General features: G+C 43.5%; 1 protein-coding gene and 1 long non-coding RNA gene across 3 annotated transcripts; one reads left to right on the top strand and one right to left on the bottom strand.

The window, feature by feature from the left end:
• Positions 1-671: 671 nt before the first annotated feature.
• BCL2 (BCL2 apoptosis regulator) lies at positions 672-97,253 on the bottom strand. The gene is made up of 2 exons (XM_085052066.1): positions 95,080-97,253; positions 672-5,438 (listed from the first exon to the last, which is right to left on the bottom strand). The coding sequence occupies exons 1-2, from the start codon at positions 95,659-95,661 to the stop codon at positions 5,304-5,306; spliced, it is 717 nt and encodes a 238-aa protein (XP_084908192.1). The 5' UTR covers positions 95,662-97,253; the 3' UTR covers positions 672-5,303.
• On the top strand, positions 19,787-40,343 carry LOC146441613 (uncharacterized). Of its 2 annotated transcripts, none has more exons than XR_014849989.1 (4): positions 19,787-20,151; positions 20,643-20,863; positions 23,620-23,719; positions 24,428-28,967. It is a non-coding gene; the product is annotated as an uncharacterized LOC146441613 (long non-coding RNA). The 2 variants fall into 2 exon arrangements; XR_014849988.1 differs by lacking the exon at positions 24,428-28,967 and adding an exon at positions 36,343-40,343 and having other exon boundaries at positions 19,788-20,151.
• Positions 97,254-102,437: the final 5,184 nt, after the last annotated feature.

Here is a 102,437-nt window from a genome sequence, read left to right as displayed (position 1 = left end):
AAATGTGCTTGAAAAGCATTAAACTACTAATTTCAGGCATTCACTAAAAGTGCACACACTTGGCTGCAAAACCCACTCAAGAAGCTGGGTAAATTCTCAGAGTAGTTAAATACTCGTTACATGAACACATTTAGCTATGTTCTACCTGAGTTAAAGCCACAAAAAGTAAGAGGCAGCCACTGTGAATCGAGGGCCAGTTAACACGAGTTTGTCAGAAGCAAAATACCTAAACACTTTTTGGAAACTGGTCATAACTGCAGGAAACCTTCAGCAGTAACAAAAATATTTCTTTTGCTCCTCTTGAAACTTGCTAATGTGCATTTCCAGCTCCTGTCTGCAAGAATGAAAAGCAGTTTTAGTAAACAAATAGAAGAGCCTTGCTGCACTTCCTACAAGACATCAAACAAAGGGGGAAGCAGAAAGGGTGACACTATCCTTGGATCCCAAAGCACAGCCTACAACTGAGAGATGTATTTCACACAGCAGCAGCTACTCAAACCTGGGCCACTGCACCTTCATGAACGAGCCTGGTGAGTAGTGGCCAATGCTGAGCAGAACAGGTGAACAGAACTATCAGGAAGGAAACGCTGTGTGTAATTTATGGGATTGCACTCGAAATATTTGAGTAATTTTTTATCAACACATCCTGAACAATGCAAATGGAAAACAAGTATCTCACAGTGTGCTTTTATTATTTTTTCACAATATAAACTAGACAGACATGGAGAGTTTAATGGCAGCATGTTCTTATAACATTTTAAAGACAAAGAACAACATAATCATATTAAATGATGATAAACTGACAAACTACATTACCATACATACATCATCCAAAGGTACTGGATAAACAATATCTGCTTATGTACATTTATGCTGGTGATAATTAAAATTCAAATATTCAGAAGAAAAAGAAAAAAAAAACTATTTAAATTATAAAAATATATAGTTTTTGTGTGGAACTCTTAATGCTGTATTACCTTTTGAAGATCATTTAATTGTGTGATGAAGCTGCATTAACTTAGTATAGAAGTGTGATTTAAACCAAATACAGATTAAATTAGCTCTTTTGTCTTCCTCGTATTTAGCCTTGTTGGAAAAAGAGATAGAAATGAAAAATAAAGATGGGCTTTTGGAATGAGAAAGAATTTTTATACCCATAAATTAAAATATGTATAACTTTTTCAGATAGTACTGAGCCATAAACTCATAATCTGAATGAATCATTTTGTGAGATTCTTCAGAGATGGAGAGAGGAAAAAGAAGAAAAGCTTTAAACATGGTACTTCATTATACTTTGAATCAACAGGACGTCTAGGTTTGTGAAGTGGAGTGCATGTGAACAGCTAAGCAGTGTCATGCTTCAGGGTCAAAGCATGCAGTCCAGACTCTCGCTGCCTCAGTGGGGAGGCTGCGTGGACTGGGGGGACTGGGACTGTGCTCTTTGAACTGCATCACCTTCGTGTTGCCTTCACACATCTGGTTTCAGACTCCTTTTTTCAAAATTGTTCCTTCTTAGTGCAAACCTACTCACGCTATATAATGCCCAATCACAACAGCAAACCAATGAACCCTTATGGACTTGATAATTTTATAATAATTTACAAATAATTTTGTAATTGCAAATTTTTAGTAATTGTAGCCATGTAGAGCACACATTTGTAGCTGCTTTGAGTTAACAGTTATTTTCAGACCATCTTGGGTGAACTCCTGCAACATATGAAACGGAAGATTTTCTTACATACCAATGTCATTCTCCATATCTTCCAGCTCCCTTCCTCATCTGTATATTGTCTGTTATCTCGACAGCCCCATTAGTCCTTCAGTGGATCCAGTGCTTGTTCCATTAAAAAATGTCCTCTGTATCACCTTTAATTTTAGAATAATAATTGCAGAATTTTTTCATCTATTCCTAAATTATTGATTTATAACAGATCTTACGTGATCTTATAGATTATTTTTTCAGAGGCAAAATGTTTTTCTACTTTATTTTCTTAAAAAATGGAGCGAAGAAGAATTAAGGACACCTAAACTGAATATAGCAAAATCCAGTACTTCTCTTCAATGCCTATGCATTTGCTGTTTTAAAAAAGATTGCCTTAAGCATTAACAAAGTTTTATAGTGAAAAATAATTGTGGGGTCTCTGTAAGCTTTTTCTTTGCCCATACATCATCCTTTTTCATTGCAAAGGATGAAAGATAAACAAATTCTGGGTAACACTCATTTATAACCAGGGAGGTATTTCAGTGATCTCTCTGTTTCCCCTCCACTTCTTGACCTTTTCCTTCTTTTTTGACCTCCGATTCTCCACACCTAAACACTTCAGAAGTGTCCCTCCTTTCAATTTTTTTAAAATTATTTTATTTTTATTTTTCAATTTGGATGTGGTGGGAGTGGTCAAATGTCTGTATATATATAGAGAGAGAGTAACAGAGGATGGGCTTTCACTGAAGCATAGTCTTTGAGCATGGAAGTCTGTAAGGCATTTTGTGGAGAAAAAAATCTTACATGGAAGTGTAATGAATAGTAGGAAAGACAGGAATTATTGCAAAAGAAATGCATGAGTGAGAAGAGAGGATTTTATTTAAGAAGTTCAAGCTTTTATATACATTCAATGTTTCTAATATGTTTTCTTAATAAATGTATTATCAACTATCATTATACCTAATGCAGCCACAATATTGTACTATTCTGCAGTCAGGATGGGAAAACTCCATTAGCTCTTTAATTCAAAATAAAATCATCAACAGTCATCATGACTCTTCTTTTTGCCTGGTACTAGCAAATACACTGGGAAGTCCAGTGAGTAGACACAACAGAACACAAAATCCTCAGTATTTATTTAATTGTGTATCATGTGTCATCTTCATATTATTTCTAAAGCAGCTTTAAAAAACTTTAGCCATTGGAAGGTATTAAAAACAAAAACCCCATTCAAATTATCCTGGTATTATAGCAGCACTGGAATTTATATTTTTACTACTTTTGACAATGTAAACCTTTAATAAAATAAACAATATTGAAACAATTTGAGGTCTAATAGTTCATAAACTTTAATGGGCATATTGGCACAAATTGAAACGAAGATGAGATTGTGAAATGAAACATTAGCTCAATACCAGCCAATTCAAGTTGTGCAATTGGCTGCAGACAAATTCAACTTGTAAGCTGAGAAAAAAAAAACAAAGCCCACACTCAATCCACAATACTCCTCAGTTCCTCTGATTTGAAATATTTTTCATACAAACCCTACATGAGCATGCCCATCTCTGAAAGCACTGCAGGTACGTTTTGTTTGATTGTGGGATTTTTGCTTTTCCTTTAATCAAGCATAGTTCACATTTTTGTGTTCTTAGAAATATTTCCTTTCTACATTTCTATAAAATTAAGTAATTTCAAATCTGAAATGTAAGCTCGCTCCATCTTTGCTCATACAAAGTGTAGGTGCCACGACTAAATAGCAGTAAAAATGCTGAGATGTACAACTCTTTAAAAAAACAACCAAACATAAAAGCAGCTTTGAAGACACAACATCAACTACAGCCTTAACATTGAACATATTACATTCCCGAGTTACTGGAGATATTTTGCATATAATGCCACAAAGTTATTCAGCTGAAATCTTGAGGTTGGAGCTACAGTTTATTCACTGTATGTTTTTCACCCTTTGAGCACTTACGTATTGTACGGTACATTTTATCCAGAGCTTTGCAATCTTTCCTTTTGTATCTGGATGTCCATTTACCCACAAATCCCAGATTTCCAAAGTTTCATAGAAAAAATAGAAGCGCAGGACTTAAAACATTTGAAGCTGGACATTTCCATGCCTCAGAGCAGCCCGTGGGACTCGACGCTTCAGAGTCTTCAGTTTCCAGGCGACTCCTGGCCCCCGTCAAGCTCATGGAAAGCCCTGCTTTAAAAGGCATTGACACATCTGGTTTCAGAACACAGGTCTGTTTATAAAACTGTATTATGTACTCTGCATTAATTTCACTTGCGTTGCATTTTGTAACACGAGCAGATGACTTCACACCTCCCACTCCCCCTTTTTCTTCACCCTGTTTTCACTCGAGATGACAGTAGGCACCTGCACAAGCAAGGTGTCAAAGAGTCTCTGTCCAGAGAGAGGATTTTAAGTTTCTTCATCATCTTTTCTTCTGTCGACAGTCTTAGGAAATTATTAGCATGAAATTATTTTGAGGGTGAGGGGCAGGATGATAAATTTCACTTTCCTTTCCTGTTATGAAAATGAACTTAATTTTGGTGTCTAGTTTGATAAACAAGGATAGTCAGAGCTAATCTGTAACTTAGCTGAGGTCTGCTTTTTGCCAAATAAAATTAAGATCTTTTTCAACTTTCAGGGATTTAGAAACCACATCTAATTGGTTTCAAACCCCCAGAGGAACTCTGTAAGTAAGCAGGATCAGTTGCAGATATGAGCCCACTAAAGTGGGACACAGGTCAGGTCTTCAGACTCCAGCTCTGCTCTGTTGAAGCAGGCACTTAAGGTCTCCTGATGTTTCGATGTCAGTAGCCACAAAAAACATTTTGCTGCTGAGAAAATCATTGGAACAGCAATTTCCTGCGAGCCCCAAAGATTTAACTTCACACTTCTATTAAAAAAAATGTTGACATGTATTGTGTGGGTATTGTGATTATGATGTGATGGCAGAACTGGTAACTTTAAAACTCATGTTTAAAAGGCAATCATATTTCCAACTGCTCTCCTGTAGGGATAGCTGAGTGTCCTTCAAGAAGTTTCTGTCTTGACTCCACATATGTACCATGCTGAATTGTTTACTACATCAGTTCTTGCCAGCAGGACAGGGTGAGAACTTTGTTCATGCTGACCTTGTCTTTCAGATCCCTCCTGGAAAATGCTAGGAAAATCAACACAATTTGGCAGGCTTTAGCAGCTCAAGTAACTGCCCTTGTAAGTGTAAGCAGGTAGGTCTTTGTCAGTATATTCGCTCTTCAGAGATAAAATAATCCAGCCAGCGGCATTAATAAAAAAAAAAAGAACGTAAAAGACTCTGGGGCTCATTAAAGTTAAGAATAACAACATGATGTGATGACAGATACAACTTGCTGAGGTTCTGAAAATAGCAGGTTAAAATGTAAATATCTTTTAATAAATAATTTTCCGGCAATGTAAAAATAAATGATATTTCCTTTGGCAGTAATAGCTGATTTAATCTTTTGCTGGGAAGTTGCTTTGCTCATAAAATATCATTGTGCTACAGAAAAAAAAATATTATTTTGTTGTTTTGAAAGACTTTTGTAATCCACAATAAACTGGGTGACTCTACTTATGTCCAAGATAGGCGCCAAGAGTGATGCAAGCTCCCACCAGAACCAGACTCAGGATAGTCTTCAGAGAGATCCAGGAGAAATCGAACAAAGGCCTCATACTGTTGCCATACAACTCCACAAAGGCATCCTAGAAAGGGAAATAATGAGAAAAGGAATATGAGAATTGCAGTTACTGTTTTTTTGGGGAAGGGGGATGGGGAAATGAAGGCAACTTCTTCACCCTCAACACACACCCAACAATCCTGCTGGCACAAGAAGACTACACAAAGCTATGAAAATAGTGACTTGGGAGCTCCATTTTTTGTGCTTAAAAAAGTTCTCCTGCCTATTTCTTTACAAATATTTCTGTAATTACTTATGGTTGTGACTCCTGCTTTAGGCCTGCCCAGTCTATCAGAAAAGACAGAAGCAGCATTTTAAAATACAAGTTACCACTATTTTGGCTCCTGAATGTTTTCTATATAAACATACACAAAAGAGGTAGATAAACCCACTTTCTCCAAATCTTTCATTTCCACTGCACATAGGACACCTGTATTGCAGGTCAGCTTCACTGAAAAAAAAGGCAGTATTTGTTTGCATCCTTTGGGATGGGTTTAGAAGATGTCGTGTAATAGCCACAGATGTTTCTTCCATATGAACTGGAGGTGTTAGGGTTGTGTTACACGTAGGATAGTCTTTCACAACTGTCACCAAAAAAGGTGATGCCATGGTCCTGTGCTCCAGGAAAATCTGGTGGTGCACGTAGGCACCAAATGGAAAGGCTGTTTAAGTAGCAAAGGTAAAGTTTTTGTGACTCATAAATACAATGGGATTTGACTGAGCTAGTGACTGGATTGGTGATAGTCTGCACGTAATGCATTTCTTTCAGGCTGTAATTCCCAACAAGCATGACACTTCAGAGCATTCCTGAGAGGCAGATAAATCATACTGTATGGCATGAAAGCAGTAAATAGCCAAGCTGAAATGACTTAAAAAATGTGACAAAAGTGATAGCATCATTTATGGCAACTCTTTTACTGTGCAGACAGATAAGGTCTGCTCCCAAACTACTGAAACAACCCCATGAAACAGCTATCTAATGTGACGGTTTCTGTCTCTACTTTTATTACGCTAGACTTCCCATTTTTGGTAGAAGTTAACATTCTTTATTAATGTTGTAGTGCTTTTAGCTCTTTTGCAATGTTACTATGCTAGGAGGTAACCTGCCATCTTAAAATGCATATATTGTTATGGTACAAAGCAGGAATTGAGGAGAGAAAGGTGTCCATTATTGATGTAAACCTTCCAGCTGAGTTAATAATAACAATAATAATAATCAAAATCTGTAAATAAATTAGCTTCCCTCATCAGGCATCTCCAGTTATTGTCAGGGTAGGAGTGTTTGTGGTTTTACCACAAGAGGGCGTGTAAGGTTTTTTAATGTTTTGACTTCTATTCGCCAGACATTGAGTGAGATTCAAACAAATAATAGATATTTACTTCCAGAAAGTGTTATTACATTAAGTAATATTGGTGCATATTGTAGGTCAGAGTGGATGGAAGTAGGTAAGACTTGGTAACAGAAGAGCCACAGGCTTTGGCCAACTGAGTGACGTGAAAACACGTCTGCCTCTTGCTATTTCTCAATACTTGTTCCTCTAGGCAATCATTTTCCAACTTGGGTTTCCAAAGGTATATTCTTAAGTGAAAGCAGCTCAACCTTTTGCAGGGAGGATGGAATGTTTTAATTCAAACTCTTCATTTCAGAGAGAAATTGGCAACTTTTGCATAGCTGCCTGTTTTTTGACAGAGACATTTGCAAACTCTGGCCTTAATATTCTGCTGTGCTGTTGCAGAGCTGAAAAAGCACACTCGGTTTGCTGCGCAGCTCTTTGGAAAGCTGCTTTTATTTCTCCTTAAGGCTATGAAGTAACACAATATCCTAAAATGTTACAGACTGGGCTAAATCCTGTTGTCGCCAGTACAGACTCACTGACTTCCACGGGAGCCTTGTCTGTATAGGGAGTTCAAGATTAGGCCTTATAAAAATAAAACAAGGGTAAAGTTCAACACTTGGTGATATTATTATGGGTGGAAAAGAGAGGAAATGAAAAAAAAAACCCTCATGGAAATGCAAGTCATGTGAAAACATTTTAACGTTAAGGTTTTCATGGTTTCTTTCTGTGGGGAAGGTCTCACTTCTGTATATTCATGACAGTTGATGCATACACAGTATCAATACCAAAATGAGCATATTTTGTGCCTCCCTTCTATCCCAGTTCAGGAACATGCCTCCCATTTTTTCTGTGAGACCATTTCCAATGGTTCTATAGAGCTTCTGGTATTGGGCATGGAGATGGACAGAGGGGAACAGTAAAACTGGGATACAAGACAAAAACATGGTATAACCTATGGCTCAGAAGAGGAATGTTAACAAAAAATGTGCAGCATGCAGTACTTTTTTGTCTGAGATTATTACAACAATAACATGAACCCAACCTAATGGTGTCTGCACTATATATTACAAGTAGCTCTTTATGATCATTCCCCCTCCCCTTCTCAAACATCCTGATTAGGCCTATTTCCGAAGCTTGTTTGAACAGCCTGTCACTATTTGTTTAAGTTTCAAACCTGTTTTAAATAAACACATGTCCATTTTATGTACTAAAACAAGGGGGGTGGGAGGAGGGAAGTATGACCCGTTGCTGAAAACTATTTTAGCACAAAGAGAACCCTAAACAGAACCTTAACTGTTTCATAAGGTTTTGTCTTCTGTAAACTCATGTATTTGTCACTGGATTTTTGTCGCCTAAACTGCTCTGTTTAAAATAAGAGAATCTCAGCTAAAATAAATAAGATTAGGAAAATTGTTTGAAACACTTGATGTCCTTTGAAAAGCACTCTTTTTAATGAAAGCAAGGGTCCCCTTGGCAAATAGACCGAGGCAAGTTCTGGCTTGGTCAACCTTTCTGAAAGTCTTACACAACTGGAAAGAAAATCGTTGCAGACCTTGCTTTTAAGACCTTCAAAATTTAATGGGAAGTTATATCCTGGATGTAAAATTATATCAGGGCTGTTAAAAATTATATGGAAAAGAACTCTTCATTCAGCTCTGTAAGTTTTTAAAAAGTCATTTCTTAAGCTTTTATTAAGTCAAATCAGTCCGTTGCTGGTTCACTGTGCAACTTCATGTTGACTGGTTTTGTGAAGCAAGAAAGGTGGAGGTGAGGAAGGGAAAGATGCTCTTCCTAAGCTCCTCTTAGGCACCAAAGCACCTGAGATGCCTGCTTCACCTACCTGGGCTTGATTGGAAGGCCAGGAGGATTGGCCCAAGGGCACCTCTTACTGCCTGCTTGCCTGGTGAACTATATATATGGAGGACAGAACATGTTCCTGGCCAGAGTTCCTGGGCTTTGCAGAGAGTCCAGGACAGAAGTGGAGTTTGTCACTCTGGGCGGATTAGGAGGTATAATAGTGCACTGAGTCAGGGCAGTCTCAAAACAAAGAGATCGCACTATCCCTCTCTTCCGCTGGCCCAAACTCGGCAGCTCTGATCCAAGAAACAAATGTCATCTTTAATTACAGGGGCATTCTTTGCTTGTGGAATGAGCCAAGTTTGTTCAGCCTTGGTCCTTTAGCAGCTCAGCCTGCACCCCAGCCCGAGAGCAGAGGCACAGCTCATCAGTCACAGAGGAGGATGTACTGCCTGAGGCTGAGCCCAGAGAAGCATTACGGATCTGGCGGCTCCTTACTGAAAATGTGGAGGGAGAAGGCAGTTTCTGCCTGGCATTGCTGACCGAGGGGGTGGCAGGGAGAGCAAACACGAGGAAGTAAACACTTCCTTTTTCTACCTGAATCAAACAGCTGGTGAGGAAGTGACTTTATTTCCCTCGTTATCATTGGTTTGGCAGGATATCCTCTTGAGCCACATTGTATTGAATGAAGAGCCAGTGAGACTTCCATTTTACTGAACGGGAATTGCCTCGCAGCTATTTTACGCTGCCCTCTCTGTGACTCCAAAACAAACAAACAAACACACACCAGATCCCAGCTTTTGAAGAAACTTGCACAGGTCTGAACAAGGCCATTTTGCCACCCAGTACAGGGCAGGAGAGGGAATGGTATACACTCTGATGCCAAGGTTTAGCAGCTGAATGACTTTTCCCTCACCCCTGCCTCCACACAAATGACATAAATTCTCCTAAAAGCTTTTGTTCCCACATGGTAACTCATTTCAGAAAGAGTTTGGGGAGGGAGGGGGTGGACAGAGCTGGTTAAATCGTCCCATGTTTTCTATGCAGTGAAACCTCATTAAAATGTCATCTTGCAGCTAACGAGAGAAGTTCTTGGAACACAAAAACCAGACAAATGTAGCTGTTCTTTTCCCAAAGAGTTTATGGATCTTTAATGAAAGCCTAAGTTGTGAGTACATGCAAATAAGGACAGCTCAACCCTTGGCTGTGTTGTGCTGAGGTGTGGCACTTCACAAGGTCCGTATCTTTAGAGAGGCCGATATCTTTTTACACCTGGGAGTGCCAACATGCTGGTAGTCCTGCCAGGTGCACATTACCAAATTATAATGGGAAGGAAAAGAAGGTGTCACCACACAAGCCCTGCCAATCACGGAAAGAGAACGTGCCTGGGAATGGCTTTGGCATGTGACACCCTGAGCCAATTCCCATCTGTTTCAGTTTTTTTCTTTCCCCTCTTCATCTTTGCTTGTGGTAGAAATGGGTCTATGTGGAGACATGGTTTAGTGGTGAACACGGCAGTGCTAGGTTAATGGTTGGACTCAGTGTTAGAGGTCTTGTCCAACCTTCTATGATTCTGCTTTGAATTCCCTGTTTCCGCAAGGTCTGACACAGTCTTAGGTCTGCAGCTGATGTGTTAGATGCTGGCTGCATATACTTTTGCTTCTCAAATGGTATCTGAGATTTCTGACTTTGGACAAAACTAGTTTTCATTACAGTAGTCTTGCCTAACTTCTTTGTTCCTGGTCCTTGCTATCTATTTGTATAAATTCCTGCATCAGTAATCCTGTGATCTTGGGGGTGCATCTTGCAGGTCCTAGTCTTGCCAGGCTCTCACTGTAAGGCTGTGTGAACTGGCATCAGTGGAAATATTATTTGCATGACTGACTAAAGATGTCACTCAGATGGAGGCATCTGAGGAGCAAGGACTAACTGTGGTTAGGTTTGCTCATGAAAAGTGATGCATTTGCTTAGAAATATATAAATGTGAGTGGTTATAGTAAAGGAGATGACTAGTTCCTCCTGTCTGTGCTCTGAAAGAGTGGCCCTACTGGCAGGCAGATTTCCTCCAAAACCCTGCAAGATGAAGGGTAAATCCAGGCTTTGAGGAACAGTCGAGCCACATCTTTAAACACAGGATTTGTAAGGTGCTGATCATTCAGCTTGGATGGAAACCCATCCCCTGTTCAGACTAGGCCACATTCTTGTCAAACCAAGTCAGCATGAGAACTGTTTCAGTAATTTAGTCTTGGCGTCTCTACTTAATTCATTTAGACGTGGTTCTGCAATATGCAAAAGCCCAGACCTAGTGGAAGCTGCCTCATTCTCTTATTCCTGGAAAGGGCTACACTATAAAATGAGGTATTTCTGGCATCAGGATAACAGCTGAAATGTCACTGCAGCAGCTCACTGGTGGGTGCCACTTCTGAGGCACCCTTACCAGTTGTGAGAAGAAGACGGTGAGAAGACCTTCTGGACAAAATGCTGTGTTCAAACAACTTGGCCAAAACTGCTCTATTTGATCCTTCACAATTTTCTCTTCTGATCTTCAGGCTGATAATCCCACTCAAATAATTCGCTGGTTTATTTATTTTATTTTCTGAAGGTACCTTACTTAAAAAGAGTGCTAGAAACAGGTCTCCCTAGAAAACAAATGTGTCCATGAAAACACATGAGTCTCAGTTGCATTGAGACCCACTCAGTTTTAGGCCATATTCTCCAATTTATCAAATCTTTTCTAGAGTTTACATTCGCATACAACAGTAAATTTAGTGACACCCATTTGTGGATTTGTGAACCACTTTGAAGGAGAGAGCAAGAGAGCTGCTGGGGAGACTCATCTCTCCATGTAACATCGCTCTTACACCTGTGTCCTCTGAAAAGAGGCCAGATGCGTTAAGACCCCTGTCAAATCTTCAGAATGACTTAGGAAAAAAAAAAAGACAAAATGGGCTTGAATGAAAACGCAGGCCTGTTTTTCTCTAAATCTTGCTTAAATTCTCTGTCTTGCTTGTAACTGGCTTTCAGTATGAGTGCCCTTATACTGCAAACAGCCCAGCTAATTCAAAAGCAGAGCTTTGAGGATCTGTCTACAGTGGGTGCTGCACTGACAGTAGAGGGAAATGCGAGCACATCCCCCATTATATTCCCTGCCTGCTCCAGCTGCCCGTGCTGCTCTTAGGCTGCTACAGAAGAGTTAAATCGTGTAACCGCCTGGGAAATGGGAAACGAAAGTAACTGCTTGTAGAAGTGCTCAGAGTGCTGTGGCACAGTGTTTGGCCCCAAGGCCACGGAGGAGTTCATTTAACAAGCACATCCAGCAGTACCAGGCTCCAGGCACAGGTATGAGTGGAGGTGAGAGAGGACAGCACGGTGACAAAGCTGTCAGCCTGCGGAGGGACCTGGCACTGGGTGGCCTTGGCCAGAAAAGGCTGAGTGCACGTGTGAAGCAGATGGGTGAAATCCAACTGGTCTGAGCAGGTTGTCCCATTGAGTGCACCACGAGGGACCAGTCATGCGTTTTTCTGCTGCTTGTTTTAACATCCCTCAGGGACATGCTCCATCCCATGTTTGTTGTTTCAACACTCAGTTCTGATCCAAACCCCTCTGGCTTGACAAACTCGTGCTCAGCATTGAGCAAGAGCAGCACAGGGCAGGAGTGGTGGCCTGGGTGTTCCATGGTGCTCCATGGTGCTCCAGCAGCAGCAGGCCATGCAGAAGTGCCACCCATTCCTTGTGTGGCTTGAAGCAGGCACTCGTTTTTTTTCTAAATCTTGTGACAAGCAACTGATTTACAGGGCCAGTGAGACAGCACAGCTAACATTACACTAAAGTAACCTCACGATAAATCTGCAAATTAATGAGTAAGTGCAAAAAAAGCCTATGCTGTAGACTTCAATGGACAGTTACATTTCTACCACCAGCCACCTGGAAAATACAAATTCGCCCATGTGTTTTCTTTGGCAGCCTACACCTCATTAGTGGCTCAGACCATTTCTGCTCACCTGGAAAAGCCTTATTTGAGGCAGAGAAGAGGCAGCATTTTTTGGTCATTGCTGTCTCTTGCCATTTCCTAATTCAGCCCTCCCACCAGGAGCTGTGGGAGGCAGAAAGGTCCTGGCAGTCTGATGGAATGCTGCAAATTCTCCCATTCCAATGTGGTGCACATGAGAATGGGGCCTCCTGGTATCTTGCTCCATGTTCGTATCAATTCACAGCTAAGTGATAATGGGAAATTAATATATGGGGAAGTTCCAGGTCTGCATCTGCTCAGAAGAGATTGGTTCTAATTGTGTGCCTCCCTCCACCTCACTTTCTGTCCCTTCTGTCCTGTTCACCACTTGTGCAAAAACATGAGACCTGGGAGAAAAACAGAGGGTGAAGGAGCAGGGAAAGGAATGAGCAGAATCTGTGTACACTGAGGCAAGTAGGAATTTGGACAAAATTAACTAAATGGGACAGGTGGAAACTGTTGTCAAAAGAGCTGAACTTTTAAGCCAAGATAGCTTTATGCATTGCTTTGCCTTATGCACGGATGGCTCGTGTGTTAAGGTGTGCTGGTAAATCTTCAATTTTTGGGTTCATCCAGAAAGTCCTTTGGCTAATGTTATCAGATAAGAGCTAACAGGGACCACATGAAAAAGAAAGGATCAATAAGAATGTAAGAATATAAACTAAGACACAAACAAACTAAAGGACTTTGTTTTGTTATTCAAAACAGCTCAAATTTATTTGCATACACAGTTGTAATTCATTAACTATGACCATTAGATTTTTTTACATGCCACCCTGCAAAACCAAAATATGAAGACCTAACAAAAGGCAAACCATCTCTGCCTCTCAACTCCAAAACCAACACCAAAACATATAACAGGCATCCTGCAGAAGAAATGGGATCTTCTCCGATTCAAAAGGAAGTACCACCAGGATGCTGGAAAGTAACACACCTCCTATCAACATGTATACTTTAATTCTGTAACAAGAAATAATGTCTTGATGATATAAATACGGGCACAAGTTCTGTGTGTTTCCTTTTAGCAGGAAGCTTTAAAACTGAAAAATATTAAGAAATTGGTGGCAGGAGAAAAAGTGCTATCCTTTAAGTATTTCAGGGGCTTTACTGGTGTCACTGTTCTGGCCATATTCCTCAATGGAAACATGGCTTATACCAGCTGCAGGAGTCTGCCAGCATGGCTGAAGTACCTCCCAAACAATGTGAGTTACAGTGGCAAAAGGACTTCTCTCTAGTTTAAGTCTATGTAAGTCTACATAGTGGGGAAGGGAATCACGCCAAAATAGTTATCTTTGTAGGCTAGGGATGTGATTTTTTCCCCATGAGATAGTTGTGCTGGCCAGACTTTGTCGTGTAGACCCTAGGAACTTTTATTTGCAAAATAAGACTGTAATTTATTTTAACCAGATGTTCAGCACTGATCTGTGTCTGTGCATTCAGAGCACACTCCAAGTAATTTTTACAGTGAAAGACATATACCTTGGACACCGGTAAGATTTTAAAAACATAATGCTGAAACTTTAAGACTGTGGTGGGCTTTCTTTTCCTTTTGTTGGTAATGGGTAGTTCCCAGTGAAGTAAGTTGGTGTTCCGGGTGTTGAGTTTTTCTCCTATCAATCAGATCCCCAACAGGTCCTGTATGGCAAAAGTCTCAGCTCTCCCAGGTATCAGAAATTCACATCAATTGCTGGAGCAAGTCATGCAGTTCCTTACAACCTAATGGTTGCTGGGAGAATAGAGTGAGAGCTGAAATGATCTAGGATCTCTCTTTTCTCAGTAAAAAGCAGGAGGTACAAGTGCCAGTCCTCTGAACAAACAGATCCCTCTTTGTTTTCTTTCATGCCTAGTGTTCTTGAGAGGAGGCAGGGGCTGGTTCTGCTACAGGACAGTGATCATCAGAGTGGTCACGTAGCTGTCACTGGAGCCTGATGTACCAACCACTAGCAACAAGTTACACATACACATCCTTGGGAACAGCTGAAATACAGCTTAGCCTGCATTCCTATGGCCAGTCATTCAAAACAGAAACTAAAGGATTTAGCTAACTGCTGCTTTTTTTTTTTTTTTTTAATACGCCTGCGTGTCCTTGCAGATCATTCACAAAGGGCTGCACATTTATATTTCCTGTTGACATCCTTTGAAAGGGAGAATGCCAATGGAAATTGGATCTTTTAATCAACAATTTCTGTGGACAGCAAGTTGGATGAAAATTCATGAAGGATTTAAATCTATCATTGTGACCTTGAACTGAGAGCACAAGGAAAGAGAACGCCATTAACTTAGGCAGGAAAGATTGGCAATTACTTCATGTGTTGGTATTTCCAGGTGAGTAGAAATTTCATGCAAAATTTCAGATACTCAAAGGAAAGAATATAAAACAAAATCAGGACTGTCAGCCAAGAAGAAAAAACAAAAAAAGCATTACCTATGAAATCAGCCTTTCTAAAATAAGTAAGACTCCACAGATCAGAAACTGCTGATCAAAAGTCCTTCATAAATGTCGTAATTTATTTTTTTAATACTTCTAAGTGCAGGTGGGAGCACACAGCAGAGCACAGTTCTACACAGAGGAAGAAAGAGCTCACCTTGCACTCATCAAGCCACCTCAGGGGCAGGGATAGGGGTGCAAACACTGTGGGTATATTAGAATAGTACTCGAGGCAGGCTAAATATTCCTGCTGTGAAACTAGCACAACCACTGTTCAGAGGCAGCTCCAGAATCCCTGTGCAGCGCTGTGCTCTGCCGTGTAGATGTGCCCTGAGGCACTACCGGAGAAAAAATGACGGATCCTGCTCCTGCTTACGGCATTGCCTTCCCTGTAGAGCAACGTGAGCTGTGACTCCTGTGCCAGCAGCTGCCGCTGAAAGCTGAGTCTCTCTTGCCCAGTCACTTCAGCGTAGCCTCAAGAATTTCATTAACGCATTAATCTGCAATTAAAGAGCTGCCCTTGCTTAAGAGCCAGAGGAAGTGATTACAAGGGCTGAGGAATTCATGTGTGGTGGAAGGAGAGGCAAAAGATCTGAAAGCAGGTACAGCAATTATCTAGAGGATGACTGCAAGTAACTCCTGTGTGCAGCCACCTCCCACATCTGCCCCTCTTTGGGTGATGTCCCACGCACATCTCGATGCTCTTTTCCTTGGAGTTCTGCTGCCAGAAGGCTTCTTCTCCCCCTAGATCTTCCATCACAGATATCTGCTGCTTCTACCCCTAAGTGGGAAGGTAAAATGATGGCTTCCATCAGCTTTGCATCAATAGGGGCTTCCTGCCACAGTGGTAACTCTCAGCTGGCAATTTATGGCTGGAATCCAATGTATAAGTGACATAAACCCACCCAGGAGCTGCCTTCAGAACCTCCTATAATTAACTGTTGCTGCTATAAGTTTAGACAAACCCAGGAAATCACATGCAAAATTCTGTCTGATTTGCTATCTAATCATCTTCTATCTAGGTTCTTATACCACACACATTGCTGTGGTATCTGAGCATCTTGGTGCCTGGATGCAAGTCAGATAAAGCCATTTCAAGCTAGCTAAGCTGCAGTCCTGACACTTCTACACTCTTTTGCAGCAAACTGTTTTGCTATGAGCAAACTGCAAAGAAGCTTCTTCAAAGATTTGCTGAACGCACCAGCTTCTCCTGTCTTCCTTTCCCAGATAATGTAAGGTTGGGAAATTCGCCAAGCATCATGCTAAACTGAAAGAGACATTCAAATTGCAGTGAGTGCATGAGCCAAGGGAGCCCAGCCTGCCAGAATGTTATTGTAGTGCTCTCAAGAAGTTCTCGGCATTAAGACTTCATTTTGTTGTGTGCCTGTCTGTCTGGTTAGGAGATGCTCCACTGGAGGCCAGAAAGTCATTGCTTCCTCAATATTAAATGCAAGTGCCTCAGCCAGCTACAAACCATTTGTTAGCTTCAAACTTTTGAGTCAGTTTTGTTTCTTTTTCTTTTAAGATTGGAGGTGTTTGATCCTGTGGTTACCGTCACTTGAAACAGAACTTCTGCTTTCAAGAAGATTTTAGATATACCCTTTTCTGGTGGCCGTACAATCGGAGCAAGAACACAGATAGGGGCCAGCAGTCAAAAAGGTGATGAAAAGAAGCTGTATTATTTCTGGATGAGAAATAATAGATATGGGTTTGATTGATTTAAGAACAAGTAAGGGAAGAGAAAAGTTCAGAACTTATCTACACTTTTAACAGTAAAGAAGCAATCCTCCCCCCCGGAGGAACCATTTATACTGATATCAAAATGTATTCTGACTCATTAACTGAAATACGTTGTGCTGGTGGGAGACAGTTATATCAGCAAGATTTTGTCTACAGAAGGGTTTGCACCAGTATAATTTATATCCACAAAAAAAGTCAGATGCATCAGCAACACAGGCATACAGGACAGTGCAAACCAGGCGTGAAGCATCAGGGAAAATTTGAAGACCAATGTTTTGGGTTATTTTATATATCTGTGTTGTAAAAATTCCTGTATGTTCATAATAAGAGCAGCTAAAATACAAAGACCCTCAACTTCAATCTAGAGCAACACAAGCATCAAGAAACTAAAAGAAAACCAAAGCACCTTCCTTTTTTATGCCATTTATTCCCACACCTTTAGCCATAGAGTTGGGGGGAAGGGGGTGAGGGAAAGAAGCTGAACTGAGCCGTAAATCACAGCATTAAGTTGATTTGACTATTAGAAAACTTTAATTTCAATGTTCCCCATGGGGTTTCTGGTATTTATTTCTTTGTTTACTTCTTGAGCCTAGTTAATACTTTGACCTGAAGGAAGAAGAATTCGTACAAGCAAGATGATTAAAGGTTCAAATTAGTTAACGATGAAACAAATCTATTGATTCATTGAAGGCCAGCAGTCTCAGTGTCGCTAGCGATACTATCATATATTAAACTCCTAATATGCTTGAAGAAAAAAAGACATTTTCAGCACAGGTTATAGATGGCTTCTGATTGGAAAAAAATACACTGCTGCTTCGCATCCTTTTTGCCTAATGTTTTCTGTCCCATTCAAATGGCCTTTCTACGTATGTAAGAACCATGCAAGGGTCAGTGAGTTTCTTCTCATGCCTACCTGTATGTTGGTTTAAGTCTAATTTTGTCATCTGTGTTCACTCCCAAATTGTACCTCTTAACTTGTACTCCTTTCATATATTGGGATTTTTTTATATGCTTTGTTCATGTACTCACTTTCTTTCTGTTGCATGTTTCTTCAGCCATTTCTTGTGTGATTCCTTCTTCCTCTGGCTGTTTAACCTTACTTCCTTCATTACTTCTCTTTTCACTATTCACTTTCAGACATTCGGTGCTGCCTTGCAGAGTTTTAACAAAGCATTTATCGATACACAAGTTTTGCCTTTCCTTGATGGTATATTGCTTATTCCTGTCTATGGAGCAGAAGTTAGTGGAGACAAATACATGACTGTCATCGTGCCAGCTAATCATGCTTGAGCCGTGGTCCCAGCAGGTTTTAACTGCAGCTGGCTGCCACAACGCTGAGTGTAGCCTAGGTGGATGTAATTGCCAAGTCACCACAGGCATTGTGCCAAAGGGACTCTTCAAGGTTGTGCTGTGACACAGCGGTAGCCTGCAGTGAAGACTAGCCCTGCCTAGTACTCGGCGATAGCCCAAGACCCAGCCTGTGTCTTGAATAAACCCAAGTCGAAGTGGTGTCCCTCTAGAAGCAAGCTGGGGTCGGTAGGAATGTTTAAAACAAGGCTTAGTACAAACACTAGTTGTGTCAGGTTTGCTGTGAAGTCAACCCAAAACCACGCCCAGAAAGCAGGGATACCTGGGCATGGCACAGCTGTAGACCTGCACACAGAAACCTCCTGTGTGGAAAGCGCAGCGCACCTGTATGATTTATCAAGGAGCTGGTAGTGGCTGAGCCATATGAGAAGTTCTCTGAAGGCTTTCACACTCCCAGGAGGAGGAGCAGCTCATAAAGCTGTGTTTATTACTTCACCTCTGGCCAATTTTTAAGTGTAGATTTAGGAGAAGGAAGATGAAGTTGCTCTTTGTTGAATTTTTTATATGTTAAAATACATACTTATGTAACAGAGGTTAAAGAAAACAAAAGGAGCATCACTTCGAAGAGGTGGAAGTTTGATCCCTGAACTGCCATACTGCATTAGGTTTCAGGTACCCCTAAGCGTTGGTACTTAGTAAATCAGCTACAATCAGTTTGTGATTAATACTCAGTTCAGATTAGTTTCTTCCTTCTGTTCATCACTTTTTCGAGACAGTGTTGCATCAAGTGTTAAGAAAATTGCTCTTCTAATTTGTGTGCCTCCTGATCTATTTGGCCAAGCTTAGGGGAGTAGACCGAGAACCCATTACAACAATTCTGTTAACAATTCTTTTGAGTTCAACAATGCTCATTCTGTTTCCTTTTCTTAAGCTGGATATTAGCAACAAAGACCTGCTAATGTCTTTACTTTTCAAAAGTTGTAAAAATGCTTTGGAATTTCCAGTTTAGCATTTATTTATTTGTCTTCAGAGATTCAGTTGCATAGCCCTTCCTACTCAAAGTTCAGCTAAATAATGTTCATGTTATCCTTCTACACAGCAGTATTTCCTCTGCCTCCACTGCCCAGTCTTTCTTTCCTGAACAGTTTCTAGGTAGATAATTATGTTGTTCCACTACATTTCCCTACCACCCACTGCTATTAAAATCACCCTCCATGGCAAAACACTCTGATTGTTCTTTCGCTTTTAAGCTTGCTATGTTTGTCTAAATAGTTATGCCATTCAACTCCTTTTCCCAATACCTTCCCTGTTTTCCTGAATTCCCTTTTATACATTTACCAAAATTACGACTCTCCAATGGTCGCAATTGGCATCATGTTCTCTGAATTCACAAGACGCTGCCATATATACAGATGTCTTTAATAGACATATCTGACTAATATGTTCCCCAGACACTCATAACTTCTGGCTTATTTGCAGGATCTACTTCTTTTCTGGTCCTCTCCATTTTTTAGGCTCTCCTTTACTCAGTTACTGCACTCTATCTAACAAACTAAAACACCTTATTGCACAGTCTGTTCTGCCCACACTGAGAATTAGCACAGATCTCACTGCTTCATCAGACTTGCATATGAGACTGGGAACAGCTGAGTCAAAGCCATTTGCCCTCTCTTGGACCCAGAGTTTTAGCCAAATGTTGCTAGTTCCCAGACAGTTTCTCTTACTTACTGGTAAGAAAAGCTCATCCAGTGCCTCACGATATCCATTGTTTTGGCTGAAATTAAGAAGCCTGCTGAGCTCATGTTCGTCACAACTGTGTTCCTGGGGACAACTGGGGGTGTTTTTCTCACCAGCCTCATTCTGACTGGTGTTAAAAGCCATCTTTAGTTGCAGAGTCACATTGTCTGCCAGAGAAGGGTGATTTGCCCCTGCACTCTGCAGCCATTGGGAGAGTGGCTTTTTAAAGCAAAGCCTTGGCTCTCATGCCTGAGAGTCACCCTTCCCCTCCCAGATGACCTTTCAGCTTCTGAGCTTCCTCAATTTGTCACAGCCATTTGTGGGACTTCAGAACATTTGAAAGTAAAGAAGCAGAAGCTGTGTCAGATCAAGGGTCCTTAAGGTAAGATATTTTAACCAGTTCCATAGTCAAAATAAGAGTTACTGTCTTTTTATCTACTTGCTTAAGTGTTAATACAATGTTTGGCTTTTGGCTGGACAAACAGCTGTCTGTACTGTATAGCCCATGCGAGTTCCTTCTCATTGTCACTATAATGTGTCCCACTCCCCTAAATCTTCAAAAAATAAGCTTTCAAGTTAGATTCCTAAACACATGAGTAGACAACTGAGTGGACTGAGTTTCGCAGTGGGGACCTCCTGCCTTGGTTGTCTGAAGTTAGGCAGGTGCCAAGTGTTGAAAGTCTTCAGCCAAGAAATACGCTAAAAGCTACAGTTTTCATGGGGACAGAAAAAATCAGTTAAATTCCTCATCCCAATTCTAAAATTTTAATATTATGCATTAATAATCTTTGCATTGATAACAATTTAAGTTGTTGGGATTTAAGAAATCTTTCCTGAAAAACGTGTTTGAATTTTCTGCACTCTATTTGACAGGGATCAGAGTAGAGTAATGGCACTATAAGAACACAGAAAACTTTTCAACAGAGACAGCACTGGAAGAAGCCATTTGGATATGTAGCCATCTAACTGAACAAGGAGTGAATGAGTAACAGGGAGAGAGAACGAGCAGACAGACATTTAGCACTCCTGGTCCTCATCATGCAAGAAATAGAGGGATTTCAACAACATAAGGAAGGACAGGAAATTCAAAACTGGTAAGAGAGCATACTTTTGCATGCCATGCTCAATTAGACCATTTTATTATATAAAGTATTTAAATTAGATAATTGCTACAGAATGCTGAGACGTGGGTTTAGCGAGCTTCAAAGAACAATTAAATATTTCTACAGTAAACAAATCTGTTAACAGTCCAAAATAATAGTAATAGTAGTAGTAATAATAATGGTGGCAATAATAATAATAATAGTAATAATAGTTGTTATTACTATTACTTTAATAATTATAATGGAAGGCTTTTGTTTGAAGGATTAAATCAATCTCTGATTTTTGGGATTAGTGTGAGGTCTTCAAAAGGACTATGCAGGACAAGGGGAATGATGGGAGATGACATTATCCTAAATCCACCTCTTGTGGCATTTCTTTGCCTTCACCTGAAGCAGGTGGTGCCCATCACAGGCACAGACACAGGCTGTGCTAGATTAATCATGATTTTGAAAAAGACGGGCAATTTTTAATAATTATATATTAGCTGAGCGAGGGATTTCTGTGTCCTTCAGTGCTTATAAAGACTTCCTTCTAATTTTTTCATGTTTATCTAACAAAAAGGCTTTGATTGAGACAAAATCCATGGATTACTAAAATAAGATTTGTGTAGAAATTTGGGGAAAAAAAGAGCAATCTAGTGCCTTTAACTTCAGAAAAAAATACAGTATGTCTTTTTATCAGGAGAAATAATGGGGCTACTTAATATTTTAAAAAATGCTGTAAGTTAAATACAAGGCATAATAAAAGGTCGAGAAAAGAAGTTCAGACCAGATTTTTAAAATGGACAAGTTCTTTAATCTTAAAAGGAATGTTTTCATAAAATATTTAATGAAAACTGAAAAGTAAACAGAACAAAAATTTGATTGTGTTTACGTGCTTTATCCAAATCGAAGGAATAACAATTCAACGTATAAGGACAGCAACATAAAGGGAAGAGGCTGTATTGAAAAAAGGAGAAAAGAAAAGATAGCTGTGTTCCTTACTTAACTGAAAATAAAGCTAAACAACCTGGTAACAATATGGAATTTAACCATGTGCCAGGGTATAAAATGCTGCGGTTTACGTAGGGCTGCCTTCAATCCTTTGTCCAGCCACAGACACTGCAACGGGTCAGTCATGGGTTTTTAACTGAATTAATCACAGCAGGGAAGGACGCTCTTCCTGGCTGCTCTGAGGACCACCCCTGCATTCCTGCTCTGTTTGAGGCTGGAGTGAATGCTGGAAGAGGCCACAGAAGTATGGATGATGGTGCTGGGGCAGATACAGCTTCACCACACCTCAGATGGGCAACTGGATCCTGGGGCTGGAGCCAGGGCCAGAGGGGTAGGCTGAGTGCTGGTCCTCGTGGAAGGCCACCCGTAGGAGCAGGGACACAGACTGTCTCCCTTCACGTGGTGATGCTACAGAGGACAGCAAAGCCACCTCAGTCTGCAGGACTTCATCAGTCTTAGCTTCTTCTCTACTCTCCCTAGAGGACTCCTCAGTTTATTTTTATTTTTCAACCTTCCTTGAATCTCTTTCATTTCCTCCCCTGCTTAATTATGCAGCACTACATTATATAATTTAGATAGAAGTACGTGAGCATTTTTAATGGCATCAAGTCTTTTAAAACTGCTTCATGGAAGAGAATACAGCTTGTACACCTGTAGTGTGCCACAGGGTAACGTAGTACTGTCTTTCTCACCATCAGCCAGGCTTCCCAAACTCCCCTCCCCCCTCCCCCAAGTACTTTCACTCACCCCTTTTCAGACCACTAAGCAACCACTGCCAATCACTCTTCACGCCCCATCCCACCACTTTCGCTCTCAGTCATTTGCCCACTGCCTGTGATTCTGTCAGAACGCACTTCATCAAACCATTACAGACACCCACCCCTTCTTAATCACCTCCTGAACCCTTTCATGCGGGCAGGAATATTCAGCAGTTGCTCAGCTACAGCTCTCGGTACTGTGGCCAATGCAGAAAATTCAGAGAGAGAGGAGACTGCCAAGTGATTTGGGCACTAGGTGGGAAATTCCTCCATCAGAAGTTTAAGCAGGTATGACTGTCTTGGAAGAGCTGAGGAGAGCAGGAAACTCATCTGCTTGAAGCATTTCTGTAATACAACAACCACACCCAGAGACAGGTCCCCTTAGGTTCAGTAATTACAATGACTGAGAAAAAAAGAAACTCTTCCAGGTGATTCAGAGAAGCAGCCACCTAATGTGGTTATCCCCACACTTGCCCTCGGAAAAAACCTCCCTTCTCGTCTGTTGAGCATACAGGGAAAGTCCTTCCTACCTACCTGAACCAGAACCCCTCACTTAATCTCTACATCTCAGTGCATCAGCTGTGGGTGGTGGTAACAAAGTGCTTGTCTGGGGCCCACGAAGTGTTCCTGGAAGGTGAGTGTTACAGCAGCTGTGGAGGATCATCCACAGTGGGAAATGACAAGTGCCTCTGCATGTGTGCAGTGCTGGAAGTCCCCACAAAGGGGTTGTCCGTGCCTACTGAGATCAAGCACGGACACTCTTTTCTCTGTTTCTCTTGTAAAAACGGTCATGGTATTTCCCTTTGGGAATTGCGTATTGTGGCAAGGCAGTTTTCAGCTGTTTTTAACTTAAGTGGTCTCATACTCCCGCATTAGTTTGCTGTAGTAAAAAAAAAAGCCATTTGCATATCTCCTCAGTTTTTGAGTGGAAAATGACAACAAGAAGAAATTTCTCAACAACTCTTCAACCTGAACATTGCTTATCTTTTCTTTCAGCCTACTGTTGAATGAAGTACCATTTTGAGCTAAGGGAGGCACTATTTGACAGAACAATAGATTACTCTCCATGCCTGAAAAATTCAAGAGTATCTGGAATGTACTATATTCAGTTTTACTACCTTACAGAATGTTATGCAGAATGCAAAGATACTTCTCCCTGTAAATACATCTAATGGCTAAACATCAGAGATATATATATGTGTGTGTATATGTATATACATATGCATATTACATGTGTGTATATATGCAACAATATATGTGTATGTATGTATAACGCTGAACAGTCTGAAGAACTAAGCGAAAAATCAAGACCCGTGCAAGGAAATTAAATCTACTATTTTGTTACTGTTTTCCCAGCTAGTGACCATCCTCTAAAATACTCTGGTTCATTACCAGAGCCCACCATTGAGTGATTACTGATGCAAAGCATCCATCTCACACATTGTAAAGGCTGAGTGCCAAAGCTTGCACTTCCCATAAGCACCTGCTTCATCCACAGCCTTGAGCAGAAAGGGTTCCCATGTTTTCATTTGACTTTGATCAGGTCATCACATCCTAAACTGAACCTTCCCAAAGTTCAAAGAAAGAACCTCCTAGCTGTGAAAAGGACCCCAGAGCTCAGCTTGTTGTGCTGCTGGGGTGTGGGGGTAGCATCTGCCCAGAGACCAGGCAGACCCTGGAAGAGAACTGTCTGGACCATGCACTGAGGGTTTCAATTACGAGGTTCATTTAACCCAGAAAACCTCCTGCTGCAGAAGGCCACAGATGTTTCGTTATTCTTCCTTGGTTCTTCCTATTTTGACAGACATCACAGAGACACCGTGCATAATAAGGGTTTATTCGAGTTTTCCGCTCGGGACTGTGCCCTGACCCCAGACCACTGAAGAGCCGATCTCATCCCAGCTAGCAGATGCCTGTGTGAGATCTTAGAGTTCTTGTCCTTCACAAACACTTCTTAGTCCCATCTATTGCCAATTAAATCTCCCTATTGTGATGCAAAGAATGATAGCAGCATTTTCTATGTCTACACACTGCCTAAACTGATAACATGCTCAGTATATGTTAAGAATATAAGTGTGCTCAGTTCATTCACAACACACAATAAGTGCACAATTCAATTAACTAATGCAATTCATATTTCATTAGGACAGAAGCTATTTGTGACCTTAAACGGACAACAATTTCATGACGGCATTGCAGAATTTTAATTAGATAGGAAAATAACAAAGACAAATGAAACAGAGGGAAAATGCGCTGCCTGGCAGAATTGTTCCAAAGAACTTAAAAACAAAAGATGCAGTTGTTCTGCTAACTTCTTCTCCTCCTTCCCCCTTAATAATGATGCAGAGAACAAAACATTATTGCCTTTCTTTGCCTGTCATTTGTAGAGATGGCTATCCCAGCACTGGGGATATAAACCTGGTATGGTACCGAAAGGCACAGGAAGAGAAGTCAAATGGCTTGGCTTAGCTTTTGTTTATGGGTACCTAATTGAAGAGCAACTCCTCTAAGAAAAGTCATATTTGTATCATTTTCTCAAATTTGTTTCAAAGGCATAAATATTGGGCCCTAAAATCATTTGTGAAGGAAAGTGGTAAACCAACCAACAACAGGCATTAATAAAATTGTAAGTAATATGAGGACAAAATAACACACAAAATCACAGTATATAAAGGACTGTGATTAAAGCAGAGAAGGATTCCAACGTTAAGCTGTGATTGCTGTAATATTTCTTTTTGAGCTACTCTTAAGAAAATGAGAAGAGATTAACAAGGTTAGTTATTACGGTCCTGTAGTAATTTCATCCTTAATCCAAAGTATTACCATATATGCTGACCCTTATGTGAGAAAAATGGCTCCCTACAGTCTGTAAAGTTTCATTATTTTACTATATATTGCCAGAACTGTGTCTTTTCTTACAGAAACATAAAAGGATGAGCTCCTTCAGTTTTTAGACACTACATTTAAAGAGACGACAGAAGGATGAAACTATCAGATCAGAGTTCACAGTCTGCAGAACAGGCTCCCCCTGCGCCCTCCTTCCCAGACCATGATTTAAGTTTTAAAGATAAAATCAGTAAATAAATTTTGTACAAAGCTGGCCAGATTTTGTGTCAAAGGCAAGATGCCGTATAGGAAGCAGTTGGATGTGTAGCAAGATGTGTCTGTTTAATCAGGATATTTGTTGATCTGGGTCAGTAACAGGATGGTTGTTTGTCCCTGGCCAGTGGGTGGCAATGGCAGCAAATGGCTTATAGTAGACAAGGATTGATTTTGATAAACATGTCCAGATGGGTATGATTTAAATCAGTAAATATATTGCTTTGTATAAAGAGATGTTTTAAAATTAATTTCAAACCAATGTTTGCATCTACGAGTCACTAGATCCTACATATACACTCTGAAAATAGTATTTGAACCAGGGGAATAATCAGTAAAGAAGAAGGAAAATAGCTTTGCCTTCTCTCATCATAACACCTCTGATGCTTTACTTCTTCATGATATATTAAATCAAAGACCGGTTGTCTGTATATTAATATTATTTAGTAGTGCTTTTCTCAAACTTACTGTGATCTAAAGCTATTTTTACTGGAAGAGATGAAGTTACTTTATTGTCAGTCTTGTTAACTAAGTTTTTAATGCAATGAAAGTATCAAAACAGCTGCAAAACAAGAGAGACCATAAAAAGGGAGTTTCCAGAACCCACTGATATTAGCTGCTCACCCATACATTCCCTTCCTCTCAAGTTTCAAGATGAGATTATTATAAAACACAGGCTGATTTGTTAAAAAAAAAAAAAAAGAAAAAAAAAGAAAAAAGAAAAAGAAAAAAAGAAACTGTCTGAACAAATCTGCAAATAAACCAGCTTGGGGGAATTCCCACGTCTGTGTCTGACCTCCATGATCAAAATAAGGTATCCTCAACCTAAAAGAAATTCTGCTATTTTTTAGTACTTAACTCTTCACCTGATGGGGTATCTGAGCATGGCAGCTCAGGCTCCAGGAAAGCTGTGCTTTAACTGTGGTTGGCCCAGCCTGTCCCAGACCCCTCGGGCTAGAGGGGTTAGTGCTCAGGGATGAGCAGTGCTGTGGGAAGCAGGGTGGTGGCCATCGCTGGTCACAGCGGCAGCATCTCGCACCGCACTGAGTCCCCACATCATGGAGAAGCTGGCCCAGGCTATTTATCTGTGATGAGTGCAGCCAGTTGTGCAGCCAAATTGCTCTGTACGGCTTCCTTTTTATTTTTTTTCCTGTTAAGTTTTTGGCTTGGCTGATGGAGGACGGAGAGGAAATGCATCCCAGCAAAACTGCCTTTCTTGGATTTGCGGGGGCCTTGTTCCAGTCTGCTTGCTGGCCTTGGGCTGACTATGTGCTGCTATTGTTTTATGTTTTTTAGCCTTTTCTACACTAAAATGTACAAATCTGATGCTGGATTCTTTTCTTTCTCTGACATTACTGCAAAACTGGAATCACCCCATGGCTGTTCTGGCCTCTGCTCTGCATGGCCAGAGATGCTACCGACAGCTTTTAGATAGGAGGAAGCTGAGGCTAAAGAGCAGAGAATATTTCTCGCCCTACATTGTTCTTGAAGACTATTTCTGGCACACAGGAAGGTCTCACAAAATTGCCATCAAACTTATTTTAGCTAATTCCATATGTGATTTGAAGTACTCCAGAGGTGTGTGTCATGCCTCAGAGAACTGATGGCAAGTTCACCTCCTGGTTAGGCATGGAAATAAATGTATGACACTCCAGGGGTTCCCTGGAAGTGCTTTTCTTATAAACAGAGGGCAAAACAGCCTTCAGATGATACACTAGAAAATTAACAGGAGTGGGTCCAAATATTGTGCTCTGAAATGAACACTTTGATAATCATAACAATGTGGTTTGAAAGCATCACTTTAAAAGGTCAGCTATACCACCCCCTGACTGCGCATTGAAAGCATAGCGGATATATTGAGTCATACATATTGTTCATTGTCATTTGCATTTGGTGAAATCCCTGCATTTTACCCAATTTAGCAAGCAAGCACCGCCTCGGACTCCCTTGGCAATACCTCTAAATGCAGTTACTGTTTGCTGGACTAAAACAACATCTTGTCCCATCCTGCACCAGTAAATCACTCTTCGGTCTTTTGATCAATGTTTGCCTTTTCAAGCCTGTGAGTCATTTTGCATTAATGGAAAGAGAGGGAGTGACACACGAGAGCAATGTGGGTATTTTGAGCTGCACCTCTGGGATACTTTTGTGCATGTTGCTCTGAACAAAATGACCATCTGTATCAGTGGCTGCTGACAGGCACTAGTGCATCAAAAGATCTGACTTCCTATCTTTGTGGATAAAGACTGGCTTAATTCTACAAACTCCACGTAGCGTCGTCAAGCAACATGTCATGAAGAGGCCTTGCTGAAGTCAAGCCTTTTTGCAACCCAGCATTTTTTTTTAAATTGTCCTCAGTATCAGACCTCATGGCCTTTTCCATATTTTTTTTGCACATCACCTATCACTGTTTTGGGACTGTTCAATTTCCCAATAGTCATGTCAGTGATGTTTCCAACTAGAATACGGCGGAAGCTGTCCTCACCCTTCCGGGGACTACACCTGAAGAGTAAGCAAATTTTGTGGGTGTTTAAGCCTTTTAAAATTTTCTATGAGCAATGTAAAAATGACTCATTCCTGCTTTGGCTGAAATACATAATTGGTAAACACTGGTGGGGAGCAATCATAGTTCAAAATTTGTAAACATAAACAGTGCATAATACACCAACTCCTTGGTCCTGTTACTGATGTGTGTTTTTTGTGGGAAGGGCAGGGCAGGGAGTCAGCCCTTGCAGCTGGGCAGGTCTGGTAGCTACAGCCAACAGCAACTGAGAGGGGAACCAAGAATTGTCCAGGAACAAGGAGACTAGGAGGAGGTGGAGGAAAGGAACAGAGGCACCTTCCCATCATAGAACTGATCGAGGCTTTAAAACCATTTAAAATAAATAAATAAATAAATAAATAAATAAAATCCCTCTCACAGAGATGCATGGATATGTAAAGCAACATGAAGCCTAATCCAAAGATCACCAAAGGCAAAGGAAGACTCAGGAATGAAAAGTCACAGATTTTCTGGATTGAGTTCTGCAGGGAAGACAGTCAAAACACGTCCCTGAAACACACAGACTACTGTAAAACTACTTGGTTTGATGACTGAAGGAGAATTTAAACTGATTGTATAAAAGCACATATATATCATGCAGAAACTGCTCAGGAAAGAAGTCACCTCAAAGTGCATTCAGAAAACCCAACGCTTTGATAGTGCGTTCAAATCATAATGTTTTTAATAAAGATTTTTGGTAGTATTCAATGTATACTCTCCATCCAAGAAGGCAGGCAAGTCATATGCTTTTTCTTGTCCCTGATATGGACAAAAGACCAACGCTCAGAGGGTTTCATTTGTACCCTTAACCCAGCCAGTACAAGCAATTCAGATGGAAAATCTGGAACTGGATCCCACTGACTTGTTCCCTCTCTCCATCAGCCACCAGAAGGAGCACACAGGCTGCTGAGTGTCACCTGTGTGTGTCCTCCCATTTTGCTACCTTTGCTGGACTGGGGCAGCTGGGCTGCAATGCCCAGCACTCAGGTCCCCACAGTTATTCACCCTCTGACTTCCCAGTTCCCCCTGAGGATTCTTCTCACACAGCTCCACATTGCTCCCCTGCAGCTGGGCCACAGAGTTTCTTTGAGATTCAGCACATCCCTCCAGTGACGCCTGTTTGGAGTTACCCGCTGATGAGTAATAGTGTGTAAAAGTCAATTACATTCATATTCATAGTGCCTGCTACTTAAAATGTTAACGATGAGGAAACTTGCCCTACAGGAATGAGGATGGGGGCAAATTTTATTGGCCCCACATGAGCTTTTATCTGTTTTAAATGTTACATTGTCCCAGGGAAAGAAGTGCCATTGTTAACAGCGTTGGAGGCAGTCAGCTGCACTCAATTTAAAATTAAAAGGGGAAGAAAAAATAAATGAAAAGGGGGAAAAAAAGGGTCTGCCTGATGCACTGTATTATGGCAGGCTATGGTAACTTGCCCCAGAAACTTTTTATTGAATCCAGCCTTTCACTACAAAAGAATTCATTAACTGCTTCATGATGCAAAGTCTGCTAAAGACATTATCCTCACTGGCCAGTGCAGGGCTGTTCCCATAGGCTGTGAGCACTGCTTTCACTTATCAGTGCTGAGCCCAAGGTCACATCTACAAGTCAGTGTTACCCAGTCCTGTGCACCAATGGGATTGTCCATGCTTCCAACTCTAGACAGCTCCACATCTCTGCCCACTGCAGCCCTGCTCAAGTTGGGTCTGGCAGAGCTCAGCTCAGGAAAAGGCATAGGCTAGGAGCATTAGGTGCAAAGTTGGTGTTTAAATCAGCAGGTGCAAAGTTGGTGTTTAAATCAGCTGGTATTTAGTCTCCTGTGGGCTGAGCTTCCTCCCCTCTCTGCTCAAGGACTACCAGTGGTGCAACAGGAGCTTCTCCTGCCTTCCCCAGCACATTACCTGTGCCACACACATGGTGCACAAATCGCATAAAAACCACTGTGCCAACCACCAGCTCAATTCCGTATGGCTGTGTACACCCACCCTTGGGGCAGGGCAGGATCTACTCTAATGAAGTTATCCCAGTGTAAAAGGTAGCAGAACCATATGTCTTCCACACAAACAATGCTACACGAATGCAGTCTCTGTTACTAAAGGGAACCCCACCTTTGAAAATGTTTTTTTATGGGTCTTAAAAAGGCTGGGGTAAGAGAAGCCAGCATGACTCTGGAAACTGCTAGAATCTTCACATCATTTTAAGATTTGCATTCGCTATCACCCAGTTTGCACTTCACTGATGCACGTGGTGCTGAAAGAGATGCACTAGTGGATGTTTGTTATATTTATGAACCAGGTGGCCCTAACTGCCCGAATCACACTCGGTGCCTTCCATTCATCACACCGCCTTAATGAACAGAGAGGCTGGCAGATGTCAAACAAGCAGCCAGAAGAAACAAAAGAGAAGCCAGTCACAGTGTCACCAGGCTTGAACCAGCCCACCAGTACCTCTCACGTGGCTGTATCCATTCAGCTTCCCTGCAATCCCAGTGTGAATGAACCACAGCCACTGCAGAGCAAACAGATAAGAGTCCAGAGGAAGTGATCAATATATTTAGATAAGGTGTAACAAGAATATGTAGCAACCTGCCCTTTTTTCCATGCTTGGACAAAGAGGAGAGGAAAATAAAAATCCCTGTATTGGCTGCTTCAGGCTGAGTGATTCTTTGACACTCTGGTTAATCGACACCGCTGTAACCATGGAGTTAGCCTAAGTTCAGGATAACACGGTGGCTTTATTAAGAAACTCAAGCACAGAAATACAGCTGGAAAGTCCTAGTTCTCCTCGGCAAATTAATCTTTTGAACTCAGCTCAGCCACCTGCACCTTCATGTTCACTGTTTTTACAGAGTAGATGTTGGAAGTGTAAAAATAATTCAAAATATGTTAGTCATGCTTGAAATGGTCAAATGAAGATTAGAGAACAACCCAACAACTTAAGAGAATGTGAAGGGACAGTAAAAGGTATGTAAATATTTATCTGCCATTTTATAGCAGTATGCTACATATTGTAATTTTTTTTCTCACACACTGATTCCAGTGCTCATTAATTGGAATTTCTTCAACTCTGAAAAGGACCTTTATGGGTTTGAGAAAAGAAAAACTAGGGCAGCACTGAATACGAATTAGCTTTTGAGACAAGAACCACTTACGTGACCAAGACTGTGCTCAATTGCCTTTGCTGTTTTCTTGTAGAGAAGCAGCTGAGCAGTTTTAAATAATGGAAGAAAAGAGTCTGTTTATAGAATAAATTGGAAATGAGACTCTACCTGCAGATGCTGAGCACACAGCCAGTCTTCCTCTGAGTTCATTTGAGTTTGAGGTTATTACAAAGCTATGTTCTCAAGCTGAAAATAATGTTTCTCAAGCTGAGAGTCATTGCTAACTAGGGCATAGCTCAGCAAAGAGGGTATAGTTCACCTTTCTCTTCTCTAAATGACATATATATAAATACATATGTAGGGACACACAGGCCAGAAAGAGCAAGTCTGTCTGTATAAAATCCCCTCTATCTTTAGCTGAAAATTTTTCTGCTGTGTCAAATTCATAATACCGTGCAAAACCAAAGTGTAGAGAAGAGTATTTTGAGACCTGTTTAGTTTTCAGGGGATTTTTTCCTTGCAGATCAAATTAAGACTATGAGCTTACCTATGTCTTGTGTAAGAATCTCTTACCATTCTTAAACTTATCAAATTGCTTACGGTAAAAAAAAGAACAAACAAAACACCCAACTGACATTGTAGCATCCATGTTTGTTCAAATGTATTTTCTGTAAGCACACACTGTATTATTAGCCACCAGAAAAAAACTCAACCAAGCTGCATCCCAACACTGAAGTGCAAGGTGTGCATGTGGGTCTCTCCCTCTACTCTGTTCCTTTAAAAACAATTTCTCCTCAGTTTATTCAGGTACTTTACTTATAGCCTGGCCCAAACTTTCAGCTGCAGTTTTAGCTTCAGTTTTCATCCACTGAGTCCAGTAGATTTCAAGTGCTGTTTTGGCCTGTGAGGTGTCCATCGTCCATCCCTTACACAGGATAACCTCCTGGCAGCTGACAATAAGGAACCCTTCAATCACAACAGCATACAGGCAGTCCCACAAAGTGATTCATACCTTTAGCTGTCATTTGAGGCATGCTGGCCTCAAATTTAGGCAACCACCCTCAGTCACCGTGAGCATTAATGTAATATTTTTTTAGGTCTCTAGGTGTTGGCTGCCTATCTGGCTTTGCTCTGGCTTGATCTGGTATGCATCTACAGAGATCACTGTCAAGTTCAGCCCTATAAAAAAGAGCTTGTGTAATCCTTATGCTACTACTCCCAAAACTCAAGGTTTGCTCTCTCCCTTGATCACTACAAGGAGTATAAGATGACCTGTAAGACCTACTTTTTTATATACTCTATAAAAAAATCATCCATTTTCAAATGCATCTCTCCCCTATTGAAGGTCTTCCAATAATACTTTTGTTTTAAGTATTTAAAATCAGTCCCTGGAAGATGATGAATCCCACATCTTATGACCAGCATGAGCCTGCAGAGTCAATCTGCAATGGTGTCTAATACAGTTATTGCAGGCAAAATGAAACGGTATCCAGAGGAGATTACATAGATGTGGGCTTACTACATAATTCAGGGCCATGGGAAGATTCCTCAGAGAAGGCCACTGCAGCCCTCAGCAATTTCTCTGTGAAGACCAGACCAGTGCATGTTGCTTATGCTTCCAGATTGCAGGAGGCAACATTCACAGTAATTATAACCCTAGCATTTGGATTTGTATCAGAAAGAAGCAGCTCCTTGCCAAGTGCAATTGTGAATACCACTTACATTTTTGCGAATCCTAAGCCAACAGATAGATCCCTACAATCCAGAAAATGCTGAGATACAATGTTCCTGATTTGCCTGCAAGAGCTAGGGATGCCGTAATAACCATGATGTTAAACTGCAATCACGCACTTCTCCACCCTGAACATTTACTTTAATGAATCCTAAATTATCTGCAGGCATAGTAATGATACCAAGTGTATTCCTGATCACCTAAGACAAGCATGTTCTCACCTGTCTGAGCTAACAGTGTGCACTGGGCTGGGGATTTTTCCCCATCTCAAAAATAAAGTCTAGCAGAAAGTACTGCAGAATGACCAACAGCTGTGACAGTGTCTACTTAGCAAAAACTACCTCTCATCTTGAGAAGCACTATTTTCAGCTTGAGAAGCACTATTTCCAGTGAGGTGGAGATTTGTGGGGCAATTCCCACACTGACTGAGACACCAGCTCCTTAGAAAAGAAAAAGTAGCATCACTCTAGAGACACATCAGAGGTGTGTGAGACAGAACGTCTTGCAGAAAGGACAAAGTCATCCACTAGCCTTTCTGCCTCCAAGCCACCTGAAATCCTGAGAACATCCCCTAACACAGGACAAAAACTTGAGAACATCCCCTGTTTCACAGGACAAAAACTTGAGAAAAAAAATTAAAAGAACAAGGAACAACCTTAGCTATATCTTGAGAAAGGCAGAGGGGGATATCCTATGCAGAGACCCTGAGAGCAGCTTGCCTTGTGCAGGTGCAAAATGCTCCTGTCCCCTGCCCATGCTGGGAGTCATTTCCAGGGGGCTGCCTGGGTGCTTATGTGCTACAACCTGCAGATTAGGAACACCATGCTAAAGTGTACAGCCCAAACCTCTGCATCTGTTCAGCTTGGATGGGTTCAGTGGTTCACTTAATGTAAGCTCAGGCTAGTCTGAGCCTGTTAAATGCTCATTTAAGCCTGATCCACTGCACCTCTTTATTTTCTGCGTAGCTGGATTCTGTTTTTCCCATGACACAAGCATTTCCCTAACCTTTTGGAAAAGGCATTTAGCTGAAAAGCACAGAGTAGTAGGAAGTTGTTTGCTCTCGGTATGCTGTGATGGAAATAAAGTCAACATGATAGATTAGTACTGAGTAAAAGGAAGTTATTTTTCCCAAGATGTCACACTTGTGCTTCAGATATTATTGATCTTAAGCATCAAATAAAGCACCAGCAAACCCACCAAAATATTCATCATGTAAAGCAAAACAAATGCCATAAAGTAATGTGCTATAAGCTCTTGCTGAGCCCTACAAAGCTCAACAAACATTTGCTTGTCACAGTGCAGAGCAATGGTCACAGCACGCAGAGGAAATTATGTTTCCACCACAAGAACACGTGTCTAGACTTAAAACTAGTTGAATGGATCAGATCTTCTTCAGGTGTAAGTCAGAAAAGCTATGGTGATTTCAGTCAGGTTTTAGACGACTTTTCCTAATGAGCTCTTGTTCCATGATGTCTGCAGAGATGCTTGGTTTACAAGGCCACAGCTTTGAAAATTCATTATCTTCCCTTTAGGCTTCTCCATCAGGAATTCCTTATACAGATTTGTTGTTTGATCTTCCACAGGAGAAGAAAACCTGAATAACTCCTCTCTCATTTGACTACTGCTGACAAATTGACACAAGCACCAAAATTAAAACTCTGTTCAATCCAATTTGGGAATAAGAGAAGAACCTGCTTAGGGGTTTGGAGGGTGGGGTTAAAATATAAAGCCCACACAGCAGATTGCCTCCAGCAGCTCTCACAGGTCCTAGGAGCTCCTATGACACAGACAAACTGCATCTCCCAGAGCAGGGATGACGGGGAGTTTCCCTTGCGGGCTGTAGCTGTAGTTTATGAACGTGCAACTTCATTAGCAGCCGGTGACCCCATTAGACAGGGCTCTTAATTTCTTGGCTTGGACAAAACTCTCTAGGGATCATCACAGCTGTATGCCACGCACAGAGATCTCATTGCTGGGGCAAGGAAGATGGCTTTCAAAGTCACCTTGAGAAAAGCTCAGTAATTCAAAGATCATCCTGTGGATTTGCAGAAAATAAAGCGTTTCATTTCAGGTTTTGCCGAATCAAATTGCTGTAACTTGTAGGAAACCCACTAGAACTCCCAGGTGAGGAGCTGACACCGAAAATCACATGTAGCTTAACAAGGCTCCTCTTTCTATAATTAGGAGAGAAGGATGAGACTATTTATTTCTAACATTACTTCATACTGTGGGGGTTTTTTTGAGCAAAAAAAAAGAAAAACAAAAGGAAAGCTCATAAGCAGCTGATGACCTGCTCCATATAGATCAGTTACAGAGGAGCAACTGTGCTCTTCACAAAGGACTTTTGATCTAGGCAGCAGGCCGTGATTTAAGATGGGCTGGGTTTGTGGGGTGGTGGTAGCAGGGGACATTTGCGTCAGGCCTGAACTCTTTTTCAATTAGCTCAAACCATGACAGACCTCAGAGTCCTTGTTCCTCTGGGAACAAGGGTGTTTGGGAAGCCCATGACAGATCGCTGGAGGATGCTGCTGAGATTCAGTGCTGTCTACTCACCCCTTTACAAAACAGAGGAGAGGGAATACATGACCCTGCAACTAGAGGTCGTAGTGGGATGGATGGATGGATGGATGGATGGATGGATGGATGGATGGATGGAGCAAACTAAGCATATCAGGCACTGAGACTAGGAAGGCAGAAGAGATTCAAATATCTACTGAGAAGAAAGGAGCTGTGAGAACAGTGCAGAAGGAAAGGTCATTCTGATGTCATGTTTTTCAGTATTCAAATCTGTCAGGTCACAGAGGCTTTCAAGCAGCCTGTAATGCTTTAAGTTGGATTGTTCAATTAAGCACTGCTTACAGCTTGTACCCGAGTTTAAATTTTGACTGGGGGCATAAGCAACAGCAGCAGTGTTCGGCAAATGCCTGCAGTCGTAAGATGTGGTGAATGTTGTACTAATGGAGTTTAAACAGTGTGCTCTGACTGCTCCTGTAAGGTTCTCACATGTATTTTGGAGAGAAAGGGGATATATATGTTGTCATTAGCACATGCCATATCAAGTGCTGTTCCTAATGCACTCGTCTGGCATGATTTTCTGTTCCTTTCCTTAAAATCTCCTTTTATGGCTGCCATGCACTAGATCTGTTATTTTTAAACTACTGCATTTTTTTTCTCTTAATACTCATCTGATTGTTCAAAGCCCGGCCATGGATTCTCAAAATACACATCTGCATTTTTCCACAGCTTCATGCCGAGTTCAATCGAGATTTTTATCAGCAGGATTTCAGCCTGGGAGGTTTTGTGGATTCAGCCCCAGTGACTACAGGTGGGAAGCGTTGATTCATGAGCGAGAAGTTCGAAGGCTGCAAAACAACCTCCTGTCATGGCACTGAGGCTGAGCAATGAGCTCTCTGATGTACCGGAGTTTCCACTGAAAGGCATTTTTCAAGATGTATCAGCAACCTTGAACTGCTAGTATGAGTGAAGGGCAGTTTTTTAAACTGCCCCAAGCTCTCCCTTCATCCCACTTTTGTGCTGTTGTTCTACTCTGGAAACTTCTTTTTGTTGTTGATTTCTTAATGCCGATGCTTTCATTTAAGAGAGCTGCTCTTCAAGGCAGCACTGTGGCTGATGCGGAATGGTTCAGCTCCACTGACTTCACTGGAGTTGTGCCAGCTTGCACCACCTGAGACAGAGCCCTCCCTGCATTTTCAGAATCAGATCTGCTGTATTTAGAAGCAAAAATCAATTTCAACAGTTTCTTAATCTCATTAGCTCTATAAAATCATGCAGCAGGGCTGGGAATGGCAGCTGGCAGGCATCTGTTACAGAACAAATTTTACCAGTGAATGGAACATCTCCTCAACCATCTGTTTGTAATGTGTAGAGAGAGGAATTACCATCATTGGTGACTTCAGCCTCAGAGATATTTGCTGGAGATCTCATGTGGTCATTCAAAAAATACCTTAGACGGTCATGCACCCGGCACACTTGAGATGAGTACTGACCTCATTCAGATAGACAAAAAGCAAAAAAAAAAGAGTTTACAGATTGAAGAATTAGCAGGTGGCTGTGCATAATGATGACCATATTAGGATCAAGCAGAATAAAACATCAGCCAAGGAAATGTATGAAATAAATTTAAATGCGTCAGTATCTCCAAACTTGACGTATTAGCATAACTGAAGGGCAACGAAAATTAACAACAGAAATAACTGACAAAATGATGGTTTTATAAAGACACAACCACAATTACACAGGCAAGTTCGTGACAAAAAAGCCTAAAACTACTAGTCTAGATAGAAGGGCATAAAGAACATACAGAAGCAGTGATAACACATGTATAAAACATGAGGGAAACCCAAAAAGACATGCATTCAGTTAGTAAGGGATTTAGAAATCACCGCAAGAGCCTGGTGTGGAAAGCTGAATGTCTTTTTCCATGGTCCCAAGCCAGTAAAAGGCGCATGAAAGGCTTATCCATGGGGAAGCACCACATTTGGGAGCCATGCAGGAGACTGCTGGGGGTAACACAGCACAGTGCAATGTTGTGTTTGTCAGTCCTGACTTGCTCCTGTGTTTCCAGGCTGATAGGCAGCCTGGAACCTGCATATCACTGTGCCACACAGGAATGGCATGGCATGGTTTGGAAAGGTTCCACAGCTCAGAGACACTTTGGAAAACCCAAGAGAGAATGATAAAAACGATCCAGGAGACAAGCCTATCACTGTGATACATCACCTGTGCTGGTCATCTGGACTATTCTGGGCCCACCTGGGGACACTTCATTTTTCCTTCTCTTTGTGGCTCCAAACACTGCAGTATAAAGTATTTCAGGCTTTGCTAATTAACATGTGGGTGAAACTTACACATGGCACACAAGCATGTACACTCGGTGAGTTATTAGCCACCGTGCCCCTAACCTCTACAGATCTAAGGAGAACCTTACTCTTTCCCACACATCAGAAAAAAGTTTAGCTACCCTCCAGCAAGCTCATTCCCAGCCAGGTTGCAGGTGGCAATGTAAGACCTGCTCTCCATCTCAAGGCAGAAGGCATATAAAGCTGCACTGGGGTTGGTGTGGTGGCTGAGGAACTGTGCCAACCCTAACAAACGCAAGCTGCAAGGTATTTAGATACAACTGCAGGTATCACATCATAAACAGATAACTTTTACTTGGCTGTTTTGCAAAAACAAAGTCCAGTATTTACACAGCTCTTTTCGAAGGCACATGAGCACTCCAAAGAACTTTGCTGACTCACTGAGCCTTTGCAGTGAAAGGAGACCACAAGTTCTTAAGGAGCAGCGTACGCGTGGCAGGAGAGCTCTTGGGACAGCAGATGAGGATTGTTTATGACCACCAGAGCTTCTGTTATTAGAGCTGATCTCCTTTCCAAGGGAAAAAGTCAAAGGCAAGAGAGCTCAGCTACAGACTGTCAGTAGTGACAGCTCTGCAAGGAGTCTGGTGGGTGTTGCAGAAGGAAAGTTACTCCCTCTGGGCTGCTGTAATCTTAGCATGGGCAGGGGGAAAGAGTCATGCATTTTAGCATCTGAAGGCTGGAAGTTTTGCAATGAACTTGAAGGTTCATCAGTTGTAGACAAGACATGGGTTGCACTGGGCCTGCAGCTAGAAAAACAAATCCTGTGGCATGGAGCTCTTGAGAAAGATTTCTTTCCGCATCTTCACATATCCAAGCAGAGGGTGCCAAAGCCACAGACTTTCTAATCAACCCCTGGCACGACACATGCCTACCCACCTTGTCTTGGGAGAAGCTTATTCATGACAGCCTCAAGCCTTTCAAGCAGCTTGCCTTTGAGTCTGGCCAAACCTGTGTGTGGGGCTGGGGTTTCCCTGCTTGGAGCGGAGGGAGTTCTAAACATTTAAGGAAAGATTTAGTGGAAATCAGCTGGCTGAGTGATGAGCTAGCCCAGAGAAAATGTGGGAGACAAACCATGCCCTCACCCCAAGGCCAAAGTGTGGGGTTAACTCAGGATTGCAGAGCAATGCCTCTGTCCTCAGGGAGTTCAGACACTTACATTTGGAAGCACTTACTTTCCTTCAAAGAAAAAATATAATCCAGAGGCCTGTACTTTCCTCTTCATTCCAAAACTACTTCTCTGATCTAATCCGGGGGGTCTGGGCTCACCCCACTCTGCAGGAATATGGCAGGACTGGGGATCATTCCTCTTCCAGCCCAAAGGGATTGCAGACCACTGTTTCACGTAATTTCAAACCCAACAGTGTGGGTTTGAATATCCTGAGGAGAAAATGCAGCAAGCCCCTCCTGCTGTAGTGTTTTCAGAGCTCACAGCTAATTTGTTGAGACAGAGGGAGGAACAATCCCTGTGATGGAGCAGCAGATGCCCTCACCCAGGAACAATCATGAGATCCAGCATGAATAGCAATGAAGAACGGCTGCCCAGAAGTGCATCTGTTCCCCACCACTATCCACAAGAACAGGAATGTTATAAAGATACCACTGCTGCTGACAAATCCTGCCTGTCCCACTATCCATCACTGGGATAGCAGCAAACTGCAGAGCCCCACACTCCCCACGTGGCATCTTAGGCCATTGAAATGCTATATTATCACTGGAGCAGTCCCTTTACGGGTGTGTACACTGTGCTTTCCTTCCTCCATTCAAAAATCAGCAGGAGCATTTATAGGAAAATAATTTCTTTATCCTTTGCTTTTGCAAGTAGGATTTACCTTGTGTATCTAAAATGTCCTGTAGAACAGCAAGAAGGGAATATAAAAGAACTACAGGAGTTAAAAAACTTATTGTAAAAATTATTAGTTTGCATGTCTCTTTGAGAAATATAATTTTATAGGTTTGTTTTTTTCTGTAAACACACATACGTTTCAAGCCAGTAGATACAAGCAAACAAATTTACTTAATTTAGTTTTTTTAAAACAATTGTCCTGGATTTTTCAGGTGTCTTTCTCTGTACCTCCTATCACTTCACTTGGCTTAAAATTGGAACTACTGCTCTTTGACCTAGGACTGATTAGTTTTTCTAGACTTTTGTCCTAGATATTTGTAATACAACAACCCAGGTTATCCAATATCTAATTAAACACAGGTGGAGCTTGAATTTCTTAGCGGAGGACAGCAGAATCCATTTTGAGCAGTCTGAAAGGGAAAGGAGTGCATTGGCAGGGAAGTGAAGGTAAGATGGTGGGGAAAGGAGATCATCTTGAATAAATTTGTCTGCTACTAGCAAATATATTCCTAAACAACCAATCTGTATGTGAAATCTTTGGGGGGGTTTTGCTAATATCTGTTGCGCTGATTATTTCATTACAGGTGAACAGGTTTGTCTGTAACCTTGAAGCATCCCCACAACACTCACTCAGGAGATGTAGCTAGTTCATCCTTACCTGTCCCAACTTTTTTTCTGTGTCTGGCATGTATTTTGTATTAGGTTACTGCACCCTGTAAAAACCACTGTATTTCTCACCTTCTCCTGTCTGCAACTTCACCATTGACAAAGAAAATTTTTAGGCTTATTGTATAGAAGAACAGAAAAAGAATGAGTTCTTTGAGTTCCACTTATATATGCAGCTACTTCTAAATAAGAAGAGCTGTCTTAACAACCCTGTCTCATATGAACCATATTTCGGTTCCAAAAGTGACACAAACTTTGTCACTGCAACCTCGTCTCAGAAAGCTATACTTCAAAAAAGATCTCAAACTCTGCACCAGCTTACTGCCTTGGGCTTCAGTTCTGCGCCCAGCTCTTGTATTTTTTGCACCTTTTACATATGGAATCACAGAATTGTAGAGTGGTTGGGGTTGCAAGAGACCTTAAAGATCACCTAGTTCCAACCCCCCTGCCACAAGCAGGAACACCTTCCACTAGACCAGATTGTTTGAAGCTGCATCCAGCCTGGCCTTGAACACTTCCAGGGATGGGGCATCCACAATTTCTCTGGGCAACCTATGCCAGTGCCTCACCACCCTTACACTAAAGAATTTCTTCCACATATCTATCCATCACCCTTTGTCCTATTCCTACATGTGCCTGTAAAAAGTCTCTCTCCAGTTTTCTTGCAGGCCCCTTTCAGGTACTGGCAGGCTGCTATAAGGTCTCCCAGAGCCTTCTCTCTTCTAGGTGGAACAATCCCAACTCTCTCAACCTGTCTTTGTAGAAAAGGAACATGTATGTAACAGCCTTAAAGACAATTGATTAAAGAGGTGATGCTTTCCCTGACACCAGAGCATGGAGCTGGACAACAAATAGGAAATTCCAGCACCATGTTGTGAGCCATCCTCCCTGCTTCCTCATCCAAACAGTACTGGGGTGTTGGATTTATACAGAGATTACTGTCACAGGTAAGCCAGGCAGGTGAACACCCATGGCTATTGGTTGCCAGTGCTGTATCTATCAAAGGCACACACTTGCTGGTGCCACAAAATTGAAACCCCTTTGTGCCATTTTTGCTTGGATTGCCTTCTCAGCATTGTCCTTCTGTGTTCAAGGAAACAGCAATAGTAAGAAGGGCCATGGAGCCAGATGGGTGAAGGCACTAGCAGTGGTGTGTCTTTAGCCAGCTGATGACTGTGAGGGTGAGGAGTGAGGTGAGCTGGGGGAATGGAGCTCACCTCCTCACTGTCAAGTGCCTCCAGCACAGCTGCACTCAGGATACCACCCAATGCCCTCAAGACCAGAGTGACACCAGCCTTCCTATGGCAGCAGGATGCTGGTGTGTGAGCATCCTCTGTAGGATCATTTCAGTTGGCCGTTGCATTGGGAACACGGAAAACACTGATGATGACAGTCTGTGTCTCTGTAAGGAGGCAGTTGCTCAACACCCATGGGTATGGGTACGAGCACCAAGTATGGACACAAAGCTTGGCCACGTTACCCTGCCAGTGGCCCCAAGACATGAAGTTCCCATGAAAAAATGTCACCGCAGTTCCAGCCGTCAGTCCTCTGGCACGTCCCCCGCTCGGGGGGCTGGCCAAAACGCAGGGGTGCCCGCCTGGCTGCGAGGGCACCGGCAGCCCCAGCACTGCTCGGGGAGCAGAGGCGAGGGCGCACCCCTCCTGTAGTCCGGGGCGAGGTCACCGGAGCTGCAGAGGTTCTTCCTTCCACGATCTCCTCCGTCTGCAGGAAGCCTCTGTGATGCGATGGGGTGATGCGGCGCGGCAGCAGCCCGCGCCTCCCCCACTTCTGAGAAGCCCGGCTTTCACCACTACCGGCTTTCCGTGAGGCCGGGTGCCACAGCTGGCACCGCACGGCACCCGCCTGCTCTTTTCACTGGAATCCCCTGCTTTTGGCTATTTACATCCTTTTCTTAGAGAGAGACAGGAAGCCAAATGAATCAGAGCCATCTATGGTTACCTCCACCCCAGCCCTTACCAGGCTCTCAGCGGCCTCTGTGCCTTGATGGAGATGTCTCTGTTTGGGTTCCTGCTCTGTCCGCTGCTGAGATGGGGCAGAAGGGGACCAGAAGCACCTGCATCATCCCTCCTGGGGCAGTGGGTAAGGACCAGGAATCACAGTGGCCCTGGCGAAACAGGGAGGGCAGGCCTTGCTAGCTCCAATGCCCCTGTCAGCATTTCCCATGGGAGGCAAAACTGGGGTTCTCCTCACACAGGCTCCTACAGCAAGCAGAGACAGGACAGATCCCAGAGCAAGCCTGCAGCACTCTTGCTGCTGCAGCCAAAGCCCTAATCCGGGGTATGCACAAGTGTACCCCAGAGGAAGGGAGGAAGGATGTAGGCGAAACATTTAATGGTAAAAGTTGGTTCCACATAAAACCAAAAAGCAAGCTGTTCCTCTGAATGAGCACACGGTGTATGAAAACACCCCAGAGGAAGTAAAGTATAGCTTTTGCTCTTTTGTAATACCTGACTGACACAAAGGGTTAAACACCAGTGAGCTCTGCTGCGCATCTTCGCAGAAAGGTTTTCTTCCCTCTGAAACTTCGAAGAATAGGCAAAGTGCAAAGCAGCAGCTTAACCAGATGCCTCTGATCAAGGAAACAAACCCCATGGGTGAGGATGGGGCCCTTCCCTCCTGTAAGTGAATTGCAGTTACAATCTCTTTTGCCCATCAGATGTAGGAGGCTGCCTCTGAACTCCAGCAATGCATCCGTGCACTCACCATTGCTGTTTTAAATGACACCTCTTGCTTCAGGGAATTATTTTGGCTGCCAGAAAACAACTGCAAGGAGAAAATGAATGCAATATTTGGGCCACCTTTGTCCAGTCCTCCTGTCTTAGGCCTTCTTAGCTGAGGGTCAGTGCTGCAAAGGAGCTCAACCCCCGCCACCCTGAGCACAGCTGTGCTCAGCTGCTTGGATCCTTCCAGACCTCCTGGGACCCCCCAAAGTTACCAGGAATCCTGGCTGCAAGGCAGGTTTCCCACCGACTCATGGAGGCAGCTCTCTGCTGCACCAGACTCGCTTGTGACATATTCATGGGGTCTGGGACACTAAATCAGAGCCAGGCATTTACCTAACAGCTTTAGAGCCAGTGCTTGGCAGCACCATGCTGCAGGACGTGAGGTGAGGCAGGCAACTTGCTGGGGACACTTAGAGCACTGCAGGGAAAGACAGACGCCTGCGAATAGCACTTGCAGAGCCTCAAATATTTCCTATAGAGCTCTATCCAATTGCCTAATGGGCAGCAATGCTCTGGGGAGAGGGGAAGCAAGGCTGAGAAGCTCCCCTGCCACCCCAGAAAATTCTCTGTCCTGCAGGCTGCCAGAGCACACTCACTCTGCAGACCACAGCTCCCAGACTTTGTTCTGGCTCACACTACAGGCCCCAGCTCTTGTACGGGAAACCAGAAGAGTTCAGGACTTCTGAGGTCCAGGCCCTTTTTGCCAATATAAAAAATTTACCAGCATGCTGGGAAGGTCAGAACAACGCACCCTTTGTGTCTCAGCCGAATCTGCAAAACAAAGCGTATGTCTTCTCTTTTCCTCTTCATTTCATTAGGGGAAAAAATTATCCATAAGTTATGGCAACAGGACATCCAAAGAAGTTCTCTCCAGCTGAACGAACCCTTAACTTGCAAAGGCAAGTACTCAAAAGGTCAGAGATGGCAAAACTGAGACTGCCTGCTCAACACCAGAAGTGATAGAAATAAAGGGCATACGTCCTGCCCCTCTCACAGAGGGAGGACTGCATTCTCTGGCCACGTCGCACTGCCATAAAGTACCTGGAGAGAACAAATGGAAATATTTTTTTAAGCGGCAGGGGAGTGACAGGGAGAGGTGAAGCCAAGCAGCTCCGAGCCAGGGAGCTCCAGCCTGGCTGCAGTCCCTCCCGCACCCAAGCTCCGTCCCGCTGTGGGACCCAGCAGAGACAAAACCAAGTTCCGAGTCTGATTCAATCTCGCCTTGTTCCAGTTTTCCACCAGTTCAACACCCATTATTTGGAAACAAGCAAGCCATTTGCTATAAAAATAAGGTTGCTCTTCTTTTTAAGGAAGGGACAGAGGAAAAAGAAGAGACTACAGGACCCTGTACTGATAATCCCAATCCAGTGGGAGTTGCATTGCACAAAACCCAGCAACAAAGAAGTGGTTTTGGTCCTTCCTGAACATATAGAGCAGATGATGCTTTTTATCAGCATCATAAATATCAAGCTATACTTTTTCAAACATGCACTCAGATATATTTCTGCATTGTGGATGTAGTCATAACAGCTTGGGTTGTCAACTACTCGGGCCCTGTACTAATTCTGAAACTAAATACCCGTGCTTACAAACAAGCACCACAAAATACTCTGGCAGCTACAGAGTGCACCCTTTATTTTCTTAATCTAGCCTTCCTCCCAGAAGCTGACTACTTCACTGAAAAGGCACCTTTTTTTTTGAGATTCAGGATCCATATGTGTGAGAAAGGAAAGGGTTTGTTTCGAAGTTTCTTTTGCTCCGTGGTTCCAGTCATTTGGTTTATCAGAGGGTGTAATTTATTAGAAAAATACAAACAGCAAATAGAAATTAAAAATGCAGTGACCTTTCACTGCAAGGAACAGCAGTTTCACAATGCATTCCTGATTAGAACATCAAATTACCCACATGCTGGTAGCTGAGCAACTGCAAAGCTGACTTTTTGCTATCTACTAAATCATGGGATTTTTCAATTTTTTCTTTAAAAAATATCAACAGTCAGTGTTCATGTTCCCAAGTGGAAAAAGTGTCTGAGGACCTTATTTACAGACTTGGAAGGACAGGCTAATCCCTTGTCCTTGTAGCCAGTTTTAGGAACTTACAGGTTTTTCTTGGCAAATACTCAAATGCAACACTGCTGTCTTGCTCAGACTAGCTTTAGTCAATATGATTTCTGTTAAACTCACCTGCAGTGTGAATCGGGCAATTGTTTGGCCGTATTGCTACCAAACAGCTATTTTAAAGAGTAATCCTTACAGTTTACGAAATGACAGCGGAGGCCTTGGCTTAGATATGCACCAGGAAGAGAGCATTTTCTTAGAAAAGCATAGTTCTCAGTAAATGATAAACCACAGAGCTACTGCTGTGCACATTAAACCACAGAGCTATATTTATATAGAATTAAGGGGCTTAAATCCCACCTCCACCCCCACTCCCCAGCTTCTGCCATCCAAAAGCAAGGATTTTTGAGATGCACATCTAGCATTTTGACTCCTAACACAATCTCCTGACCCACCTTATAAGGCATCCACATTATAGCCAGGGGGAACACAAACTCTTTTTCCATATGACTGTTTGATTTAAGGCATCTGAAATGTCTCCACTATTTATTATTATTGATCTTCTGGGCTGTGGTGATACTGTGCCAGCTTCTCAGCAAACTAAGAGTCCCTTCCTCACAGAGTTGCAGTCCAAAGAGACAGACCACAGAGACATCAGGAGTCAGAGGAAACAAGTGCTCTGATCCCAAACACGTACAGGAGGAAATAAATCAGTCTCCAAAACAAGCAAGCATCCCGATTCAGAAACACACTTTAAAAATGCCCACACTTAACCCTTGGCAGGGACCTGTGGGACTAGTGAACTCCACAAGGTACTGCTTGTCTGGGTTTCATGATATGTCCCAGGCTCAACCAGTGCTGCACCCAGCACTGCCAGCTTGGCAGGGACACCTCAGACTCACTTCATTTTTCCAGTGGAGAAGCATGAGCAGCCTTTACAGTGTGTTGGTATCCAAAGCTGGCATCCATAGCTGTGCAGCTACAAAAAAGTATTTGACAAAGCAGTTTCTGTCCTGAGGGAGAGGAAGGCAAGGCTCATGGAATGGGACAACAAAACAGACCACGGAGATGTTTTCCTATGCCTGATCATGGAGCAGATTCTCCTGGAAACTAGATTGAGGCACATGGAAAATGAAGAGGTGGTTGGTAACAGCCAACGTGGCTTCACAAAGCAGAAATCATGCCTGAAAAATTTGGTGACTTTCTCTGACAGGGCTACAGCGTTGGTGGATGGGGCAGACGAACTGACATCATCTACATGGACTTATGCAACGTGTTTGACATTGTCCTGCATGACATCCTTGTCTCCAAATTGGAGACATGGATTTGATGGATGGAATACTAGGTGGATAAATCTGTCACGATCATCACACACACAAGTTGAGGTCATTGGCTCATTGTCCACAGGGAGACCAGTGACAAGCGGTGTCCCACAGGGGTTGGTCCTGGGGCTGATACAGTTCAACATCTTGTTGATGACATGGACACTGGGATCGAGGGCACCCTCAGCAAGTTCACTGATGACTGCAGGCTGTGTGGGGCAGTGGACACGCTGGAGGGAAGGGATGGCATGCAGAGGGATCTGGACAGGCTGGAGAGGTGGGACTGTGCAAACCTCATGAAGTTTAACAAAGCCAAGTGCAAGGTGCTGCACATGGGTCAGGGCAATCCCAGAACACCAACAGGTTGGGTGAAGTGATTGAGAGCAGCCTGTAAAGAATGACTAGGGTGTGATAGCTGAAAAACTCGACATGAGCTGGCAGCATGCACTCACAGTCCAGAAAACCAATGAAATCCTGGGCTGCATCCAGCTCTGGAGTCCCCAGCACAAAAAGGACATGGAACTGTTGGGAGGGACACAAAGCTGATAAGAGGACTGAAGCACTTCCCCTACAAAGACAGGCTGAGAAAGCTGCTGCTGTTCAGCCTAGAGAAGAGAAGGTTGCAGGGAGACCTCATAGCAAACTTCCAGTATCTGAAGGAGCCCTGTCGGGTAGCTGGAGAGGGACTCTTCATCAGGAACTGTAGTGATAGGACAAGGAGTAATGGGCACAAATTGAAGGAAGGGAAATTTAGGTTGGAAAGCAGAAAGAAATTCTTGTCTGTGATGGTGGTGAGACACTGGAACATGTTGCCCAGGAGGTTGTGGATACCCCAACCCTGGCAGAGTTCAAAGACAAGTTGGACAAAGCCTTGAGCAGCCTGATCTAGTGGGAGGTGTGCCTACCCATGGCAGGGCGATTGGGACTAGATGATTTTTAATGTCCATTCCAACCCCTTAACATTCTATGATTCTATAATTTTATGTGACAAACTGCCAGAAACATTACTTTTGAGGGATTTTTTTCACTATTGCAGATAGTCAAGAAGAAATAGTAATTAACAATGCTGCATCTGTACAATGCAAACCAAATCTGGGCTCCAGAAACATCGACCATCCTCACGAGAGCCTTGTGGGGCACATCCTGCATGTCTCCAGGATCACATGTGTCTGTCCCTTTCTAAAGGAAACCAAGGGGAGGAGGCAAAGGGCACGTGGGTCTTGTCCCAGCACAGTCTTCTTGAAGGCATCTGCTTGAAGGTGGGAATCGAAAGGCAGAGAGACTCAGCTGAGGCTCTGTTAGCACATTGTAACATTTTAAGAGCAACACAGAGCTTTCTAGGTGACTTGAAAGACTTCTATTCAGTCAAGGTTTAATCCTACTGTCACGTAGCTGAAGGGAAAGAGCACCTTCACTGAAGCGCTCAGGAGCAGCGCTTCTCAGGGGTCAAGGGGCTGTGTGTTGCCACAAACAAGCCCCACTCTCAATCCCAGCTTGCAATGACTTTGTTCTCCAGCTGACAAAGGGAAGTCAAGTAAGCCTTGTCTGGGAGAAGAGGCTCCAGGTGACCACAGTTTCTGGCCTTCATTGTTAGGTGAGTTCCAGGATTCAGCAATAAATGCAGCAGAATTGAAAGCTGTCTTGATACTTCAAAAGTAATAAGTAAGATACTTACTCTTTGCAGAGTAAAGTGGCCACTGGCTGTACCAAAGCCTCAGAGCAATTGCTGAGATTTTCCTTGAATTAATTTGAATTACTTTGCAATTTTGGGCAGTATTAGCTGTAAAATGACATCTACCTACATCTTAGTGGTACAGAGTAGTGCAGGGCATGTAAATAACAGTGGGGCAGGGCCTGTGATAAGCAGTGAGTAACAGAAAAATCAGTTTCCCAGCTCCTTGAGCCCTCAGGAGAGTTAACAGAGCTGTGATCACGGAGGACAGAAATTAAAATGCAGTTATAGGTGGGACAGGGGCTGGGTAAAAGCAGGATGTGCAAGCTCAGCCTGGCAGTGTGTGCCCATGGCCCAGGGGCAGAGCTGGCTCAAGGAACAGCCCTGAGGAGCCATCCAGTAGTTTGTGCCATGATCTAAACAGGCTCTGGGCACCACTGAACTGCGTAGTTACTAATTACTACCCTCATTGGCTTGAGTTGGGCAAAGATTTCATGCACTCCTCTTTGACCCCATAATGCTGACAGCTCTGGGAAGAAAGTGGAAGGACTCCAGCGATGACTAGGAAAAAACCAAAACCATTGGGTGACTCACTTTTCCATATCAAACATGATTATTTTGTATCTATAAAGATATTTAAACCCACAGAGACTCCTACATGAAGTTCACTCACTTCATAAAGCAAACAATAATTTTCCTCCTCTCAAGCCAGCTGATTTGGAGGGGCACCTGTATCAGAGTCAAAGTACATGGGGTTGGAATCAAGGTGCAGTTGGCTGTTTGACCTAGGCCAATCGAGCCAAAATATTACACACTGCAATTTTCAGGCTGCTGAGAAATGAGGCAAATATGGGTTAAAAGTACTCAAATGAACCAGTGTGGAAATAGAAGTATAATTCTGGTACCAGTGAATTCTGTATTAACAAAGTATTCACTGGCGGGAGGAGAGGAACATTTCTGTCACATCTCAAAGGCAACTGGGAAAGCAGCCTTATGCTGGAAATATAAATACTGCTTCAATAACCCTTACTATATCTAAAGGGGTTTCTGTTTGGGGATAATTATCTTTCTTTCCCTCCAGGCACTGCCTTAAATGCTTTGAGTAACAAGGAAAACAATGACTAAAATAGTCACTGTGCTCTGTAAGCTCACAGTGCCCCATAAGTTCCTAATGGTAGACATTTCAGACAAGTTTTATTCCCTGATCCGCACCAACTAAAGTCAGTGAGAGCTCTGTTTATGCTCCTCCAAGAAGAATTTCACCCATAATGTTTAACTACAATGAGCAAATCCATGTTATTAGATATTGGTGGACTGGAAAAATGCCCTAGGTATTTTTAGACAGCAACCTGGAGGACACTCCAGATCCCTGGGTTTACCATGGCTAAGCTCTAATTTATGAAGCAAGAGTTTGGCACAAAGAACAAAAGCACATGGACACAGCTATTGCACATCTCATGATGAGTTCTTAAATGGAAAAATGGATGAGATACCTGAGCTTGGAATAAAATTATTCCAGCCAAGGGAATACACAAACCGAGTGGGTCTTGAAACATTCCAAGGCAGTAAGAAAACATGAAGATACCAGTCTAATGCTACATCACTACATATTACACAATTATTATCATAAGAAGGAGTTTACTGAACAAGGGAATCCTTGTTTCATTTATTCAAAACAAATCAGAATGGAATAAAAAGCCACCTAACAGACGAGCCAGTAAAAGATGGGGAGAGGACTAACAAAATCTTCTGCTCACGGACCCAAAATTATGAGCTGGATAGAGCACACCACAGAACCAGTCTCAGAAGCAAATAGTTCATGCTTGCCATTCAGATTAGCCAGCACTTAACATGAAAAGTTTAGATGCTGCATAAAATTAATGGGGGTGGTGGTGTTGGTGGTGTTCTAGTTTATGTCTCTAGACTAACTGATGATACGCTCTTGGCATTTCTATAACCTCAGAAACTTGCAGATATAAATTTAAAAGAGTAGCTTAGATCTGTAGGAACTTTAAAATATAAGTGCCTGGGGAAGTGAGGAATCCCTTTTTAAAAGGAACGGATTACGCAGAAGAAACGTGAAGAACTGTAAAAAGGAAAATATCAATGGAAGAGTAGCAAAAGCCTTCCTGATGAGATCAGTTTAGCTATAGAAGGAGTGAAAACACTATCACTTGATGCATATAAAATTTTACTAGGCTGTCATAGATATCTTGTGTACTTACTCACAACCTTTTCTGGTTAGACCTTCCTTTGTAACAGATGGGTAGGCAGGAGGGAGCAAAGTGGCTCCCAAACACTTCTCTTACCAAAAAGGTTAAAGCATAAGACAGCAAAAAAACTTTTCACTCTTGAAAGAAGCAAGCTGAACAAAACCCACACCACCACATTACTTTTCGGCAAACCCTACCAATTTTGCACAGAGCACAGGAGGTAACTTTACCTCTTTGTTCAGGTAGTAACAGATGGGAAAGCCAGGAGAAGAAAAGCTACCCAGCTGTCTCTGGAAATTTTAGTGGCATCAACAAATTCTTAGTCTGATTTGCCCCAATATTGCCAGCTCCAAATAATTGTTCCTTTACTGAACCACTGGAGGATCGAAGAAAATCTCACCTCTCTACAACTGCAGCAATTGGAAGGACCTTATTTGGATTCCTCCCCCCCAGCTCCACTTTGCACTGAGAATACATGGCTTCAAGAGCATTCACGAAGGGATTTTTTTCCTCCTCTGGCTTAAACAGTGAATGGCAGAGCTCCGAGTCTGAATAAACAGTGTGGGTGGTGACTGCTCAGTGAGGCCCATGTAAAGGATGCAATCATTTTCTGACTCTGTTCAGCATTAAATCATGTGAAACTAGCTTGATTACCACACATAACATCGACTCTGTTACAGACTATAACGTACCGTGTATCCTCCCCTAACTTTGCAGGGGAAAAAAATAACAATTAATTCTCCCAGCTTCAAGTGTTTAATTGTGTATAAAGTTCATTGACCTCACTAGTTGCTGTCAGATGATCTTGCTAAGGCCTGTGAAAAACATCCCAGGAATGCAGTGATGTGGGCAGAAACAAAGTGAGTTCATGCCACAAAATGCTTTAAATGGAACAAAATCAGCAACCATCCGGAGAGCCTGCACTGAAAACAGGACTTCGGAATAATCGTTGATTTAACCTCACCTAAGCACAGCTAGTCCTTGAAAAGAGGTTATTATAAATCATAGTCTTTAAAAAAATAAATCCTTTAGGGATCCTGCATGTGACTACATGAAGTAACTTTGTTTACTGGGAAATCTCTGCAGCTGACTGGGAGGCAATGTTTTGGAATGACTGGAGAAACTGGGGCATGTAGGAGATAAGCTGGGAAGCAGGGAACCTGCTTTTGTGCCCTGTCCAGTTCCCATTAAGGGCAACCACAGATAAGTCATTTTGCCTCCGTGCAACTCAATTTCTTCCTCAATAAAAATGGAAATAGGTCTGCTTATCTACATGAAGACACGCTATGCTTTTTCTGCGCGGGGAAGTCACTGTTAATGGGAAGGTATTATCATGCATTTGACACATATGTGAGCATCTTGCATCATTTCTGACATCTCTCTGAAATGCTGCTTTTGAGCCATGTTTTAAGAAAACTTTCCCTGAATGACCCCAGAGAAGTGTGTTGTGTTACCCATTTCATACGTTGTTTCCAAATGAATAATTCAGCTCGAATTCTGCTAGTAGCGCCCATTAAAATGTAAACTGCTTCTCTTACCTACTTTTCACAATTGACCTGTGCAATTTCAGAGGGATGTCATAGCCCAATTTTCTAGGGAAGCAGTGCAAGAACCACTGATTAGATGGCAGCTTTTGTTAACCCTTAAATCTTAGCACAACTTAAAAGCACATCTGCCAAATCTCTGTCGGCCTGTGAGGCCTTTGGGATGGAGACCAGTGGTGTCCCTGGGCATGGATGGCATTTTGACCATCCCTACTGTCATCTCAGGGTGATGCAGACAGGTATCCCACCAGGGCTGAAAACTGAGTTCTCCCCTGCTTCTGGTGTTTTCTTGGGAGCCACCAGCAGAACCTGAACACTAACAAGCTCTTTAAGTGTGACCAGGAAAGCATCACTGCAAGGCACTTCATTGCATTTATTTCACATCCCCTCCTGCACTGCTCTCACCATTCCTTTCCTCCTCCTCTCCAAAGGCTGATGTACAGGAGGAGGGGACGTATGGCTCATAGACAGTAAAAAGGTGATTGAAAAGCTGGTCTGCAGTAATAGGAAATACTTTCATCTTAGCCAGTATGTTGCCTGACAGCAGCTCTCTCTTTTGCTGGGGGGCACCGTTGTCCAAATCCTTTCCAATATACTACTGATATTTTGCATATCTTATGGTGACTACAGCAGATAAGCTCCTGAACAAATAATTCTGGTGAGACCATTTTGCATTTGGTTATTTGGTTCATTTTGGTGATCATAACAGGCTTGGATTATAACTTCTACCATCTGGAATTTAATCTTCTTCACAGACAGCTAAAACCAGATAATAGCCATATTAAATTGTGGATTATGATTTCTCCTGGTATTAAGTTCTAAAGTCTTACCCCAGAAGGGTACGGGATTAAGACAACCTCTATTATTAAGTGCACTGGAAAAGATGTAGTTCATAATTTCTCATATCTATTCTATCTGCTCATTATCAATGACAATAGTGGCCTTAAAAGATAAGAAAATACTCCAATCAAGCTATGTAACCCAAATAAAGTGGCAGTGGGAGAAGGGGGTTTAATTAAGTTTTTCTTTCCATTGCCCCGTTTCAAGTGTTTGGATGGGAGGGGAGGGGGATGGAGAAGAAAAAAACAGAAAGTGTGATGCAACTTCATGTTTATGGGAAAAATATTTGGAGGACAAGATATCTATGAAATCAATGGGTTCCAGGCCTCAGCCAGCATTTCATGCTTTTCCCAGATGGTGACATATTGGAATGTTTTCCCAAACAGCAAGAAGCCAAACTGGGGTTTTTGCAGCTGCAAATAGGTAAGAAAACTTAAACCCAGTTCCTCAAGAAGCTAAAAAATATCAAACAATTTTAAGGTACTTGTGAAAGACAACTGTAATACACTGTGACATACCATTCTTCTGGATTGTATTTTTACTAATAGCAGAGCAAACTACCTCAGCAGTAATAATAAGAAATAGGCTTCTGAGCAACACCCACACATTTAAAGGTAGTGCAAAGACCTGGCTTTAGTTCAATCATTTCCAAAGTTCAAGACAAATAATCTGTAACAAAGGACTTGATGTAAGTGCAACCCTATTTTATTACCCAGAAAACTACGCTCCACCAGAATAAACTGGAAGTGAAGTCACAGAGTTTGCAGCTTGTCAAAAACAGAGCAGACATTAAACTTGCCTTAGGGGAAATACACACATGTATATTATACACTGTGCAATACCTGGGCATTAAGATTTCTTCTTACCTGAAAATGCCATTCTCTCTTGTTAGGAAATGAAAAATACAACACTAGTAATCCAAGAACAGCTGGTGAAAACCAAACAAACCTAGGAAACCATCTGCATATCGATTTGGAAATTCTTGCCACATCACTCCCTTTCTTCAATTTCATTTCAGGAAACCTAACACATCCTGAAAGCAGGAGTTTTATCTGAGAAAATCATGTACTTCAGTCACGCTTGATACGAAATAGCACCTTGAATCCTCTCCTCCTATCTCCTCCCTGCTGTTTAAATCCAAAATGATTTTAGCAGCCCAGTACCTAAAATTTCCTTGGACTAGCCACCCCTGCTTTGCAGATTCTGAATGCTGAGCTTCTGAACTGTAGGAAGAAGGGGGTTGTTCCTGACACAATAAACAGCAAAAGCATGTTGAAATTTGAATTAAGATGACAAGTATTATCTATATGTACATTAATAAAGACTTTTATTTATATAAAGTTAGTATGCTCAGATAATACGGAGCTAGAACATTGTTTGGATATTGGTGCAACAATATAATCCCAGCGTTCCCGTGGGATACAGCATGTGTTTCTATCCCTGGTGATTTATGAGCTATTGGACCTTAAAACTCTTGCTGCTTCTTTCCTTTAGCAACCTTTCGCTGGCACAGGTCCAGCTCTGAATACAACCAGTCCACAGCCTTTGACTATTAAAAATATTTGGTGCCTGTTCGTGTTGAGGTGAGGGTCTGCACAACCTACCCTGCAAGGCTGACTGCTGGACTCCTGAGGCCTGATACAATCCCACCACGTTCAGCAGTGACATCCTGATTTACACCCCTTCAGTATCTTATCCACGAGCCCACAGCAATCCATTAAGGAAACACCGAAAAATTTAAGAACAAACAAACACATCGACCCTGCATTCCCATTAAGATAAAAATGTGAAATGAACATAAAATGAAGGGAGATACTGCTGTCACTTCAAGGAGTGAGGATTAAAGGACTCCAGCCTCATCAGATAAGACTCTGGATTTTCTTGTCTAGCACTCTTGTTTTAATCCATTTTCCAGTTCTATATGAAATGAATTATAGCTAGATCTGCATAGCGTTTAAGGACATAAATCTATCCTACAGTGTATTTGAATTTAAAATACACACAGCCTAATACCTTTCATGCCTGAAAAAAAATGGACGTGAAATCTCAGGGGGAACAGAGCAATTACCTATTTCAGTCAACGTGTGAAGAATAGTCAAATAAATGGGCTAACAGGCCCACCAGCTGGAAAAATTAAACTGAAAGCCTGCTTCTGAATATATGCATTATATCACCCTTAGCCAGAATGGCTTTAATTATTCTTAAATATAGCAGTGGAATGAGAAATAGGAAAATCTTACAGCCCTTTTCTCCTACAATGGAGAAAGAGATGAAAAATGCCATCATTATAATTTTTGTTGCCATTAGATAAACGGGTAGTCTTCCAGGTCATGGTAATCCTCCTTGGCTTTTTATATTATCTATTTAGCCCGAGGATCCAAAGATATTTTTTAAGTGCTTGTGGATTCTGCCACTCATACATCCTCTGCTGGTTATGGAAATAGAATTGGGCCCATTTTGCAGGCAGGGATAAACAAGCTCTGTCAGTGACAAAGGGTGACACTGGCTGAGCCTGTAGAGTCAGGTGTCTGCTCGGACAATGAACCCACACAGAGAAGTCAAGAAAAGGAGGGTGGCATTTTACCTAGCTTGAGTTGCCTTAAAACTGCAAGTCTAAACAAAGTCTAAACAGGATTCATGTAGATGTGATCCCTGGATGATTCATCTCGTTTCACACCACCTATTTTAGGACCAATGAATCACCTTTTGAAAGCGTCTGTCTGTTGGATGCCTAACTTTCAGAAACCTCAAATCCATCCTATGCAGAAAAGCATCATCATCTCTGCTAAATAGTTAATAAACCCTACAATGCACCTCTCCAAAGCTAGCAACAGAAGTTTTACCTAGTATTCTTTGACAGAAATTGCAAAAATACCAAATGCTTAATTTTCATATTCTCAAGCATTTCTCCTGACAGAAAACAAACAAACAAACAAAAATTTCAACAGAAAATGCTTCAAGAAGAAACTATTACGTCATCAGGCACACCACACAATTGAAATAAAATCTCTCAGTTGAGACGGTGAGGAAGACAATGCAAACATAACCAAACTTTGCAGCCAGCATGCTTTTTCCTGCAGTTCTAGCTTTGTACATATGTTTTAGGGGGGGATGAAGCTACATTCGTGTTTTCTTGCCAGTCATGTGCCAGATGGGTTCCTTCTCAAATGTGTGCTGTTGTGAGACCCACTCTTGCCTGAAACAACACAGAGCTCCTGGGTCAAGCCCACTTTGATGTTACAGCTGGACACAAATCCCTGCTGCTTCTGTTCCCATTGTTCACTCTACTTTTCATGCCCAGTCCCAAAGAAGATAGTGGAGCTCAGTACAGATCTGGCTGCAGAAATTATTTGCAGAGATGACAGAGTTTCCCTCTTGGGAAAACTCCCCAGTGAATTCCCATGTGACCAAACCCCTTCCAAGCCATCAACTTAAAAATAACGTTGGGTTTTGGAAAAAATGTAATTCTGGGGGGTTTGTGGAGCCTCTGGCTTTGACTCTTTAAGGCTGCACTAGTGTTGAGCTTTCAGAAGACTCCTCCACAACCAAGAAACTTCTCAGCAGCCAGCTCTGGAAGGGAAGGTCTTAAGGACATCAGTCAGGGTGAGACTCAGCCCTTGTCAGGAAGACTTGACAATGCTGCACCCTGATGTATGATGTATGTGGCACCCTGAAAGGCCTCTGAAACCCAGGAGGCCTATCTGAGCAGACCTACAAGCAGATAAAAAGCATCTCTGCTCCCACAGTGACAAGTGCCTCAGGCAAGCAACAGATAGACTGCTGCCAATTCAGACTGGTGAATTTCTATTTCATTACTGATTTCACTCTTATGGGCAATCCCCATGGTCAAAATTTCTCCCTGTTTCATGCCAAACTGCTACCAATAGGTTTTTGGGAGGTTCTGCATAGCTTGGGGATTTTTGTTCAAGTGTTTTGAAGTCTTCATGATGTAAAACACTGTGACTAAAACTGAAAGCCTGGGCATTCTGCACAGGTTACTGCTTTACTGTAGGAAACTTTGGGGTTTTAGGGCTGGCAACTGGGAAATTATGACCTCCTGCCTGTGAAGTTGCAAGCAATTAGTGCACTTGCACAACTGCACCATTCATTCTTTGATTTCATATGCAGAAGGAATAGAGGTGATTTTCTTTCTTCAATCTGTTTCTCTAAAAAGTATATTTTAAAACCTCTGAGCAAAAATGGATTTAGTGGATGTGCAGAGGTCACAGATGGACTCCTTCCCTTTGCCCAAAGTGCAGTTTGCCTGCTTTAAGCAGTCAGGTCTTCCATTGTTCAGCTGCAAAGCAAAGCTTCTGAATGTGACCTGATGTGACACATACTGTCAGAAAAAGATCAAAGCTCTGGGAACTGCTCCTGTTGAGCTTTATGGACAACTTTAACGATAACAGCATCAAATTATTGCATTGCTGATAATATTAACGGAACAATTCCCTCTCCAGGTGTAAGGGCAGGGCCAGTAGTTATGGGAGAGCCTGAATATAGCTATACATCCTTCCACCAACTTCTAACCTTGTATCTTCTCTATATAAACAGCTGACAAAAAGTACAGAGGCCCTTGGATCTTCCTCCACTTCAGTACTGAAATCTAGAAAAGAGATTATATTACATTTTACTTTACAATGAATTAACTCCTTCTCAGCATGTCCATTCCAATGCCGGGTTTGTGAACTATGCCATGACAGAAAAACTGTCAGTAAGCATAACTTACTGCTAAGGAAGATATATCTCTAAAAATGCAGCAAGGAGAGAGTAATAAACTCCACAACATTATAACACAAGTTTTACTGAGGTATGTGTGTAAGTCAAAAGTGAATAAAGGGTGGTAAAACTGAAGGCACTTTCCCTGTTCTGGGTGACAAGATTATTTGGGATTAACTTCTGTATTGGATGGATGACTCTGAGTACACTGTGGGTAAGAAGGAAATAATACACATTCTTGTGGCTACAAACACTAAACCAAAAAACTAAACTGTCTGGCTCTATATTGCTAAAACACAGAGTTGTGGAAACATTGCTAAAGTTTTTTTGGTACAGACCATGGAACTGATCTCGTCTCTTTCTCAGTGTTTTTATCTCATGATTTATCTTCCCTTTACTTTCTACTTTCTCCCCCTTTTCATTTTCTTCTCCCCTTCTCTCCCCAGTCAGCATTCAATTTCTTTGTGTCTCAGGTACAGCAGGGTCAGTTAGCAATGAAATCCTGATGCAATTGTGATGCTTTGCTGTCACCCTTCATTAGCCACTAAGGTTATAAAACCATAATGAATGATACTGTTATTATTAAATAAATTCTGAACAGATTAGATTTCAATATCCCAATCTTCTCCTTTTGTTTTATTCTTTAAGAAAAAACATTTTCTTTTTTCAGTACAGTCCATGGAGGGCACAAGAACATCTGCAGATGATCTCTGCACATCTTTTTTTTCTTTTCTTTTTTTTTTTTTTTGCAGTGCTCAGGCTGCAGTGGTGACAGCCCATGAGGCCACCTTGGTGGCACAAGGTGCTCTTGAGATACACTGGCAGGGCAGTCCACCCTCCCTTTGACCCACTGGCACTGTCCCCTCTGGTGAGACACTGGCCACTGAGGTGGGCAACTGCTTCCTGAAGGCCCTTGAGATGATGGACTGCATCCCTCTGCCTGCCTGTATCCATAGAGAGAGTGGGAAGCACTCTTTGGGAAGCACTCTTCTCTGTGGCAGCTCCTTTGCTGCCAGCACCTTGCTGCCACACTCAGCAGGAGGACAGTGATGTCCCTACCCCAAGATGCAGACAGAGAGAGGTCACGATGTTTCCCTGAGGTATCTGACAAATGACCCAGGACTTAGAGGGAACCAAAGATGGAGAGCATTTTGAATCTCAATCCTAGGCTTGAAAAAGCAAGCCCTAATATCTCCTCTTCATTTGTCTCCAGTGTAAAGCTGTAACCACACTAAGGCTGGTGAGATAAAAGAAGAGAGACTCACATACTGGGTCTGCTGCTTCCCCTTTGGCACCCTCCTACCGATTCCATACTCATTTCCATCCGTGCAAAGTGCATGTAAAACAACTTCACCCCTTGCCAGCTAGACACTGAACTGTGGGATTTGAATCGCTCTGGGTTCCTGGGCCTCCTTAGGTACATAAAAGCCGCGTCTGCGCCTCGGGAGGCGGCTGAATCGCAGCCTTTGTGCGCCGGGCACAGGGGAAACGGAGCCCGACTGTGGGCATGTGCCAGATCCTGCCGGCTGAGAGCTGCTGTTGTCTGCCCAGGGAAGCCTCGACATGTCCACCAGCCACACTGAGTACATCTTCAATGGCAGAATCAGGCTGTACATAGTAAAATGAGCAAATCCAGATTTCCTAAAAGTGGGAAAGTCTGTGATAAAAACACACCACAGAAGTACCTGGGTTTCCTGGTCTGGTGCATAGAGCAGAGAGGGCAACACGTTTGGGGCATCCTTGAATGCTGAGTTTTAGACCATCCTCAGCTGCAGCACCCAGTGCATAAGAAAAGGGTGCCAAGGATGCTCAGCACTGCAGGGCATCACCTGTGGGTGCTGAAGGGGGATGTGCCTGGCAGGATGGTTTTGAATGTAGCAGTGCTATGCAAAAGAGTCTTTGCTGCATCTTGTTTCCACTGGACAGATGCATCTCCCTGTCACAGAGCAGCGAGGGGCACCAAGCACCTGATATAGCAGAACAGAAGCAGAGGACCATTATGACACATCAGCAACTCCAGCCTACATCTTCCAAAGAAAGAAGAAAGAATAACTTGCAGTCTGCTACATGAAAAAGTCTTTCAGCAAAGCTTTTCCAGCTACAGTGAGATACATATAGCTACATATTTACACCAGGGAGATAATCTTTGTACATACACTTCCAAAGTAGCTTTGGACAAGAACTGGAATTTCCTCTGCACATAGCGTAACAACTAAATATTTAAATGGTTAGAAGGCCAAACAATTGCAAACAAGTCAGTAACAACCACATTTCTCTCAGTTCCTGACATCGCCCACTAAGGACAGCTGTAAGACAGGACCTGAGTAAGCCCCAAGTTATTCCTTTAAACTGAGTATCTTCCTCCTCCTCCTCATCATCCTTCTCCTACTCCTCCTCCTCCTCCTCCTAATAATAATAATAATAATAATAATGTTCAACCAACCAACAGCTGCATAGAGTAGAAACAGGTATACCTCTCTCAGAATATCTACAAATAGCCAGTGCTTCAGAGAGCTCACCATTTTTTCATGTGGCAGTCATCAAACACTTGTCTGACAAATTGTTATGCAAACTGATGCTTGATGGAGTTTGGATGAACTCAATAGACTTGTGTCAGAGTCAGACTCATAGAAGAGCCTTATTTGGGTACCCAGCATCGCAGCAAGCGCTCCCAGTCCTGCCTGCTCAACTGGTGCTGTGCCCTGCAGACAATACGTGACTGCTGGCACCCTAACGTGTCGCAAGCAGTGACCGCGCAGGCTAATCAGAAACAGCCAGCGAAGTTTGGCGGTGCGAGGCTGCTGCCCTCCGCAGCGAGGGAGGCAGGGAGGTGGGTGGGAGCCGGGGGCATGGGGAACAACATCACGTGAAGGAAGAAGCGAAGCACTACAGATGTCCCGCCGGGACAACGACACAGTGTTCCCGCCACATCCCGAGCGCAAACGTGGCTTGTGCGCATTCAATGAAATTGTTTTTGTATACAAAGAGGATTTCAGCTGCTGTGAGGCAGATGGAAGGCGCTTTTGGCTGCGCTGAAATGTCTGGTACTGCCTGCGTTCGGAAGCATGCACGGGGCAAGAACAAAATACACTACTGTGCAATGTAAGTTGTCTGGTAAAAAATTAATTCAGCACAGAGCTATCTGAACTACAGGAAAACAAGGAGGAGTGGATGGCTTAGCCTGCCACTCTGCCCACTCCTTTCTCTTAGAAGAAAAGACAGCTTCTCACTCTGCTGATCCTGAACCCGGGCAACTCAAGGAAAGGTGAGGGGACAGCAAGTTTCAGAGGGCAGCAACAACCACGAGAAACTTCATCTAGTTAGATGAGTTTGAGTTTAACCTTGGAGTTTAGAGAGCAGAGGAGAGTGAGCAGGGAGGAGCTACAAACAGGGAGCCCTTACCTTCGGCAGAGCACTGCTCACCTCCTGTAGTCGCTGGCAGCAGCTCTGCTCCCTGGGCTGGGGGGAGACACCTCCAGCCAGTGCCTACAGCTCCCCCTCCCTCTGCTCTCCCTTCCCCCAGGAGCTGAGCTGCTTCTGCATGCCTTTCAGGGTGGCACAAAAACAGGTGAGACAAAAGGCAGTCCTGCTTTCAGAAAGTTTGAGAAACTCTTTACTAGACCAGCTAGTTCATCCTACCAGGGTGATTGCATCACTTAAATATCTGGTTTCCTAAACTCTTTTTAATTGGGAAAGTGTTTTTCTATTAAAATTTGCAGGTCTCCATAGATCATTTACCTTCCAGTACCCCACGCCTGTTAAAAATCTTTCTCCCAGCCCGGTTTTGTATGGTGCTAATGTCAATTCACATCAAAGTCCACAGGAATTCTACACATGTGAATCCAAGTTTAGGCAAGAAAAAAAAAAAAGGGGGCTCAGATTTTTATTACGTGAATTTTATTGGAACATTCCCTTCATGTCCCTACATACAGAAGAGCGTCTGGATTCAGTTACAGCTGCATTTACTCCCACACATCTGCTCCCTTATTGTTATAGTTACCTTTTCTCAGGGGATTTAAGGAACTACCCCCTTGAAAAAAAGCCCTTCACCTTTAGGTCCACAACAACAAAGATCAAAAAGCCTTCAGCATTCCTGCACCATGACATGAATTATGCTCTGCAGCAGTTTAAAAACTGCTTTTCTAATTCAAATGCTGCTGTTTGACCACTGGGTTTCCAAGAGCGGCGCGCAGCAGGGCCGGTGCCCTCGCTCTCCGTGTAGGTGTGCAGCTTTGCTTTAAAACCCTCAGCACGTCTGTGACTGGCGTTTTACTGGGAGGGGTGTGAGGCAAGGTACAGCAAATCTCCCTAGCAACAAACACAGAAACAGAAAAATAAACTTTGGATGCACAACATTCAATTGATTACACAAGTTGCTGGGCTGGCTGCAGGATGGAAAGCAATCAGAGGAGAGCTGAGCCCACCAAGAGGGAATGCCAGCCAGATGAAAGGTACCCAGCACTTAGAAACATAAGGGCCCAATTGTGGCAAAAATCTTATTTTAATAGAATAATACACTATGAAGCAAGATACTTCCCTACTTTCCAATGACTCTATTGTGCAGATCCTTGGGAGAGCTTTGAAAACCAGATTTTATCTTGGTCTCACTGCAAAGATGAACCTCATCTCAGCTGAAGGCAAGAGCAAAGTCCTGGTTTATTTCAGTGCTAATGAGGGTGGGCACTAAATGCCTATGTTGATGGACCTCAGTGCAGGAAGGCAGACAAGGATGCCAGGGACATCAGGAATTAAGCACTGCGGCAGCACACCTAAACATAACACCCTGGCAATGGAGGCTTGGGCAAAGGAGGAGAAGGAGAAACCACTGCTCCACTGCAGTAATTACAAATGACAAGGCTATTACTGACACGAACAAAAAAGCATAGATTGCTCTCATTAGCTGGTTATGGCCAGCTACTGCATAGTTGGGGTTGGAACCTGAACTGGTTCAAAGACAGACACTGACTGCATTTTCTATCCAGGAAAACACAAGCTAGGTTCCAGAAGTAGTCATCTTCCAGGGAGACAGTTCAATGTTACTTGGTTTTAAGGATGGATGGATATGATTTAGAAGAACCAAACTGGTATATCAAGAAACCTGTGCATGGCAGGAACAAAGGCCAAGACAAGGGGAGGCACAACTTATCTGAACTATCTCCTGATAACCTCACTAGTGGACATGGGCAGATGGAGTGCAGGCTGCAAGACTGTCTTTTCCCTGCCCAGCGTGATGACTGCCCTGGGAAGATGCTAGTTAGTCTCAACAGCAATGTGCACATTATCCTCCCAACCATACAGTAGCAGTCCTATCGGAGACCTGTAAGTAAGGAGAAACAGCATATTCCTCAGCTTGTAAATTAATTTAATTCCTGGAGTGCACTTATAGAGTAATGCCTGAGGCTTATGAAGGCAAAATGGAGCTAGAGACAGCACATTAGTCTCTGGAGAGACATACCAGCTGTTTCACGTCCTGATGGGGGTAGGGTGGAAAGCAGTTGGATACAGTCTGCACCATCCCCTTAAAATCAGAATATTTTCCCCTTACTTTCTCATACTACTAAAAGTCATATACCTGAATAAATATAGGAAATTTGCCATTCACTGAGATGCATTAAGTCTAAATCCTGTGGTACACCTCTGAGGTGCAATGCTGAAATAGAAACAGCAGCCTTCTCCTCCAACAGAGTATTACCAAGAAATAATGATTCTCTCTGATGAAGAAAGAGATTAAGAGGGAAATTAAGTGTAGATTTAATTTCAATAGCAGCGCAAACCCAAGTCAGCCTGTAAATAAGCCAATCTCACCACCTAAATTAGTCATCAACAGAGAATGAATGCCAACCTTAGGAAAATTTTAAGCCTTAAGAAAAGGAAAGGGTAGATGAGTGCACCCTTTTCAAATATAAATCTGTAATGAACCCTTTCAAAACCAGTTAGGGGCTGATGGCTGGCAAATTTAATTGAAGAAGTATCTAAAGCATTTTCATCTTACTGAAGCAGCAGGGTTGGCCCTAAAGCTGGGATCCTATTGCTCCTAAACTTTGTGGAAGTATAAATTTATATCCAGACATTGTGATTGCCCACATATCTTTAATAAGGTATATCAAGAGCCTGCATTCAGATGCTTTATCAAGTTGAAACACCTCAGATGAAAAGCTCGTTTATAGATCCCAAGTCTCAATTTCCATTTAAAAATCCTCTTCCAAAAGTTTTACAGTACATGCTAGGAGTTCTGTTTTGGTGTCTTCATTTCTGCCTCCCAATGACTGGTGGTTTGCACAGTACTGAGTCAGAATATGATGTCTCCAGCTCAGCTTGAGTCAGCCAGGTAAGGCACAATGCAGCTGATCGCTTAGAGCACATAATTATAGCATCCATGAGCTGCTCAGAGGATGCTGGCACTGACAAAGTAGGAAAGGCTAAAAGCATCATATTAAAATGTCATAAAACATTCATTTTACATGATTAGAGAAACCAGTAATTAGCATTTTTCTTTTAGTGCTTGACTTTTTTTCCGGCTGCTCTAATCCAGCTTCTTTCCACGGCAAGTATTGCCAGGAAAGCTGAATTTGGCATTCTTTTCATGTCCACTTTAAAACCTGCTCTGTAATCTGTCAGCTAGGCAGGTCTCACATGCAGTATTTGAAGGTAAGGGAGGGGGTTTTTGCTCTATAGTCAAATTATGTTTATAGTAAGCTTTAATTGCCAAACACTGAATTGTAGGAATATGTTCATACACTATTAAACAAATCATATAAATATGTTTATTCTCTTTTAGTCTAGATTTACGTTGCCAAGGCTGAAGCTTTGTGTAAAAGGACTGACCCCAGGAGTGCATATGTCAAGCTGAATTAAGGAAGAGAAAAAAAAATAGAGCCAAGCTGAATTAAGGAAGAGAAAAAAAATAGAGCCATATCTAAACTTCCTTAGAATAATAGGATGTTGATTAAATTGTTAGAAAGTTAAATAAACATGCAATTTTTTTTAAATTGTCCTTTGAATGCTTCAGACTTTCACTCGCCCGAGCTGTCTGCGAAGGTGAGGAGGAGAAATGGCCCATTGCTGGAGGGCACATAGATTTCAGGAGGCAGCCAAAGCTTTCTGAGTGACATTGGGTAAGTCGCTGAAGCCTGAGGCATTTTGACGTCTCATTTCCATCAAACTAATTGAGTTGTTGTAGGAGTAAATAGAGAACAGAGCCCAGGACTTCTGCAGCAGAAGGGCAAGCTAAGGTCTGCTTCAATGGGCAGGGCAAGCAGCCACCTCACTCCAGCCAAGAGCCCTGCTGGGGCCCTGAGCTGGCCTCCTGGAAAGCAGGCACCAGCACCACCCTGTCGGGAGCATGGACAGAAAACCTGGGTCAGGAAGCACTGAGACATAAGCTATCACATGGCTTTGGCTGCACGCCGTTTTGAGAGAAAAACACAAAAGCCATCAAGTAATCCCCACATCTCGTGTGTGCTTCTGACCATGAAAGGGTTAGCTGCTACTTGGACTGGGGTAACACGGCCATGTCTGTGCCACAGGCATGGAACCACTGCCGTGAGGGGTGCAGTTTCAGAGGCTTAAGCCATATTCCATCCCTTTTTGGCATCATCACTTCTTGGTCTGGCTTTTAGGAGAGCAATCCACATTCATGTCAATTCAAAACTCATGTTTGCCACCTTTCAGTTCCCTGAGGAGGCAATACTAAATGCTGAAATCCCTTAATGTAACAAGATTTCCTTGGCACTTAAGCCAAATTTTGGCTTTTTCAATGTCATTCTGCCCCTGCTGTGCTCTCGCTGTCAGCCCTCATTACGTGAGTTGAGCTCACCAAGAGTCAGTGGCTCCAGCCACCCATGGCTGAACTGCCACCACACCACTGGAAAGCCATGCAGCCACCTCAGCGTGGCACCATGCTCCAGCCACTGTCTCCACTCCCCAGCAAGTGTGTTACCTGGGGGACAACCCCACGATCACCCACAGACATAGATTCCAAAGCCTGGAATTGACTAAACCTTCAAGCTGCCCTTGGTGGGTAACCCTGGTCAAGTGTAGGGGTTTCTGCATCCCCTCACTGTGACCCACAGCCACTTAGAAAAACAACAGGCATCTTTCCTCACACATGTCCTTTTTAGCACCCCTCACTAACCTGCTTTTGTTCTTTCCTGAACGCCTGCAGAGCTATCAATCTCTCTCTGACAAAAAGTGTCAATTTTTCCAACTACAGCAAAGTCACACAGAAATGCAATAGCATTTCTTGGCTCATTAATAATTCCAGAGAGGTAGCGACATTTTTTCCTCTTTTGTATGATTGACAAGCTGGTTTTTCCTTTCATATTAAATACCATAGGTAGACATTAACTAGCTAAACAAAGGTACTTTTATTTCCCTAAAATGATGCTTTAAATATTTCAAGTTCCAATCACCTTTCTGCTGCAACATGAATTCCTAATAAAACCATTAGCTAATAAATGCTCCTCTTTGATACATTAGTAAGAAACCTCAATATGCCCATATGTTGCCAAAAAGCCCTTTAATACTAGGGAAACTTAGAAAGATGCTTGCATTATTTACTTATAAAAGGATCTCGCCAGTATTTGAGGAGGAAAAACATGGAAATCAATATCAAGAAACATAAACACAAACAAGGAAGATATTAAATTAAGCCACAGTTGAAAAGTTCCTTCTCCAATGAGTACATGATGTGCAGCCAAAAGCCTATTTTTATACTACAGAAAGTATTTAAGTGAGCACATCTGCAATAGGCTTCTGTGGGAACGTATACGGGGGAATCTTGTTCACACAACGCACTCAGGTGGATTCGCGTTTAGACAGCAGACTCCAGAGCATCACAAGTGGCTTCTGCCCACCACCCCTACCACACACAGCCACAGAAAACTGGTTCAGCCTGACTTGCCAGCATTTTCAAGATCTCTGCACACATGGCTGTGGCTTTCCTATTGCCTCCCTGATTTTGGTGAAAGGAACTGTGATTTCCTACACGTCAGTTTTCCCCCACTACTTCCCTGTGGCAAGCAGGCAAAGGTATGTCTTTTTGCCAGATCTTGAGTCTGGTGAATGTATCTGAGGAGAGTGCCTGCCTTGCTCTCCTCCACCACCCTCTCTCCTTTTGGGAGCCCCCAGCCCTCCCACACCCAACCTGGCATGCTGGATCCATTTGAAGGGCCCTGCGTTACAAGTGGCTTCCCAGCAGCTGAAATTATTCCAGCGGAGCCAACTGCAATGCAATGCCCAAGGGAAATGGCAATTCCTGACAGATACCATCTCCTGTCTTCAGATACAATGTCAGCAGTGCTCTTCGCTTATCTTAGTGACTGATAAGAGGAAGTGGCAAGGTAATGTTGGACCTCACAGGAAAAACCTGAAGAGCAAAACTTTCACAGCTGAGCAAAACCAGTCCTTTTTCGCCCCTCTTCTCCTTAGCTCGCAGAAATTGAGAGCTCTGTAAATGTTTTCAATAGGCTGCAATTCCTTTTTGTGCAATTATAAATATTTTAACATATGACATCAGTACAATATGTTTTCATTGTGTTTAGATCTCTTTAATTAGGATGGGGCCCGAGTTCTCCTTGCTGCCTTTGGTACTCGGACTTGGCAACCAAATTTGTTTTGTCTCAACTTACTGTTCTTTCTTTCAGTGCAGAAGGCGCAACACGCACTTTTTTATTTATTGTTCTTGATAATTGGCTTCATTTTCAGTCAGAACTGATCTGATCATCATGGAAAAAGAAATAAAACACATAAAAAAACCATTAAGGGATATTTATCTCCAAGTTAGAAGGGTAGTGAAAATATCCAGAAGGATGAGATAAGTGGTATTTCTAATCTAACGGATAAAATCCCCACTTAAATATCTACAGACGATGATACAGCTTTCAAATGCAACTATTTATGTCCTTTTATTTCTGGACTTTGCACTTAATACGGCGGTTAATTTACAGCAAGCAAAGGCAGAATTTACAGGACTGCAATAAGCCAGGAGCCCATTCTTGACATGAAAGAAGTCAGTGACACACCATCCGTTCCCCCTCCATCGTGTGGGCCACAGCTGCGCGCTGGGTCACACCTGGACAATGTCACCAGCTGCTGCACTGGGCCACCCCAGGTACCCACCACCCCTTCCCTTGGATGAGGATAAGAAGAGTGTTGCACTCCACCCAGTTGCCCCAAAAAGCCCTCAGTGCCCTCCCAGTGAAAAGTCCCACCACTCTGCAGCCATACTGGGAAACTTTGGGATTATTCATCCTGTAGCTGAAGCCCCTGTGTGCTGCTTAGTAATGCGAGAAGTGCCAGCAGAGGGGACTTTCCATGCCTTGTTTAATGTTTCCTGGTAATGGCTTAAGTCACAAGCAGGCCCAGAGGCTGGGCACAGGGGACTGCTTAACTGGGACTTACATGAATGTGGGCAGGAAGCTTCTGTTTGGGTACATCTGACTACCAGAATTAGTCTACAACTTTTGCTTGCTCATTTGTGGTCATCGAAATTGAGCTGCTGCACCACATTATTAGTCAAGGCTGATACTAAAACAACTGAATCTCGAGAAGATGGAAACCAGCTAGTTAGAGTGAAAGATTACAAATAAGTAAAGTACATGGAGTAAGAATGAAACTCCCTTTGCCAGCCAATACAGCAAGGACAACTGGTTTTTTTCCCCTAAGCAAGCTAATAAGGAATGTTAAGCAGAGCTCCATTTGCTCTTGAGAGAGAGAGGCTTTTTATGTAGATTTAAATGTATTAACTAGCATACCAAGATACTTTATGAGAAATCCTGGCAATAGAATTACTGAGGTTGACAGCACATTCGAAGTGAGAAATTAAATCATAAATGGTGTTCCCTGTCTAATCCCATTCATTTCAATCAGTACAAGAGCAAAACTTGTCATAGAAAGAACAAGAACTAAACTATCACAATGTTTGGCGACTTTCTGGTTCTTTCCTTACTGTCTCCTACAGGCATAGAGGGGAAGTTTCATCCTGTGATTCAGCCAACTGGCCAAAGACTGCACATACCTGGGCCTGATTCTCTGCTCCCTGTCTGACGTCAGGCACATCAACTTATGGTCTGATACAGAAACAGCAACTGCAATCACTTTAAGCAGGACATGGGCTCTGCATGTCTCTGTAAGACCCACAGTGAGAACCAGAGAGCCCAGCTTGGCACCACATAGCCATGGAGCCAGGGAGCTTGCTGGGTCACCACAACTTCAATTTTCGGAGAAGCCCAAGCCAAGGAGGTAGGACCTATTAGCCATGGAGCCAAGCCAGGAGAGCATCCCCACCCATGCACAGGACTGCCTTCTCCCACCTAACACAGCTCCCTTCTTTTCTCTAAGCACAGTTGTAGCCATCTCCAGGCCAGCAGTTAACATTGACCTAGGGAGTGGTTTTCTCTGCCTCCAGTCTGATGGAATTCAAGGTTTCCACTACCATGGAAAGCAGCCTGACCATCTGAACCAGGGTGGGGAAAAGAGCTCAAGTATGGAAAAAAGGAGATAGCACATTACAACCACAGATGAACAAGAAGAGCTGAACTCATTACTCTGCACAAAGTGCCTGGGAAATCAAAGCTTACAGCATGTTCCCCTGGAGTGAGAACAATGCTGTGAATGTAACAAAAATACACGCTCTGGGTCTCTTTGAATTAAAAGAAAGAAAAGTATTTTACTACACAGCATTAAATGCAGGAATACGACACATGAAAGTACTGAAGTAATAACATGAAAAAGATGGATATTTATGTTTAAAAATCTCCAACTGTTATGCACCTTTGATTATTTTTCTCTTTGAGGATAAAAAATTTGCATACAGAAGAGAGAAAATGTTTGGGGGATAAAAATAAGGAGGAGTAACATGATCCTCAGTTCAGATCTTCCTCGAAGTATTGAAAGAAACCAGAAGGAAAGCAGAGGCAAAGCTTCCAACAATACTGTAAGTTACTCAGTAAAACTCTTCAGGAGCACATGTCTTTGAAGTACCATGGGGAAGGCTCAATCCTATTACAGCCCTCCTGAGGAAGTGTTAATCTTCTAGACAAAGAAACCAAGGCTCACTTTTTATGAACTTGCATGTACTTTTGATTGCTTCTGGCTTAGTTTATTTGTTTCTTTAAGGCTCATCAAACCTGATTTCTTTTCGGAACCACTAAACCTACAGTTCAACTCAAAGGCAAATGGAAGCTGCTATGAAGGATCAGGCCACTTTCTTTTGGGAAGGGTGAATTTATGGGCCTGTATTTTCCCATTATTCACAAAATGCCAGCATTGTGGAAATCAATAAAACAGCCTATTGCCAAAAATGGCACTAGCACTAAGCTTGTATTCTTGATTTAGGAAATGCTGGCTATGTTTTAAAAAAAAGCAGAAAAGAAGACAAAACACATGTTTTGTGGGCTCATAAAAAAGGCAGAATGGTAGGAGATAAGCTATATTGATAAAATGTAATCCTTTTATGCTGGAATTAAAAAGGATTCAAGGTTTATATTTCTGGTGCTTTAGACTACATTTGTCATAAATAAACCAAAGTTAGTGTAACAACATGGCACTGTCTGTTGATGAAAATTTATAAATCTGCCCGTTTATTAGGATTACTATTATTACTTTAGGGGGAGGGCAATCAAATCCAAACTCTGGGCTTTTTTTATCTTCCAGAGACAGATCAACAGCTTTTGGTTGCAGATTTTTTTTTTTTTGGTATGAAAACCAATTAGTGCTCTTGACTGAAGCTGAATTCAATTCTTTTCTTGATGTTCTGCAGTGTACTTCTGAGCAGCTTTTGCAAGCTATGACTAGAGTAGAGCATTTGCAGTCCCTCCAACAAAACAGAAAAAGTATTTGTAAGCTCATTACTACTGGAATAACAGCACGAATACCACTCACACAGTTTGTTCTTGCAGCAATGATGAAGAAAACTCACAGTATGTGCAAGGGGAAAATCACAGTGAACAGTTTCTGATTTATACAATCAGTTTGGGTTTGTTGTTTTTTTCTTTTAGTTTAGGTGGGGATTCATTGCATCCACCTTCTTACAGAAAGACTGGTAAGTCCAAAAGGCAAGCTCTCCCAGCACCTTACGTGCATCTTACGCAAACCTGTACTCCTGCTAAGGAGGCCTTCAAAATGGATTTAAAGAAATTTTGCATATCTTCTTTGCAAGGATCAGTGATGCCATCTTCACCCTTGCTCCCAGTGACCAGGGGATTGGCTGCCTGTGGTGTGCCTGCTGTTCCCCCAGAGCCCAGCCTTGTTCCCAGGCTGTGCATCATCCTGCCTCCCAATCAACAAGAAATGCTGCATGCAGCCAAACCACGGAGGAGAAAGATTTGTGACTTCAGCATGGGCTCTACCTGGTATCCAACACCAGGATCAAGACTTAAAACTCAGCAACTGTGTTTGCTGTGGCACTACTGCTGTTCTGCTTGCACACTGCAAGCTGCTTGACAGTAAGTGGGAAAAAAATGCACCATGGAATTTAATTATAACATTAATTTGATTTTGTTAAGCAGCAAGAGGAAATAAAAAAGACATAAGAGAGCGGCTTTGGACATAAACAAGGAGTGTATCCCATTTTGGACAGGCTCACGTGCTGTGTATGGCACAACATGTAGTTTCCTTCTTTTTTGTTTGTTGTTTTCAGTTTAGGTTTTATCCAATTATATATCTATTGTGTGACAGGCCTGGCATGAGAGATCCCATTTACAGGAAATATTTCTGAGATCACAGGCCCTGCAGGCTAAATGCAAACACTGGAGCAGATGGTAACTGATCCAGTAGAGCTGTACCTAGGGGTGCTGGAAGGGGGAAAAGACTTGGAAAGTAAAGCTGCTAACAAAATAACCTCGCATTATTAAAAACTACAACCAAATCAGCCCAGCGAGCAGCTAGGGACCTCATTAAGGATGCCTCTGACCACTGCTGCCGACATGCTTGTGGCAAGGGGCCGGGGGTGGGAGGGAGGACAGGCAAAAGAGGGTGCTTGCTTATGGAATGACTTGCTACCTGCCCAAGAGCAGAGCAAAGGGGGCACTTTGTCCAACCATTGGATAGCGGTGAAACTCGTAGAGGAGAAACAGGAGAGCTAAATGTCAACCCACTCTCAAACACTCCCAGGCTCTCCCTCTGGCACGGCTGGAGGATGTTGAGACCAGCCCTGTGAGACAAAATCCCTCCTCTTCCTAACAATATGGTGTCTGTGCCCTGCTGGGCCTGCTGATGCTGCTTTTCAAGAGGTGCCCTCTAATCTGCAACACCTCTCAGGTTCACAAAGCTGTGCTGGAGCTGGGTCAGCAGGAGGAAGAGCAGACCCAGGTAACAGGCAGCTTCACTGCACAGGTGAGCTCAGGTGGTGCAAACATCACTTATCCTGGGGAACAATGCAGATTAAGGAAGGAAGCTTGCACCATTGTGCTCCCCAGCACTCTCCTGCAGCAAAAGAGACCCTTTTGATGATAAATCTGCATGCATACTAGGGTTGTAAAAGTGCTGTGACAAGAAATCACAGCCCTAATGAACCATACTGAAGCTGGAAAACAATTCAACCGCAGACCTGCAAAAGCAGGTAACTCTGTCTCCCCACATAGTTAAGCAGCGTCTATGACAGTGGATTTCCAGCCTCAATGGTACTATGACAGTATCTCAATAGATTGACATTAACTTCGGTCTTAAACACAAGGGGAAGCTCAGAGAGACTGGATGATAAAAGTAAGATTCCAGACCGGTAAATGGGAACAGCTGACCAAAGCCCTTGAGAAACACTGACTCATTCACAATCAGTATTTCAAAGATTGGTAAAAGTTACATCACTTCATAAGGCAGAGTGCAAAATATCAGCTTAAGTACTTCACCTATGTTATTTTATGGAGAGGGACTAATTACGTCTGCTAGAAACACATTAATTGTACTGTTTCATCATTGCTAAGGGTTTCATTAAGCTAGCAGTGATCCCTCAGCGATGTGTTTTTTGTCACTTCTGTTCTTTGCTCACTTCTCACCTTTGCTCTGTGTCTGCTTCTCACTCATTTGAGGACTTCTCCTTCCATCCTTCAGCCTTCTGCACTTTTTCACAGAGCAAACAAGCAGGTTTGCTCTGATTTTCCTTGCAGATGATGCTCCCCAAGCCACAGGGGAGTCCCCAAGACTCCCTCTCACAGTGCTCAACTGCTTTTTTGTTCGAAGAGGAGCACAGCATCCAGCTGAGACTTCCCCAGCATGGAGTCGCTGTATAAAGGTTTCTTCACACATCCTGCATCTCACTCCCCTCATGTGACTTTTTCACCCTTCGGAATGCAAAAATAAGCCTTGATTTACACAAGCAGTCCAATTTTACCAGGATCCTCTAACACAAACCTCCCTGCTGCTGCTGAGCCCTGTTTAAATCAAGAGGCCTTCACATGGGTGAAGATGTCTTAAAGAAAGATCGGGATGTAACTCTGTCACAATTATTATGATTTGGTAACATTTAGCAGCTGTGGTTTTTCACTGTAGACATCAGTTTTAAAGCTGAAACTGTTCCTTTAATTTTTTGCAAGAGTGTTTCACTATTTTTTTTTGTCATTGTTGTTTCCTGGACTCCTAAATATAGCCAAGTGGAATAACTAGCACCTCTGTAAACTGTTGGTTAAATGCCACACTGAGTTTCATTTTGCTCTCTGAAAGGCCATTTAAAACACATCAGACTTGTAGAGCTCAAAATTTAGGAAATTATTTACATTCTGGGAATAACTTTGAACCATTTCCTCAGGCTTTTCTGCCTTGAATACATGTTAATGCTATTCCCACCAAATAAAAGCGTGGCCTGAAAAAGAAGGTATCAAAATAAATGGCATTTCAAAGTTTAAAACAACACAATTCAGAAATGAAAAACAGTAAAGCTTGCTCTGCTGTCACGAGGCGTTTTGTCCCCAGGATGTTAAACAGCAAGTAGTCTGATTTAGGCTTCACGGAAATTTTGGGCAAAGGCAATGGTGGCAAATGAAGCCACTGCTGCTCTTAAACCCTACAGAGCTGAGCTCATTTATGTCATTATTTAGTATAAAGATGCACTACTTTAAAACTTAAACCACCATGGAATTGAGTGCCACATTCCTGCCTGAAGGGGAAGTAAGACATCCATCCATCTTGTGTTTACATGCCACAAAGTGTAAGATTGTGAATGACACTGCTGTTGGAGACAAGGCAAGGAGTTATGGAATTGCAGGTCGGAAAAGACCCCCAAGATCACCCAGGCCAACCACTACGAATCCCTCACTCCATCCTGAAACACAACCACACACACACAACAGAAGGCTGAGGTGTGGGGATCAGTACTGGAAAACAGGGTAAGTCCTCAGTGATCCAGATGCCTGTGCTACATCCCTTTACTCCAAAATCATTTGAAATAATGGAAGCTCTGAAGTCCCTCTGAGAATAAGATTTCCTGACCCACAGAGAGTAGAACTTGCTTATTTACTCAACTTTCTGTCAACATTTAAAAGGAATTATCATTCCCATTTTGCAGCAACTAAGCTGTTTGCCTAAGGTCACAGAGTGAATTAACGTTAAACTAGATTACACAGTATTGTAGTTCCCATTCCTGTGGTCAACCAGCTACCATCTGATTAGGTCACCTCAGCACATTTAATTTAAAAAGAATGTTGAATCTAACACTCTGCTGAAGAAGCGTTTGGATCTTCAATAAAAAGTCATGTGAAAGTGAGGGGAGGGAACAATAAACAAGAAAGCTTCCTACATCTCAGTAACATGCAAGTCTAAAGAGACAAAGAGTAATTCAAAGTACTGAAATACTGTCATTTGCTGCAGAAAAAGTCACATAAATAGTCTTGGCTTTTGGGGCAGAACAGCAGCCCACAAGGCCTGATCATTGCTGCAGCACAGGGCCAGGGCAAGCAGCTTTGGGAGGTTCAGCTCTAGGGAGGCTCAGCAGCTCCTCTCCCATAGCCCCTGTCCTCTGTGTCAGCAAAGGCACTGCAGCCTGCCCAGAGGAAGGTATAATGAAAATCAGGTACAGTGAATACCACTCAAAATGACTTCTTGTATTTTTCAGCTTTAAAAGAAGCAAATGGGCTGCTGGACCTGTCCAGACATTCACATGAAGAGAGCCTCTCGGAAACACCAACCATCCTGTGCTGGAAGGGAGACGGGAAAGGTTTTAAATTATGAACTGCATTCCTCTTCCAGGTGCTGATGAAACCCATAACACCAAAACAATTAAGATGTTTTCTATTTTTCTTTTTATTTGCTGAAAGGGCTGGAGCTTTTCAAAAGAAGAGAAACACATGATTTTTAAGGCCCTGCTGTTGCTTCTGTTACCACTGGCAAGGCAGCAAAATAGCTGCCTGCCCAAACAAAACTGCAGCACCTCACATATGAGCACTTTTACCCCTGTACTTTTAATATTCTCAAACCACTCCCCATCTCTCAATTTTTACTTTGAAGCAGTAGGAAATACACAAAGATTTTGCTGAAAATATCTATTCAATATAATTTGCTGACAATTCCAAATATCAACTAGCCTTCTGTACCTGTCTGGTTATTTAAACAAAGCTTGTTCAGTTTGCCTGCCAAGCTAGGTGCTTCTGAAGCCACCATTCAGACAACCACTGTGTAACATAAACTGTGAAGAGAGGTCTCCAGCAGGCCCAAACCAAGCCCTGCAGCACATCCACAGAGTCCACTGAAAGAACAGAGCTTGGCTTCATGTGGGATTACTGAAGAACAGCTATTTATGAATGCTTCCATGAGTTGCCACTCTTTGCTCTGCAATAAGAGTGCTCTGTTCCTCTTCAGCCAAAACCAATGGTGCAATACCCTAAAGGCAGTAGCTCTCAAGCTCTCTTCCATGCTAGCATACACATCACCACAGATTTCCTAACGGTTTCTGTGGAGATCTCCCTGTGGTATCACCTTCCATCTGTGGCAATGTGTGTATCTATATCTATATCTATATATGTATATATATACACACACACATATATTTATACACACACATATATATATGTACAGGGTTGCATTTCAGTCAAGCAATGATAATTATGTACTTAAAGAAACTTTTCTTACTGGGCAGGCAGCAATGAAAAAGAATGTATCCATTTATCTATGCAAGGTGGTCTCTGCCCATGAAAATCAGAGGCTCCATAGTTGCAGGAGGATGTGGGATGTCTTCCTGTCCACTTCCCTGGCTCGTGTACTCCAAAAGGTCCTACAGCTCTACAGTTCTGGTGGTAATTTTGCCAACCGGTTTTATTGAGCCTCTCCTCCAAACTCCCACACAGCAGAAGTATCCAGCTTGCATCCGCATCTTGTATGCTAGCATGGAAGAGAGCTTGAGAGCTACTGCTACACCCACAGCTGTTTTCCGTGAATCTGAAGAACACGATCAGCTTAAATGTTTCTTTGAAGATAGACCATCCTTTTCCTGTGGCCTAATTTAGACTCAACATTAAAAGCATATAACGCCAAAACTGGAAAATCAGTCATAATTAAACTTGTAAAATACAGAATCTATTTTTCATGAAACAATCTCAAATTCTACTTTTCTTCCCCCTCAGACAGTTTCCTACTTCAAATGGAAAACATTATAGCAATGACCTACTCAGTTATGAGCTCCAGCACTTCTGATCTGCAGCAAGTAGGACACAACCTGAGGTGAAAAAAGACAGCTTCGAATCTGACTCAAATTGTGCCAAGGTCAAGTGAGAGCTTACTGTGACTGGTATCACACCAACAAGGACTCCAGATCATCTGAGACAAAAGCATGAGTGCAAAAGAGTGCAGAGGCAATAGCAGGAGGACAGTAACCATTGGCCTTTCGATGAAAACGAGCAGCTGTGGGGTGTTAGGGTAAGCCGCTAAATAACGCTGTTTACCGCCAGTGAGTAAGCAGTTTCAGGGCATGCTCGGTAGAGGAAGCGTCATAGTGGCAACATGCACAATTTTGAAACAGGCAACATCTTTGATGCAGCAGGAGAAACCAAAGTTGTGATATACTCAGTGACCTGTCTGGCTCAGCGCTCAAGGCCCGGGTTGCACCCAGCTGACGATACCAGCTCCACACAAAGGCCAATGTGCAAGGAGCTCCCAAAATGCCCCCCAACAAGACGCCTTAGCGGGTCCTCCCAAAACCTGGGAACTGTGCTATCCATTCTTCAGCACCATCTGCTGGTACCACACCTAGCATCAAACTAGTTATCTGCCTGCAGGCCACAGCCAGCTGCCACTTGCCCATTCCTCCAAGAAAACCAGGGACCCCACTAGGGCCCAGGGTCCCACTGTAACTAAAATCAAGGTGGACACATCCCAGTGATACTTCTGGAACTTACCAAACTCCTTGCCATGCAGGGACATCTAAAGTTTAGTCTTGAACCATCTTATGTGATACCCACTAGGGCCCAGGGTCCCACTGTAACTAAAATCAAGGTGGACATATCCCAGTGATACTTCTGGAACTTACCAAACTCCTTGCCATGCAGGGACATCTAAAGTTTAGTCTTGAACCATCTTATGTGATACCCGGGGCCTGGATAAAGGCTGTTCTGGCTCAAGAAATGAGATTATGTATTCCCACACCCAGGGTGTTCCTGCCCATATGTGTGACATTGACCTGTAAATATCCTTGGCTCTGCTGACCAGAGTGCTATCTGACAAGTGCTATCTCTCTTCCTCCTCACACCTTTATCACCTTTTGGCCTTCAGTCACATCCAAGTGACATCATCGCACCCGAGTGACTTGGATGCCACTGCTCTACCCATTCAAGACTGGTTTCAGGAGGACAAGAATCCACGTGCAAGGCACAGCAGCATCCCCAAGGATGGTGCCCATGCTAATCACATGCAGACACAATGGATCTGCATGGGGCAAGTACAGACCACCCCAGCTGAGCCTCCCCTGATTGGAAAGGTGTTTGTGTCTCACCATGCAAGCTCTGAGCAGCACTCATGAAAACAGCCCCCAGCAAAGCACTGGAAGTATGGGTTGCAGCTGGTTGGGCTGCTTCTGGAAAGCAAAGCAGTTGAAGGAAATATTCCCATTAATAGAAAGAGGCTTTCTGGGGCCACGTGGACAGTTCTGGAGACCGGAGTCAGTACAAGGCACAGGCTCTCATCTCTGCTTCAGTGTCCCTGTGCTCTGTTGTTTCACTGCTCAAGCTAATGTTGGGAAAGTGCTGACAGGGATTTCAAAGGGAAGTTTCTGGTCTAAACACATTGTTGAATCCAGGCCCCTGGTAGTTGTTTTGTTGCACAAGAGAAAGGAGGGAAAACATTAAATAAAAAACCCCACTGCAAGCACTTTACAAGGGCACAGGGGAAATCACCCCAAGGGCTGAAGCCTGGCCAGTCCTGTGCCTGCCACCCCACCCACCAACTCCTTCACAGCACCCCTCCACTCCTACTGCACCCCCTGACAGCCCAGCACCCAGCTCAAAATAAGGGACATTTCCCAGGGATGGTGCTGGGTTACTTCACAGAGCATAGTCTGAAGAGAAGATGAAAACTACTGCTGGAAAAAATAATTTCAGCTGGGATTTTCCAGTCTGTTTTGGGAAGACACAGTACATGTAAAGACTAAAAGAAAAAAATCATCTTTCTTATCTTACTGCCTAAGAAAGCACCTTTGAAGAACCAGAACAAACAAAATTTATCCAAACGGGGAATAAAGGAGGGCCCAAATAAAGATGATAACTACTGACATTCTATTTTAAGCAGAATTTTTAGATCTGAACATGGAATTTAAATATGCCATACATAATCCAGGGAGAAGTGAATTTCAACCTCTGTTACCCATGCTTTTTCCTGTTTGGTTCAGTCATTTAAAGGAACAACTTTCCCCTTGAACTCTAATCATTTTTGAATGAATTATTAAACAGCCTGACTTTACAAGCAGATTTCCTTTTATATACAACAGCGCACAAATAAAAGAGGAAACTGATTAAACAGGGAACATGACAGTATTCACTTGACAGCATACTTTGTAAAAACCAAATTGGGCATGTGTGGTGCATGTGTGCACAACTGCTGGTGAGGAGGGGTGGTTTCTTTTTCTAGTCTTCCTTCTCATTTAGAATAACTCTGTGCTGCTCTGGCACTTTTAATTTTAACAAATCCAACCAATTATTATTGTTTTTAAAGCTGGCAGTGCCTCTTTAAAGAGAAAAAATATTTTAGCTTGGTTTTATATTTATTTCTATAACTTTATTTTAAAGTAATAGACCTTAAGTTGCATTCCTGAATGGCTTGTATTTCATCTAAAAAATAAAATCCTAATAACAATGGAATATATAACTTATTCCTTCTTTTTGCAAACAGACTTTATATTATATCCGTAATAAAGACCAAGGGATGCTGCCAGATCTTTTTTGAAAACTCATGGCAATAGGAACTCTACGTTCTGCAACTTCATGTACTTACTCTTGACTGATAAAACACTTTTTCTGAAATCAATTATAAGCACGCAGTACCTTGAAGGGATTAAAATGGCATAAAATAGCTAAATATGACTATTTTTTGTGTGAAAACAACCAGTTTTATGACAGCAAGGACACAGCATGAATGGGAAGAGTTTTCCCCTATCTCCACCCGTTAAAGCAAAGGTGCTGTCAGAGTGGGTGGGCACACGGGACCAACTGTGGCTTCATGTCCAGCCACTGCTTACACTGGGGCTGCCACTGATGACCAGCAAGCCACAACCATCCACCCCCTGTACTCTTCATTGTGGCCCTTCTCACCTGTGCTACCTTTGCAACAAAGACTTTGCCTTCCAAGAAAAATTTAATCCAAAATGTAACAGGCAGAGTTCCCTTAGCTCTGTGCTTCCTCCGTAACACATCTTTTTTTTCAGATCCTTTCTGCCCTTTTCTGCAGAGGGCATACACATCCCGTAACTTACGTGTTTGTCTGCAGTAGATACTTTTAGCTTCCCACATGACTTTCATTAAAAAGAAAAAAGTTTAAAAAAAAAGATTAATGAGCAGCATGAACATACCAGCCAGCTTGCTTTCAGAAAATCACAAATCTATGCAAGAACATGATGACAAGATGATTTTGAATGAAAATAACACCAGCATAATCCAAGCCTGGGAAATCATTCCTCTGAAATTATGTTCACAAAACACTAAGGCTGATTTTTTTGGGTACTAATTGGACAGTGAATCTCAGACTACATGGCTACTCATGACAACATCGGTTATCTCTGTAAAACTCTCCTGCATTAAGAGGACCAGCACAAGCCCACCCATCACCAAGTGCCAGCTGAGGCTCCCTGTGAGAAGTGCCGCAATGCTGATGCCTTGCCCTGACCCTCAGCACTGGGGTGAGCTGTGCCCACAGCGAGGAGGGGACCTGCTGCCAAGTGCTACACCCGACACCGAGCAGCCAGATCACATACCCTGTTACCGGCACAGAGCAGAGGACATGTATCCTCTCCAGCAATCCTGAAACCTCGACTGACACGGATGTCCAAGGACTGCTTGCCAAGTTACTGACTGCTGCACTGGGCCCTGGGGTCATACATCAAATGTTCACATGCACTGACAGATGTTTATGTTGGTCATCCTGATTTAACTCCCATTACATCATTTACCAAGCTACTGATGTTATCATAAACGATTAAACAAGCCGGCAAAGGGGACTCGAATACAAATTTGATTCCCTTGTGGTATGAGGGCATTACCACTCCAGACTGTGTCTTGCTCTTAAATCAAATTGAACAACTGCATAGATTCTTTAATTCATTTGAATTCTGTAGGAAAAAGTGCCCTTTTTTTCAGAAGACTGATTTCATTCATCATTTGACCATCACAGGATGAATGAAAGATATTAAAAGGTAAAGGGGGGTTCACACTTGGAATCACAAATTATTGGTGTAAAACTAAAAACAGTTTCGTACTTTAATTAAGGAGCTGCTCAGGCTGGGATTCATTTAAACTACCTTAATTCTTGAAAGTCTGCTGCATTATTTAGTGCTTCCAGTCACTTCTGGTTTGTGTCTGGGCTATTTTAACATACTGAAAATAACTGAAAGTTCTGAGGGAGCAAAATTAATAACCAGAGGAAGTCCTCAATCTAGTGTGTACATAACACGCTCGCTGCCTGCCACTGAGAAACAGTATTATCAAATACAAGGGGTTAAATTTAAACCCCATGACCACCTCCCTGCTTGTTTGGTTGTCATTAAGCATGGGAAGGGAATAGGAAACACTTCACACATCTTGTTTTCCGCTTCTAATATATTTTTGAGTTTTCTAGTGCAGGCTTTGCTTGGATGTGTAATCACTGTGGAATGGCTACTATATTCTTGCTACACTGCATAATACTTTCCCTTCTTCCTTCTGTAGGATTCCTCATGAAAATAGGCACTTTGTGTTTTTGGCCCTAAGGACAGAACATAATGTACTGTCTCTAGGAAAAAATTAAAAAAAGAAAAAAATCATTAAAACATTTTCCACTACTTAAAAAAACCCCGACACATGAAGTACTACTGTATTTCTTTTACACACATTACCTCATAGATAGACGTGTGCATCCACACACACAAATGCATTCAATTTTCAATTTAGCTATTTATAGAACTCGATAATTTTTCCTGGCTCAAGTTTTAGTAAGCCTTCCCTGATGGGGCTCAGTTCACACGGTTTCACAGCCCTTCATTTTGCTTCAAGTTCATATCCACAGAACTCCCCTCCCCAACCCTGCCTCCTCCTAGAACCCCATTTAATGTTTTGCTGATTAAACTGGCCCATTGATTTACTGAACTCATCAAAAAAACAGCAAGTTTTTCTTTCCTAAGGAGCTGTCTGTGTCCTGACAATTTTTCTTGCAGTCTCCAGGCGGCAAAGCTCAGGGATCCAATTGCTTCTGTCTACAACCACCTTTTTCTCACTGATGTAACATTTGATGCACACCTAGGAGCTCTTTTGGCAGAGAGGCACATAAGAGTCTTCCAGCCATGCTGTTGCTCCCTTAAGTGGGAACAATGGAGTTTTGGGGAACGTTTGAGAATCATGGAGCCTTTGTCCAAGCTGGCAGCAGGGCAGCAGTTCTGGAAGACGGGCATCCATATGATGCTGTTTGCTTGCTCCACTTTCAGTGAGATGAGCAAAAAACAATGAAGTGTTCAGAGACCTCTAGGCAGGGAAAACATTTTCTTCCCCATCTTCAGTCCCCTCATACTTCAGCAAACTGGCCTGTCCCAGGGTAAGGGTGTCCCTAGCTGATATAGGATGGATGGATGTGATGGTACTTCCATCTCTTCCCATCCTCTTTCCAGCTCACCAGGAGGGAAGGCAAGGCTGAGCTGCGCTGCAGCCCCGCAGTTGTGTGAATGCCCACTGAGAGATAACTGCCCATTTGTGCAACTTCCCATTAAGCTCTGCTTTCTTTTGGTAAGAAAAGACATCCTGCCGTGTCAAGGTGCAGTGCTCAAACACACAAGTGCACAAGAGCATCAAGACAGAATTGCCCCCTCTCCACCCTCCAGAGCTCAGCTTATTTGGGCCAGGAGCATACAGTCTGCATAAAGGACAGAGAGGTAGAGTTCAGAAAGTAAAAAGTCATTAAGACAAAAACCCACGAGGCAGATAACAGCTTGCTGCCAGACTTCTCAAAATGTAAGTGTTGATTGTTCAGAATTTATGTCTAGATTTTTCTTAAGAATGCAATTTCCTGGCACATGGTAGAGGTTGCTCTAGACCTGCATGTCAGCACAGCAGGCATCCTGTTGCAAAGGTTATTATGGAACTATTGAATGTTTTCATGCCAAATTTGTCCAAATTAAGCTGAGGGGAATGGAAACACTTTCCCTGGATAGGTGGTGACTACATTAGGTGGGTTTGTTTATAAGGAGAATAAAAGTTACAGCTAAATATAAAAGCAGATATATCATAATATTGTCTGAGAACTTGAATAACATGTCATTCAGCCTGTGTGCTGTGGAAAGAACACGAAGGTCAAGTCTAAAATAAGATCAGTTACTGTTTGACAATAGAAACATGTAGGAGGTAGAGCAGGAGAATTTTCCACATTTTTTCAAATGGCATATTTCTTTCAAAAAGTATTCTTCTCTACCTTGCAAGGAGTCTGATGCAAAAAACCTGTTGAACTTCATGCAAAACATACTGCTGAATTCGGCATGTTTTTGATCAGCCTCCTGGCAAACCTGTATTAGTAATTCATGCCAACTGTTTACTTTTTGCATTATGCTCAGTTGGGAAAATGAAAGAAGGCTGCTCTCTTGCATTTCTGTTTTTAAAGAGTTTCACTTTCTGCTTGAGCCCTCTCATTCTGTTTCCCTGGAAGTCAGAGACTTCAGCGAGTCTATTGCTACCTTTTAAAGGTAAGCACATCTGAGTTCACAGAACTGGGGAGTGCACAGAATCCCTGGGAAGGTCAAAAAGAGAGAGGGGGGGAAAAAGCTGCCAAACTACTATTTGAAGTACTTTATAAAATCTAATGCATTAACTTTTAAAATTTTGTTCATCTACCAAAACCTAGGGTGAAGACATGATGTAAGGTCTTGCCATTTCCCAAAGCGCAACAAAGCTGGGGATTTCAGCCCCTGCCCTGCAGCAGGCATAACCACCCCTCAGCAAGTCTTGTAGGAGAAAGGGAACTTGTAATCCCAGTCTTGACAGAGACATCCAGTGTACTCTTACTTCAGTCAGTGATGTCACATATACATTTCTCTTTTGTCCCCTGTGTTCACTTTCAAATATAATGACAACCACTTCCCTGAAAAATGGGTTACAAGGGGAGTCTTGCAAATGCCCTAATACCCCTCTCAACAGCTCCAGAGACAAAATCCCATGACTTTAAAGCAAAGGCAAGAGACAGAACCTAGCCCAAGGCTAAGGCCTGAAGGCAGCTGCCCCTCCTTTCCCTCTGAGTTGTGGCACATAGTCCATGTGTTTTCCAAAGCCAATGTTAAAAGATTCATTGCCAACACATCCCTCCATGGAAGGACTCTCAGGGTTCCTGACAGGAAGGGACTGGGCAGAGGAAGGAGACGTGGGGGTACAGCATCCTCTCATCAGCTTCTGCAACCTGTCCCTGTCCTCTGGAATCTCTGCACCAAAGCTCAGGGTGATGTGGGCTGCAGGCTGCCCCCTTTGGTGAGCCCAGCCCCATGGCCACCCTTCTGCTGCCGGGCATTCCCTTATTTCAAGGGGAAGCCCACACCAAAATGAGCCACGTGGTGCTTTGTTAATTCTCAAGCACAAAGATGCCCCTGTGGAGCAGCAGGGAAAGGGAGGGAGGAAAGAGGCTGGCAAGGTCCCTATGCAGGGAGGACTTGTCCCCTCTGAGGGACCTTCAATGAGGCTGCAGGAGAGGTGGAGGAAGGCACCAATGCCTTGCAGCACACCAGCCTTGCCAGGGGGTTAGGAGAACCCTCAGGCACAGGCTGGCCAGAGCCTGCTGTGGACAGGCGGCTGCAGGGACAGCTCCTGCTTGGGCCTATGCTTCACAGACCCCTTCTGCTTGACCTCCAAAACCTGGGGCAGACACGACCAAAATTAGTATCACACTGAGGGCTGGCACGCGATGGCTTTGACCCTAACGATCCCACTGGGAATGCACTATTGTTCTGGCCCTATTAACAATAATTTGCATGTTGTCTAATGGCCCTGGGAGGAAAAAAAAATAAAAATAAAAAGGGTGGCAGGCCCTAAGGGAAGAGAAAAGGAAATGGGACTGCTGCCATTTTCTTCTGAAAACTGGCAAAGTAAGAAGGCTGACTTTCTTAAGGAGCCAGAGGTAAAACCATTCATTGCAAAATTATTTAATCTCTAACTTAATCATTCAGCCTTCATTGCTTCAAGGCAGAGTTTTGAGAACCCAAGCCATTTAGCTATTCTGAAGAGCTCCTGTCAAACCAGCCTGATAGGGACCTTGATCATAGAGAAACTGATTTTAGCAGGACTCTGGGTCTCTCCCAAGGCACTGGTGACAGTGACCTTTCAGGATGAGGAGCTGCTCTCAACAGAAAGGCCTGAACTACAGAGACAAGGGACATCTGCACACAGCACTTCCCATTGAACTTGGAGCCTTGCATACAAAGAGCAGTCAGTAACACTGAGCTGCCACAGTTCCAGCCATTATTTCTTTCGTTGAGAGGAGTTTCTTCAGGGATCAAAGTGTCCTGAAAACCAAACAAGCTGCCTGTCCATCCCTTCCAAAAGAACAGGTAGTTTATTCCAGCTGTCAGCAACTGCAAACCAAACAGCTCCTCTCCCACTGTCAGTTTTAGCTCTAGGCCAGTTATTAAAATTAAACAGTTGCTTTGCAAGAATGATGTATTTGTGTCTGCAGGGGGGAAGAAAAGGGAGCAGAGAGAGGGAAAAGAGAAGAAAGCAAGTTTTCTAAAACAAACCCTAGGCCAGTTTACACAATGTGCCAGTGCTGCCTCTTCCTTCTGTCCATTGAACTCCCACAGAAGTCCCAGCCTGCAGGATGTACTACCATGTCACAAGCATCCTCCTCACTGGGTTGGGAAAAAGAATTTTTTTTTTTTTTTTTTAAGGCAGGAAAAATCCAGTTACTTGTAAAATAAATACGCTATTCCCTTGTGAAACAATCCCCCTCAATAGATATGAAAAAAAGGTACAAAGGTATGCCTTGGTGGGTTTCTCCACCACCTGTGCCACCCAGACTGAGAGCAGAGTGGGAAGATCCCCTCTCATGGTCCCAAAGCACCAGGGAGGCTCCCCAGCTTGCTCTGGGGTTGAGGCACAGCTTTACTGGCTTAAGCTGAGCAGGACCAATTTCTAGAAAACTGCTGTGGTCCTGGTGGGACACTACCAACCCTATCCCACACAGGCACAGTCAGAAAGTGTGTAGCATCCTGGGCTCCCCTCACAGTGAGGATGCCTGGGGGGATTGAAAAGCACTCTCAAGGAAAAGCCTAAGGCAGCTTTGCTCCAGTTTTCCACCACTGCACAGCCGTGCCCAATCATCCACTATAACCAAGACTTTGTCCAACACTTTACTATCCCTTTCTGGGTCTGTCCACATGTTCACTGCTATGTGAGGCTAGGCACCACCGGCTCTAGCACCCACACTGAAAAAAAATAGCCATTGACTCAAAACGGGCAAGGATTCCACACACTCAGTCCAGAGTCAAATAGGCGAATTTTCTACTGCAGGGATTTTTTGCAGACAGCCATGAGCAACTGCAGAAGCCTGAACAGACTCCAGGCCGGCTCATTTACTTGCAGCCTTGATTGCCACCTGACATTTCAAGAGACTGGTTTATTTTCTCCCTTGTCGGGGCACCCTGCTGCTGCTCTCCGGCCCTGTGAGGAGCCAAGCCTTTCCCACAGCCAAGCTCCACAGCAGTGCTGCTAATTACTGCAGATCTGGAAAACCGAGACAGGAACAGGTCAAGCTGGAACCTGGAAATAACACAGGCACTAGGATTCTTTCTCAGTTATTTTCGAGACCTTGCGCATCCAGCGGCAGACTGAGGATTAGATATTTGGACAATGTGATTTAATGTGATGTGCCAGATCACTTCAGGAGAGGGGCTTTGGATATGTCTGACTTGAGCAAGAATTTGCAGACACTTGGAGCACAATGTAGAATTTGCTTCTGTTATGAACAAGGGAGTCTTCAGTTTTTTTAGTGTCTTTTTTTTTTACTTAAGCTGTTCATTCTTGAGAATTTCAACAGGTTTTATCTACCTACAGCACTGATCACCTAATTCTGCTAATGGAAATGCCAACTCATTTACTAGTATACTTGTCTTTGATTTATTTCTAACTCTTTTTTCTCTATTAAAAATAAGAGATTAGAAATAGGATCCTCTACTACTTTTTATAATACACAGTCTGAAGATGTGAAGAATGCTCTTAAGAACGGAGTCCATTCTTTCAGAGACAAAGCTTGCAATAGATATTCTATCACAAAAACAGGCTACAGGACTGCCCCACAGATTTCACCAGCCTGCTATTGGTGGTCTTATCCCATCTTTCTAGTGACTCATGCAAGTCTCTTCAAGGCACGCAACAAGAATTTTGTCTCCTAAAACTCAGTTCGGCACAATAGTTAAGAGTAACTTCAAGATCATGGTTAAGCCAAAAGGCTTGATTACTAGTATTTTTTTTTTCCTAATGTTTTAAAATTGCTTTTTCTTCTTGCATCTGAACATTTAATGAAGCTTGGGAATGGAAACACAAGAATACAAGTGTATGAAGACACTTCTTACAGGTTCATATGATATACCTATACTACTCCTTCCCTGAAGTGCCACAGACAGCTCTGGTGGGAATAGAAAAGGAAAGACAAATTCCTTCTTGAAACACCCAATGAACTGTGCTGATACTTACAGGAAAACACAAATACTGTCATTTGCCATTTCTCATACTGCTCACCCTTCCCCTTAATAAAAACTAGAAATCAACACCTGAAACTGGTCTCTTTAATCTGTTTCCATCACAAGTACTGCTAAACACATCCAAACAGTGGAGCTGAAAAAGTTTAAGCCTAATTTCCATTTAACTTTTTTTTTCTTTCTTTTATCTCCTCTCCACTCAAATCTTGCCCCAAGATAGTTTCACAATCTGACTCACTTTGCTCTTTCCCAGGCTAGCAAGCTCCAGCAATGACAGAATTTAATGCTACAAATTTCAGCTTTATTCTAAAGCCCAAATTACTACAACGGACATTTTGTTCAAAATTGTACCTTGTATCACTTTTTTTTTTTTGATTATAGAACATCAGCCCAACTCATGAAAGCGTGATGTGTAACAACAAATATCCCATACCTGCTGTGCTGTATAGCTATTAGCAAGAATACCTATTCCATATATGGGTTAACTGAAAAAGAGAGATATTAGTGATTTGTCCCATATCCTATCATGTACTCAGTACCAGAGCCAAGAAGAGGAAGTTAAGTTTTGACTTAGCTGCTTTCTCAAACAACTGCGCGACAGCCTCTTTCAGTCACTAAGTGGGAAAAATGAGGCCTTTTCTTTTTGATTGTACCTAGCCCACATTCTTAAATTAGTCACTGAAGTACCCTGAAAGCCACTGAGTTGCCTTTTCAATCATGAAAATGGAATCATTCTTTTCATGGTCCCTAAGTAAAATAGCAATAAAATGATATATGCACTGAAGGATGCCGACTATTTCTTTCAACCAACTCAAAATCATAGAATCACAGAAGCATTCAGCTTGGAAAAGACCTTTAAGATTATCTAACCCAGCATATGGTTCCTTTTGCAGAATTTTGATGACAAATACAAGCAGGATGGGCTTGCAACTTCAAATGTGAAGTTAGGCAATTCATAACAGAGCTCCAGTCAGCACGGGAGTAAATTCAGTGACGTGGGTGCTCTTAGAAACACAGCAAGCACATTTACAATTACCTTTACAAAACACATGCAGGAGTAAGAAGTTTCCCCTGGATGGATGAGACCAGCAGTGCATCCATCCCAGTATCCCCAGTCACTGAGCAACACCAGGTGCTCTGGGGAAGAAGCAATGGAATAAATAATTTTGAAATAGCATTACCTGGAGAAAGCTCTACCCTCAGCACCTGGTGATCTAATTTCAGCAGCTGATGTTAAATTTACCCCAAGGTGTATGATTGCCCTTTCAACCACTTTGACTCAGACATAAGCAGAGATGTTTTCCTTACCCTTATAAATATCTAAACCTTTCCTGAACGCAACTCACTACTTCCACTCACAGCTTTCCCACGAAAACAACTCCCAAAGGTTAATCATGTGTTGCAGAAAAGGCTGGTTTTCTCTATTAGCTGAAAACCTGTGGCTTTTTCATTTGATCTTATTTTTCTTGCCGCATATACAATGTAAACATGAGTACAATTGTCCAATTAAGTGCCTCTTCCTGTTCCTATTGAAGTCAATGGCAACACTTTCTAACATCAGATTTGTTTTCTTACTCATTAAGTGTAAAATTCAGAAACTGGCAAGGAACTTTTCCAGCAAGGGGGAATTCTTCAAGGTCTATCAATATACAATAATTATGACAGCAAACTAACATTAAGATAAAATAACAGAAAATAAATTCCAGACTTTTAGATGCATTTGGAAAACTTATCCGGTTTCATAGCCTTTTGGGAGCCAAAAGAAAAAAAAGGGATAAAAAAAAAGCCATCAGATTGTTAATGAGACTGAAAGCCAGAGTAAAATAAAAATCCCTCAAATCTGTCATCAGCATTCATGTTTGCCAAGAAGGCCTGGATGTTATCCTGCTGGGGAAGAGAAGATTTATGGTGTAGCACACCTTCATCCATTCTATTATTATATATGAAATGGAAAATAAAACAGGTCGGTACTGCCCTTAGAAATAATCAGTATTTTGCTGCCACTGAGCAACAAATGTTGTTATTATTACTACTAAATCAGCAGGAGAGCAGCCACGAGGTGCTCATAAATAAATTATTTTTAAAAAGCCAACAAACCAAACAGGGCTGGGCTCCACCCTCCCAAGGGTGTGAAGGAAAATAAAACAGGGATGGAGGTGGGCAGGGCAAGGCCAGACCTGGCACACACAGTTCCTGATGGCCAGGTGGCAGCGCCCAGCACTCTGCCCAGCACTCAGTGCTCAGTGCCAGCAGGGGTAATGGAAGGGGACAGTCAGGAAGCTGAGGTCTGCCAGTCCACCTTGAAGAAGAGAAATGGGCAGAGAACCAGAACCTCTCATGGTAACTCTGATCACCAAAAGGGATGGAAATGAATCAGGTAAAGAGTAAAAATCCTCTATGCTACAGGAGAGCCCGTATTCAATCAGACCTTTTGCACAGTTTTGCCAGCAAGCAGGGAGCCACCACTTCAGCCACCCTTGTCCCGAGACACCAGCATCCCTTGGTGGCAATGGCAGAGTGCAAGGCTGGCTTTCTGTGCCCCAGGCACAAACCATCACAGAGACCAAAACCACAGCAGAGGTTTCAGGGCGACACCCGAGCGCCACTCCTGCTTCCACATCCACCTCCCTCCACCATGCCAGGTCCGACCTGCTGAGAGATGACCCTCTCATCAAGGACACCTCTGTTGGGCACAAGGGCTTAATGTTTGCTGGCCATGCAGTACAAAGTTCCCGTGCTGCCTTAGGAAGTGCAGGCCCTGGGATCTGGCCGCTGGGAAAATGCTTCTGCTCCACATGCAATTTCACACATCATTGCATAGGTCTTGTGATTCTCCTGTTAGAGCTGTGCTTTGCCATCGGAGGAACGTTTGTGCCTCGGCAGAAAAATTCAACTGGATTTTCCTCATGGATTACCGACTCCGAATTTCAAGCTACATACTCCAGAAACTAAGCTCCTTACTGTCCAGCAGAGCTAACACAGCAGCTCAGGAGATGCCTGTGTCAGTGCAGGCACAGAACAAACTTCTTTCTCAATATTGAAAGTAAAGTAAAACTTTTTAATAGGATTGCTGTTTGAACTTTACAGTTCTTTTCAAGATCAAGGCAAATGACATCATCTCCACAAGTGAGACCCCTGGTTCTGAAATTTTAAAGGTCACAGTCAATACAGTTTTTTGTTTTTTTAGAAATAAAACAGACTTCTGAGAAAATACGCAGCCTAATGTTGTTGCAAGTTACAGAGAAAGCTATTATAAATGAAAGGGACTAGAGTACCACAATCATTTTCTCTTTCTGCCCTAGCTCTTCTCCTCCTTGCTTCAGCACAGATCCTCCAAAGAATGAATTTCTTGCTCTTCAGCAACAGCAAAAAGAAAAATATTTTGATAATATTTTGAGAATTCGATTATAAACCCACAAAGCCACAAAAACTGGCAAAGGACCTATAAGGTGCAATACTTGAAACTGCCAATTCATTTATTTAACAGAGTGGATTTCAGATAGTTTCCTTTCACCAGTCAAACAGTGACTTGGGGTTAGCCCCACTGGGGATTGAGTCGTTACAAGGCCGCACATCGCCACTAAAGAAAGTCAGAGTGCCTCCGCCCCATGCTCTCCCAAAGTGCCTCCACTCCATGCTCTCCGTGGCAAAGCACGTGGCATCCCTCTCCAAGCAAGGTGAAGTCCTGTGCTGAATGAGCAGGAGGCTTTTGCTTGGGACTTGCACAAGAAGGAATGTGCTGTGTAGGCAGGTGCTTGGCAGAGCTGCTGGGAGAGCAGCTCCAGAGCCCAAAAGGGAAGGGACTTTGGTCAGTGCCCCACACATGAGTCACACTGATAGCCATGATCCCTAGCTCTGTCCTGGAGGCAGATGCATCTGCCATCCCTCACCTTCAGGACACGCCCATGGACCACTGCAGGGCACAACAAACATCCAAGCTTCCTTTCCAAGGTGTGCCACCACGCAAAGAAAATTAAGGTTCTTGGGAACAGCGTCCCCTGCAGCACGCCAAGCGGCTCCCTTCTCACATGGCAGAAGCAGCTCCCAACCAGCCTGGGTGAGGAACAGCGAGAAGTCAGGGACTCCTGTCACCATTCTGGCTTCGCAGGCACTCAGAGGATGAAAAGGTTCCACCTAAGGTCCACTTCAAACACCTAAATCCCTCCCCGTATCTGGCCTTAACTCTTGAGCAGGATATAAAGAACCACAATAAAGGAACAAAATCAGATGAAAACACATGGCCATTGCATTCCTGGTTTAAATGTAAATATAGTAATTTAAAATTCTGTGTTCTCAGCTGAATTTTCAGCATGATGCTGCTTCTCTCACCTGGGCTTCTTTACATTCTTTACATCAAAAATGTACTTGTCTATGTAAATATGACGGTGCCTGTGTCTCCTTCTGCAGTTCTCATGCTCTTGTTTTTTCTTGAACAGCTTGGGGAGAAAGCCATATGTTGGACTAGAAGTGCCCAGACCTAAGCATGGCTCCCACGTCTGCTAGTTTGTGTGCCCAAAGAGGGAACCCATCACTGCATGACAAACACAGTTATTTCTCCCACACCGACTGCATCCCTTCAGTATTCTCTACGTCAATGTCAAAAAAGTTGCCAAGTGTGACAAGCCACTGCCAAGCCAGTCCTTCTGCAGCTCTGGAAATCAAAATGAAGCCATTAAGTTTTTAATCAGAAAGCATACATTATATCAAGTACCACGAAATTGCAGAGATGAGCTAGTTCTCCTCTTTTTTCTTTTTTAATACAATTAAGATGTTATCAGGCCAAAGTACAATATTGCGGTATCCTGGCCTAAGTGAAAATCTTTGAAAGAGGCATTTATTTGCCACCAGAACCACAAGCTAATAATGCAGATGACGTGCAGTCCCCATCTGTTGCTTTTTCTAAGTTTTGAACAAACCCACGAGGCCATGTATTGTAAGGGCATTAGCAACCTCCAGACACCATTATTAGTGATGTCTAGTGCCTAAAATTTATACTCCACCAGCTACATCCCACTCCCACCCTGTCCTTCAGTATGCTTTCCTTCTTTGTTTCCCTTGCAATATAAAGAATTCACATACTGAAAACACACTGCCAGCTTACAGAACAGATTCAAACCAAAGAGACAAATAGGAAAAGCACATCAACCAAACTTCAGACCTGATTGTAAGACACAGGCACATCCAAGAGACACAAGGACCATGCTGCCCAACTCACCCACTGTGTGACATTCTCTCACGACTAACTGTGACGCTCTCTTCTCTGGTACTGTGTAGCCTCTAATACACTTACCACTCCACAAAATACCAGGGAGCCACAATATAAAGGAGGAGAAGGCTACAGCAGCCAGGGCTCCTGCCTGTTGCAGCAACCTGTGTGACAGGGAGATGGTGTCAGTGGCTGTGCTGAAGTCCGACCAAGCATGACCACCTACAAGGCTACTGCAGAAGAGCCTTTTATGAATAAGGTTCATACGTGGGGTATGGTGCAAGAGGCAAGTTGAAGACCAAGTGCATATATTAAAGCGTCCTTTAACCCTGGCAGATCCTCAAATATAGAAGAAGAAAAAAAATAGAAGAAAAACCCACTGCCCCATGCCATCCTTGATTTCTTCTGCCTGAAGAAAGGATCCCAAAAGCTGTGTTTGCAACTTCATGTTAGCGTTTTGTTCTTTGTAACCTGCCAGAAGGTCTTGCCTGTGTTTAATAATGCTGTGGCTCCAAGGTACCAGCCATGTACCAGAGAGATAGGCAAAAGCCACCTTCAGGTAGTATTTTGCACATCTTCCATGTGTACATTACAAGTAACACGCGACTGTAAATGGTATCACATGCATCCAAATTCTGGAGCTTCTGTTGATAGAAAACTTCAATAAATAACTAAATGGCTATCAATAAGAAGTATCCTTTCCTTTTAAAGGCAGTCATTGTTTATAGTCTGAGTTTCTTGTATTTCTAGCTGTCGAGAAACAGCTCCAGCACTCGCCTCCTCTGGCCAATCACGCCTGGTAACACCTGTCTTTTCACATTCTCGGTTTTATTCATTATTTATGTTTCTCTTTACACAATACACCCACAGGACAATACATCTCCAGCATGCTTACGATTTGATCCAAAGCTCACTGGAGTCAACAGAATGACTTCACTGGCTCTGGAGTGAACCGAGGGCCCCAGCTCCACAGACGGGCTTCCAGCCTGAGGAGGGACTTACGCACAAGTTAGGCATCCCAGCCCAGAAGTGCAATCGCAAAATCCCTAACCCTTTAGCTGCTCGTCTCTGAACCAGCCAAGGTCTCCAAAAGCCTGCACCATCTGCAGATTTTTTTCCTCCCAGTTATCTGTTTTTGTGAAAAATGATCCCCCCAACACTAAGAAACCCTCTGTAGGGAGCCATGAACTACAGGATCAGGGGATAGACGTCCCTCTCCCAAGTGTGGTCCCAACAACTAAGTGCTGGAGTCATTCTGTGTGTATGTATATACATAAGTGTGTGTCTGTATATTTGTGCATATTTGTATATAAGACACAGACACGCACACTCACACATACACACACTTTTTTTGCTCCCCCTTCTGGCCCCATGGATCTTGAATTTTTTTTTCTTCTTGATGGAAGCAGAGGAGAGCAGGAGAACAATCCTGCCTCCAGTGTGACTTGTAGCCAGGGATCAGCAGCACTCCACTGGGAGGTACACAGCGTGGATTCCTGCTGAGAAAAGGGCCCCAAAGCCTTGCTCCCTCTGTTACAGCAGCAGGTAGATGTCCTCTGGATCCCAGGACACATATTCCCTTTAGTCAGGCGGATTCAGCAGCGGGGAAGGCAGCACCTTCATTTTATAACAGAAACGGTCAGTGCAGGCAGCACATTTTTTAGCCTAACACTGACTGTGCAAGAGACCCAGTGCTAACAATCACCAGGCTTGAAAAACATGTTAATTGGGAAATATACACTGTAATTTATATTCTTTTACACTCACCTCTCAAAGCTGTGCTGTGTAATTGAGTCAGTTTTCTGTATTTCACAGCAGACCAAACCTGAAATTGCCAGTGTCCTACCTAGCTGACCTCCATTTCTAGGTGACTTATGCCAGCTCTCAGCCCAGATGTAAGGTTTCTTCCTCAGTGTAACTTTTGCCATTTCTCCCTCTAACGCATTAATATCATAAGCTTTACATATACAGCAGGCTTGGTTTGTGGGAGAGTGGCTGGGACCACATTTTTTTCCAGTGTATCAGTTAATAAATTAAAAAAGGAAAGGAATACCCCCCTTCCAATTTGATGCAGTTACTTATTCTGGAAAGAGAGGGAGAGAGAAAAAGGAAAGGCTTTTGACTGACTACAAGTGAAAAAGCTGACCATTTTCCACAAGTGGAAATCTTCCCTTCCTAGCTGATGCTGAAGCCTACCTGAGACAGAGGTGATCTCTACCCCAGCAACACCATCACCCATCAGACCGCAACAAATCTTCATTTTCCAGAACAATCCCATAGACACAGCTCCCAGCACCTTTGTTTTGTCTCAAGACAAAGATTTTTCACACTAGATATATCTTATACCATAAAACCCCACTCCAGCCACAACCCCAGCTGCAGACACTGTCACCAATGGCCACCTGCTCGCTGGTAACACCAGGATCCCGTGTTTGTCGCACACCAGTCTGGCGCGTCACCCCTCACAGGCAGGGACACCGCACGCATACACGCACACAGGTGGTCCCTGCTGTCCCGATGCCCGGGACCTTCCACAGTGTTCCTCTCCCTGGCAGCTGGATGGGCATCTCTGCTGCCCCTTCCCATCCCACTGCAGGACTCTGCCTTGCCTAGGAACCTGCCTTGGTTCTGCCAACAGGCAAGGGTGGACAGAAGAAATGGGGACCACAGGGAAGTGGAGATCACTGATGAAGACAGTGCCTCACTCATCCCTTTTGCTCCCAAGCTGTAGCTTTTCTCCCCATCTCAAACCACTCCACCGTACCCTGCACTGAGGTGAAACGTGACAACTGGCAAAAGGCCTGCACTGCTCTGGCACATCCCAGTGCAGACACCCCCTGGGCAAACCTTGTGCTCCCACGAGCGCAACCTCCCGGGCACTGCCCGACCCAGGGTCCCACCAGGCATGGGTCCCACCAGAGCCGGGAGAGGAAGCGAGCAATCGGGGGACATACCCAGCCTCCGTTGTCCTGGATCCAGTTGTGCAGGTGCCGGTTCAGGTACTCAGTCATCCAGGTGGCGATGTTGTCTACGAGGGGAGACATCTCCCGGTTGACGCTCTCCACACACATCACACCGCCGAACTCGAAGAAGGCCACAATTCTGCCCCAGTTAACCCCATCTCGGAAGAGCTCCTCCACTACCGCCACGAAGCGGCTCCTGGCCGTGAAGGGCGTCAGGTGCAGCTGGCCAGACATTTGGGCGAAGTCCCTCTGGTAGCGTCGGGAGAACTCATCCCCTGCCTGGCGCAGGACGAGGTGGACGACCTGGGGTGCGGGGCGCAGCCCCTCGGCCGGGGGCGCGTGGCTAGCAGCAGCCGAGCCGGGGGGCTCGGGGTGCGGAGACACCAGCCCAGTGTGATCAGAGGAAGTCCCAGCAGCAGCAGCAACCGCAGCAGCAGGAGCAGAGAGACCTGGAGGCAGGGGTGCCCTGTCCTCGCCGGCAGCCCAGTCGTATCCCCTCTGTGAGAGTTTATAGTGGATGTACTTCAGCACTATCTCCCGGTTATCGTAGCCTCTTCTCCCCGGATGAGCCATAATTCCCAAGAGGAAGCAGCAAGAGGAAGGGAGAGAGGAAGAAGAGGAGCAGGATGAACCCAAAAAAGTAAAGCAGCCAATAATAATAAAATTAATAACACCAAAAATTATAATCCAGTTACTGTATTGGACACGGTTTCATTCATGCTGGTGTGGGGGAGTTCTCAGGGTCTCGGAGGTACGTTTGTCTTCTCAGTGTTTCCTCCTCGGTTTGAGATGCACGGCATAAATAGGGATTAAAATGCTGTAAATATTTTACTTCCAGGTGCACATTTATTACTTATTATAAATTTACTTTAGGACCATTTCCTCCTCGGTGTTGAAATACATCTTAAAAAATATTATACCGACTCAAAATCAGGTGCACTTTCCCCTAGGTGCTGGACTACCATGGACACGAAGGAGCGGACGAACACACACTGTAAAAACTGCAATTCAACACGATTTGCTAAGCAGCCTTGGATGGACGTTAATCCAATGCACTTTATGCTAGAAACCTCAAAGCTAGGTTTTGGGTTTTTTGTTAAGTTACACAAACTAAGTTTCCTCTGTAAAGTACTTACTTGGACTATAAATATGTTCCTCTGTCAAGTTTCCTCTAAAAGAAAAATAGCAACAATAAAATCCAAACATCACAAGTCTTCGGAAGCATTAAGTTCTGGTCGCTTTGATGCTTCAAGTCACCAAGGGGATGGGAAAGGGACAAAAAAAATATCTCTACGATTTCAAATGTTTTTTCCCAGACTCCTGTTTAACAGACATCTCCAAAGATGTGTCAAAGCTCAGAAAATCCCGCCTCGCAGCCCGGGAAGGCGAGCAACCCCAAAGAGATGGAAAATCCTGGAGACCAGATGAACCACATTTGAATCCAAGCTCTCGCAGAAGTGCTCTGTTTTTCCCTCCAGTGCAACGTACAGACATATGCATTTACGTAGTTTCATTCAGACACCGATCGCAGGAACCCGGTGCTTCTACACACACGCACGCACACACCAAAAAAAAAAAAAAATTTAAAAAAAAATTGTATGTATTTAGGAAAATAATTCTTTTTCACAAGAAAGAGCGCAAAAAAAATTAATGGAAAAACGAAAACAAAAATAAAGAAGGAAAATTGCTTTTGACTGCTGCCATTTCCCGAGCAGCTTTGTATCGGCGGAGGAAGAGCCCCTGGCGCTGCCGAGGAGGGGCGCGGACGGGGCGTGTGTGCGGTGTGACTGGTGCCGATGGGGACCGCGGCCGCGGCGCCGCTGCCCGCCCGCCCGCCCGCCCGCGCAGCCCCGCGCACCCCGCCGGCTCCGGGCGGCTCCTCCGGGCGCTCCGCGCTGCTGCTGCCGGTGGCGGCGGCGGCGGCGGCTCCGGGCGGCTCCGGGCGGCGGCGGCGGCTCCGAGCGGCGGCGGGCGCGGGCGGGGAGCTCTCCCGGCGGCGGCGGCGGCGGGGGGAGCGGAGCGGAGAGGAGCGGAGCGGCGGGGGCGGGGAGAGGCGGGGAGAGGCGGGGAGGAGCGGAGCCCGAGGGGGAGGCTCCGGCCCCGCGCGGCGTAGCCGGGCGCGGTGGTTTTCTAGAGCTCCGCCTCACGTTTCATTCAAGAAAAGGGGGAAATGGGGAGGGGGGGCGCTTAAAAAAAAAGAAAAAAAAAAAGGCCGCGACGGGGGGAGGCGAGCAGCCCCCCGCGGTCCGGGCCCGCCCTCCATCGCGGCGCGGGCCTGGGGCCGGCGGCGGGGCGGCGGAGGAGGCGCGGAGCGCGGCGGAGCGGCGCGCACGGAGGCGCGGCTCCGGGGCCGCGGGCGGTGCTGCCGGCCCGCTCCGCCACCGCCGCCCGTGCGGAGGAAGCGGGGGCTGCCGGCTCTCCGCGGCGCAGCGTGTCCCGCTCCGCGCCTCTGCCGCCCCGCGCGGATTCATTTCAATGAATAATTTTTTGTTTTAAAAAATAAATGAAAAGCGGAGGAAAAAAAAAAAAGTCCGAATGCACCTTTTAGAAAGCCAAGTGGCCCGCTGCAGGCGTGCAGGGCTCCGTGCCCGGTGGGTCGGGGAGGGATGCTGTGGCCGCAGCCCCTGCGCGGCCGCGGAGCCCGTGCGGGGTCGATGCCGCCGGCCCGGCCGTGCGGGTGTCACCATCCCGGCGGCACCGCACACCTGCTCCTCGCAGGCCACCCGCCCGTCGGTGCTCAGGCAAGGAGTTGGGTTTGAGGACTTTTTGTAGAAACGGGACTCGGGTTTGTCCCCGCACCCGGCCTGAGGATTCTTTACATTGAAGAGGGGCTACTGGAGCTGTTTGAAGATGAGGTCAATGTGGAGTTGACCAAAGAAGCAGAGTTAACCTTTAAAGTTGGTTAAATCCACAGAGCCGGGAAATAGCGATGGCTCAGCCCCCCTGCCACCCCGAGCAGCGACATCGGGGGCCAGGGTTGTGTGATGCTGGGATTGCCCCAGCTGAAACGGAGCGCCATCCCGGGGAAATGCCAAGCCGAACGGGAGCAGGACATTCCCTGCACCTTTCTCTGCTCAATACAGGAGGGGAAAAGAGACGTTTGATAAATTCTGCCAATTTTTGTTGATATAAGGGTGACTGGGATGGTAATCTCATCTATGAACTACACCAAACCTAAAAGGCACAAAATGCATAAATAAAGCTGTGGCAATGAGTTCACTTGGACAGGGGCCAGTGGGAATGAAGGGATGCACCCTGACCCCAAGTCGCTGTTTTCAGACATGGTTCCTTCACACACGGATCTGTCACCCGCAGTTCACAGGGTGGCTTCTCCCCTGCTTGAGGAAATGGCACTGGTGTGGGGAGAGTGAGCAGCTTTCCCTCCACCAGAGGAAGGGGAAGTCTCCGCATCCAGACGGGAAGGATTCCCCCAAACAGAGCTCACCTGTGCCCTCCATGATCCAGGGATTTGTTTCGAGGCCGCACCCGGGAATTGGTTTCTGACATGTACAAAGCAGCGCCTTTCCAGCTACCTGAGGAGGCGTTCAGGTGTTTAATCGTTCTGGCGTTGCTTAGGGGGGCACGGGGAGGCACTCGGCACCATACCTAGTGCCAGCATCCTCTCTTCTCTCCTCTCTCTCCCTCCCTCTCTTCCTGTCTCCTCTTCCTCGCCCTCTCCCGTCTCCGCTCTCTCTCCGCTCCGGCGGGCGGCTGTTGCCACCCAGCGGCCGCCGCTCGCCCCGGCCTCGGGGCTGGGCCGCGACTGCCGGGACCCCCAATCCATCCCTGAGGGAGCCAAGAGCTCGCTCGCCTCCTACCTGCCCGGGAAACTGAGGCAGCGAGGCGGCCCTCACTCATCTGTCTTCTGTGCACTCCCGCCTGCCGACGTGTGAAACGGGGCTGATTGACGTGTCAGGGGTTGAGAGGGACAGAGATTGCAGGACAGCGAGGGAAATGAGTTCAGGTAGGACTGATGACGCTCTGTGCAACCATGGACTAAGGGCTGTACCTCACCAGGGCATGCGTGTAACTCATAGCATGGTTTAATGCTGGACCACAAGCTCATCTCATCTCCGTCCATATGAAAGACTCCCAAAAGTAAGGTGCTTGCAAGGGATGGCTTCTGATGGAAGAAATGTAGGCAAGGGAACTGTCAACCAAGTAACATCATCATCTTTATATGCTTTCACCAAAAGATAATGAAGAAAAAAAGGTCTCTCAAAGCTGAAAGTAACCTGACATTTCCATGTAACCATTTCCATGGTTTAAAGGGAATAAGTGATACAGGAAATCAGAACAGCCATAACTAACGAGGCTGGTGATTCAATCTGTCACTGTGCTGGGGACTCAATCTAAAGCAGTTGGTCCTGCAACTGAAAATGCTTCAGACAGAGATGCTGAGTAACACAGGAACATTGTCTAGGTAAGCTGCACAACAATGTTGTAGCAAGGTCAGTTTTAAAGCCCAGAGTGGCTTTAAATCAGTGTGGGACTGATGCAAAAGATGTATATAAAATCAATTGGCATTTGTAAGAAGGAATTGAAAATATTGCTGATTTTGCATATGGTATTTTAAAGTATTTTGCATGTAGAAATGCAAGTGAGACCAACTAAATGAACAGAGTGTATTGAGGACACATAATCAGTAAAATAAAAGTTTCATAATTCAGAACTGATTCCCGATAGAAGCAGGTACAGCCAAACTTGATGAGATGCTCTGTTTGAAAGGGATTTAGTAATGATGCTTTCTCATCTCCAGCTCTACATTCAGTGCTTTCTATTGGAATGATAGCTCCCAGCTCTTTAAAAAAGTTTAATCGGAACACAGTGGTCATGGTTCACCAGAAAGCTTGCTAACAGCAAACACAGCTGAGACTGTACCAAAAAATATGAAAAACACAAGGGAAAATCCTGGGAATTTAAACAAGAGCATTAGCATTGAGTCATGGGAAACAAAAACCGTGCCTTGAAGAATGACAAATTGGGACTCTGTAAAAAAACAAACCAAATTATGTGCATTTAAAGCCTTGTTCTTAACATTAAACGTCAAAAGCATTGCATCTGACCTGTATGGCTCTAATTGAAGGGAGCGGCATCTTAAAAGCAATTATCATGCTACCTGAATGGGTGATAAACATCTATTACAGTGTCACAAGTTTGCATCACAGTACTGCTTTTCACCTTGCTTTTTGTCTGAGCTCAGCAGGATAAAACAACAGTTAAAAAGACATCCAAAACAAAGGCAATGTGGTTTTGGAGGCAGATGGAACAAATGGCAAGAGAGGCTCAGGATTTATTAAGGATCATGAAATCAGTGCACCAAGTCAGCTAAGAAATCATTATAGGACTTTTAGGTAGCAGAATAAGATGCTGACTGCTCAAGATCTGATCCAGCACGTCCTTCCACACAGACATTTACCTTTATGTGAGTCAGCCCACCAAAGTTAATCAGAATAATAAGAAGAGTTAGCTGTACCATGAATGGAAACTTTATTAGGGATACAAGCAGAAGCTCACCTGCAGAAAGCTCTTTTGACAATTAAGAGAGGCAAAAGCCTTGACAACAGGCATCAGTCAGGTCTGGTAGCATAAGGGACAGATTATTTTCTTGAGATGGCTTTCTTATCGGTGCTTCGGCAACTGACCAGACAGGATCCCACAAAGCCTCCTGCCTCTTCAGTGGCTTCCCAGATGCCTGCTGTACAGTAGATGTATAACTAACATCTAGGAAAAAATCTAGAAAAGTTTGTAATGCCTGGCAACTCTAAACTTCCCAACAACCTGAAAGCAGACACCTTTTCCCTGTACCTTTGTGTTAACATCAACAGGCTTTCAGCAGCAATCCTGGTTCCTGGTGACCTGCCCACCCTTTTATTTCCTTGGCTCACATGCAGGCAAGTTGGAGAGAAGCAAATGATTGTTTAAAACCCTGCCTGACCAGGCACGAAACAAGCAGGATCTATATTTACATTCACAGTGAGCAAGGACATTGCCACATTTTTTTCTGAAAATCTGCAGAGATTTTCTATTCTAGAAAATAATCAAAACCACCATCACCAACAACCAAAAAAACCAACAACAGTAAACTAAGTTTGAATAACCTGAAAGAAGGATTTAGAGCAATATAAATACAATTATGACATCTAAAGAGGTCCGTTGTCTTATGATGTTGGAACACAGCTGAAATATTTGTTTTATGGAAACAGTCCACTAATGTGGGAAATTCGCACATATGCAAATTAGCAAGCCACTCCTCCCACAGCCAATAGCTCTGTAAATGCTTTTTGGTGCCATGTCTAGCAAGGCATTTGTCTGTGCCACCCACCACAGCCATGCTTCCCTCAGTTCCAGGCATTCAGTGCTGCTCCCTCCCATGCCAACATCCATTTACTCTGCATGCCTTTGTTCCTGCAAGAGCTTTCTAACACTCCCTGAGTAAAACTAACCACCAACCACATGACCTTTCACGTTTGTTTCTGTCCGTGAGACCACAATACCCACGGATCTGTGGTATCTCTGCCATGCTGGGTAAAATGCCTTGAAAGCAATATTCTTGTAGAGACTTGCATGCATGCACATAATTCTCTGCTATCAGGTGCACACCTGAGCACCATTTATTGCTCAGACTCTCTCATCTGGTTTGCTCAATGTGTGGCCCAACATTGCTGCCTGGGCAGCAGATAGCATCTGTCATATGGAACCCTTTAAAAACAGTTTTCTGCATGTAAAAAGTTTATGAAAATGTAGTACCCATGAAGCCTGGATGCATATTTTCCTCATTTTTAACCAGGATGGTGGGAGGCTAACCTGAGCAAACATCCTTACTTCTTCAGAGAGCATTCCTAAAATGGGAGGTTGCCTTTCATCCTGCCGGTGTTGCAAATGCTACAGGTGTGGAGTGGATCCTTTTTGGCTGGAAGTGCTTACAGAGCAGATAATACTACTGTAAAACACTTGAAGCATGCCCAACCTGCAATTATGGTTTATTTCATAGGGTTTAATTGCACTCATCAGGAAAGGCAGCTGGATGAGATACTTGGATAATATCCTTAGGGTCCAACATAGCAAACAGCTCCTGGCTTTCAGATGCCTTTTATTGTAGTCATCCCTCAACCATCTTCACTTCTTGTCAGGATCCATAGGCGCCATGGTTTGGATCAGAAGGAGGCAAGCCAGCCACATCCAGCCCTGGAATTCTCTTTCTTTGACATCTCTACTTCACTATGTGGCAATAGGGTCTTGCCTTCACAAGAGCTGAGCTGTCTCGCCGTGAAGGCAAGACTTTCGCAAGATACCAACCTGTGCTGGTGACTGAGGCAGTGCCGCCCATGCCCTTTCTTTCTGCTGTG

The sequence above is a fragment of the Lichenostomus cassidix genome, chromosome 2 (assembly GCF_008360975.1).
Source record: "Lichenostomus cassidix isolate B80296 chromosome 2, HeHo_3.0, whole genome shotgun sequence".
Taxonomy (NCBI): domain Eukaryota; kingdom Metazoa; phylum Chordata; class Aves; order Passeriformes; family Meliphagidae; genus Lichenostomus; species Lichenostomus cassidix.
The sequence above is the reverse complement of the archived record's forward strand: the minus strand, read 5'-3'. Positions and strand labels throughout refer to the sequence as shown.

What these genes read in the sequence shown, in the direction of transcription:
- BCL2 (XM_085052066.1), bottom strand. Translation starts at nt 95,661, where the DNA reads ATGGCTCATCCGGGGAGAAGAGGCTACGATAACCGGGAGATAGTGCTG. An exon ending in TCCAGGACAACGGAGGCTGG is followed by an intron (nt 5,439 to 95,079) that starts GTATGTCCCCCG and finishes TTCCCTTTCTAG; the next exon opens with GATGCCTTTGTGGAGTTGTA.